Here is a 144179-nt window from a genome sequence, read left to right as displayed (position 1 = left end):
AGAAATTGATTTGTCTTCCAATACTCATAAATAGTTCAAAAAGACAAATAAAATTTCAGTCACCTCCTTTATTCGTGATATGGCTATCAAGGAGTTTTTTTTTTTTAAATTAAACTAATTTTTGAAAGTTATGAGTTGTGAAAACAATCCGTTTCTCGAATCTTTCCTCACCACTCTCTGCATACTTCTCAGTTCCTAGTGCCAAAGAAGGGGTTTCAATACAGTTTAGTCCCGCAGTGGACTGATCGTTAAGACACGGTTCCCAGCAGATCACCGAAGTCAAGCATCACTGGCTACGGTCAGTGTGCGGGTGGGTGACCACTTGGATCAGTCTGCGTAGGGACCGAGGATGTGCGGTATTGGTCCTCGCTAAACTGTTCTACCGTAAAGTTCTCGACTTCGCGTGCAAATCGTCGGGCTACCGAAGAGGAGTGTCATCCCCTCCGCAGAGGATCAAAATTGTGATGGCATGTCTTCGCATCATCCTCAGGGATGTTTCCCAGACCGTCGCCAATAGCCCACTGTGCAACTCTAGTGCAACGTAAATTAACTACAACAACAACAGTACAGTTTACCGGTAGAAAGAAAAACATTCGTGCCACTTTTGAGATAGAATGTGTGATCGAATATGCTTCTTTCGTAGCGTTGTATCGGTAAACTATCTACGACCAACAACAACAAAAAAAAAATTGTATGAACGGCGGAGTTATTTTGACACAAAAAATAATTTTTTTTAAAGAATTAAGGATTTTTTGGACACATTTGGATTTAACATCAACAAGATGAAGGAAAAAAACATAAACATAAAAACAATAATTCATGAAATATTTGTTTTTAAATATCAAAATTTTAAATGTACTATTTATCTTAAATGTTTTGCGAGGCATTGGTATTACGTGATTTGAAATAAATATGTTCAAAATGTTCTAAGAAAGTGAAAACTAAAAACTTTGCAACCTAAACTTTTTGAAGTTAATTTGGGTATGTTTCCTTAAAGTTTTATGTTTAATATTAAAAGTTTCTTCATTGAAATGAGTATTTTATTAACATTGAAACTATTGCGTCAAGCATCTTCGAGCATTGTCAGTTGATCCAATAAAATGAAACAAAAAAAATATCCCATAAAATCTGGAATAAACAACTGGTCAAAATGCAAAAGAAAGGTAAATGTTGTAAAATCTTGGTTTGTAAATCTTACAATGAATTAGATTTTAGAATAAAATATTTTTCTACTATTTGAAATTATAATAAAGCAATTTTTTTATAATAAATTTTTTTAAATTATAATTTAACGGGGAAGCAAATGATGAAAGCAAGATGAACTGTAATAAATAATAAAGACGTCATTTTCCTGCTTACATGACAGTGCAAGTGAAAAGTTATTCTTACAACTTGTTGAATATTTAAACACGTTTTTGTGTGTTATTTCGTATCTTAAAATATCACATGAACTTATTAATTAGCATATTTGAGGTCCACCTTTGAGCAATTAAGATTGAGTCTTAGCACGCGAAGATCCGATTATTAGATCAGAAGTTATTCAGGGTGATCCGTTTTTTTTTTCTTTGCGCACTTTACATTATGCTTGGGAAGAATACCAAATCCTTCAACATAAAATAAGCACCTTTTAAGCCCTTTTTAAGCATTCAATAAAATCTGAACTTATTCCAGAAGTTTAGCAAACATAGGCTTAAGAAATCTTTCCTTGAAATACAAAATAGACATATTATTATTTATAAATAATGAAGTCATCATTCCAAAGTTATAACCAAATAAAAGGAATTTTTTTATGATGGGTTGTGCTTTTTATTTTATGACCAAAAGAAATGATTTTGCAATACTACAATTAACATTATCAAGGCTACAACAAATTTTTGATTCAAAAGAAGTGACAAGACTGAATAGACGTCATAAATTTGAATCTCTTATCTGCTGATTAGTGTATGCAACAGAGAGAGTAACCGTTATTTAACTTAACAATTATTGTGGAACAGTTACTTAAAAAAAACTGTTTCATAATGCTATATATCGTTACTAATACGGTTGCCGAGTATTTAAATGATTTACGATGACACTTTAATAATTAGACAAGATGCTGGAAAAATGTTGAATTAAAAAAGGCTTAGCAGGTTTTGTTTCAATTACTTTTTGGAAAAATTTCAAAAATAAAACATTGCTATAGTAAAATATAGATTTATAATTTATGGGAAATTATATAAATCAAGCTTTAACTTGAAGCTTAAAAATGAACCGTAGTTAAAGTACACAGTAAAAATTTTGGCGTTTAGTTGCTACTATTTTTGGTGTTAAGGTAATCTAAATACATTTTTAAATTCGTAACTCCATTTATAAGTCAAAAAATTTTATTAAGTTCACAACAAAATAACTGTTCGAAAATTTAATTTTAAATAATACAATATTAAATAATAAAAAATAATTACAGTGGAAATATATTACTAAAAATGTGCTTGTTTTTTTTAACAAAATGTTTTTGTAAAGAAGCCATTAAATTGATTCTAATGTTCTTTAAAGAATGTATTGAAAGTAAGCAAATAAAAAATTAAATAATGAATAAATAAAGTTATAACAGTAGAAAAGTAAATAAAAATTATATGTGCGTAAGCAAAATATTTTAAGTTTATCTCAACACCAAATATGGTGGCAACTGTGCACTATAATTTTTTACGGCGTATCAACTATGCTTAATCATTTGGAAAGGGAAGGGGGGAAATGCAATGTCTTCAGAAGCGGTACATTAATCGGGGAATTGTGTAAACTAAGTATTAAAAATAATTATACTGTTACATCAAACTACGTTTTATGATTTAGAAAAAACTTTAAAAAGGGCTGCATTTATTTATTTATTGCACATACATAAGTAGGCTTGTATGCTGAAGACAATAAAAATAATACGGCTTATAAGCTCTTATATAAAAACAAATATCCCAAATAAGGTAAGCACAGCTTTAACTTATATCTATTCTGATGGTGGAATTCGAGTCTGCTTCTTTTAAGAAGATACAGAGCATTTGGTGGAATTGAGTTTGAAGCGTTTTTCCCCTTAATACACACAGGTGCATTGTACATGCTTATCAGAATATTAAATAAATTAAATTTAAAAGGAAAATATAGTTGTACTACCAACTAAATTTAATAATTTTAATCACTAAGAGGAACTTTAAAAAAAACACGTTTATAAGAAATTTATACGGTTAGTGAGACATTATGTAAATTAAATTTAAAAATGAATTGTAGTTATATAACTAACAAAAATTAATCACTATAATTATTCAATGACTAACTATTAATCTAGAATATAAGTTTAAGTAACACATTTTCATCCTTATTTATTTTAATAATTATTTTTCTATTATTTTACGTTCAAGGTGTGTTTATTTTTAATTTCATAGAATCACTTTACGATCGATTGAAAAATAAGCGCTATTTCATTCATTCTTTTCTGTGCTATTTCAAACATAAAATATTTATTTGCTAAACAATATAATCATTGTGATTGTTTGAAGAAAATCACGAATTGTGAAATGCGTGTTTAAAAGCAGTTATTTCGCCATTTTCTCTCAGATAAGTATTTTTAAAAACTTCCTTCGTGCACGACAGAAAGGACCGTTAATTTGTAACATTTATTTGAGAACACTTATTTCTTTTATTTCGTTAAAATTTTGAACACCAAAAGTAGACAGAATGGTAGATCCAATTGTAGATTTTTCAGAGAAAATCAAGACCCAAAGTAAGACATAAAAATTATTGATTTCAAAAATAATATTTGTGAGCAAAAATAGTTTTGCTTCAAGTATATTTATTTAATTTTGGACTAGCTTCTAGGAGTCAAAACACTAAGGCGATTTGAATAAATGATTTAAGGGGATTATTTTTTTCTTTAAATAGTCGAAGTTCGCAGTTATTTTAATTAAATATAAATGTATAGGGTATTTTTTTTTTGAAATTTATAATATTCACCTATTTCAAACATGATTGTTACTTCTTCTTTAGTACAAAAATAAAATTCTTTTATAATGAATTATGAGTTTAAAATTTCCATCCTTTAATCATTCTCCTATTCAAACATGGCAATTCTCCTATTTCCAGCATGATTGTCACGTCCTCATTAGTACAAAAATAAAATTCTCTTATAATCAATTATATGCTTAAAATTTTAGCTCTTTCAATCATTCTCCAATTCAAACGTGGTAGTTATATTTTAAACATAATTGTCCCGTCTTATTTAGTATTAAAATGAATTATGTGTTTTAAAATTTACCATTTTCTATAACTAGGACAGAATTAAATCATTTCATTAGTTACGACTAAGCCTCTTGCCAATTTTAGCCCTTTACGACCGAATGTGATATGAAAGTACTTATTTTTCTCGAGATGCAAAAATGCTCAAAACGTAAAAAATGGATGTTATTTTGTTCTGAAGACTTATAAATAAGAGGTATCTCATGACTACTAGAATATATTAATAATTAAAATTGCTACTGAGTAAAATTGATTACTCAGTAGCAGCCCTAATCGGCTCTCACTGATTCATCGGATCTGACGTGACTCAAAGAGATAAGATAATGCCATCGTTTGTCATATAGTTTAGTATATCGACGACTAAAATATGAATATAAAAAAAAAATTTGCAATTTCCTGTGGTGACGGCAAATACTATTGATTTTTTCTTTTTCTTTTGCTAAACCAGATAACTAACTATATTGTTGTTTATACATTTAATGAGTATTAATAAAATTAAAATGGTAGCTAAAAGAAGAAAATTTTTTACAGTTGAAACATAGTTTAAAACATTCATATAATGCCACTTTTTATTCATTGAGTTAATAACTATTCCGTCCAACTGTGCAGAGTCGGCCGTAATGGGATTAAAAACAATAAATAGTGCAACACTAAAAGTTTCAGTTTTGTGTTTGGCTGAAAGAAAAACGAATGGTTCAGTTCCTATAAGTTTCTATTTTGTGTTAGGTCGCTTATGACGGTTTCGAAATTTTAGTTAGCGATAGTATGTGTTATCTGCAGTCTGAAAACAATTGACCCGTGTTTTGTCATTCAGTACAGATCGCCAGCTAAATAATGAGCATTCTAGGTAGCTGGAAAGTGGACAAGATTTTATCGGACGATTGATTCCCATAATTTATTTGGCTACAAATTCAATTCATCGTGGGTTAGGAAACCAATTGACCTTTTATTATCATCAGCCACTAAATTCCAATGGAAATTTGCCCAACATTAGTCAGAAAGCGTTCGAACTTTGATCAAACTTATATTCTTTTTGAATACAAATTACAATTAAACGATTGAAGTTTAATTGCTCGCTATTGGAGATTTTGAGTACTGCTTACTGGTGGAAAAATGATTAAACATTTGATAGTAAAGAATCCATCCTCACATAAACAAACGAAATAACACAAACACAGTAAAAATAAAAAAATAGTACGTCAATTTTTTAAAATTATTTAAGACTTTTTTAAAGGCTTATAGTATTAGTTTAAACAGCGATCAATATCAAAACATTAATATTCTTTTTATTTTCAGGATGGTTGGATTATTATCTTCCAAAGAGATATATTTTTGTTTTTCTCGCACTTGTGGGTACTATTTGTATGTACGCTATTAGAGCCAGTATCAGCGTGACCATTGTCGCGATGGTCAAGCAGACAGTGGTATTACCCGAAAACAGATCTTTGGATAGCATAGCTGAGTGTCCAAACTTTGATTATAATCAATCAAAGACTGACAATGAAGAATATAAAGTAAGAATTTAAATACATTCTTATTTAATTTTAAGACATTGCGCTAGGAGTTAAGCCAACTTCCCCAAGAAGAAAGAAGGCCTCATCACGGATCAATTTTGTAGTTCGACGTAACGAGCATGAACTGCACAGTGGATGAAAAATAAGAAAGGTGTAACTAAGTTCGAGATACTAAGCAGTACAGTGGAAGTAAATCATACAGTGGTAGTGAATCATTACGTTTGGACTACTAATGGATTAAATTTCTTACTTATGGTAACTCGTGCTGAGGCTTTCTCTTTTCTAGGAGGTGTTGGCTAAACCCTCTGTTCACTGCCGTTCACCAACCCTGATGATTGCCTTGCAATATTTGCTGTTTCATGGCAATAAACAGTATTTCTACAACAGTTTTTCTAAAATTATTTACTTTACATAGATGTTCTATAAGGAATTATGTTTATTTAAACTTGTGCCTCTACCTCCATGTCTAAATATTATAAATATTCAGATTTATTGGTGAGCTTTTCTAAGTCATCATCTTTTTAAAATAACATTTATATTGTTATAACATTATATTATTCAAACAAATTTAGTGAAATCACAACCGTAATTTAATAATTTCGCTTACCAAACGGGTGGATATCTATATATATATTTCTCTTACACGGCACCAAAAAAAAGCCTCATTACAACTCCCCGAATGGCAACGTTAGAAAATCGACTAATGATTGCTGCTAAAAATGTCACATGACAAATGTCACATGAGGTGGCTTAACATATAGCGCTTTTAAAAAAGGAAACAATAACCAGAGTGAGCATTATCAGGTTGTTCAAATCAGATTCATGCCCTGAAAACATGATAATATTTAATTTAAACTCAATTAGGAATTAATTAGGCTGGCCTTCTCCATGACTATAAATAAGTTCAGACAACAATATAACAAGGTCAATAACAAGGTCGGACTTTTGAGAAAATCAGTTTAGTATTTCTCGGGTAATGCTAACAGCCATGCATTTTAATTTATTGTATGTAAAACATCCTTATTTTGTTCTAAAATGCTATGTACTTTATCACAAATGTTAATTAATATAGAAATTGATTTCAATAATGCTGATCACCAAAAAATATTTCATTTGGCGATAAAACAAATTTCTGTGTTCTTGAAAATGAAAAACTTTTTGAGGGTTATTATCTCACCAGGAAAAGTTAGGGTTTAAAGTTTATATTTTTAAATAATAAAAATTTTTTTCTTAAACTTTCAGAATTTCTAGCATTAACTAATTTAGTTGAATTTTGGTGAGTAACTGCAATATTTGATAATTTATTTCGCTAATATGTTTATTATTTAGCTAATGTTTTGATTTTTTCACCATGTACAATTTAAATAGCTAATATACTTTTTTAAGAGCCAATAAGAACATTGATAAAATTCTTCTACATAAATACAATAGTATGTCTTTGATGATAAAATACTATGTCTTTGATGATAATATACTATGTCTTTGTGCTAGAACATTGTGTTCAATGGCGAGCGAGCGCAGCGAGCCATGGTTCACGGCGTGAACCACATAGGATTGCGTAGCATTTCTGGGGGGTTGGCGAGCGTTAGCGAGCAGGGGGCAGAGCGTCCTAGTATTACATACTACTTTTGCTTGCATCTCATTGTGCATGAAGCTGATCGTTAAGCTCTAAATCATTTAACAGATCAGAAGAGTACAACTGATTGGAGCCGTGATGGCTCAGATATAGAGCGTTCGCCTTCTAATAAGGCGAACGGGGTTCGAATCCCAGTCGATATGAATTCCGCACCCGGCTTGCACCGACCACAGTGATGACGTGAAATATCCTCAGTGGTAGACGGATCGTGGAAAGTTCTCGTGGTCTTCCTCTCCATGTAACGCAAATGCGGGTTAGTGCCATCAAAAGGTCCTCCACGAAGGCAAATTTCTCCCAATTCTTGATCCAGGAGTTTCCTTGTGTTTGAATTGTGTTCAAAATTACTAGGCTACGGAGTTGAACATTAGTAGTAGTAAACCCAAAAATTGGGTCGGCTGTTCAACGATGGCCATAGAATAAAATAAAAATACAACTGATTAGGCCGGGATAACCTGGTTGGAAGGGTACTGGACCCGTGTCCAAGAGTTCGTGGGCTTGGTCCCCGCCGGCCGAAGACTCCGCGTGTAGTAAATGGTGACTGATGCACGTTAAATCTGTCGAATCGCGAAGTCCTCCATGTTCCCATAACAAATCAATACCACAGGGGGTACTGATTCAGGAGTTTCCTTGTCTCCTGGATTTGTTCAAAATTACAAGGCTACGGAGTTGAACATTATGTATATATAAACACAAAGGTAAAAATTATAAAATAAAATAAAGTAGAAATTTTTTAATGGGAAAACGTAAATTTCTCTTTAGGACGCATTTCTTTACGATGGTAATTGCGATATTTCAAAATAAAGAATAATTATCCTAAGATAAAAGTAACTCTTTATAATGCGTCGATATCGCGAAAAAATGAAAATGCAATTGAAAATGAGTTGAGATAAAAGAAAGAATGCAGAAAACAAATTTACTGGCTTAGAGGAAAAGTTAAACATAGATATATTAATTTAGCATTTAACAAAAATTTACTGAGAAGAAAAAACAATAAAACTGTGCTCATAGTTTAAATCGTATAAAATAATTGTAATATATATACACTAGGAGGCTCCACCCCCTGCTCGCTAACGCTCGCCAACCCCCGAGAATTGCTACGCAATCCTATGTGGTTCACGCCGTGAACCATGGCTCGCTGCGCTCGCTCGCCAATGAACACAATGTTCTAGCACAAAGACATAATATATTATTATCAAAGACATAGTATTTTATCATCAAAGACATAGTATTGTACTTATGCAGAAGAATTCTATCACTGTTCTTATTGGCTTTTAAAAAAAGTATATTAGCTATTTAGATTGTACATGGTGAAAAAATCAAAACATTAGCTAAATAAGAAACATATTAGCGAAATAAATTATCAAATATTGCTTCACTAATATTCTGCATTTTAAAGCGTGAAAATTCAATGCGTAAATAAACGCGAAATATAAAAAAAATTCAATGCATTCAATACAAACACTTAAACGTTTTTTAGACGTTTAGGTTGCTCCCAGTAGAAAAATATAAATTCAACAGTGGCCTTTTAAAGCATTCTCACTTCAATTAATTAATTAATTCCTAATTGAGTTTAAATTAAATATTGTCATGTTTTTAGTGCATGAATCTGAATTGAACAACCTGATAATGCTCACTCTATCTGGTTGCTCACTACGTGCTCTTGCGCGCCAAATCCAATCAATTAAAAATGAAAACTGTTGCCAGAGCGAGAAAAGAAATATCATCGGTTTTATTGATATATACATACATACATACGTACGTATTAGCGTTTTATATAATATAGATATATATTAATATTTATACGTTAACGGGTATTTACGATAATCCCATTACATAGTTGTCTTCAATTTAGAATTTTCCTGACTGTTGCCATCCTATTAACTAAAAAATTTGAAACAATTATATTCTACGCAATATATATTCCTAATTTAAATTAATAAATATAAATTGACTATAAAAAAACGACGTTTTGTGCTTTTTGGAGAGTTTTCCACAATTATTCAGAGAAATTTTCTCGCAAGAACGTATTTTCATTTTTGTTCATTTATTTGAACACGCGTTATGAGCAACATCATCTATTCGAAACATACATTTCAAGAATTATCCTTTTCCCAAAACGCGCATTTTGAGTTCACTGGCGACTTTTAATTCATCATTTGCGTTCATATTTTACAATTGTATGTATTTTGCATAATAATCACATCACAGCTTTTAATGTCTAATTTAATAATGAAACAAAATTATTCCTCTGTCTTTTTAGGGCGAGCAGTATGATTGGAACATTCAGAAGCAAGCAGTTATTCTTGGTTCTTATTTCTACGGTAACATTGCTACACAGTTGCTCGGCGGTGTTCTGGCGGAGAAATTCGGTGCCAAGCATGTATATGGTATTGGAATACTTCTGACAGCAACCGTATCACTGCTTTTTCCTCTAGTTGCCAGTTGGAGTTATGTTGGCGTCATTGTTAATCGAGTCATACAAGGTCTTGGCGACGTAAGAAATAACTAATTAACTGGTCGCTTGATTTTCGTTCTGCCTTAAACTTGTTTGCATTATTTGTCCAGTCCCGATGTTAAGAAGAAAAATTAATACTGAAATAATACTGGGAAAGCTACCGATTCTTTTTTCGAGTTTTAAGTTAGTTTAAATGTGATTATCTGAAGTTTACCTATTTCCCCAAGGTAAGCCTTAGCAAATAGAATTTACAGTGAGGAAGGATGCTATCTAGACAAGTGAGTTATCTTTACTAAGCATTTTCACGTTAAATCGATTCAAACTCAACCAAAAGTTATAGAATAATTTACAGGTTTTATGCGTACGAAGAGTATAAACCAAAAGTTTCACCTCTCAAGCATAAAAAAATCCATATAAATGAGTTAAAATTTAAGGGTAATCGTAAACATCGAAAATTAATTATTTTCCATTAAATTATAGACATTAAATAGGCTTTTATAAGAGTAGGCAAAGGTTAAAATTATTTTCAAAAAAAATTAAATATTTGTAAACATTTGAATTTTTTTGCGCTGATTTATTCAAAAATTCGTAATAGTAACTTAAGGAAATGGAACTAAAACATTAGATATCATGGGAAATCGTAAGATCTGTTCATAACAAATCTAAAAACTACTAAATGTTAAAAACAAGATAATAATGTGAATTAAGCGCAAATGAAAGTACATAATTTGACACACTATAGTTTCAGTTCTATTAACAGGATCCTACCACAGTGTTTAAATGTCAAATGAAGGTGTAAAAGTAAAGGGACTAGCACCAATAGGAACAGAAGAACAAGTTAGAACGAGGGACTGACATTGGGCAGATGCGAAATAGCTGGGAGAGGATTTACTGAGAATCATGAATTACAACAGATTAAATTAAAATAGACTCCCAAATACTGGAAAGAGGAGAAATACTTGAAAGATAATTAACTAAATTATTAGGATTTTCCAAGATATAAAATGACTCCCAAAAATAAAATCGGTAGATGAAGAGCAGTGTTGAATGATTTTAATAAAAGAAATCTATGATTCAAATTCCATTTGTGTAGAGAGTTAGAAGACCAGTTAATGTCCTGATTTTGGACGTTCTTTAAGTCAGCAGCTTAAGGGTACATTTAAGAATATACTCTATATTTTTGTTGAATATAATAATATTGCAAAGAGATTTTCATAAATTTTTAACTAGAACCTTTCATCCAATAAGAATAGCAAAATTTAATGACTTACCAAAATTAATAAACATTTTTTTTTTATTTCCAATGAGCTGCACAATCAGTCTTCCCGATGAGCAGATCTAGTGCCATCTCTAGAAGTGGTATCCATTCTTTCAGGACCACCACAATGGGGGAGATACCGTTGGTCATGTTAATTTGGACGTCTAGTTTCTGCCACACTAGATGGCAGCACCGAGACTCTATTTGGACGCTGAAGTGCACAAGGAATTTAATTTTTCCGGAAATTCCAAGAGCCAATAAGGCACTCCAGGGCTTTAAATATAGCGATAACTTTTCCCCCCCAGAAATTTAAAATGTTTGAAAAATGTCACATAAAACCCTCTTCGACTCTATACTTCAATTTGTTTTTTCATGTTGATGTGTATGTGTATTTCAAGGGGATGACGTTTCCGGCAATTAATTTCGCGATCAGCAAATGGTCACCAGAGAGCGAGAGAAGCAGGTCTTCAGCTGTTATATTTTCTGGAATGCAAATAGGCACTGTCATTGGAATGCCCATTGCTGGACTGCTCTGCACTACAGATGCCTTAGGAGGATGGCCATCAGTCTTCTATATATTTGGTAATCCATTAATTATTGTGTGTACAGTCCGCAAAAAAAAAACGAATCACCCTGAATAACTTTCGTTCTAATGATCGGATTTTCACGAACTAAGTGTCAATCTTAATGGTTCCTGGGGGTGACCTCAAATATGTTAATTAATTAGTGCTAACTATTAATTAAGTTACGAAATCAGACACAAAAACGTACTTTCTCTGAATAAACATATAATTTTTTTTACATATTTGGAATCTAGACCCTTAAATTAGTGGGGGTAGACAAAATTTTTAAAAAATTGGGTGGTAAATTGGGCCGCAATAAATGTTTATATATTTGGCGATAGTCCAGAAAACCGCCAAAAATAGTCGCCTGCTCAAATAAATATTTTAAGATAACCCATTGACTAATTCAAAAGAGGAGTGCTTAATTTTACTAGGTTGCTACGCAACCAAACTCTGATAGTAAAAAAATTGAAATTATGTTCAGTGATTGCTCGGAGGGGCTTAATTTATTGTTAATAGAAAATATCTCGAAGTTTCCAGGGCATAAACAATTTTTTTAGGGGATTTCTGTCCAAAAAGCAAAAAAAATATTATTTTAATCTCCTTTGAAAAGTAAATTTGAATCGATTTATAAATTATTTATGATAGTTTTTAGAATTTAAATACATGAACTTTTTATCTGATATTGTTTAGATTACACTGTTTTTACTATATTTATTCGAGGATTTTATACTAAAATAAAATGAGCATAACTTATTATAGCTATATACAAAATTTTAGGGATAATCATTTTTACAGTTTTAATCGAGTCGTTCTAGGCAAGAAAATTTGAAGGAAAAAAAAGTGCTTGAAAAATAAAATGTAGATTGTATAATAATTCTAATGCACATTCACAAGGCTTTCTATAATTTACGATATTTCTTTTTTCTATAACTCAAGGAATTGCTGAATGTTTAGTGGCATTTTAAAAAGATTGAAATATGTTATGTTTAAGAATAAGATATTGAAATAATATGTAGCAAATTGTAGGATTCATTGCTTAAAAAATCGCTTCATTCTACTAGATATTTAGGTTACATCGTTTCCTTTGGATAAAGATGATTAGCAAATAGCATCCTCATGTTTCGATACATTCTGAAACTTATACGTTCGCAAATTCACCATAAAATGTCGCACAGCATATTCTTCAATTACGATAAGCTACATTTACCAACAAATACTGCTACTATGGTTATTTTTACTTTCTTATATATATCTGATGATCTCTTTTTAAACAGAGCTCGTAAGATCCTTAAGATACTGAAATGGGGGCACAAAAACTTAAGAGATAAAATATTTAATTTCATTAACTCAAAATATCTGGTGTCAAAATGTTAATTTTTAAGTTAAATATAACTTTTACAATATTGATGTTCTTACATTTTTAAAGACCATATGAATCCTGATAAAATATTAAAATGCATATGTTTACTTTAACTAGTGTAAAATCCTTATCAAAATAATGATCAAGACCCAAATGTAAAATAGTATAATTGACGATAAAAACTCAACTGGCTTCAAAACATATGAAGAGGGAAGTAAAAGTCGACATGTTTCGAGTTTTCAAATATAATCGCCCATTCTCAAGACTTGTCAGGCTTGGATAACTTGTGACTTTTATTATTGGACGCTCAAAACATGTCTATTTTTATTATCATCTATTATTTTTTTAAATCAATGAAGTTTTTATATTTTCGATTCAGTTTCTTGGGATTATCCATTTAGTTACACAACATATTAAATTATTTCACTCGATATTAAAATAAGTTTTACATATGTTATAGGCACAGGCTCTTAGATTGAAAAAATAATAATTCACTACTTTGTAAAAAAATTAATGCAGTAAAAAAAAATTTTTTTTTTTTTTTTGCTGCAAGCCTTAACATTTTAGTTTAGGGTCATAAAAAAATTCCGTTTACAATTGAAATTTCAAAAGTCGAATGTGAAAATGGAATGTCCCCTAGTACCAGGAATCGAAATTAAATAGTAACAAGGACAACTTTTTTAAACAAGTTAGCGTTTCCGTCCTACTCGAAGTTGTTTGAAAAGGTATTTTTTATATATCGATTCCAAAGTTTATTCTACATATATTTCAGGGTAAACTTTCGGAGTATTTCGATCGAGTTTATTTTTACACCCTTATTTGCTTAAAATTATTAAATAATTTACTTAAAATAAATTATTCAAGCTACATGATTTAATGCATTTATAGTATAATAATAAACGGAGCTTCCGACGCATATCCTTAACCTTAATACCGCTATCATTAAATAAATGGAATAAGCTTAGATAAATGATAAAAGTTAATTTTTCCCTCGTGTAATTTTCAAGGAATAATATGTTTCGATCAAACAGATTTCATTCTGGAAATAGCGAAATTATTGAGTAGGTCCCTTGGAGCAATATCATTCTTATCCTCTTTTGACGAAATATAGGAAAAATTAGTTTTCACAGTTTCTGTAAAAAGTATGTTAGCCAACTTTCCACGTTTTTTTTTAAATTTTTTTTATTAAAATAAGGTCGGAAATTGTGTAGTGTGTGCACAGCTTCGGAATCCTTACAAATTTCAATTTTTAGTATTTCCTGATTAACAAAATAAGGCATTTTCCTGATAACAAATTATATTACAATTATATCTTGGAAATCATGCTAAAGTAAAAAATTAAACTAAATAGTTTAGTATATTATCAGAAAAAAAAATCTACTTGGTATCATAAAGAGTAAAAGATATAATGAAATAATTAGTGAGTCACACGTGGTCGGATAATTAAAAATTTAATTTCACAACTAAGATAGTAGGACGACATTTAAGATACTGAGATATTTTAAGACACTAAAAAAATTGGCTACGTATTCCACAGCTTTTTATGTTCGGTATCTTTATCCTCTTTGTAGTGACTTAGATAATCTAAATTGAAGTCACAAGAAACAAAACAAAAAAGACAATCAATAATTTATATTCTTTTTTCAAAAAAATAGTATGCTAAGTAAATAATCAGCTGTTTTGCATTAAATAATTTTAAACAGCTGAATGTTTTTAATTTCTTAACAAGGTTTTATTCTTAGCTAGCAGACAATAATTCTTTAAAAAAAACTTGACTATAATTTGAAAAGGAAACCTAAATTAAAGAAAATCTAAATTAAAGTTCTAAAAAAATTATTAGTATATTAATGCAGAAATAATAAACGTAAAATGGAAAAGAGTAAGAATTTTAAAATGTTAAAATTTTATTAAATAGTTGGTCAAATAGTTCTGCGATACACTTCCGGAAATTTCTTTTAAGATTAGGATGATATAGGGTAAACCAACAAATGAAGGAGCATTTCATAGATATTTCTTAGAAATAAGATTTTAAACGTTTTAATTTAGATTGATTGGTAAGAGTAGCTTACTACCTAACAATAGGAAGTCCTTTAACAATGTATTTAGTTATCTGGTCTTTGAGTCTTCTCTGGAAAAAGTTTTGAATTTGTTAGTATCTGTTCAACGCCTTGTTTCTTTGACAAAATTATAAGGTCAGTGTTTGTTGTTATCCGTTTAAACTACAATTAATTGCATATAATAATGCTTTTTCTTTTCATTGTGAAAAAAAGAATTCAAAATATGGTCATTGAAGTTACGTTTTATTTATTTTAAGCATCATAACATAAGCAAGTACTGAGATTAGGGGGTGTTTATTAACTGGATTACAGAACGATGAAAAACCAATGTATAAACAAGTGTTCCTTTACTGGGATTTTTTCAAGTTAATGAAAATAAAAGAACAATTTTAATTTTCCTGTACCTTTTGTCATATTATAAATCAAAATTATGTTAAAAATAAAAAAAACAACTTCTAACCGGTGAAGGAACAGGCATGCTCCTTTACTGAGAATAGATTTCCCAGTGAATGAATAGTATGTGTGAAATATGATTTTACTTGGATAATTAGTAGTTCAGCGACATAGAGGACTCCTAAAATTCAGTTAAATGTTGTATGAATAGTTCCTATGACTATTTCATTTAAATATGCAAATTTAATTGCTAAATTTATTTAAAGAATTATAATAATAATTAATTTATTATTTATCTTTATAAATGTAGTGATTAGTTATTACATCATACCTTAGACTCCTTAATAAACTATGTTTATTAACTAAATATAACAACTAAATATAATAATAAAAGCTTGAATAGAATCTTTGCAAGATTTTGTGCCAATAATTAGCTAAATTATTATCCTATTGCCGTCTTTAATGTCCTAACGGGAACTGGTAGGAAAAATCCATTTAAAGACAATTATCTAGGTGAAAAATGGGTGAAGTTTTTTTAAGGTGACATCCACCGATAACTCAGTGCAATGCGAAGATAATTTCAAAAGGCAAATCTTCCCTTAGAGAATAATATTCGAAATACTGGTTTTAAGAACTTCTTTAGGAGGGAAGTAGCCCTGGCATCCTTTTATAAAGTGATTGCATTTACAATGCGAATGAAACAAGAGTTGAATACTGCCCTTAAACGGGAAAAATCTGCGGCCTTAAAAATTATAAGGATTTATATTCTAAAGTACCTAGGAAAGAAAAAGTACCTCCATTGGTAGTTTTTCCTTACAGAAGAATTCGTAGAGATATTACAGAATCAGTCCCTGCTACATATTTCATTGGAAAAAGCTATTCATGAAATGAAACGATGACAGCAGCAACATTTTACAAATATATTGCAAATGTTTCTACCCATGGCTAATTAAAAATGCAATCAAATTCCTAATTTTGCTTCTTCTGGATAGGTATAAATCTCATATCAATTTGAAACGGAGCAAGTTTTGTTCCTCAAAACAAATTTTCTGGTTTAGTTTTCTACGTAATTCTTGGAAATCTCGTTAGATCTTGAAAACAAAAGAATTGTAAAACAATATGTCAAGAAAATTTTACATCCATTTTTAAATAAGATTTGAGGCATCAACTGATGAAGTTAAAATGCTTTTATGAAATGCGATATTTTTTCATTCGATGTAGAAAACGTTGACTGTAACAAATGCATGCAAAACAGACACCAAGAGTTAATGAGCAAGACAACTTATCAACAAAACACATGCTTCGAGAGTAACGATGCGCTATTTCTTCAGAAGCTTGAGAAGGAAATCTCACAAGTTATGTTGCAAATTTTTAAAGGAACATTGACAGAAAAGTTTAATCTCCCAAATATCCAATAGCCTGCGCTTTTCTCAATATTGAAGAATTTATTTCAAAAAGAACAATTGTATAATCAAATGTTGGCTCTGAAGCTGAGACAACTAACATTAATAATGAAAGTATCTTGAAAACCGATTTTGAGATAAGTCCTCTTGAGGCATTGTTAGTTGCAAAAACGATTGGTTTCATAAGTAACTACTAGATATAAGTCAATGAGAGATGGGTTTTACTCAAACTTCGAAACTCCTTTTTCTCATTTATTATCCAGTGAGGAATTCTGGAAATGGAACTGGAAAATCAAAAGAAATTTCGAAGATACATTTACATTGGCCAAAAATTTGGAAAAAAGAGGAAGGTTAAATCAAAAGAAAAAGAAATAAATTACTCATGACGAAGAGAAAAAAAATACTTAAAAAGATTTAAAAAAAAGCTTAAAAAATATGAGGAAAAGATTAAACAAAAAAATGATCGAATTATAATAATAATAAAAACATCATCAGATTACACAATGATAAACATTCATAATTTAGAACGGACTATTAAACTGTGAGAAAAAAATGAAAGACATTTTTTTAAAATTATGTATTCAAGCATATTTTACTTTCCATTCCATGACTGAAAAAAAAGTAAAATTTTCCACATTAACCATGGTTATATGTCGTAATTCCAAGAAAAATCTTGTTTTTAGACATTTGTGTGGCCTATGGATTCCTAACGAGCATCAAACATTATCAAAATTAAGTGTTCATTCTCTGGAAAATTTAGTGTTTATTCACGGGTAAGAACTGTTCCTTCACTTGGTCATCTTACTACTTATTATTTAAACCACCAAAAGCTTAAAACAATATTATGTAAGTTATCTAACTTTTTTTACATAATTTGCATTTAATAACAAACATGTCGAAACCATCATTTAACTAAAATTATAAATTTTAAAATTTTTATGAATTTTTTTTAAAGGCAAGCTAAGCTTAAGTGTTCCTTCATTGTTTAGTTTACCCTATAAGATGTTGAGAAATTTGCGATGTTGTGAGAGATGTTTGACTACGTATTTTTAATAATATTTATAAAATATATATTCAAGAAATTGATAAATCTATTATTCCAAATCTATGCATACGTATGTATATTATTGAAATTGTATCAGTTATTGAAAAACAAAATAAAAAAAATAAAAAATAATCACATTAAATAAGCACAATCTGGTGTATTCTATCAGAAGCACGCTTTTTTAAAACTAGACATTTGTTGAATAAAGTGCTTTTTATACAAAATTCTTTACTAAATTGCAAATAAATTATTAAATGACTAAAAAAGAAACATCGTATTTCATAGTGTGAAAGAAATAAAAATAAAAAGATTAGCAAACGATTATTAGCGAAAAAAATATGAATGAAATTTTACGCTACGCGCGCGAAGTCAAGTTCCTCCCAAGTTTATCACATTTTAATATTAATCGCCCCAATTAGTTATTTCTTTATTGTCGCCAAATTATTTTTTTAAAAATAATTAATTTTAATTTTTCTCAGCTTCTAATAAATAAAAACAGTTGAAACTTCAGATTTTCCAATTGAAAAATATGTTGATTAAAATGGTATAAAAAAATTCATTCCTTATAATTCAACTTTTTTTCATCCTCACTTTAATTAAATAATAAAAAATAATAAATAATTATTAAAAATTATTTTTTGCATGAAATTATCTTTGGGTAAATGAGTTTTATGAGTGGGTGCAATTTTTTTTTAATTGCTTCATTAGTTTTGAAAATATGACTGAAAACGCAAAAAGCGAAATTAACATTAAGGGGTACGAACTTTGAATCGCTCTCCTGACCAAACTATGGGGACCACATTTCCCAGATTGCGGCTACCCCATATATTTTGAAGATAAGAAATCCAAATATGTAAAAAAAAATGCATGTTTATTCAGAGAAAGTACGTTTTTGTGTCTGATTTCGTAACTTAATTAATAGTTAGCACTAATTAATTAGCATATTTGAGGTCACCCCCAGGAACCATTAAGATTGACACTTAGTTCGTGAAAATCCGATCATTAGAACGAAAGTTATTCAGGGTGATTCGTTTTTTTTTTGCGGACTGTACACAGTGCTGCCAACTTTCTCCGCTTTTGGAGGAAATTTGCTCCAGTTGCAGCTGCGCTTATGTTTCAATGTTATCAAATGTTCCGGGTGAACCCCTAAATTCCGGATTTTTCGTATCCTCCTTCTAGGTTTAAAAACCGAGAGCAGAGAATTTTTTACAGAATTCCGCGTTTTCCAAGACTGATTTGCGGACCACCGCGAATCAAAACATATAATCCGACTCAATTTCCATTGCAATCTTAAATTTAAAATAAGATTTAAGACTAAAGGTAAGAATTAAGAATTCCCGAATAGAAAATTTAAATTTTGAAACTTTCTCTATATCACGTTAATGAAACGTTTTCTTAGTTATAATTTTTCCCCCAATTTGATTTTTTTTAATTTTTTTTTTGGTTTGTCGAATTTTTGCTGTTTTTAATACTTGTAACTACGCTAGAATCCGCTAATATCGTAATTTATTATTTACGTAATTTAAATAGCAAACATCGATTTTCGTATTTAACTGATTTAAAATTTACACATTGTGGTCCCACAGTGGACTCATCGTTAAGACACGGTTCCCAGCAGATCACTGAAGTCAAGCATCACTGACTGCGGTCAGTGTATGGGTGGGTTACCACTTGGATCAGTCTGCGTAGGGACCTAGGTTGTGCGGTATTGGTCCTCGTTAAACTGTTTTACCGTATAGTGCTTGACTTCGCGTGCGATCAGGCAGCCGAAGCGGGGGTGCCATCCTCTCTGCAGAGGATCAAAATTGTGATGGCATGTCTTCGGATCATCCTCAGGGATGCTTCCCTGACCGTCGCCATTACCCCATTGTGCAGCTCTAGTACGACATAAATGAACTACAACAACTACACATTAGGAATTGTTTTCCAGAGATTAAAAAATCGTACATCGCAATTCGTATTCACGTGATTTAAAAATCTATTAACGCAATTTGTATTCACGCGTTTTTCAAATCAATGCCTCGATTCTAGTTTATGCGTTTTTAAAACCCAATATCGCATTTCGTATTCACGCGAATTTAGAATCGGAAGTCGCTATTCATATTGTCGCGTTTGTGATAACAAACATTGATTTTCGCATGTACTCAATTTAAAAATATCGCCATTCACATTATGGTGTTCTTTATCGCTATTCATATTATCGTGTTATTGGGAACGTTGACAATGGATCCTTTTATCCCTAACTGGTGATCAACACCCAGTTCTTGTATTTGCATGAAAGGAGATCACCATTCGCTCTTCGATAGGGTTAAATTATCACAACCACATTGGTACTTTTTCTCTGGGGCGGGTTTCATGCTTTCGTTTTTCCGTTTGTGTGTAACGCTTAAGGAATTCCCGTCTACGCTCTTTGGCTTTGGCTTATTCAGCCTCGGTAAGTTTAGGCTTTGGCATCTTTTTTTTTCTTGCTTCAACTCTAACTTTTGGGACCGTGTCAATCAGTTTGGACCCTCTTTATTTGTGATATTCAAATGAATTAGTATTGAAACCCATTCAATTCGAACTGTAGGTTAGAATTTCTGATTCTTAATTAAAACAATAAAAACAAAAATATCGTTCAAATGATAAAATTCTCTTTTATTCGCAACTCAAGAAATGTTCATGGGATCTCTCTAGCTCCATATCTCAAAAATAGACTCACCAACTTAATGCATAACAAAAAAGTGGAAAAAATAATTCTAAAAAAATTATAAAACAGCAGCGGTTGCAACACATGCAATGACGACACACGCGCACTGTTTACTATTACTCTTGAACACTGTTGAAAAGTGGGATGACGTCCTAATAAGGTTCGCACGCCATCAAACCCTAAACAACACCCATTTAGCCAAGGGGTAAAAAAAAAACAGTAGGTGAAAGCTCTTAGCGTATCATAATTGTGCCTTTTGCATCTGTGTTTTAATTTATTTTATAAACGTCGTTGAACAGCCGACCCAATTTTGGGTTAACGACTACTAATACTCAAACCAGAAGCCTTGTTATTTTGAATCCAATCCAGAAGACAAGGGAACTCCTGGATCAAGTATTGGGAAAATTCGCCTTGGTGGAGAACTTTTTTGATGGAACTAACCCATATTTGCGTTACACGGGAAATAATACCACGAAAATCTCTCACGGTTGGCCTGACAACAAGGGTAATTCAAACCCGGTTCACCTCATTGGATGGTGAACGCTCGATACCCTAAGACACCACAGCTCTTATATGTGTATTAAATGTATATGTAATGGTGGACAAAATTGTTTTAATCATAACGTAGACCCTCAAACTACTGCTGAAGTTTTTGGTTGAGAATCCTTGCCCATAAACAGAATAATTATTCATCAAAATGGTTATTGTAAATTCTCCAATGTTGTGGAGATAGAGATGAAAAACTTATTTAGATTTGTATGCAAGATTTTTCTAGTAATAACAAAATATATATTTTATTCCCTTCTTTCTGGTTTAGAAAAGTATTTTTAAATTTATTTTGCCAAACACAACCTCTAAATAATGTAAATCTATGTAAATTGGTGTTCAGGTAATGTGAATCCAGGTGAGTAAATAAATGATCAGTTTTCTTACTAACATTCAATACAATTACAGTTTTTCCTAGAAAAAGAAAATATTTTAAATTCCAGGTGTTATTGCTTGCCTATGGTTTGTGTTTTGGCTTGTTTTAATTCACGAAAATCCATCTACGCATCCTAGTATTTCCAAAGAAGAATTACTTCACATAGAAAAAAACAAAACTGAAATCAAGAAAAAGGTACGAATTCTTTTTTAATTAATTAGTACTGTTATTATAATCTAAAAATAAATTTACTTAAAACAAATATTATTATAATTTTTCAAACTATCGAGCTCTTTTATAAAGTTTTGAACAATCAAGTGCATAGAAATATTCAACTGATTCTTTACACCTCTCTTTAATTTTGATGGCTTAAACCTTTTTCAATCTTCCAGTTGCAAAACTCAAAAAGCACCGTCTACATATTTTGCCCTTTTCGGTCAAAAAATTAATAATTAAATAAACAAATTGAAAAAAAAATTGAGTTTTAAACTCGAAACAACATTTTTATTTCTTATATTATAAATTTTACTTAAAATATTAGTCCAGTTTTTAAAATGAACAGTTTGATTAATTACTTTAACACATTGTTAAACAATAACAGCCAATTTAGAAAGATTTTTCTACATCATTGAAGTCAGTGTTGCAGTATTGAAATCATTAACGTATTGATTCAGTTTAGTAACATTTCTGATTTAAAGAAACTTCTCAGTTATTAAAAATTATGATACCACCAATAATACCAAATATAAATACCACGTACCATTTTCATTTTCACTAAACTAAAAGTTTTTTATTCCCATTTTCTGATAATTCCACAATTCAAGGGTGTTATGTATATATGCATGAAACTTAACCTGACAGTTAGGAATAACTGCCACAAATTATCAACAGTTAAAAACTAGAATATTATTTGGCAGCAAGCGTTATTTCATTATCTTTGAGGTACTGCCAATACCTTCAGTATAATAAGTTAATTTTATTTGTATTATTGGCAACTAAGTTGAAAAATAAATTAATATTATTTTTGGAAAGCGTTTTCTGATTTTGCTATATCTTTTATAGTCTATTCTATGAGATGTAATGAAAAGGTCATTGTTGCGTAAAAGGATATAAAGGTTGTGAGTGAAGAAATACAGTATTTTTATGCACCATTTTATTGGCATATTTCTAGACCATAGATGTTTAGGTGTTGAGTTCTTGGAAAAGCATTTATTAGGTACAATATTTTGCATGAAAAGTATTTTGCATAGTTAAAATTTCTTGAAATTTGGACAAAGTTCTTAAGAAAGTCTCATAAGTATTAAACTCACATTAGTGCCATGAAAGTATAGCCAAATGTTTCATCTCAAAATTTAAAAAAAAAAGAAAGAAAAAAACATTTAAAGTGAAAGTGTTAAATTGCAAAATTCACAATTGTTAAATTCACCATTAGTAATTTCAACACTTGGCGAGAATCTCATATGAAATTATCTTTAAAACAAAAATAAAGCAAATACGAAGTAAAACCTGAATGCGTATCTACTATTAAAAGCTATCGTTTTCAGTTGACTACATTTTATTAAATTTTATTTTATTAAAGTCGTTGTATAGCCGACCCAATATTGAGTTTACTACTATCAATGTTCAACTCCGTAGCCTTGTTTGAACCGAATCCAGATGGTAAGGTAACTCCTGCATCAAGTAACGGTAGAAACTTGTTTTGGCGAAGGTCATTGTGAAGGAATTAGCCCGCATTTGCGTTTCATGGAGAGATAAACCATGAAAACCACCCACGGTAAGTCTGGTGATAAAAGGATTGTTTAACTACTGAGGATATTTTACGTCAGCATTGTGGTCGGTGTGTAGAATTCGTATCGACCAGCCATCACTGGAATTCAAACCCGGGTCACCTCATTGGGAGACGAGTGCTCTATTCCCTCAGCTAAAACGGCTCTTTTTAGACAACATGTGATAATTATAAAACAGCCGACGTAATGTTTTAGGATCACGACTACTAAACTCCATAGCCTTGTAATTTTGAACCCATTGCAGAAAACGGTTAACTCCTGGATTGGGAGAAATTTGATTTCGCGGAGGATTTTTTGATGGAACTAATTTGTATTTGTGCTATATAGAGGGCAAAACCACAAAAACCTCCCACAGATAGCCTGACGGAAGTGGAATATAACCCATAATCCGTGTACCACTAAGGATATTTAATGTCAGCACTGTGGTCGGTGCAAGCCGGATGCGGAATTCGTATCGATCAACCATCGCTGGGATTCCAACCCGGTTCACTTGATTGGAAAGTGAATGCTCCATCCCCTGAGACACCACGTAGTTCAAATTAAAAACTATATTTAAAATAAGAGCAAAACATATTTTTAAAGTAGTTAGAATGTGTGTTTTTTTTAATCATTTTAGATGTCAAGAGATGTTTGGAAAAGCATATTCATGTCTGTTCCCGTATGGGCTCTTGCCATAGCTCATTTTGGATTCGATTATGGATTTTTAGTAATACTAACAGAGCTGCCTACTTACCTAAGCACTGCCTTGAAATATGACCTTAAATCGGTAAATACAAATATTGCTATAATATCATACTTGAAACAATTAAGATTCCGGTAAAATACTTTTTTCAGTTGTAACTTTTAGATAACTGTTAAAACTCTAAAACCCCTCATAAGAAAACACTTAAATATGCCACTTTACCAAAAGAAACCACTGTTTTCTAGGCTGTAAGTATCAGGCCATTAGTAATTCAACACTTGACGAGAATCCCATATTAAATTACCTTTAAAAAAAAATAAAGCAAATACGAAGACTGACTTACTTTGCTTTTACTTTAATTATTGTTAGTTTAATCATATATATATAATCAATGTTAATTCAAAGTATAACTAAATAGTTTTATTTTGAACCAAGTAATGGTGCATTAAATAAATCAAACAAATATAACTCCGCCCACAAATAAACTGCTAAGGATATATACTTTGCTTACCAGTTTTCTCTTTTTACCCTGATTGATTCGGTTTTATGCAGGCACGTATTCGGTCAGACGGTGCGAGAGGTTTGTAGTAAACATATTTCAAAATACGAAGTTAATGGCTCACAGAAAATTTATTAGTATACTTTTATTTTTTATAAATAATGGTGAGCAAATTTTTAATTAATCACTGCGTAGGCAATATATTGATTATGACTGTTAACAATGCAGCCTCTCACATGAAGAGAGCCGCATTTCGATTTCAAGGACGATTTTTTGGATAAAGCAAAGTGCAGAATTTAGAACATTTATAAGTATATTTTTATTTTTCTTAAATAGTGGTAAGCAAGTTTTTATTAAATCAAAATTATTAAAATATTTATGCACAAACTTTGCTGCAACTGGCAAGAATAATCTTTTAAACTGCGCGAATTCAGTAGTAGCTGTACGGCTTATAGTAACCGTAGTCAGGATATTGTAGATTATAAGTGTACTACTATTTAAGAATACTTGTATACATGTATGAGATTGCATGTACAGTCCGCAAAAAAAAAACCGAATCACCCTGAATAACTTTCGTTTTAATGATCGGATTTTCACGAACTAAGTGTCAGTCTTAATGGTTCCTGGGGGTGACCTCAAGTGTGCTAATTAATTAGTGCTAACTAGTAATTAATACACGAAATCAGACACAAAAACGTACTTTCTCTGAATAAACATATAATTTTTTTACATATTTGGAATCTAAACACTTGAATTGGGGGGAGGGTAGACACAATTTTAAAAAAATTGGATCGTAAATTGGGTCACAATAAAGGTTTATATATTTGGCGATAGTCCAGAAAACCGCCAAAAAAAGTCGCCTGCGCAAATGAATATTTTAAGATAACCCATTGACTAATTCAAAAGAGGAATGCTTAATTTTACTAGGTTGCTAGGCAACCATGCTATGACTGTAAAAAATTGAAATAATGTTTTGTGATTGCTCAGAGAGGTTTAATTCATTGTTAATAGAAAATATCTCGAAGTTTCTGGGCAATAGACAATTTTTAAGCTGATTTCTGACTAAAAAGCGAAAAAAAAATTTTTTTAATGTCCTTTGAGAAGAAAATTTGAATCGATTTATAAATTATTTATGATTTTCTAAGTTTTTAGAATTTAAATACATGAACTTTTTATCTGATATTGTAAAGATTATGCTGTTTTTGCTAAATTTATTCGAAGACTTCATACTAAAATCAAATTAACATAACTTATTACAGCTATATACAAAATTTTAGGGATAATCATTTTTACAACTTTAATCGAGTCTTCTAGGCAAGAAAGTTAGAAGGAAAAAAAAGTGCTAGAAAAATAAATTGTAGATTGTATAATTGTGTAATTGTATATATTGTAGATTGTATAGTAATTCTAATGCACATTCACAAGGTTTTCTGTAATTTACGATATTTCTTTTTTCTATAACTCAAGGAATTGCTGAATGGCATTTTAAAGACATTGAAATATGTTACGTTTAAGAATAAGATATTGAAATAATATGTTGCATATTGTATGATTCGTTGCTTATAAAATCGTTTCATTCTGCTAGATATTTAGGTTACATGGTTTTCTTTGGATAAAGATGATTAGAACATAGCATTCTCGTGTTTCGATGCATTCTGAAACTTGCGTTCACAAATTCACCATACAATGTCGCACAGCATATTCTTCAATAAGATGAGCTACATTTACCACCATATACTGCTACTATGATTATTTATGTTTTCTTATATATATCTGATACTCTCCTTTTAAACAGAGCTAGTAAGATCCTTAAGATACTGAAATGGGGCCCAAAAACTTAAAAGATAAAATATTTAATTTCATTAACTCAAAATATCCGGTCTCAAAATTTTAATTTTTAAGTTAAATATAACTTTAACAATATTGATGCGCTTACATTTTTAAAGACCACATGAATCCTGATAAAATATTAAAATGCATATGTTTACTTTAACGAGTGTAAAATCCTTATCAAATTAATGATCAAGACCCAAATGTAAAACAGTATAATTGACGATAAAAACTCAACTGGCTTCAAAACATATGAAGAGGGAAGTAAAAACCAACATGCTTCGAGCGTTCAAATATAATCGCCCATTTTCAAGACTTGTCAGGCTTTAATAACTTGTGACTTTCATTATTGGACGCTCAAAACATGTCTATTTTTATTACCATCTATTATTTTTTTAAATCAATGAAGTTTTTATATTTTCGATTAAGTTTCTTGAGATTATCCATTTAGATACACAACATATTAAATTATTTCACTCGATATTAAAATAAGTTTTGAAAAGGTATTTTTTATGTATCGATGGCAAAGTTTATTCTACATATATTTTAGGGTATGCTTTCCGAGTATTTTGATCGAGTTTATTTTTACACCCTTAATTGCTTAAAATTATTAAATAATTTGCTTAAAATAAATTATTCAAGCTGCATGATTTAATGCATTTATAGTATTATTAGATAGGGCTTCCATCGCATATTCTTAACCTTAATACAGCTATCATTAAATGAAGGGAATAAGCTTAAATAGATAATAAAAGCTAATTTTTTCCTCGTTTTAATTTTCAAGGAATAATATGTTTCGATCAAACAGAAGTAGCGAAATTATTGAGAAGGTTCCTTGGAGCAATATCATTCTTATCCTCTTTTGACGAAGTACAGGAAAAATTAGTTTTCACAGTTTCTGTAAAAAGTATGTTAGCCTTCTTGCCACGTTTTTTTTTATTAAAATAAGTTCGGAAATTGCGTATTTTATATAGCATTTTTTTAAAATCAGATGACTCTAAAATTAGCACGGCTTCGGAATCTTCTTACAAATTTCAATTTTTAGTATTTCCTACTTAACAAAATAAGGCATTTTCCTGATAACAAAAAAAGGCATTTTCCTGATAACAAATTATATTACAATAATATCTTGAATCGTGCTAAAGTAAAAAATTAAGCAAAATAGTTTAGTATATTATCAGGAAAAAAATCTACTTGGTATCATAAAGAAAGAGCAAAAGATGTAATGAAATAATTAGTGAATCACACGTGATCAGATAATTAAAAATTTAATTTCACAACTAAGATGTTAAGACGACATTTAAGATACTGAGATATTTTAAGACGCTTAACAATTTGGCTACGTATTCGACAGCTTTTTATGTTCTGTACCTTTATACTCTTTGTAGTGACTTATAAAGCATCAAAACTATTTTAGATAATCTATGTTGAAGTCACGAGAAACAAAAAAAAACAATCAATAACTTATACTCTTTATTCAAAAAAATAGTATGCTTAGTAAATAATCAGCTGTTTTGCATTAAATAATTTTAAACTGCGGATTGTTTTTAATTTCTTAACAAGGTTTTATTCTTAGCTAGCAGACAATAATTCTTTTTAAGAAAACTTGACTATAATTTAGAAAGGAACTTTACTTTAAAGAAAACCTAAATTAAAGAACTAAAAAAATTATAAGTAAAAATGAAGAAATAATAAACGTAAAAGGATAAGATTCTTAAAAATATGAAAATTTACTTAAATAATTGGTAAAATAGTTCTGCGAAACACTTGTGAAACACTTCCGGAAATTTCTTTTAAGATTAAGACGATATAGGGTAAACCTACCAGAGAAGGAACATTTCATAGATAGTTTTTAAAAATAAAATTTTAAACGTTTTAATTTAGATTGATTGGTAACAGTAGCTTACTACCATATATGGCAACGTTACTTTTAATAAGTAACGAGTAAAAGTACAAGTATTTTTAAAAAAAGTAACGATTTAAAAGTACATTTCTAGGAAATCGAAAAGTCAAAGTAACGAAAATTTTATTGAATAATATTCTTATGTTCTTTAATGTTTTTGCGAAATTGTTGTTATTTATTTAATTATTTTTAATTTTGAAAGTTATGAATATTAATTTATTTTTAAATTCGGAAGAATATTATAATATAATTTTATAATATAGTATATTTTATAATTTTGTAATTTTATAATTTTAAAATCAAATATAATTTCAGCATCAAACTTTCCACGGATTTGCTCGAAAAAGAAATTTTATCTATTGATTTTAATTTTAATTTATTATTTTTATTTATTTAAATTACCATTGATTTAAAATTATTTTACTCTTTAGAAACGCGTTTTAAAAGCACAAACATAAGCAAAGCAAACACGGGGTTTCAGATAGCTAGTAAAAAATAACTGAATGTGCAGTATAAGTTGAAACAGGCGGTATTTAAACACGAAGTTGGCTGTGAATGCATATTTATTGCACATTAATTTAATAAATTAAAAAAACATAAGCATTTATTTTTAAATTTCATTTCTTTTTTTTATTTTAGAAAGCTTACCGAGTTTTAGAAAAAAGTAACGATTTCATTCGATGTTTCCGTTACAAATACTTGTACTTTTTCCCTTAAAAAGTAACGAAGTACAAGTAAAAGTACGTACTTTTTGCTTGTACCGGCGGTACAAGTAACGAAAGTAAAACTACTGCCATATATGCTTACTACCTAACAATAGCATACCTGCCAACTTTTACGCATTTGGCGTAAAATTTTATTTCTATAATTAAATTGGTAGTAAAATGCATGCTTTCTATATATTCCTTGTATTTATAAACTTAATTTATAATATTTTTAATTCACCACCATTTTTAAAAAAATTACGCCTATAGATTAATATGTAATACTGTTCTAGTAATCCGCATAAGCTTGTTCATAATACAACAAATGTTTCTGCCTAAAATTGTAATTTACATTTCATTTTACTACCACTGGGGAATATCATCCTTGAAAGGATTAAAAGTTGGCAGGTATGCAATAGGAAGTCATCTAACAATGCATTGAGTTACCTGGTCTTAGAGTCTTCTCGGGGAAAAGTTTTGAATTTGTTAGTATCTGTTCAGCGTCTTGTTTCTTTGACACAATTATAAGGTCAGTGGTGATAGTTATCCGTTTAAAGTACAATTAATTGCACATAGTAATACTTTTTTTCTCATTGTGAAAAAGAAAATTCGAAATAAGGTTATTGAAGTTACGTTTTATTTATTTTAAGCATCATAACATAAGCAAGTACTGAGATTAGGGGTGCTTATTAACAGGATTACCAAACGATGAAAAACCAATGAATAAACAAGTGTTCCTTTATTGGTATTTTTCCAAGTTAATGAAAATAAAAGAAAATTTTTTTATTTTTTGTACTTTTAGTAATATTATACATCAAAATTATGTTAAAAGTACAAAAAACAACTTCTAATCAGTTAAGGAACAGGCATGTTTCTTCACTGGGAATAGATTTGCCAGTGAATGAACATGTGTGAAATATGTGTGTATGTGTGAAATATGATTTTACGTGGATAATTAGTAGTTGTGCGATATAGAGGACACCTAAAATTCAGTTAAATGTTGTATGAATAGTTCCTATAACAATTTCATTTCAAAATGCAAATTTAATTGCTAAATTTATTTAAAGAATTATAATAATAATTTATTAATTATTTATCGCTATAAATGTAGTGATTAGTTATTACATCATACCTTAGACACCTTAATAAGCTATGTTTACTGACTAAATATAATAATAAAAGCTTGAATAGAAAATTTCTTTGCAGGCCTTTGTGCTAATAATTAGCTAAATTATTATCGTATTGCGGTCTTTAATGTCCAGACGGGAACAGGTAGGAAAAATTCATTTAAAAACAATAATCCATGTGAAAAATGGGTGAAGTTTTCTTTAAGGCGACATCCACTGATAACTCAGTGCAATGCGAAGATAATTTCAAAAGGCAAAACTTCCCTTAGAGAATAATATTCGAAATACTGGTTTTAAGAACTTTAGATGAATCTTTAGAAGGGAAGTAGCCCTGGCATCCTTTTAGAAAGTGATTGCATTTACAATGCGAACGAAACAAGAGTTGAATTCTACCCTTAAACGGGAAAAATCCTTGGCCCTAAAAATTATAAGGATTTATATTCTTAAGTACCTAGGAAAGAAAAAGTTCCTCCATTGGTAGTTTTTCCTTACTGAAGAATTCTTTGAGATATTTCAGTATCAGTCCCTGCTATATATTTCATTGGAAAAAGCGATTCATGAAATGAAACAATGACCGCAGCAACATTTTACAAATATATTGTAAATGCTTCTACCCATGGCTAATTAAAAATGCTATCAAATTCCCTATTTTGCTTGTTTTGAATAGGTATAAATCTCATATCAATTTGAAACTGAGCAAGTTATGTTCATCAAAACAAATTTTCTGGTTTAGTTTTCTACCTATTTCAGGGAAATTTCCCTCCCGTTAGATCTTAAAAGAATAGTAAAGCAATATGTCGAGAAAATTTTACATCCATTTTTAAATAAGATTTTGAGGCATCAACTGATGAAGTTAAAATGCTTTTATGAAATTCCATTCGATGTAAAAAACGTTGACTTTAACAAATGCATGCAAAACAGACACCAAGAGTTAATGAGCAAGACAACTTATCAACAAAATACATGCTTCGAGAGTAACGATGCACTATTTTTTCAGAAGCTTGAGAAGGAAATCTCACTAGTTATGTTGCAAATTTTTATTATTGCAATTAGGAACATTGACGACAGAAAAGTTTAATCTCCCAAATATCCAATAGCCTGTGCTTTTCTCAATATTCAAGAATTTATTTCAAAAAGAATATTTGGTTAATCAAATTTTGGCACTGAAGCTGATACAACTAACATTGATAATGAAAGTATTGTGGCGACCGCCACCTATCGTTAAATACTTACACTGCGCTGAAACCATTTACCAGTTGTCGCGTGCAATCATTATCTAGCCACGCGCTTGATTTTTATAAAGAAAAACAATTATCGTTCTTTTTCTTGCCATTTTTTTCAGATCTGTTATATTTAATAATAAAACTTGTTAAGTTTGTTTGTTATGTGAATTCGTGATTATTGATAAGTTAATTCACCTTCTGATCCATACTTACTACTTACTACACGAATTTACACTGGTGACCCGGACAGAGAATTTATATTGGTGACACGAACTGTGAATTATGCCGCACACGAATGAAAGTGAAACTGGCACTACTGAATTGGCTCGAGTTGCCGTAAAATGTCCACAATTTTGGAAAGATAATCCTATCATCTGGTTTTCGCAAGTCGAATCGCAATTCATTACGAGTGGAATAACACAAGACAATACAAAGTACCATATTGTCGTTGCATCAATCGAAACTGAAATCTTGGGGCAAGTAAGTGATATAATTACTTCACCTCCAGTTAATGATATGTACAAAACATTAAAAAATAGACTAATTGAAGTATTTAGTGATTCGGAAGAGAGACGACTTAAAAAACTCCTTCAAGATATCGATTTAGGCGATAAACGCCCATCTGCATTGCTTCGCCAAATGCATGATTTAGCTGGCGATAGTGTGGATGACAAATTTTTGAGATCGTTATGGCTGCAAAGACTGCCAACACAGATGCAAGCTATACTTAGTACTTCGTCTGACGAATTAAATAAACTAGCAATGATGGCTGATAAAATTTCCGATGTGTCAAATTCAAATGAAATTCACTCTGCTACGGTAAAATCGACACTGCAGTCTGAAAACGAAATTGTTGGTTTACCTGACACTATAATTACCATGCAAACTCAAATTAATGAACTGAGTAAAAAAATAGATAAAGCATTGAGATTTCGTAGTCGTTGCCAAAACAGGGATGAATACACACGTCGTGATCGCTCTAACAGCAAAACACGGATGTGTTGGTATCATTTTCGATTTAGAGACAGGGCAAGAAAATGCATTCCTCCTTGTAGTTTTAATCCGGAAAACTAGGATGCCAGACGTCGTTGGTGGCAGGCGTTTATGGCAAAGAAAATAAATGCCGCTTAATCATCTGTGAGAAGACATTAGGTCTTAAATTTCTTGTAGATACAAGTGCAGATATATCCGTCCTACCACCATCTGTTGCAGAACGCAAAAAACAAGAGTCAATTTTAAATTTAGTAGCTGCTAATGGATCCAAAATTCCTGTTTATGGAAAGCGCTCTTTAACTGTTGACTTAGGTTTACGTCGTCTTTTCAAATGGACTTTTACGGTAGCTGATGTTTCCAGACCTATTTTGGGTGCAGATTTTTTGTCAAATTACGATATACTTGTCGATTTAAAGCGAAAATGTTTGATTGACAGATTAACATCAGTTTCCACTAGAGGTAAAATAAGTACAGACAATTTACCTAGTATAACTACTTTAAAATCTTCTTTTGAACTTGATAGCCTCATCAAAAAATACAATACCGTATTTGATGATATTGAATATACGCCAAATCAAACTCAAACTCACGATACCACTCATGTTATTGAGACTAAAGGACCTCCTGTGGCAGCTAAGGCTAGACGATTATCTGCTGACAAGCTAGAAGCAGCTAAAGCTGAATTTTCTGTTTTGGTCCAGAAAGGGATTTGCAGCCCTTCTAATAGTTGTTGGAGTAGTCCTCTACATTTAGTTAAAAAATCAGATGGATCTTGGAGACCTTGTGGGGATTTTCGGGCATTAAATGCAAAGACAGTACCGGATAATTATCCCATACGTCACTTACATGACTTTTCCTCGAATTTGTATGGAAAAACTGTCTTTTCCACTTTGGATTTAAAAAAAGCATTCATCAAGTGCCAATGCATAAAGACGATATAAAGAAAACCGCAATCATAACTCCCTTCGGTTTATTTGAATTTAACTACATGACCTTTGGGTTAAGAAATGCCGCCCAGACCATGCAGAGACTCCTTGATCACATCCTTCAGGGTTTGAACTTCTGTTTTGTATACATTGATGACATACTCATCGCCTCTTCCTCTATTGAAGAGCATTTGTTACATCTAGACGAAGTACTCCGTAGGTTGAAGGCACATAATTTGAAGGTAAATTTATCTAAATGCGTGTTTGCTACTGACAAAGTTAAATTTTTGGGTCACTTCATTGACCAAAAAGGTATAACTCCACTTCCTGAAAAAATTCAAATAATTGAGAATTTTCCCGAACCTTCAACTGTTAATGAACTTCGTAGATTCCTTGGCATTATTAACTTTTACAGACGATTTCTTCCTCGAGCTGCTGAAAAACAATTTGTTTTAAATGGAATGTTGGGTGTCACAAAGAAAAATGACAAGACTCCTTTAGTATGGTCAGAAGAGTCAGACAATGCTTTTACTCAGTGCAAAGAAGAGCTAAAAAATGTAACTTTTCTTGCCCATCCTGATTCTAAAGCAACACTTGCACTAATGTGTGATGCTTCTGATAAGGCCATTGGAGCATCGATTCAGCAAGTAACAAGTGACAATAGTTGGGAGCCTCTTGGTTTTTTCTCTCGTAAACTTAGCATTACAGAGCAAAAGTATAGCACATATGATCGCGAACTTTTAGCCATTTTTGCAGCTATTAAATATTTCCGATACATATTAGAAGGAGTAAACTTCATTGTTTTCACTGATCATAAAGCTTTAACTCATGCCTTGAATCAAAAATATGACAAACTCTCACCTCGACAAATTAACCATCTAAATTTCATTGCTCAATTTACAAGTGACATTCGACATATTGACGGATCACAAAATCCTGTTGCAGATGCCTTTTCGAGAATCAACAGCATTAAGTTCCCTCAATCATTGAACTTCGATGAAATCGCTCATTCTCAAAAAAATGATCCCGAATTGCAACAAATTTTATCTGATACAAATTCTTGCCTTAAACTTCAACAACTTCCAATACCCAACAGTGAAAATTTCATATTCTGTGATACGTCATCTAAATTCATTCGTCCATTTATTCCTGAAAAATTTCGTACCCAAGTATTTGACGCCATGCATAACCTTGCTCACCCTGGTGTTAAAACTACTGTGAAGCTAATTACTGATCGTTTTATTTGGCCAAACATGAAAAAAGAAATCGCAAAACTAGCCAAATCATGCATAGCATGTCAAAAAGCAAAGATTTCTCGCCATGTTCACTCGCCGCTGCAAGAATTTATTGTCCCAAGCAAAAGATTTAGCCATATAAACATTGATTTAGTTGGACCTATGCCTTCTTCACAAGGGTTTTCATATTGTCTCACATGTATCGATAGGTACACGAGATGGACTGAGGCAATACCGTTGACAAATATACAAGCCGAGACAGTTGCTCAAGCTCTTTACACTCATTGGTTTGCTAGATATAGGATTCCTGAAGGTATAACAACTGATCGAGGATCTCAGTTCAGAAGTGAACTATTTCGCACTTTAGCAAAAGTCTTTGGTATACGTCTTTCGTATACAACGTCATATCATCCTCAAGCGAACGGAATGATAGAAAGGTGGCATAGGGTTCTTAAGCAGTCCATTATGTGTCATACCTCAATCCACTGGACTTTTGCTTTACCTGCTGTGTTACTTGGATTGCGCTCTGTGTATAGAGAGGATTTGGGATGTTCTCCAGCTGAGTTGGTTTATGGAGAGAATCTGCGTCTTCCGGGACAATTTTTTACCTCTTCGGAAATAGAGAAGGTCGATAATATGTTTTTGCACAAATTGAATCGTCACCTACACGATCTTAAGCCAGTTCCGACCTCTTCTCACGACAAAAGAAATGTTTTTGTTTTCAAAGACTTGGTTGCTTGCACACATGTTTTCTTACGAGTTGATGCAGTAAAACCAACTCTTCATACACCCTACACTGGACCCTATGAAGTTTACAGTCGTAACGACAAAACTTTTACTATCAGAATAAAAGGTAAAAACTGTGTAGTGTCAATTGATAGAGTAAAACCAGCCCATTTACTCTCAGATAGTTCTGATTTAGCAGAACCACCAGATATTCCTTCTAAATTGGTACATAATGCTCCTGTTTTACGACCAACTGAAAATGATCGAATTCCTATAGCTATAAAAAAGACTCGTTTTGGACGAGTAGTACACTTCCCAAAAAAGCTAACTGAGGAATTTGAACTTTAATTATTTTTTACCAGAAGGGGAGATGGTGTGGCGACCGCCACCTATCGTTAAATACTTACACTGCGCTGAAACCATTTACCAGTTGTCGCGTGCAATCATTATCTAGCCACGCGCTTGATTTTTATAAAGAAAAACAATTATCGTTCTTTTTCTTGCCATTTTTTTTCAGATCTGTTATATTTAATAATAAAACTTGTTAAGTTTGTTTGTTATGTGAATTCGTGATTATTGATAAGTTAATTCACCTTCTGATCCATACTTACTACTTACTACACGAATTTACAGTATCTTGAAAACTGATTTTGATATAAGTCCTCTTGAGGCATTGTTAGTTGCATAAACAATTGGTTCCATAAGTAAATGGTAAGTACTGCTGAAGACCCACTAGATATAAGTCAATGAAAGATGGATTTTACTCAAACTTCGAAACTCCTTTTTCTCATTTATTATCCAGTGAGGAATTCTAGAAATGGTACTGGAAAATCAAAAGAAATTTCGAAGATACATTTACATTGGCCAAAAATTTGGAAAAACGAGGAAGGTTAAATCAAAAGAAAAAAATTACTTTTTTGCATTAACTTCAGAAAAAGAAAGAAAATTTAAAGAGATTGAAAGAGCTGGAAAAAAAAGTTAAAGCATAAAATATGACGAAGAGAAAAAAATTATTTCAAAAGATTAAAAAATATGGGGAAAAGAGTAAACAAAAAAGTTATCTAATTATAATAATAATAAAAACATCATCGGATTACGCAATGATAAACAGTGATAATTTAAAACGGACATATTAAACTGTGAGAAAAAAAAATGAATTTTTTTTTTCTAAAAATTATGTGTTCAAACATATTTTACTTTCTATTCCATGACTGAAAAAACGTAACATTTTCCGCGTTAACTGTGATTATATGTTGTACTTCCAAAAAAAATCTTGTTTTTACTCATTTGTGTGGCCTATGGATTCCTAACCAGCATCAAACATTTTCTAAATTAAGTGTTCATTCACTGAAAAAATTGAGTGTTTATTCTTTGGTAAGAACTGTTCCTTCACTTGGCTATGTTACTACTTATTATTTAAACCACCAAAAGCTTAAAACAATATTATGTAAGTTATCTAAATTTTTTTTACATAATTTGTATTTAATAACAAATATGTCAACACCATCATTTAGCTAAAATTACAAATTTTGAAATTTTTATGATTTTTTCTTAAAGGCAAGCTAAGCTTAAGTGTTCCTTCATTCGTTAATTTACCCTATAAGATGTTGAGAAAGTTGCGATGTTGTGAGAGATGCTTAAAAATGTTGACTATGTATTTTTATTAATATTTATAAAATACACATTCAAGAAATTGATAAATGTATTATTCCAAATCTATGCATACGTATGTATATTATTGAAATTGTATCAGTTATTGAAAAACAAAATCAAAAAATAAAAAATAATTACATTAAATAAGCACAATCTGGTGTATAATCATATTATATCAGAAGATCATATCATATCCTATTTTATAAAACTAGACATTCCTTGAATAAAGTGTTTTTTATTCAAAATGTTTTATTCGAATTTCTTTACTAAATTGCAAATAAATTATTAAGCGACTAAAAAGGAAACATTGTATTTTATAGTTAGAAAGAAATAAAAATAAAAAGATCAGCAAACGATTTTTAGCGAAAAAAATATGAATGAAATTTTACACTACGCGCGCGAAGTCTGAAGTCAAGTTCCTCGCAAGTTTATCACATTTTAATATTAATCGACCCATTTAATCATTTCTTTATTGTCGCCAAATAAATTTTTTTTAAATAATTAATTTTAATTTTTTTCAGCCTCTAATAAATAAAAACAGTTGAAACTTTAAATTTTTCAATTGAAAAATATGTAGATTAATATGGTATAAAAAAATCCATGCCTTATAATTCAAAATTTTTTCATCTTCAATTTAATTAAATAATAAAAAATAATTAATAATTATTAAAAATTGTTTTTTTCATGAAATTATCTTTGGGTAAATGAGTTTTATGAGTGGGTGAAATTTTCTTTAAATTGCTTTATTAGTTTTGAAAATATGACTAAAAACCTAAAAAGTGAAATTAACATTAAGGGGTACAAACTTTGGATCGCTCTCCTGACCAAACTATGGGAACCATATTTCCCAGATTGCGGCTACCCCCTATATTTTGAAGGTTAAAAATCCGAATATGTAAAAAAAATGTATGTTTCAGAGAAAGTACGTTTTTGTGTCCGATTTCGTAACTTAATTACTAGTTAGCACTAATTAATGAGCATATTTGAGGTCACCCCTAGGAACCATTAAGGTTGACACTTAGTTCGTAAAAATCCAATCATTAGAACAAAAGTTATTCAGGGTGATTCGTTTTTTTTTTGCGGACTGTACCCCTAGGTAAATCAGCACCTCCTAGAAGAGAGAAGGCCTCAGCATGGATCAATTTAGTAATCCGACGTAACGAACATAAGCAGCGCACTGAATGAAAAATAGGATAGATGACCCCGTGTTCGAGCGACTAAGTTGCGTAGTAGCGAAAGATGTCATTACGTTTGGACTACTAAAGGATTTAATTTCTTGTTTATGGTAACCCGTTCTAAGGCTTTTTTTCTTTTAGGAGTTATTGGGTAAATCTGCATTTATGTTAGACAGAAGACTATCGGGTGCTACTTGATTTTCATGACCACAGATGTTAAAACGACGCTAAGATTAACGCCAAGCTAGAATTATTCGCATTTAGTTTTTGTCTTCCATAACTCCGTGATTGCTTTCAATAATAAATCAAAAGTCTTGCCTTTCCATAGGATTTTCTCCACATGAATTACGCAAGATAAGACTCTAGAAGATGATGAGGCGTGCCTCTTTACTTTTTGTTCCTAACAACAACACAAAAAGTTCTTTTTTATATTGACAGCTTTTCCCGTTGCTCCTCCACTAACTTTTCTTTACAGAGAGTTTCATTTCGTGGCCATTTACGCATGCTCGATCGAGTGAGGTAGTACCTCTTTTTTCCTGGGAAAAAGACTAAATTAATTTTTTCAATGTTTAAATTGGAAGTTTTTTTTTCTCACGCGGTTTGTATGCAAAGCCTAAATGGAACCGAAAGTGAAAACGTGTAAGACTACTCTTAGTTTGGCTACTTTTGACTCTGTTTTAAATGATTTGGTGGTTTATTACGATCGCCGTGGAAATCAAGTAGTACTCTTCATCGTTTAGAGACCTGGTTTACCTACAGACATATTTTCTCTACAAAATAGCGAAAAGTGATGATAAATATTACATTAAATGATGAAAGTTTCTTCTTATGTTTAAATTTGTTTGAAATTTTTAACAGTCATGGATGATAAATAACAACGTTTGTGAGCATTATTAAACCTTTTCCGATACAGTGTGTGAGTCTGGTGACACAAATGTTACAAACTACTGGAAATGTAAAACTAATCGCTTTTAGCAACCACCATTCTTTAAGCAACAAAGAGCTGTAGTATATTTCTACGCGTAGAATGTTCTATCAAACGTCGCACTTCCGAATGTCCCGCTAAGGGTTAAGCGTTTACACCTGCTGCAAGTATTTTAATAATGGAAAAATGGCCATGAAAGAGTTTTTGGATAACATTTTAGGATAATGAATCGCTTACTGTTGTGAGAATTGAAATATTCGTGACTACCACAACTAATAATATCTTAAAGAACGAATAATATGGGATGAAACAACCGATATAGCTGCTAACTTTTAGACTTTTTTCGAGATATCTTATAGCGCGGAAAATATTTAAAAACTAAAGCTGGTCAGAATTTTTGCTTGCACTCAAAACACATCAACACGAAAAAGCTTATCAAAGAGTCATTCCATATGTTCTTTTAAATCAAATTATTAACGAGCAGTGGTGGGGTAAATAATTTTAAAACAAAGACATATATATTGAAGCATAAATTTATCTACCACTAGAATAAATATTCCCAAAAAGCATTGAAAGTAAGTTGATTACATGCGAATAAAACGTTTTTCAAATACTAATTAACACTTTTAGAAAAAAAAATGACGTCAGAACTTTGTGACAAGTGTTGGTTCCGTTAGCATTCCAAACTATATTGTCCTGTTTTATGGACCGAATATCAAGATGGATACCTAGTTAGTATTTGAAGCTGATGTGCAAAACAAGTGATCTCACGGTCGTAAAAATTTAAGAATCCGTAATAAGACGACGAATCAACGGGATTCAACACATTAGTGACCACCGTTATCTATTTTTTTTTCAAGTTGCGACCAGGTGGCAGAGTTGCCAGGTTGCGACCGTCGTTGAGCAGCCGACCCAATTTTATGGGTTTACGACTACTTACGTTCAACTCCGTAGCCTTGTAATTTTGAACCAATCCAGAAGACAAGGAAACTCCTGGATCAGTACCCCCAGAGGTATTGATTTGTTGTGGGAACATGGAGGACTTTGAGACTCGACAGATTTAACGCGCATCAGTCACCATTTACTACACGGGGAGTCTTCGGCCGGCGAGGATCGAACCCACGACCTCTTGGATATGGGCCCAGCGCCCTACCGACCAGGCTATCCCGGCCCCCATTAACTTATTGATGTATTTTGGTTTAATTTGTTTGTTTTTTTTCTCCATCTTTTTCTACAATTTCTTAAATTTCGCTCGGTTAGAGCCATCTTAGTCGCTTGTATATATCTTGTTTTTTTTTCATCTTGTATAAGTATCTATCGAAATTCCACATCTAAGTCTTTGAGTTATCTAACAATAATTTTTTTTATAATTTGATATCTTAATCATAAAGAGTGTTCTTATATGTAACTCATAATATGTTGAGATTTAGTACTATAGAACTAATAGCTTGTTAAGTTATCAAGCTTGTGTACTTTATAACTCATAATATGCTGAGTTATATAGTTTGTGTACTATAAAACTAATAATTTGTTGAATTATTTAGTTTGCGTGCGGCATAAATCATAACATATTTAGTTATCTAGTTTTTGCACTGCATCTACTATATGAAACTTTGAAAACTTTCAAAAGTAATACTATGCAACGTGCTATAAAATATAAGATTTTAGGAATGTCAGGAGTTTAGAAAATTGAAGGTATTCTCTACTAAAAAACATCCATTTTATGTAATAATGATAAAAATTATTTTGTTCCTTAATAATTGATATTTTCACACGTCCTGATCGTAATTATTTTTACAGAATGGCTTGCTTTCCTCTTTGCCATTTATTACAAATGTAATCGGTGCATGGACGGCATCGTTTGCTGCTGACTACTTAAGAAAATCTAACAAAATGTCCATAACTGCCATCAGAAAATTGATGAATTCTATAGGTAAATTCCATTTAACTGTGCCATTCTTTAATAACTGTGATATAATGTGAACAGTGATATAGCTGGGTAAATTGTGAGCACCGTACGTTAAAAAAAAGTTTTTTGCCCTCAAAGTTCACCTCCGCTGTTTCAAAATTTTTTGCAGTGTGTACTTCTCACTCTCGGAACACAAAAACTATTCGATGAAAATATAGGAAACTTTGCGCAGATTTTTCAACAATGTTCAGAACACATTTTAATGTATGAATATACCATTGCATTAAATGCTTTACATTCATAATTAAGAATTATTTATTTTTTAAACCACGCAAATTAGCAACAGAATTATTTTTATTATACAGCGACATAACTCTGAAGATTTGCACTAAGTGTTATTATTTCCTTTTTTAAATAAGAAATATTTTTTGTTTTCTTTTTGAAATGCTTTGCTGCTATAAAATTTTGCAGTTAATTTTGCTGCTACAAAATTTGCAGTTTTTCAGCTTTTCCAAAGTGAAAGAAATTTTAATTGCAGGAGAATTTTGTTTATGCAAGCTTACTTATGCATACTTATGTGTATATATATATTTAAAACTTACCCTTTTTTCACGGAGTTTTTTTCGTAAATGTAGTTTTTATATCTTTATATAAATAACTCGTTCCTCACTTTCACTGTTGTATTCCCTTCACAGAGATGTTGCAGGCGACTGAAAACGTTAGAATGAGTAGAAACTCAATTCATCTTTATTTATTTAATTAATCAATCCAACATGGCTTATACTGCAAATGGCTTATACTGCAAATCATTCATATTAAACATTCTTTGCACTAAATTTCAGTTGTAAACTAGATAAGCTAGAAAAAGTTGCTATCTCGTTTAATAGAATTTTTGCTGTTAATTAATCCCCACTTTTAATATTTTTTGTAGCCTGTAGCATTTCTGCTTTTAATATACTAATTGCTAATTCGACCGATACTTTCTTATGCCTTATCAGCGTGATCTACAATTTCACAGCATCTTATGAAAAAATTAACCGCATGCCAAAACAAGAAAAATCACATGTAACAGATGGTCCATCCTGAATATGCAAACATTCATAAATACTTGAAAATACAAACTGTGTCACAGTATAATATAAATTAAATGCAGATTTCTTTGATAAAGCTACAAAATGCAGTACAGCAAACTTCAATGATATATTCAACTTTGAAAATTACAGACCAATAGCAGAACATTTCAATTTCGACTCCTCAATTTCATCAATCTGATAAAACTCATCAACCTCAACAAATCACATCAACTTCAAACCTTATCGCAGCCTCAACAGCGATTTCACCTTCAGATCTAAACTCCAATTCTACAAAAAAAAAAAATAATAATTCGAGTGTTCAACCTGCAAAAAAGAAAACAATACGCTCCCCCATGCTGATACTTTATTCTCATCTGCAAACAAAAAACTAACATTTTGAGCAAATTGCTATACCTTTTTACTTATATTATTTCCTCGAGTAAAGCACATGAACCTCATCCTCCTCAAAAGCCAGCCAACTTAAGTTTTTGAGCTAGCTGCTTCTTAACCCTTTGACGGTTAGGGAAATGAACAGTATTACGAGCAAACAGTAGTCGAAAGTGGCAGCTGCTTTTCCCCGCCGTTCTTCCGAAAATGTCACCCTTCTCTGGCGATGCCAACTGCTCCGCTTTCTGGAATAGTTATAATAAAGTGGTAGCAAATTATGTAGTAAAATTCGTTGAAGAAGGACAGTTACGCCTACTTTTTAATAGAGTAACCTGTTGATTGTTGCTTTAACGTTGCATTTTATATGATACTTATAATTTTTGATATTTAGTGGTGAAAAAATCACTTAAAAGGAAAAATACTGAACTGAAAGTAACTTGAATTTCGCTACTACTAGAAAATACTATTTTACAAAGCGGAGAAAGTTGGCATCTCTGTCAATGCCATAGATAGCTCGTCTCAAGCGTTTTGAAAAATTTTTGTAGTACATAAATAACAGTTTTTATGAACTTTAAAATAATAAAAGATAATTATTAATAGTAAATTATAAATGATTATAATCAATTATATAAATAATAGTTAATTATAAATATAAGACAAATATTAAATCGAAAGGACTAAATAAATACAACTAATGTAAAACTTTATGAAGCATTTAAATACAGTAATTACCTAAACACTCTGAACAAAGTCTTCATCGGACTCAAAACTTAATAAGCTTTCTATATCACAATCATAATTATCTAACTTTCGCTTTTCAGTCATTTCACTTTACCAGCAACCTAAAAAACGCGCCAAAATACGAATAAAAAGAACAAGGTAAAAAAATATATTCCCCTTTATTATGAAAAGAAATTCATGAAACCCGTACTGCCATCTGTAGGCAGTAAAACTAACTACGCTTCGCGAGTAGGATTCGTTTTTAACATAGTCAATGCAGAATAATAATGGCGAACAAGCTCAGCTCGTCAGTGTGCATTGGGGAAAAATTTCACTACGCGAGTAGTGCTCGTTACTAACCATTACGGTTGAAATCTTGCTCCCGAGCGGAACTCGTTTGCGCGCATTGTGAAACACGATTCGATTCCGAGCCTAACTCGTTCATAACCGTCAAAGGGTTAACACGTTGAGTGCCAAGCTAATTTTACTTGGCTTGCTCGTCTGGCCACACAGTTAATAACTACAAACTAAATTTGAAACTATCTGACTGATTTTGCTAATTTTTTAAGAGGTTTAGCATGACATATCTGAAAGAAGTGGTGAATTATTCACTAATACGAATTGCCGACGAATAGTGGTGGATAAAAATCTACTAAATTGAATTTATTAAACCAAGAATCACAATTAATAAACTACCACTTGAAGGTATTTATTCAATGTCCAGAGCAAGTTGACATCGCTATGTAGATAAATAAAACTATTTTTGTGTTTTCTATATTGCATTACTTTCTTCAATCCATTTTAGTAACGATAATAATATTAAAAAAATGGAAAATTTACTCGAATTATGTGTTTCTTATAATCTTGGCTTCGCCAGTCACCGGTGACCACCGTGAAGCTGCGAACAAACTCAGCGCCGGTGACCTATGTCCCCCATGACATTCAACATGTTAATATTTCCATTTATTTTGATTTCTTCGACAAAGTGCTCGAACTACTTATCCAGCAACTACGCGGACAGCTGACCTCACAGTGTTAAAACAAATTCATGACTTATGGGATAGGAGTCCAGTTGCAGTACACTACTAGACTAGACTAATTTCTAATTTGTTTTAGGTACATTTGGTCCAGGACTTGCTTTGATAGCAGTTAATTTTGCTGGGTGCCGAGCCGAGCTAATTATAGCCTTACTTTGTATCGCAATGGCTTTGAGTGGTTTTGCTTATTCAGGTTATAACGTTACACACATGGATATGTGTCCTGATTTTGCAGGTAAATAAAAATTTAAGAAATTGCTATTCGAATAAATTTTTACTACTTCCTACGCTTTGTAGGCGTTATAATGTTAGCGGTAGGGTTTGTTAGGGTGGAATTCTAACAATCGGAACAATTGCTGTTTTTTTTTTAAATTATAATACATATTTTTATTTTACGTAACACCAGTTTTTATTTCTTTACCACGTTTCTAAATATTCTGCCGAAATCAGAAAGCAGGTGACATCCCTGAAAGTATACAAATGCATATCTGCCAACTTTTACGCATTTAGCGTATAATTTTATTTCTATACTAGGAGGCTTCGCCCCCTGCTCGCTGGCGCTCGCCAACCCCGGAACTGCTTTCGCAGTTCATTTCGGATTGCTTCGCAGTCCAATGCTCGCTTTGCTCGCTCATTGGATACGTTCTTAACGTCTAGTTTTTGTATACTTTTTTGAATACTGAAGTTCCGAAAACTTTTCACTGTAGAAAATTCTAAACCTGTACATTTCAATATTAATTTGAAATTGCTAAAAGTTCACATATTTTTCTTAATCACACTATTCTAAACACACTAAATTTCAGTTGTTGAGAGAAGTAACTGTTGTAAGTTTTGTTTTAAAGTCTTTCCAAACAGAGGGCTAAAACCATGTGTTGCAAAACAATATGAAATAGTAGTCTGCCACTAAACAACGGATGTAAAGCATCAGCTTTGATGAAGATAATTTTGTATTTTTAATTCTCTGAAGGGCGCCACCCTAATAATATGGAATTTGTAAAATAAATGTATATATTTTTGATTGTTGATGAAGCCCATCATTTTGTGTTTTCATCTGTGTTCCGAAGCAGAACAACTATAAGTTTTTTATTCTATCACAAAAATATAAAATGTATAAAAAAACAAAGAAAAGGAGTATAGTCATAGAAAAAGTTAAAATTATAATATAGTATTTGTCAGTTAAAATAAAACTTTTTGTTTAAGTCATTGCTAACAATTCAAATTTCTCCGAGGCAATTCTAAACTATAAATTAAGGTAGTATTGTTAAGTTGAAGCACAATATTTTTAGTTTTGATGTTAACAATACAATTCAATTTTTCACAAAAACGATTGTTTCCATTGTTAAATTCAATGTGAACAATTCGAATTTTTCTGAGGCAACTCTTAACCTCTAAATATTATTTTTTTTTGTACACGTTTCTAAATGTCAGTATTCAACCACAAAACAACTTAAAGTCCTCAAATTTAGTATGAAGTTGTAAAATGTAATGAAAGAGGGTCATAGCAATAATGAAAGTAGAAGTAAAGGTAGTACTGTAAAATTAAAACAATATTTTTAATCAATGAGCCAAGTTCTTCAAGAAGCAGTTGTAGAAGTAGGTTGTTTATTTAAAACTATTTGTAGAATTTCTTTAAAAACTCAATTGTTAATTTGGGTATTTGGCGATACAACACTTATAGAATTGAAGGATTTGTTACGTCAAGCACTCAGCTATCATAATTTTGATCTAGTTGCTCTTCTAAGTCATTTTGATTTATGTTGCTAAGTTAACTTTCAAAAAATTCTACGGCTGGCAACGGCATTTTTATTTTATAAGTTGTTTATTTTTATTTCTTTTAGAATTCGTTATTTCTTTAGCGAAATGTTTTTTAACCTAACAGAATTCTTTGCCGACTGTTTTCTCTATAAATGAAGAAAATAAAGTAAATATTTAAGTGTTGTGAAAAGAATCTTATTTAGTTGTACAAAGTACTTCAGCCAAAATTTGGGAGCCACGTAAGAGAATTCTATATATTAGATCAGAAACACATCATTAAAAGGCAGAATGCTTTGGTGTTTTCAAAACGTAAACAAAACAAAGCAAACGTTGCCACCGTCGGAAAAAAAATACAGCCAAAATTTGGGAGCCACGTAAGAGAATTATATATAATAGATTTAAAGTGGTAGTAAAATGTATGCTTTCCATACGTTCCTTGCATTTATAAATTTCATTTGTAACCGCTATGACCACCGCTATTTTTAAAAAAATTAAGCTTATATAATAATATGCATTACCGACGTTATCTACTAGTAAGCGTTCTCAAATTATAACGTATGCAACTGCCTAAAATTGTAATATAAATTCCATTTTACTGCCAATGGGGGAAAAGTATCACAGAAAGGATGCAATTAGGCAAACATTTTAACTTCCCTGATTTAATAATTGGACGTATAACTACTTCCTCCACTTCGAGGGAATTATTTTGATCAGGGCTCGAAAAAACTCAGAAATTTTACCCGTCCCCGAGGACGGCTTGTCCAACAATGTACCCGTCCTCCATTGAAACTAACCCGTAGCTTCTAAATAAATAAAAATATAATTTTCTCTTATTTATTACAAACATTTATATAAATTGCACAATGAATTAGTAGTTACTAGGATTACAAATACTAAGATTACATTATACAGTAATAAAAGGAATACTAGGTTATCAATAGTAACCTAGTATTTCTTTTATGAAATAATTTAAATGACAAAGGTCAAGTTATCTGGAATGTCAATTTTTCCGAGGGTACTGCGTTTTTTAAATGAATCAAATATGACGTTTGCCAGTACCACATACAAGCCAATGATTTACAGAGGTTTCTGCACAGAAATCTGAAAGGGGTTTTCCATTTAGGTAGATGTTCATAATTGAATTTAGCGCTTCTTGTTTAAGCCCCCTTTCGCTGAAAAGCCCCCTTTCAACCGCTGCAGTCCTCCCAGACGAAGAAAACATCAATTCCACCATGTTGCTGTATTGTGGGTCATTTTGCTGCATTTGGTCTGACGAAGGAATTAACAGGATTTCTAGATTAGAGGGTCATTTTAGAAGTGAGGCGCTACTCTAGACTCTTGCAAGATTACAAAAATTGAAAATGTATCACGAAAATTAACGGGAAAATAGCCGTCCACGCGGACGTCGGATTCAAGGAATTCATTGTCCGTCGGGGATTTTCGAGCCCGTATTTTGATAGTAACTCTGCAGCCTCTCCCATAACGAGCGCCGCATTTATTTTATGCAAAAAACCTTTCAAACAAAACCAATTGATTATGATTAGAACATTTATATATATAATTTGATTTCTTATAGATAGTGGTGAAAATAATGGCTGGGAAATTTTTATTAAATCAAAATTATTAAAATATTTATACACAATCTATGCTACAACTGGTAAGACTACTCTCTAAAACTGCGCGAATTCAGTAGTAGTTGTGCGACTTGTAGTAACCGTTGTCAGGATATTATAGAATATAAGAGTAATATAAAATCCCAAGGCGTACTACTATTTGAGAATACTTGTATATATGTATGGTATGGGATTGTATGCACGTCTAGGCAAATCAACACCTCCTAGAAGAAAGAATGCCTTAGCACGGATCAATTTAGCAGTCCGACGTAACGAACATAAACTGCGCACTGAATGAAAATTAAGAAAGATGACACTATGTTATTGAGCTGCACAGTAACGAAAGATGTCATTACGCTTGGACTACTAAAGGATTTAATTTCTTGATTATGGTAACCCGATCTGAATCATTCTTTCTTTCAGGAGTTATTGAGTAAATCTGCACTTATGTTAGACCGAAGACTATAGGTTACTACCTACTTGATTTCCAAGACGACTAATGTTAAAACGACGCCAAGAATAACGCCAAGCTAGAATTATTCGCTTTTAGTTTTTGTCTTTCATAACTCCGTGATTGCTTTCAATATTAAATCAAAAGGCTTGTCTTTCCCATAAGTTTGATAATGCTGCAAATACATATTTCAAATGATAAAATTTGGCAAACTTTTTAACTTCAGTTATTTTAATACAAATACAGGATAATACAGTAGACTAAGATTGTAAAAATTGATGATCGTAAGCGAAAATCTATTAAAAAATATTGAAATTAGCAAATATTTTCTAGCATATTACTTTCAGTTTAGTATTTTATTATTTAACGATATACCGATATAAACTATGTCTTACGGTGTTCCTAGCCCATAGGGCTATCTACACCTTCATCTAAGATTGAATGTTGAATAAGGGAGGAAAGGGGTTAGAGAGGTTACGCGAGCGTATACGTGTTGAATAGAACAATGATTAAGCAATGGGTTGAGCGTAATAGAACGCAGTCTAAGTTAGTTAAAATACACGATAAACAAGATTGTGATATAAACACTGGTTAAGAATACAATAATATATACAACGGAAAACGAGCTTGCGAGAACATATAATAGGCCCTTTTAAAGGCCAGAAAAAGATACTCGATTTTGGAGTGGATAAAGGTAAAAGGCATGAATTATCACAAAATAAACGTAAAGGTACGTAGTCTGAGTTAAATATATACAAGGGTTAAATATATAATTATTTATATATTATTTAAAATATGAATATTTTGCACCGTAAGTTATGGTGGTAGACAGTATTGAATTACTGAATAGATTAGAAAAATAAAAATGAATTGATTTTCGACAACTATTTACATTATAGGGTGCTCGTAATATCTCTGTATTTAGATATAACATTTATAAAGCTAGATAATACAAATTGCGCTAGAATAAATATCTTGTTTTTTTTTTAAACCGAGTCATAATTACGGAGCAATTCTTGTACCACCTTCTTCTGTTTTGAAAAAAAAAAAGAAAAACGTTCTCTGAAATGGAGGTTGGTAGAAAACGAGTTAAACATTAATACGTTTTTCTCCTAAAGAATTTTAGTAGCTGATTGCTGCATTCAACTATTAAAAACATTTTCCTTAGCTTTCATTACGTTTAAGCACTCAGGTTTATATATTTACCTTTTTGTTTGATATTTCAGGAACATTGTATGGCGTAACAAACTCGATTGCCAATATTTCTGGTGTCTTAGCTCCAATGACTGTAGGAATTTTGACTTCGAATAGCGTAAGTAAAGCCAGGGCTGCCAATTTTCCATGCTTTTTGTAAAAATATATTCTGGTGATAGTTAATGTTTTAATATTTTTTTTATCCGCTTAAAGTTATTTTCCATACCACTAAATATAAATGATTTAAAAGGTCATATTCAAAGTCACTTAAGCGCAAAATTGCTCGAGGTGAGGCTGTTAATAAGCTGGTAAGATTACTACCAATAATTGTGAAAGATTTAGTTTCCTAATGTGTATCACTCTATGAAATATTTTCAAAGGACGTAGTTATTGACAGACCTGATAATAAAGCTCTGATAATGAAGCTGACCCAGAACCCAGTTCCAAACTCATAGAAGAGATCAAAAAAATTTGGAATAAGAACACTATTTTGAACTGGGTAAAAGCACATGTGGGGATCCAGGGCAATGAGGAGGCAGACAGGGCAGCAAAGGATGCCATTGGTTCTGACAGTGTGGATCTCCAGGTTCTGAAGACCCCCAAACAAGCTAAAACCGAAATCAAACAATATTTAATGGCAAGGTGGAAAACCAATTGGGAAAATTCTGAGAAAGGCAGGCATACATTTAAATTCATTAAGACCCCGTCAACTACAAGGTTGCAAACTAATTTCTATTTTAACCAATTTCTAACGGGGCACGGAGTGTTCGGAGTACACCAAAACAAATTTTTTAATAAATCAGATACTTGCTCTAACTGTAACCAAAGACAAACCATAGAGCATCTTTTATATTATTGTGATCGGTACCGAACACTCCGAAAAAATTATTTCTTCCAAAAAACAGACCAACAAATTTTTGCAGACAAGGTTTGTAGAGAAATTATCAAGATTATCATTAAAACTACTCTTGAGGAACAAATGGAATTAATAAACAAAATTGACAATAACTAAAATTTTAACCTGCTTAATCTAACCACCTTGCCAAAACTTTTTTTTTGGACCACATTGCCATTTTAGTGTTTTAATTTGACTTTTAACTTGACTTTGCATTTTATACATGCTTTAGGTTTGTTTACAACCTTTGGATTTTAATACATTTGGTATTTTACATTGCGATTGTATTTTATACATGGTTTTTAGATTGTTATACACCCCTTTTAACTCTTACCTTTTGGTATCTATTGGTATTTTGTCCTCTGTTTTTTTGTACTTCAATTGAATTTACTCTGCTTTACTTGTTGTTCTTCATTTTAACTACCTGTTACTACTTCACCCTCACTATTTTGGTTCCACCAGCAGGATTCAAGCTGGCTTGATTGGCTGGATCCTTTCAATGCCCTATTGGCAAGTGTATACATCTGTGATTTTGTCTTAGTTTTAACTTTTCAATTTTAGCACTATATTCATTTATGTCATTTTATCCTTTCACCTTTTGGCGGTTTTATGAGCTGTATTTACGGCTGTTTTTGGTGAATTGTTAGATTTTTTGTCTTGTATTAAGGGTTCCACCAGCTCTGGCTCACAGCTCACTCAGTTTTTACTGGTTGTCTCAGGGTTCACAATTTTTGTATTATATATATATATAATTTTTGTATTCTATTTATATGAGGGTTAATGAGTTTTGTATTGTATATATACAGATAATTTTTGTATTTTATTTATATAAGGGTCTGTTGACCTTTTAAATGATTCATTGTATTTGGCGTATGGGCCTATTGGCCTAGGCCGCTGTATATATAATAATAATAAAGCTCTGAAAAGTTGATTACAGGGATGCCAACTTTTCCGTTATCTACAAAAATTTCATAAATTGGTAGCGAATTAAATAGTGAAACTTGTTGAATGAGGATAATTACGCCCACTTTTTAAAAATGTCACCACCACATAACTACCATAAAGTTACATTTCATCTGATACTTAAAATTTTTGATGAGCAGTGATGGAGGAATTATTTAAAATGAAAAATACTAATCTAAAAACAACTTAAACTGACGATCTGGAGAGTTTTCAAAAGTGGTAGGGAAGATTATAGATATCTAGGTGTTTTAAGCTATCAATAAATATTTAATTTAAGGGAAATATATATGGGCACAGAAAATAACTCGTTAATAAGTTCGTAGTTCACAAATGAAATATAAATATAAACATTTTTCAGCAGACTTGAAAACACTTAGCTACCACTCATCTATTTTTTCCCGGTATTGAGGAACCTACTGTTAAATTTCGTTACAGTGGAAAATATTTCTTTTTAAAAAAAAAAAGTTGGGAAAGTCTTATCCGTAGCCGCAGCTGTAGTTTTGGCTTCTCGCTGTATAGTTGCTGTAGAGGAGTCTTTATCTCAGGGCTCGAAAAACAGCCCGTCCGCCCGTCCTCGGCGGTCAAAAATTTCCCGCGGACAACGAATTTCTCGAATCAGACGTCCGCGCGGACGGCCATTTTCCCGTTAATGTTCGTGATACACTTTCAATTTTTGTTATCTTACAAGAGTCCAGCGCCTCACTTCTAAAATGACTCTCGAATCTAGAAATCCCGTACAGCAACATGCTGCGCATGGTGGATTGATGTTTTTTTCCGGCTGGGAGTACTGCAGCAGCTGAAATGGACTTTTCGGCAATGAACTTACAAAAAAACACATTACGTAAGCGTTAAACGCAATTATGAACATCCACCTGAATGGAAAACCCCTTTCAGATTTCTGTGCAGAAACCTCTTTAAATCATAGGCTTGATTGTGGAACTAGCAAACGTCATATTTGATTCATTTAAAAAACGCAGTACCCTCGGAAAAATTGACATTCCAGATAACTTGACCTTTGTCATTTAAATTATTTCATAAAAGAAATAAATTATTTCATAAAAGAAATACTAGGTTTTACTATTAGTAACCTAGTATTTCCTTTATTACTGCATAATATAATCCTAGTAGCTTCTAATTTATTGTGTAATTTGTATCAAATAAGAAAAAATAATATTTTTATTTATTTAGAAGCGACGGGTTAGTTTCAAAGGAGGACGGGTACATTGTTGGACAAGCCGTCCTCGGGGACGGGTAAAATTTCTGAGTTTTTTCAAGCCCTGCTTTATCTGTCTTTTCTGGTTCGTTGGTGGGATTACATTTCTTTTTCTTTTTGCTAGAAGAACATAAGTGCGTACGACGCACTTAAGTACGTAAAATGCGCGTCGGCACACTTCATGCAGGCTGGCTCGGCATTGCGGGACTTTTGCGTGTGAGACCAAACTTCTTGCATCTGCAGCAATAAATCTCGTGATAGTCAAAAAGAAATATTTCTATCCGAACTGGTGTAGTCTAAAGCTGTTCAATGTTGAAGATCTCTCGTGTCTGTGAGAATGACTAGGAGGAAGGGGAGGAGCTTGTACTTTTGGCCACGCCTTTTTCTCATCTGGCTCGATTCTTATTGGTCGTAGCCCAAAGTCTAGTAGGTCTTTTTCGATATCTCGAATCGTAACGTCGGTGTTATGTCGTTACATGAGAATTTTGACTAGGCATTAGATATTTTTTCTGTCCAGCTATTGCAGAGGCAGTCTCATTTGTAGCTGAAGCTGTAGTTATGGCTTCCTGCTGTATAGTTGTTGCAGTCGCGTCTTCATCCGACTTTTCTGGTTCGCTGGTGAGATTCTTTTTCTTTTTGTGTCTCTTGGTCGGAGGCTGTTTTAAGTCGTATTCTAACTCTTTCTGTTGTTTGGTTTCTTATTCTAGCTCATGAATCGTCTCCATGTTGACAGGATCATCCTACTGTTTCAGGAGCAGGCTCTGTAATCTCAGGATCGGAGGTTAGTGCTATTACTGAGGTTTCTGCTGGCGTGTCGGTGACTGCTATCATTTCTGTTTCAAATGACGTCGTTCTTTTTAAGGCAGTGCCCTCAGGAAATAGCTCACTCTTTCTTTCCGGGTAGGCTTTCAGAAAAAACTCACTTTTAGTTGAATTTCTTTTTTTAGACTATTTTACCAACCATTTTTACTAGGTAAGAATCAGTTAGTATTTTTACATAATATTTACGTCATCAATACGTCAAAATTTACGTAAGTTGTACAGAATAGTAGTTGTCCAAGAAACTCAAAATTTGCCTAAATAAATTCGAAAAGAAATTTACTAAAATTTTAATAGTAAATTTGCTTTGTCCATAATAAGTAAAATGCACATAATCGTTTTAGTAAATCTAAATAGTAAATATTCTTTTGTCAATCTTTCGTAAATTATGCGAAATCAATCTTACTGAAAGGTAGTTGGTGAAATCCATTCCGTTAATATTACATAAAATATACCAAAGCTTTTTTTTAAATCGAATATCTCAATCGTAATATCATTCCATTAATACAACGTAAATTTTACGCATAAAGCGCATTGACGTTACCAATTTCCTCAAAATCTACGTTTAGATTACGTATTATGCTGCATGGGTAAAAACAAGGCAAAAAAACCTAGGGGTGCCGTTGCTTTTTTTAGATAAGCCCCTTGAAACATACTTATACTTCACTTTAAAGGAGTCTCCATACCGACTGCAACAGCAACAAATCGCATGTTGCAATGACTTCGCGCATGCGCACTTCTTTCATCCTCCCTCTGTTGCAACAACCAGCGTTTGCCGTCGCACTGGTTTCAAGAATTGGATGGAGTTCAATTTCCGTCGCTGTTGCAGACTCTCAGAGATTCAATCCGATTCCTATATATTTCTAATCTCAAAGGGAAAATACGATGAAATCACGTATGATTTTAATGTTAACGTCATTCAGAGCATAGTGACTTATGTTTAGATAAAATATTTGAATATATTTGAAAGACATTAAAAGACATTTTTATTACAAAAATGTACTTTAAATGTTCTTATTTATAAAAATCTTCGTTGAAATTTTTATTACATATATATAAAATAATATAAATTTTTAAGAACATTGATTAAAAATATATATTGATAGGTCTTGATTTAGAAACAGTGTTTCTAATTTCATAAATTCCTGAGATAAATTTTTTAAATTCTAAAGTGGGATTAATCTGCTAATCTCACTTAGGTTTAAGCTATTTTAGTGCGTTTTGTTAATTATGAAAAATGCATTGAATAGGTACTTTTCTTTAATTAATTCTCTAAAAGTATTTTGAATTAATTGCGAAAAATTAATAGTATAAATCTTTTCTACTATTAGTATATTCCTCATAAATTCCTATCAACTTGCGAATGTAAGAAAAAACTATATTGAAGCATTTGCATATGGAAATAAATTCATTTTTATCACGTCTATATAAAATGTTAAGTTGCAAACTTGATATATTTGTAATATTCAAAATATTGTTCTCAACAATGTTCTGAAAAAAAAAAATTTTTTTTCCTAACATGACCTTTTGATAATAAAATAATTTCTGTTTTTCATTTTCCCTAACTTTTTTAATTTGAATTATTTAGTATTCCAGCAATTTAGTTTATTTAACAAAATAAAAATACGTGTTATAGTCGGAAAAATTTATACTGAAAAAATGCATTTTTTTCTCATAAAAAGATTAGTTAAGTATTAAAAATTAGTAGACAAAATTATAAGACAAAAATTATAAAAAATAAATAATTTCGTATAAATTATTGATACAATATTTGCAAAAATGTGACGCAAAGTTTATTTCGACAATTTATGAAGCATCTTGTACTGAAATCATAAAGTAATATAAATATAAAAAATAATATAAATATAAAAAGTAATTCATATGTATAAAATAATTTTTTAAATACAAAAAATAACGATAAAATGAGCTGTGGAACAAAAACTAGATACAGAAGAAAGTGCGCATACGCTAGCCAGGAAACAGGTTTGTTGTCGCATGCGGTGTGAAGGTACATGCAATCACTTGCAACAGACACACAGCAACAGAGGGGAAAAATCGTGTTTCGCATCACTGTTGCGTTCGGTGTGTAGACACCTTTACATATTGAATGGGGGTCATCGGTGTCCGGCACTGAGTTTGTTCGTAGTGACACGGGGGCCAACGGTGACCGGCAAAGATTATTTAGTAGATTTATATCCACCCCTATTTCTAAACAATTCGTAGGCTAATATAACTCACCACTTTTATCAGATATGTCAGGCTAAATCTATTAAAAAACTAGCAAAATCTGTCTAATATTTGCAAATTTAGTTTGTAGTTATTTACCGTTGTGGCCAGACGGGCAAGCCATGTAAAATTAGCGTGGCATTCAACTTCGAAACTTTCTGCAAAAGAGTGGAAATGTTTTTAAGAGCTCCAACTTGCATAATATTCATTTTTCATTACCTACTTCAATGTAAAAAGAAATCAAGCCAATCAAACGATCCAACTGACACACATTATCCGAAGTTCAAAATAATGGCTTTTAAATGAAATAATGAAATCTTACTTTACTTATTCTAAGTTTCTAACAGGTACTTAACAAGTCAGTCTGATGTTTAATTTTAGGCAACTCTTGCAAGCTGGAGTAAAGTCTTTTACACAACTGCTGCTGTCTATATAGCTTGTGGAGTTATATTCGCTATGTTCGCATCTGCTGAATTACAGCCATGGGGAACAGCTAACAGTGAATCGAAAGACGAAAAGCAAGCAGTTACGGATATTGATATTAAAAATGTCAAAACAAACTTTGGAGATCCTTGTTAAACAGTTGCTCAAGCATTCCTTTTTTCTATCTTGAAATATTTCATTGAAAGAACATAAGAAGATAATTGTTTCTGTTATAATTCATTGCTATATAACTAACGCTGTAGTTCTCTGCCGCCAAATAAAATGTTATAGTTTAAGTGCCGTACACTTAAATCAATGCGAAAACTTTAAACTATATTTATAATATTGCCCTGACGAATTATCTGGGCTTTAGAACAGACAAATAACTTTAATATTTTTAAAGTTATTAAACTTTTTTTAAGCTGGAAAATTGGTCAATTTGTTTTCCCTTTGTTAAAACTTATCAAAATCACTGCCTTATTCTCAGTTTCTGCAAATATTTTTGTACCCAGGAAATGTAAAGTAGGTTTTCGAATATTAAAAAATTAGTCGACAAGCGCTTTTCCTTTTCACAAAATTGCGACTTTTCTTCCTTTTGACGTTTTGAGCCATTTTCAAAACAAGCGTAGAAAATGCTGGGTGTAGATAAAATAAATTTGACCTAACTGTCATGAGTAGGACTGGGCTATAAATCGATATATCGCGACATATCGATTTAACGCCTATATCGACAGGCCGATACAGCGACTTTCGTTCCAGGTGATGCATCAGAAATCTGATTTAAGCCGCCGAGTAAAGAAGACGAACGCAAAACGATATAACGATATACCGATACAGCAACTTTCATTCCAGGCGATGCATCAGAAATTTAAATTAAGCAGTCGAGTAAAGATGACGAACGCAAAACGATATACCGATACATCGACTTTCGTTCCAGGCGATGCATCAGAAAACTGATTTAAGCCGCCGAGCAACGAACGCAAAACGATAGAACTATACAAGATACGCAATGATCTTATCTTACGTTCCGATGCCAACTCGCGCTGTGGAAGACGATGTTCGTTTCGTTATGTTGAAATGGCCTTGATTGATATCGTGATCTCGCATGTTCGTTTTCGCGCCTCATAGTTCTACTTTGTCGCGACTTGATATCGTTTCTAGTAGATTGTTTTTAAAACAAAACTTTTATTTCTATATGTGAAAATTAATTTCGATATTATGTGTTTAAGTAATTTTTTACATTATTAAATTTATTACAATCGGAAATCTATTTTAAGGTGCCCGTAAAGAATTAAATTACAAAGTAATTAAATTTGTTAGGCTATTTTTTACTTTATTTTAATTTATTAAAGACTTTTTGGATAAAACTTCTAATAATTTAATGGGTTTTTATTACTGATTTTAAATTTATAAATCTTTAGTTGTTTTTATTTTTATAAATAAAATTATAACAAAACTTATTTTTCCTCTTTTGGATTTGGACGTTAGTCAATCAACTTTGTTTATTCAAAAAAATTAGCAAGGTTTGAGACTTCTTTTTTTTTTAAATCATTTACCACTTCGTTTTATTAAATCGTGTTTTTTAATTTTCTTTCAATATTGTCAGTTAAATATATTATCGATTATCATAATTATTTTGTTTTTATTTTTAAGAAATTAAACCTTACTTTGTTTTTTCGTTCAGAATTCGGTAATAATTCAATTTAACTTATTTATGTGAAATAATAATGATAAAAAAAATAGTGTTTCAAAAGCATTTTTTTTTAAATTTATTTAGCGCCTTGTTTTAAGCATACAAGTAATTTTTAACGAGATAATTCTTTAAATTTTCTTTCTATATTGTTAGGTGAATATACTGATAAATTTCAATTTTATTTATTTTTATATTATTTATTTTTAAACTAAGAAATCTTTCGTTATATGCGAGATCATTTTTAGAAAATATAACATTAATATCTTTATTAGGCAAAACATATATAGCTTCAAATTCATATATTGATTTAAATGAATCTGAGTATGATGTTTTGATAGAAATCTGACTTTTTGTGCCTTACAAGTAAATGAAATTCAGAAATACTATATCGCGATACATCGCTATATCGCGATGCAAAACTGACGTTGCATCACGATATAAAATTTCTTATATTGCCCAGTCCTAGTCATGAGTAACAGCTGCAAGCTCAGAGCAGTAATAAAAATAGCACATTATTCTCAGAACAACATAATTTCATATTACGACGAAGCTTTAGAAAAACAGGCTTAAGTATTACATAACAATATATTTGGAAAACTTGCAAGCTTTATAAATAAAAATTCAAAATAAAAAATAATATTTTTAAAAACCACGTTTTTGTAGTGGAGAATAATAATTTAAAAAAAATTTGAAAAACGAAAAACGTGGGGCGCATGAAATACATAACAGTAATGTTATATTAGTGTGCGTATGTGTGCTCTTGAGAATATGTGTATGTATATCTGTAATTGTAATTGTATCTGAATGTGGATGTGGAATATGTTTGTGTATATGATATGTATATGGATGTATATGTGGCTGTGCATGTGTATGAGTAAGAAAATGTGTATATGTATGTGTATATGTACTATTATGTATTTCATGCGCCCCACGTTTTTCGTTTTTCAATTTTTTTTAAATTATTATTCTCCACTACAAAAACGTGGTTTTTAAAAATATTATTTTTTATTTTGAATTTTTTTATTTTGAATTTTTTTATTTCAAATTTATTTAATTTTTATTTTATATTTTTTTAAAAATTATTACTTTTCAACTATTATTCTTCACTACAAAAAACGTGGTTTTTAAAAATATATATTTTTATTTAGATTATTTTTCTTAGTCAAGAGTAGTAAAGACTACTACAAGACCACTACTAAAATAATAGAACTTTCAATTTATATTAGGGATACAAAAATCTTTATAGAAAAACAATACCTTTACGACTTTCATTAGTAGTTTGCTAATGACAACCAAAACAATCTGGAAATGAATGAGGAAAAACTGGATCTTACCACGTGATTTTTCAGCCAATAAAAATACTCCGACAATAAAAATCTTTTCCCCTGACATGTAATACTAATTTGAAATAATGGAATCGACAACAAAAGACAATCTCGAAAATATTTTTTTTTTAAATTTTAATTTTATTTTACTTTGCATGTCTTTTTTCTCTTCATTTTCATGCATTGTCATCCAATTCTGAACTATGTGCCAAATTTGAAGTTTGTAGCTAGTCGGGAAGTTAGTTTAAAATCGATTACAAAATTCCACCCGGACAGACATACACGAAGGCAAGTTTATATAAACGTGGTAAAAAATGCAGCTGATCTGATTGTATTAATTATTTATGTTAAAAGTGGGAGTCATGGTATTTAAGCTTTTTCTCCCCTTAGAAGACATTAGAATCATGAAGTTTATTTAAGGACGAAAGATAGTTTGAAAGATCTAGTTATCAAAAGTTTCAGATGTTGAATGTTTTTGTACACTTTTTATTTCATTGTATTTTTTGTCATTGCTCTGCAATCTTTTCATAAAATGCTGTTCAATGTAAAAATGAATTAAAATTTTATTTTTAAAATACAGATTTTTTTTGTTTAGTTTTCTTTTTGCTTTCAGCTTCAAAATTTGGGGTTTCCTTTATATGGATACTAGTCTCTTATATATATGTAAAAATTAGAATAAAAATTATATATAAGAAGAAAAACTATAATTTTTTCCTGTTATCCTTAATAATTTTTCTATGATCAAAAACCCTGATTACATTTTATTTTTAACAAAATTTCCATTGTACGGATGGAGCATTTCTCAAAATTTAATAAAATAAAAATAAATAACAAAGGAAAAAAAATAAACAGTTGCATGGAAAACCAAAATTTTCGCCATTAAAGAACTAAAACAGATGGTATGGAAATTAAATAGGAGTTGAGTAGAGTTAGGGCTGATTAAGGGGAAATATAAGAATTATGTAAGTATATATTTATGAAAGTTAATTTTTCTTTCTTATAAATTTTTCTGATTACAAAAATTTTGTACCAGGGCTGAAATTTGATCGAAATCTCCTAAAGTTCAAAACGTTATGATTTTAATTAAATTTTTAATTAATTTTAATTAAATTTTTAATTAATTTTAATTAAATTTTTAATTAATTTTAATTAAATTTTTAATTAATTTTAATCAAATTTTTAATTAATTTTAATTAAATTTTTAATTAATTTTAATTAAATTTCTATGAACTTTGTAAGAGATATTAATTAACAGTTATTAAACTTTGCATCTTGTTGACTGTTTTTTCCATACAACTGCTGGAAAATTTAAGGTATATTGTATTCTTCGTCGCACACTACAATGCATGCTGACAAAATTGAAATGAAAAGCAAAATACTTCAAAACTTCATTTATATCTTATTATTATTTTAATTAGCTTAATTACTTTTGATGTAATTAAGCTAATTAAAAATTAAATACATTTATATTTATTAAATTCTCATTAATTTTAAGTTTCAAACTGATTAATATAAAAACTTAAGTAAAAACATAATTATACATTATTCGATATACTCTGTTGCTGTCAGGTGAACTCCTTAAGACTCCTATGCTGCCGTGCAATTGAAAAATTAACGTAAGCGACGAAAAATTCAAAATTGAGATTTTCACATATTTTGCATCTTTGTATGATAAGCATTGCAAAAAGATTATTTTCAAAAAAAAATTTTGTTTTATTAGTTGTTTTAAAATTCTATTTTAGCGTTCATAGCATTAGCAATGGAAGGGAAATAGTTGTCAAGCTACTTTTCTCGGAATCAATCGATAAGCATTTAAGTTGTTTTTTGAATTGCCCGGCAATATGCTTGCAGTTTCTACGTTCAATGGAATAAGTCACTTTGAATGAGGGTTAATCATTTCAGTTTTTATTAATTAGTTATGACAACAAACAAATAAAAACTAAATTGTTATTATCTTGATGAGTCTTACGTCATTTCTTCCATGTTCGTCTGTTAAAACTGGGTTTTCTCAGGCTTTAATAACGTCAGACTATTTTGCACTTGTTCTTAAGCAGTTCTTATATTCTGTGTACAGCAAAGTAATGTAACTTCAATATTTTTCAAACCATGTATCTGAATTCGCGTTCAATCAACTAATGTACAGGCAACGTTTTTTCTTCTTCCAATTAGTGCAATATATTAAGAATGTTCTTTGTAAATTACCAAATATTTTCTGTACACATAGAGGTGCAGAATATTTTGTGATCCTGATCTTCAATATATATATTTTTTTTTTGAATCTCTGTCAAAAATATATACGCGTTAGTTGTTGCTAAATAATATTTTATCGAGGAAGATACAAAAATGCTGCTGAAATCAAACTAACTACTGTTGAGAAACGGGGGAACTAAATATATCCAAACTGTTTAAGTTGTTAGACGAATTAAGGTCTTTAAACATATTTCTGTTTTCAAATGCAATGGAGCAATTTTTAGTGCCTTATGGTTTAAAGGTCTTTATTTCATATGGTGATATAACGAGTTTTGATGTTTTGCAGTTTTTTTCCTAAATAGTGACATTTTTAGCAAGGATTCTAAAGATATATATTCAAGGTAGTCATTACGAAATACCCTGTAGAATACCTTTTCTTATTAGATACAAAATGGAGAAGATAATTCGTTTTTCCCTTGTTGTAATGGAGAAGGGATTCCTTTAATGAAAAAGAGCATTATTTTATTCTTGCTTTAATGAGCAAATGTATTATTTTATTCGTCCTTTAACGGAGAGGTGTATTCTGTTTTCCTTCTTCAATGGAGAAGTGTATTTAATTATATATTTTTGCATTAATGTGGAAATGCAATTTTTTACTTCCTTTAATAGAAAAATGTATTCTTTTATCCTTTCGTCAAAATGTTTTTTTTTTTTTTTGCTTCGATGGAAAAGTACATTCTTATATTTTTGTTTCATGGTGAAATTCATGGTGTTTCAAGGTGTTCTTTTATTCTTGTTTTAATAGATACATATGTATTTGTTTGCTTTGCTTCAATGGAGAACGTATTCTTTTTTCTTGCTTTAAAGGAGAAGTGTATTCCTTTTTTTCTTGCTTTAGTGGAGAAGTGTATTCTTTCTTTCCTTTTTAAGAAGTAAATCCCCCCTTTGCTTTGATAGAGAAGTTAGTTATTATAATTTTTTTTTTGCAGTAATGAAGGTGTGAATTTGTTTTAACAAGTTCTCAAACTATTTTTGAACATTCAGAATTTTCCAAAGGTTGAAATTTATAAGCCTTTTAATATCAATTTCAAGTTAATTTTGGTCTTTAACATCAACTTTTCTCTTCCTTTGGATTTTCTGGTTCTGCTTTTCCCCAGGGCTGCAACTCAGAAGAGGCAAACACAGCAAAGAATGCTGTTGTGAAAAAATAAACTCCTGCTGTGATACAGAAGACTCTACTCCAGTTTGCTATGGTAACCTGAAATTACAAGAGAAATTATATACACTCTATAACAAAAAAATCGACGCATCAAGAAGCAATCATCCGATTGCTTTGAAATTTCGTATGCATGAATGTTTTGAACAGATGTGGCTGGAATGATTCCGACTGGGGACGTACAGTCTTTAGCGACGAATCCCGCTTCCAACTGTGTCCTAACGATCATCGAAGACGTGTTTGGAGACGCACAGGGCTGAGGGGGGATTCTGCCTTCACTATTGCACGCCACACCGGCCCTCAACAAGGCATTATGGTCTGGGGTGCCATTTCCTTTGACAGCCGGACCCCTTTGGTCTTCATTAGAGGTACACTTACTGCACAGCGGTACGTCGACGACATTCTAAGACCTGTTTTGCTACCGTTCTTTCTGCAGCGCCTTGGGCTGGTTTTTCAGCAGGCAATGCCAGACCACATACTGCACGTGTTGCTATGAACTATCTGCTAGCTTGTCAAACTCTTCCTTCGCCTGCCAGATCACCAGATCTCTCTCCCATCGAGCATGTCTGGGATATGATGAGAAGGCGATTGCATCTGGCACGGAATGTTGATCACCTCGTTCGACAATTGGATCGAATTTGGCAGGAAATACCGCAAGAGCTTTATCGGTCTATGCCACGCCGTGTGGCAGCTTGTATCCAGGCTAGAGGCGGGTCAATACCTTATTGAACTTGTTACTGTAACTCTGCAATAAATTATTCAATTGTTTTGAAATGTTAATCATTTACTATTCTGTACATTGTCTTCCTATCCACTAATTTTCGTTTCAATCGGACAACTCCTTCTTGGTGCGTCGATTTATTTGCTATAGAGTGTATATATTAATTAACTAGAAGGTTAATCCGCCTGTCACAACACAACCGCTTTCCAATCCCGATCATTGCTTGCAGTATTTTTATTTAATTTTATTTTTCATATTTTTATAACCGGCGTGGTACAGCCGACCCGATTCTGAGTTTACAATTATCGATTTTCAACTCCGTAGCATTGCATGTAGTTGCGCCTTGTCTTCTAGGTAGGTTTTGAACCCTACCCAGAAGACAAAGGACAACTTCTGAGTCGAGTATTTGAAAAATATTGCAATCGCGGTTTGATAGAATTAACACGTATTTGTGTTATGTGGAGAGGAGAACGACGAAAATTAGTTTGACGGCTAATTAGCTGGACAATGAGACCGGTGGCTAGGGGATTCTAACCCATGATTCGCCTACCACTGTGGATATTTTACGGAACCGTAATTCGTATCTGTTGTATTAAGTAGCTCAGTGATTTTTCTTACTCTTTTTTTCAAAATATTTTTTCATCCTAAAACACCGCCAATAACAAATACAAAAATAAATGACATTTTTTTTTATAGACAGAAATATTCCGTGAGAAATAGGAAAAATAATTGTTTATTATAAGAACTTTAGACAAAGCATTAAATATGTCTGAAAACTTATATGTATTTTGTAAAATATTTTGCCAAAGATTTGCAATACTTCTATTTTAATAATTGATATTTTTTTAATAAATTTTGAAGTATAGTAACCACTATAACACGTTAAATAACTAAAAAAATTCTATACTAAGTCCTGACATTGTTGCATAATATTCTAAATTGTGGGAAAATTTTTATTAATTTTTTTTAACTTTAATGCTTTTAATCTACTTTTTTTTACAAATACTAGGAAAAATATTTTTTTAGCAAAAATTATTAAGTTTGTCAGCATTACCCCATTTGAAATGATAGCTCCAACCATAGTGGGTGCTATAACGCCTGACAGGTTTCCTATTCCATTAGTCAATCCATATATTACACCTAAAAATTTTTTAAAAAAAAGTTTGAATGACAAAATAAGGATTAGCAAAAATTCAACGTGAAAACAATAAGAATAAATTTTCTTTTATTTGCTGCATTAGATTTACTTTGTCGTGTAGCAAAAGTGACCGATGAATTGAAAAAAACAATTGAAGAAATGCACAGTTTCCTGCATTCTACTTAAGAAACATGTTAGTTTATGTGTACCAGTTTTCAACTGGCGTTACGAATTTCGTTAACAGGTAGCGACAATTACCGAGGAACACTTTAAAACAATCTATTAATAATAATCATAACTGATAACAATGTGACGCAGTTTGTGATCAATATTACTTGTTGCCCGAGATATTTCATGTAGAATTGGGTACTTGCAACTTGAGAAGACCACTAATACACAGTCACCTGACTTATGACCTCAGCCTCAGCTGGTTGTTAATAATTCGTTTGTATTCTGGTTATTGCTAAGGTCGAGATAAATTTCTCCACACAAGTAACAATGCTAATTAACGTGAAATAAATTAAATACTGCGCATTATTACATATGGAATTTGTTAAATATAATTCATTCTTATCTACATACTTTATTAAACCTAGATTTGTTATTTTTTTATGTATTTTATTTTAGCCGTGATAATTTTTGTTTTGCTCATCTGGCAACTTCATTGTATAATTAGTCTGTCTATGTTCTACGTGGCTTCGTGCCGGTCGTCGTGTTATGTAAGAATAAATCAAATTTTTCTTTGCGGAAGAATTTACAATGTGTCACTTAAGGGGACAGTGAAGTAAAATTCTTTCAAAAATTTGATTTTTGTGAATTTTACATCATCTATTAGCCTATACTTTTCTGATTAAGAAAATATATAGGTTTGCTAATTTTCATAAATTTAAAGTGCTTTAAAAGCAATAAAACAAAAGTAAACAAAAGTGCCACGCCCACATTTCAAGGTTTCGTTTTCTGTTTACTTTAGAATTCTACTGTTTTTTATGTTTTTTTATATTCTGCCTTGCGCCTAGAAACGAAATAAAGAAAGAAGCTCTTTTGTGGATCGTTAGTGACGGAATCTAACTTATTTATTGATTTATTGAAATTACATGCATTTGCTGACTTGTGTGCTCAATATGGGCTTATAAGTCATTGTCAAGTAGAAAATACAGATAGAACAATTCAGAGAAAGACATCACAAAGAATACATCCAGGGTTACGGTGGGATTCGAACCCGCTACCTCGAGATAAAACAAGTTATGGTGCTGGAGAGCTTTAAATTTATGAATTATTTTTAACTATATGTTTTTTTACCTTTAAATCTGTTTTTCTCAAAACATTATTTTTTGTTACTTAGGTACATATATCTCTTGTTCTATACAATTTAAAAAGATAAAACTTGGTAGGCTTATACATCATTGATTGTTTTATACAGTAAACCTCAAATTTAGTTAAAAATTTAAACATTTTGAAATCTGGAGTAAAATTTAATTGCCGAAAATCAGCAAAAATTGGTATTTTGAAACAGTCAATTTTTTATTCTGCAAAAAATTGTGCATTTTAGTCTAATTTTAGGTATACTGTATACTCTAGGCTATATATTGTGTGTATAATTTTTTTCAGACAATTATATTGAGTAGTTGTAGTTTTATATGTACCTTACTGATGACATAATTTGAAAATTTAACAAAAAATTTGCCTATAAATTGTATGAATAAAAATTATTGTCTAACTTAATTTGTATATTTTACTGCAGAAATACATTAAAAAAAACCTAACAAATAAATATTAAAAAATTTAGAAACCTATCATTAAAATTAAATTTTTTGTAGCAGTTATTGCAAAAGTCACTTCACGCCGCATTTTCGTTCAGCGAGATGTTCAATGTCCCCTTAAGAATATTCATATTTTCGGGCTAGGTTTACTCGAAATAGAGTGGGAAGAACAATCATTAACATAAACAAATATCAAGCTTCAACAGCCAATCAAAATCGATATACACTTGTAGGTTTCTAATTATCTAACTAGTAGAATTTTCTTTATATTTTAAGCCGCCAGCACCGCCATCTGTTGAGAAATTTGCAACAAGTACAAAAATTTGTGAAAATTAATTTTCAGAATTTCAAAGTAGTATGTTGCCATCTGTATTTTTTCTGTTTTATTTTATTTTAAATTGGGTATTTTGACCAAGTACACTACATAGTATGTAAAATTTAGAAACATTTTTAATTCTTAGACTAAAACATGCAACGAAAATCTCTTAACTTTAGGATTTTTCATGCACTGTATTAAAAACAAATTTACTATATCAAGCAAGGAATATAAAACTTTTATTTTATTTCTTAGTCTCCAGGAGGTTTTAAAGTAGTGCCTACTTAAAATTAGTTTCGAAATTTAAAACAAATAAATTTTAAGTTTTTTTCAGTTTGTCAAATTATTTTATAAAAAGGCAGTGTATAGATGAGCATATTTTAAATCTTAATCAATAAAACATTCAATATTAAAGCTTTTTTTGTTGCCAATCTATATGCGTTTTAAAGTCAACCATCATTTAAGAAAAGTTGCTTTATTGAACAATTGAGTTAACAAGTTTTATATACTACTGAATTTAAAATTATATTTTTATAGTGGTTGATACCCTACAAGGCCATTTCTTCCAAATTAACAGAAGTTACGTGCATATTGCCTTTCAATGGAAATAATTGGGAAAAAATGGGAAAATAAAACATAGTTGCTTTTTTAATGAAATGTAATTAATTTGCTTGTCATTCATACATATATGTATGAATGACTCATCATGTATGAATCGCTGGTTGGATGGATCATTAAAAGAAGTAATTTTTACCTGCAAAATCAGGTGTCATGTCAACTGCTGTTGCTGTGTATCCTGCATATTTAAATCCATTCAGAAATAGTCCGAAAGTAAGCAAAAATATGATGACGACAGAATGACAGCCAGAAAAAGCTATGGCCACCATGCAGATTGTGGGAACAAATCCAGCTACGTGTAGGAAGACATTAATTTATTTATTCAATTTTAATTAATTTTATAAATTAATTAAAATTGAATAATGAATTTGACTTTGATAGGATAAATTTTATAGCCAACAATTTTTCTCGACTATCATTACGACTACATTAACGCACTACAAAATTCATAAAATACTTATCGAAGAAGTCATTTCTTAATAATCATGCTTGAATAAATTCCTAGGGTTTCTTTGCACTTTCAAAGACAAATTTTTAATAATTACTTCAGTCGCATGCGTTATTGGGTTATAAATAAAATTTATTTTCATGAAAATTAAAATTTATTATGTAACATTTATTAAATTAAAATTCTTAAAAAAAGTAATAACTTACTAACCATTAAATAATTATAAAACGCTAACGAAATATATATTATTAACTCTTTTATTTATTTATATTGTTTTCCCTAATCTCATTTGTGTTGATCAACATAAATTGTGTTTTCACGATTGTAACTTTTCATTTTAATGAAAATATATTAAAAGTAGTTTATATAACAAAAATGATATATATACATTATGATGGTTAACTAATTTCAATTCATTTAAATTAAAGGTCATTATAACGTAAGTAGAACCAAAATAATAAAGAGATACATATTTTTAAATTTAAAGATTTGCAGGTAAGTTATAGCTTGCAGGTAAAATATTGTTAAAATTTTCATTAAATTCAGGTAGTTTGTATAAGATTTCTACATCTTCTTTGCTAATTAACGAATGTTTTTCTTTTGGTCAATAACAATGTATCGACATTAATAAGAAATTGTATTAGACCATTATTTTTTCTCTTTATATTGAGAAAATAAATTTTGTATTAGGTCTACCTGAAAGCTATGTCTGCGAAAGAACACGCCTCATTTTACACTAATGTAAAAGTTTTTTTTATAAAAGAAAGTGATAGAGAATTGACCTTTAAACTTAACGGTAATGTTTTAACTGAATGAAACACAGCAGTATATATGGAGGATTGCAACTGATCTATTATCGCTTATCATTTTGAAACTGATCTAATTTCAGAATCTATTTCCACTTTTCTTTTTGAAACTAATTTATTTTCACTTATCTTTTTGAAACTTTTGTATTTATACAATCTACTATTTTGAAATGGATCTATTTAATCACTTATCCTTTTCCAACCTATCCTACACTTATCCTTTTAAAACTGATCTAATTTTGCAACCTGTTTTCACTTATTTTCTTGAAACTGATCTATTTTCACAATCTATTTTCACTTATCTTTTTAAATCAGTTCTATTTTCAATGTCTATTTTCATTTTATCTTTTTGATCTATTTTATGAAACTACAGTATATTTGAATAAAAACATGTTCTTACCTATTGAATTACATAATTTACGTATTGTGGTGATCTTCAACTTTTCCGATGACCGAAGTTTGTCTGATATGAAACCTCCAGTCCATGCACCCAATGCATCCGAAATATTGGGTAAAGACGCCAAAATTCCACTCTATAAACAAACATTTTAATCAGCGTACATTATTAGAGTTCTGTCATAGTTTTTCTAAACTTATATTTGTATCCATAAGATTTAAAAAAAAATTTTAGACATAAATAGAAAAAAGTGTAATTTAAGGTTTTGGGAAATTTATAATACCATAAAATATAATAAGTTACCGAAAAAAATAAGTATTGAACCTCGAAAACCTAAATTAAAAAATTACAAATTTGACATTTAATCATTTTAAAATTAAAGAAATTGTCGTACACCTCATTTATTTTAAACACGCGTTAATTTTAAATAATTGCTTTATTATTTATTTAAGGGTTGTTTAGTTCGAAATATAAGAAAACTGAACAAATATTTTCATCTAAATTTAGTATTTCTGAATTATTAATTCTTGGTCAAAAATATAATAAAAATTTGTCAAAAAATATTTTTATTTGTCTTAATCTTGTCTAACAACATTTGCTGAGATTTTAAAAATGAAGTTTTGGGCAAAATATTTGCAAAGATTTTGATTGTTCGAACAGATGACTCACATTGTTACGGTAAGGGAATAAATGAGAAATGAATTTAAACACTTAATAAATTATTGGTAAATCATGCATGCTAGAACATTTTTATATTTAGTTGAATAGTTTTAATAATTTAATTACATTACATTAACTACCAAGAAGTTGTAGAAATTATATTTAGTTACTTACGTGTGAAGCGTGATTAAACAATGTCGTAACATATAAGATTCCTTAATAGATTTTCACTCTAGACATTAAAAGGGATAAATCTGTGCTGTTTAATGGGGATTTCTCCTCAAACAAAATCATTGTTAAGCAACGATGGGGAAAAAATGAATTAAATGTGTCACAATCGAAGGAAATTAGTTAAACAATGCTATGACCGGTAGTCTAATTGATAAGACTTCCCCTTAACGCTTCAGAGTGTTCTTTTAACCTCTTCGAGACGAGTGAGTCATATATGCATTCTCAGGTTGTCGATAATCAGGACAAAAAAAGATAAAACTGGTAGCCAACCTATTTTTATAGCAGTTTATTTATGGGTGGGATAATAATAGTTTGCTTTATTTAATTCGAATTAAACAACTATTCGAATTAAAACACAACTTAGTTCGAATTAAAAATTATATAGTTAGACTATTAACGCACTAGGATTGGATGTGTTAGATTTAAAGTGAAAGCAAGAAAAAGTCTGCCAAATTTGCTATGCCCAAACTTAGGCTTCCGCTTCTTATTTTTTACTATCCTGATTCTGATTTATTACCACTATATTTATGACTCACCCGTCCTGAAAAGGTTAACCGGGTGTCTGAAAGATCCTAAGAAATTTGACAAATCAAAAGAAGAAAATTGGAAGGTGATAAAAAGGTACGATTTGCTGCGTTCTGTCATCACCTCCTACGTCAGAAAGCCTCCAAACGGTATCTTATAAGTAGTCTGTCTGCGCAGATTATTTAAAAAGCAAACCACTTTCAGAGATGCCAACTGCTCCGGACACGCCAAAATAATTAAAAAAGCGGTAAATAACTACAAAGTAAACTTTGCAAATACTTGACTATTTTTGCTTGCTTTTTAAAGGGTATATAGCATGACACATCAATATTACGAATTATTTAAAAATAGTGGTGGATAAAAATCTATTAAATTGAATTTATTAAACTTAAAATTTATTAAACTGAAAAACTACCTCTTTAAAATGTATCTCTGCACTTGTGCGCATGAACCCAAATTCTATTTTAAAAGTTCGTTCGTTCGTTGTAGTGGAACTGGGCATCTGAGGCCTTACGGCCCTTTTCCCATTCATCTTGAAGTTAAACTTAGAAACATACATGACAAAATGAGTTCTTGAGAAAAGAAAAATTGCACTTTGCCATTATTAGGCAATGACAAAATTACAAGTAATAAAAATGTACATGAAAAATCTATTTTAAAAGTACTCATTCTCATACTCATATGTGTTGGTTATCTTAGCATCAGCCCCGCTAGGGGCTCCAACTAATTCATCTGAGTGGAAATAAATAATAAATCGCCGAAGCGCAACTGAAAGGTGAAATATTTTAAAAGTAAATGAGAGAAATGTATCATATATATTTGAGAATAGAATCTGTAGTGGTTGACGAGTAAATAAAACAAACCAATTACATTCATAAATGAAACAAATTTTTAGACATATATTTGCTACCACTTTCTAATTTTTAATAGATTCATATTAAATGGTTCTTTAATTAATTGGTTTACCTTCATAGTGGTCTGAACGGACTACCTACAAAAAACCGTATGGAGGCTTTCAGTTATAGGAGGCGTTGGTTCTGCTCGGAAACCAAGTGAATTTTTTTTTCTCTCCAAGCTTAAAAATTACTTACAAAGTTTATAAAGATATGGCGCCGCCATTTAACGCGACAACATGGAGCAATATAAGCGTAAAACTAGCAAACACCTCTTGCTAAATTTTCTGCAGAAATTTTCTGATATGCAACAAAAAACGTTGCTTTATAGTTTATTTTTCCGTTCAGCAGCGTCATCTTCTGGCGAACTTGATGACTAATTATGAAACTTTGCAAAAGTAAAGTCATTCTTTGTTTGAGTAGAAAGCAGGAAACTTTAAATTTTCTTTAATTAATTTTTTAAATCAGCATTTTCGAGACATTAAATTGATTTGCCTTACGGATTTGATGTTGAAATGAAGTATAGAATTGAGATAGGTTGGAATTTCAGTTATCATAATATTGAATCCGAACATGTGTCCAAAATTTGTTACCACCACAGCCCAGAATGGAATAGAAGTTGCAATGCTTTTCCATGGAACTTTTAGATCCTAAGAAAGAAAAAAGGAATAAAACAGCATTTACCAAGACTTACAACATTTTTATATAACATTTAAAAGATTATTATCATTTGGTTATTTCTATATAGGTGGTACCACTGTTGAGTTTTATTTTTATTTTCACCTCAAATTCGTGGCTTTATCATTTGAAAAATAACATCAAACTATATAAAAAATGTCCTTGAGATGACAATAACGAATATGCAAAATAGTTCTATTTACCACGCCCTATTTCCTCAAAAATTCACATTGTAAAATTTCCTCAAAAATTCACATTGTAAAATTTCCTCAAAAATTCACAATGGATAATAATTTATTTAAATACCAAAGCAAGAGGAGAGAGTAAAATTTATGACTAAGCAAGTTTTTGATAATAAATTTATAGGATTTTTTTATCTAACTTATTACCTACACTAAAAACATCGTCATTTTTAAGATGTTGTAATTAAATGTCTTTTTTAATTTATTAAAAAATTAGCATTTGTGAATAATTTTTATTTCTTTTTCGTGCCTGGCAGAGTCTGAACAATCTGCCTCTTAAATGGTTAAAAGTGTCTAGATAATGTGGGTTCATACTCCAATGAATAAAGTAATTATTTGTATATGCGAGATATCCACCACCGACTTAGCTTTTTTTCCTGCAAGTTTTATTTTTGATGACTTAATCATTGTCATCAAAGGTAATAAAATGTAATAGTTACCTTATTTCTCATGCTAATTTCACCTTTAAATAGAAGTTTTTCTTCTTCTGTAATACTTGGATGTGTGTAGGGTGTTTCATAAATGAGGAATGCCCAAATGATGTACCAAATTACGCCCAAGGCACCTGAAATTGTCAATATTTTGAATTAATTCATCTAAAATCTTTTTATACGCGTTTTACAATTTGGGACTAACTTAGCTTCCTACGAAATGATGTAGCAAAATTTGCCTAATTCAATGTGGTTAAGTCTATGTTTGAAAGTTAAATCTTTCAAAATATGAAGATAATTCTCATTAAATAGATTTTGATTGTCGCTAAAATGAACCACATTCCATATTACATAGTTTCAAACGATTTTCTTTTCGATTATCAAAAAAGAATTGCCTCATTTGGTAGTGAATGGTCAAATTAACTTAACTCTTATTTGATAAGCCAAGAATCAAATATTATAACAAAAACACACACCGATCCAGGGTCAAGCAATTAAAATCTGTTTTTTGTTTTGTTACCAGGGCTCCACTTTTAATAGTCATGGCAGGAGTGCCTCTTAATTTCAACCGAGATCAGATGACGTGAACAGCGTCTGAGCTGATCCACCCCTCTCCAAGCTTCATACCTGCAACTTTTACATTCTTCCAAAAACGAAGGCAAATACTTAATTCACTTTTAGTCATCACTTAGAAAGCGATAAGATAACTAGCAAGTCTTCTTTATATATTTTTAAGCTATATAAATATAAGAGAACTAAACTAAACTCAGTGGCGTGACAGTCCATATAGGGCCAAGGCCGACCGTGCCCATCTCAGTTTTCTTGACCTTGGGGTCTGGGGTGCAGTAGCAGATGCTCCAATTAGGTGGTCAGCCGAACGCGAAACCCCCAGTGTTCAGTTCCCAAGCATGCTTGTTACTCATTTATCGACCCCCTGATGGGATGAAAGGCTGAGTCTACTTTGCCCGGCCCGATGATCGAACCCAGGACTTGTGGCACCGGAGCGCGAAGCGCTACCACTCAGCCACCGGGCGTCATATAAATATATGTTAGTTAAAATAATTTTAAATTTAATTTTAAAACAAGAATGGAGTATGTCTGCAAAAAAAATTTCTGACACATTAAAAATATAAAGTTTAATCTCAAAGAGTTGGCAGTTATGAAAATTCCGCACCGCAGACAATTAAAGGAATTTCAGTCACGACATATTTAAAGTGCATTATACTGCGTATTCATGCCTGTTTTTTTTAATTGGTTGCCACGATCGAACTCATGACCCCGGCTCTTCTCCAGCGAATGACGAGGTACGTTTTTAATAGATGTGCTTCCAAAGCACTTAAAAACAGGAACATTGTCAATATTAAATTTCATATCATTTTTTTAACACAATTTTATCTTAACTTCATTTTAAAACATGTTCTCTGCTTATTCTTAGTAATTGAATAATCGAGGCAAAATTCGAGTTAGTATTAAAGAAGATTTTTTTTTAACTAATTAATTTGCATTTAAAATTAAATTTGACGAATTGAGTATGTATTTTGGAAGTATTGAGTAAATCTCGATACTGAATTTCATGACGTGGAAACATATTTGTTCTAAATTATTCATGGCATGCTAATTTGCATTCAAAATTCAGTATGTAATTTAAATTCAGTATGTAATTTGGAAGCATAGACTAAATCATGACTCTGAATTCCATGACGTAGAAACACATCTGCCGTTTCAAATGAACAATCCAGCTTTAGTTTTTTCCTTCTTCTTCTTGTAAAAAATATATTTTGCCAGAAGTTTTTTTCCTTATATATTTTAGAAATATTATCCCACACTAGTGATGTTTTGATAAAAATTAATCTGATTAACGATTCCACCAATATCCACCAAATTCGGTCGTTTACAGTAACATTGCTAAAATTATTCTTATTATTTTACATCGCGAGTATTGTAGGAATTTTTAGGAATTAATATTTTTACAGTATCTTCGCAAAGTTTTCACAACTCTTCAAAAACTTATTCTCGAATTTTAAAGCATTTGTTTCAGGAATGTTTTCCTAAAAAATTAAATAAAAAATAAAATAGGACTAAGAATTAATTTATTTTGCAATGGAATGTTAAAAATAAGTCTGTATATATTTTCATAGCAAAATCAACTTCATATTAAATATTTAGATTTTTGTTATTAATATATTCCAGTCATCAGCTGTTGCAGACCTTATTTATTTAGATACAAATATAAATAAATAAATATGAATAAATAAATATAAATAAATAAATGTAAATAAATAAATATAAATAAATAAATATAAATAAATAAATATATATAAATAAATATTAATAAATAAATATAAATAAATAAATATAAGTAAATAAATATAAATAAATAAATATATATAAATAAATATTAATAAATAAATCAATATAAATAAATAAATCAATATAAATAAATGTAAATGGAACAATATAAATAAATAAATATAAATAAATAAATATAAGTAAAGAACAGAACTTCTTTTTTTACACAAAAAAGCACATTTTTTAATGGTTACAAGAATTAACAAAAACTGCGCGGCTCCAAAAAGTTGTCGACTCTGGTCGAAATATTTAAAATTGCCTCTTCTTAAATGGAATTTTTTTCTAATTTTTACCCAATTTTCCGGTCTCCAATAAGTTTATTTGGTATTCACAGAGACGTCTAGGGGTCTATTTGGTCTATTTTAAATTAACTTACTTATACAGATCACTTGTGATTAATATTATGTTTTTAACTTATCTCCTTCACGACTCGCATTCTAGGTTATATCAAAGTTTATAATTTTTGACGAACTTTGATAGCCAGCAGTTTACCACGCCGAAGTTATTATAGACAAAAGCTCTTATCAAATTTAATTAACTTTCAACTGACAGATGAAGTACAAATTATCTGAACCAAGCATGCACATAAATCCGATTGATTTATAAAATATAGCCTTCAGCTAATTGAGATATGCAATAAAGTTATGATATGTAAATGCATGTCATTTATAAACTAATTAAGATATTCAGCACAGCTATGAGAGGTAAATGCATATAGCCTTTATCAACTTACTAAGGTATTCTACAGAGTTTGAAAGGTAAATGCATATCATTTATCAACTAATTGAAGTATTCATCAGAGTTGTGAAAGGAAAATGCATGTCATTTTCCAGCTAACTAAAATATTCAATAAAGTTAGGGGAGAAAATGAATGGCATTTATCAACTAATTAAGGTATTCAATAAAAATTATGTGAGCTAGGTATTTATTACCAAATACGTAGAAGACAGACGGCCATCCACCCAGAACATCTGAACTGCTCAACAGACCTGATATAATAAAGGAGAATACATTGCCTATGGGAGCACCCGTAAATATGATCGAAGTTATTCGACTTCTTTCCAGTTTTGGCGACCAGTTGCTGATGATGGCGATGACAGAAGGATAGCAGGCACCCTGTGGAACAAAGATTCGATTATCTGAAAGGAATATAAATTTCATATCGAAAGATTCTAAGATCGCTTCATTAATACGTTGAATGTCATGGGGGTCACCGGTGACCGGCACTGAGTTTGTTCGTAGCACCACGAGGGTTACCGCTGACCGGCAAAGCTAAGATTATTAGAAACACATAATTTAGTAAATTTCTTATTTTTTTTATATTATTATCGTTACTAAAATGATTTGAAGAAATTAATGCAATATAGAACACTCAAATTAGTTTATTTATATACTATTTTCAAGTGGTAGCTTATTAATTGGGATTCTTGGTTTAATAAATTCAATTTAGTAGATTTTTATCCACCACTATTTCTAAGTAATTCGTAGGCAATATTATTCACCACTTTTTCTTATAAGTCATGCTACCTTAATGCTGCATAAATCAAAATGTTTTTTATTCAACTTGTAAATATTTCATGGTGTATGGGTTAGGGGCCGCTGCGCGGCCTAGGCACCCAATTTTAGTTAAATAAAGAAAAGAAAGAATAAGTCATGCTAAACCTTTTAAAAAACTAGCAAAATCTGTCTAATATTTACAAATTTATTTTGTAGTTACCATTACAACTCATTTTTCCTGCTCCAAACTTCGATTTTCTGTGACAAAATATTGTATATTATCTGATTATAAACTTTATTAACTTCACAAATAGGAAATAAAAGGAGACATGTTTCAAACACTTCAAAAATAGGCGCCCGTTTTCAAGACTTGTCAAACGTGAATGAGAAAAAACAAAAAAGATTTGAAACAAAAATGTAACAATGCCAACAAAAATGGAAAAATAAAGGTGAGAAAAAAAAAACTAGAATAGTAATAGAGAGGAAAGAAAAATATAAAAAACCGAACAATAGAAACCACAGTGGCCGAGAGCAGCAAATCAAGGTAAAATGAATTTCCACATGCTATGGAGAGGTTGTGATGAACTATGGTCGTTAACAAAAGAATCATTGATAGAAATAAAACAAGATTCCAAAGATTCAAGATGAGCTGTTGTGACTGGAGTGGACACAATTTTGGCATTATTGAATTTGAATTTATGACCAGGATTCCAATAATATGCATCTAATGATGATTTCTCGAATTCTTGATAACTGACATATCTGTTATGTTTTTAAGACCAAATTTTAAAGCACGAATGAAGTTCACAAAAAAAGTCAGATTTTGCATTTTTTTTTGAAGATTTGATTGGCTATATCTACTAAAGCACGGAAATCAAAATCCTAGGAAAGTGCCGTGTAGCAGATCTTGTCTTAATAGTGAACTTTATTATTCAGCAAAGAAATTATCGAGGCATTGTGGTTTAATCAAGGGTTTCAGGACAGAAGAAGGACGAAAATTGAATTTTTCACAAACTTTGACAGAACATAACTCTTAAAAGCAGCAGTTACATGAAGGCAGCTTTAGACAATAATATAGCAAAACAAAACTTTGGGATGTTATAGTTTTCTTTAGACAAACCACTTAAAACGCACTTTTCTTACACTTTTAAAGAAACGACTTTAAAATTTTAAATCTTCGACGGGAGAGGAAATATATATATTTTTTTACAATCTCAAACTTGCAAAGCATTATCTTTTTCCTAACCTAATTCATTACAAAAACATCTAGTCAAACAAAGAATACCGCAATCACACAATGTCATAAATTCAAAATAATGGCTATTAGTCGCAAATTTGAATTATAGTTATTTTCCCAGCCACTATAAGCAAATGATTGAAAAATTCATACGAAAGGCAACTTTTTTTCCAGCTCTCGTAACGAGGCATTTAAAATGTTCGCAAAATTATCTTTTAATCTAAAAACTTAAGATTTCTAATGAAATGCGATTTTAACCACACTATAAAATATTTTGCAAAAAGTACAGTTGTTGTCAGCCCTGTATCACCTATATTGCCTCTGGGTAAAATATTTTCTGAACCTGCGAAAATTCCGTAGCCATTGCGGGGTGCGTGCTAAGTGTTTATAACGCAGGGATGCCACAGTCAACTAAAAATGCAAGAGAACCGTGGTGGCTCAGGGGATAGAGCTCTCACCTTCCAATGATGTGTATTGTGTTCGAATCCAGACAATGGCAGGTTGATTTAAACTCCGCAACCACTTTGCACCGATTACAGTGATGACGTAAATTATCCTCAGTGGTAAACGGATTATATGTTAGAGTTTCCTTGGCGGTAGGCTAACGGTAGGAAGTTTTCATGTCTTTCCCCTCCATGTAAAGCAAATGCGGGTTAGTTCCCTCAAAACGTTCTCCACGAGGGCAAAATTTTTCCCAATACTTCATCCAGGAGTTCCCTTGTCTTCCGGATTGAGTTTCAAAATTACAGGGATACAGGCTTGAACAGTGGTAGTCATAAATTGAAAATTCATCAGTTGTTATAATATAGAAATACAAGAAGTGGTAGAAACTCAATTCATTTTTGTTTATTTATTATCTCTTTAATTATTGAACTGTAACTACAACTAGGACACTCGTTTCAAATCATTCATATATAAAACAAAATTATTCTTAATAATCACTTTTAATAGTAAAGACAAAAAAATGTGCTGGAAAATTTTATTCTTTTTTTTTATTAGAATTGTGAACTTTATTAGGCACCACTTTTTGCATTTTTATTCGCCCGTCAAGACCTTCATAGCAGAGCTCACATATTGTTTTTCCAAATAACACTTATATTGCATTCAGAAAGTTTTTAAAACCTTTAACATAAGTTAAAGAAAAAACATATTTTATTACTATTTACCTCACCAATCCCTTCCAGAAACCGAAGCACAAGGAATGGAACAAGACCCCAACTAACTACTAGTGGTGTTAGTAGAGTCAGAATTGCTGTGGATAGTACACTGGCGCCAAATACTCTGACGGCGCCAAGCTTTTTGGCGACATATCCACCAGGTAGCATAGCTATGAAATACCCATAGAAGAAAGCACTCAGGATGAATCCTTGTTGGGCAGGATCCCAATTGTAACGCTCTCCCTAGTAAATAAAATCAAAACTTAATAATACAGTCAAACCTCGATATCTCGAACTTGAAGGAAGAGGAGAAAAAATTCGAGATATCGAAAATTCGAATTATCGAAAATCGCATGTTATCGATGGTAGAACAAAGAAAAATACTCTTTACATGCTTTATTATTCCATATTTATTCTAAAAACACTTTTTACACTTTCATTTAAAAAAAGATTCAATTGTTGTTTGCTTTAGAGATGTGTAAGAAAGTTTGCCTATAACACTTTCTAAGTGGACTATAGCTTTAAATGTCTCCTCTGACATATTCTGCTGCCTCTCAATAAATCTCCTTACAGTGTCCACTGCTGAAAGTGCTTGTTTGTTAATAACATTGGGCAGTAAATCTTCGATTTCCTCATTCTCTTCTTCTGATGGTTCACAAGAAGCTTTCGTTTGAGCGATGATATCATTGTCATTCCATTGACCATACACTGTTACTGCATCATCTACGGTTACAAAGTCATGAAATTCCATGTCATCAAGCTTCATGAGTCCGGTCAATCTGTTCCAATATATATATATATATATATATATATATATATATATATATATATATATATATATATATATATATATATATATATATATATATATATATATATATATATATATATATATATATATATATATATATATATATATATATATATATATATATATATATATATATATATATGGAAGAATTTACCCCGACCCGCCCTTATTTAGGACATACGGGTAAATGTTTATTAAAATCAAAAAAAAATCCAGAGAACCTTACAAACATAAATTACATAAAATACACATCAGACATGTCAATCTGTTCCAATCATTTTCGGTGTAGTTTTCACTAGAATTAACGATATTGATTGTTTAACTACTTTCGTGATCTTTAATGAATCCAGACTTCTTGAAGCCATTCATTATCGTAGAGGAAGACACATCCTTCCATGCCTCGTCAGCCATTCTTCAATTTTTTAAATTTTTTTTGTAATATTTTTTTAGTTTTAGAAAAAAAATCTACTCTACTTATGGAAAAAAAATTCAAGTTATCGAGGGATTTGAAAAAAGAGTTAGAGAAATCAAGTTCTTTTTTAACATTGGGTGTATAGGAAACTTAAAGGGAATTTTTTCTTCTTCGAGATAAAAATTCGTGAAATCGAGGTTCGAGTTAGCGAGGTTCGACTATATATATATATATATATATATATATATATATATATATATATATATATATATATATATATATATATATATATATATATATATATATATATATATATATATAAATATATATATATATATATATATATATATATATATATATATATATATATATATATATATATATATATATATATATATATATATATATATATATATATATATATATATATATATATATATATATATATATATATATATATATATATATATATATATATATATATGGAAGAATTTACCCCGACCCGCCCTTATTTAGGACATACGGGTAAATGTTTATTAAAATCAAAAAAAAATCCAGAGAACCTTACAAACATAAATTACATAAAATACACATCAGACATGGCAACAGCCCATGAACATGGCGGGCGTAGAACAGCTAAAATCATGTAAGGTGATAAACATTAAAACAGCAATATATTAAAAGTGTCAATTAAAAGAATAATTTAAAAGAGCAATTTGAAAGATAAACGTGCAAAATTTACAAGAGAGCAATATTGTAAAATATTCAAAAACATTACTTTTAAAACCAATTAAATAGTACAAAAGTAAATAACAATAAAATTGGAGCAAGTAAAAGAAGAAGAGTTTATAAAAGACATAGTAAAAAAAAATGAGACACCCAAGCTGGAAGGAACAATTTCCGAGACATTAAAGACCGTCCCCCAATACATCCTCTAAAGTTTGTTTAATAATCTTTTTTATGATATTTCTACAAGTCAGGTTAGCATAGCATTGATGTTGGCCAATATTATTAAAGTTATTGCCCCGGATTGTCTGGAATTGAGAACAATTCATTAACAAGTGATCAATAGATTGATATTCACCACAGTAATTGCATTCTGGAGTTTTGTGGAATAATTTATATTGGTGTTCTCCAAACACTCCGTGGCCTGTTAAAAATTGATTGAGATAGAAGTTTGCTTGTAGTCTATTTAATTTCGGGTCTTTAAAAAATTTGAATGTCTGTCTCCCTTTCTCGGAACTCCGCCATTCCAGCCACCAGCGCTTCATGCTATATAATTTAACCTGAGTTTTAATTTGGGCGATGGAGCTTGGGACCTCAAGGGTAACTTGGCAGAGATCGGTGGCTTTCTTAGCTGCTCGATCCGCCTCCTCGTTGCCTTGAGTACCTATATGAGCTTTAACCCAATTGCAGAGTATATTAGATCGCCATAATTGTTTAGTGTTTTCAACAATTTTTGAGCTTGATACTGGGTTTTGTAAGGCTTGCAACGAGGAAAGCGAATCCGTATAGATAGTGGCGTCTGGATATTCTTTTTTAGAGAGCTAAAGAAAAGCATTATTAATTGCCACCAATTCTGCCATGTAAACACTACTATTGTTTGAGATCCTGGTGGAGGTTGCCTCGATTAAAGTACCGTGCATTTTAGTAACGATGCCGAAGCCAGTTCTATATTCTGTGGTATCAGTAGCGGAGTCGGCAACCTCCATCCTTGATCCATCAGTAAAAATTTCAAGGCCGCTGTTTGTTGGGAGTGATCTAATATATATATATATATATATTATTGTTATTTTATATATTTATATTTTATATTTATATATATATATTTTATATATATTATGTATATATATATATATTTATATTTTATATTTATATATATATATTTTATATATATTATGTATATATATATATATATATATATATATATATATATATATATATATATATATATATATATATATATATATATATATATATATATATATATATATATATATATATATATATATATATATATATATATATATATATATATATATATATATATATATATATATATATATATATATATATATATATATATATATATATATCCTTCAAAAAACAAACCAACTTCAAACCAACTTTCCAACTTCAAAAAACAAAGTTATTTCCATTTTTATTAAAAATCTCGGTGATTTTATTTTAAAATTATCTTACAAACATAATTTCCCAATTGAAGGTTTCTTTGAATGGAGAGAGAATATCATTAAAGATTTTAAAATCAATATTAAAAGGGACAAATTAGTTTTTCAAAAGGATTTAATTTTTAACTCTGTTTTAAGACAAGATATTAAAAATATTCAAAATAAATTTTGTATAACCACTGTTGATAAAGCAAGTAATAATTTTGCAATTATTTGAAAATTTTTTTACAAACAACTTCTTTCCAATGAACTTAATAGCAATATTACCTACAAAAAACTTAACACCAACAGTGATATTATTATTAATAAAATTAATGCTATCTATAAAAGACTTAAAATTAAACCAAATAATATTAACAATTTTCCTTTTCTTTTTGCCAATCCAAAATTCCATAAGACTCCAACCAAATTCAGGTTTATTGCAAGTGGCGTTAATAGTAACATGAAAAAAATCGGTATTTACTTTGAGAACATTCTTAAAAAAGTTTATAACAAAATTAATAAACTTACTAAAAATAATAACTATTTAAATTGGAATATTAAAAATAGCATTCAGGTTTTAAATACACTAAAAACTTTAAAAAATGTAGATTCAATTCACTGTTTTGATTTCGAAAACCTCTATACTTCCCTTCCAACTAATAAAATTCATGATGACCTTCTTCAAATTCATAGTATGTTTAATCTCAGTGATATTATTAATGAAGATAACTGGAACTTTCTAGTACATATTAACCTTAACAACAATTATATTCTTTTCAATGACCACCTTTTTCAACAAATTAATGGTATTCCCATGGGAAATAATTTCAGTACTAACATCTGCAATATTTTTCTTTTTCTACAAGAATATAGATTTGTAAAATCACATGTTAATCTTCCAATTGATTCTCTCTTTCTCAGATTCATTGATGATCTATTAGTTATTAATTCTAATGATTTCGATATTCTAGCAAAACATATTTATCCAAATGAATTAATTCTTAATAAAACAAATAATAGTAATTCTTCAGCAAATTTTTTAGATTTGACTCTTAATATTAATGCAGATAAAAATATTACATTTAAACTTTTTGACAAAAGAAATGAATTTCCAGTTAAAAAAATGCATAGATTTCAACTCTAACTTAGCCAATAAGGTTTTTTCTAATATTATTGCCAATCAAATTCATAGATTTTACAGGAATAATTCTAACTATAACGAGTTTTTATTAGATACTGATATATATAAAAACGATTTAATTAATAGCCATTTTCCTAGTTCATTTCTTAATTTCTATTTTAAAAAAATCTTAAAAAACTTGGTACATTAATTTTTAATTTTTATTTAATTTTTCTGTTTTAAGAATAAGCTCTGATTTTTTCAAGGTAGGAACTAACTATGATAAGCTATTCCTAAAGCCACTGGACGGAATAGTTTGGATGTTTGACCTTTTATACTGGATTAGTTAAATATTTTTTAGTTACTTTTTAATATTTGTAGCCTCTTAAAATTAATTTAATTTTAATTGTCCAGTATAATAAACAGTTTATTTATTTATTTATTTATTTATTTATTTAATTATTTTTTATTTTTGTATAAGTGGAATGGGCTCTGGTTCGTAAAGAACCACCCCAAAGGAATGCAGGTGATACGTGTATACTTTAAAATTATGTAAGGTTGTATGAATGAAGAATAAAACCTATAAACGGTTTTTTATTCCTGTATGCAGGCTCTGATTTTTAAATAAGTCACCCTATGAAAGATGGATATGTGTATTCTGTAAAATTATGTTAGATTTTTTGAATGAAGGATAAGTCTATAAACGGCTTTCTATCCTGACAGACTGACTTTTAAATTAATTTCCCTATTAATGATTTTTTTTTTTTTTTTTTTTTTTTTTTTAAGACTGCTAATTTATTCAATCCGTTAAACATTTTTATTATTATTTCAATTTTATTACCTTTTTACTAATTGTTTCTCATAGATGGCAGCACTAATATTTTACCTAAACATTTTTTTCTTCTTCTTCGATCAAATGTTTTTTTAATTTTATTATATTCGATTCAAGCTATAAGCAATATTTTACATCTTCGCGATTTTTGTTAACTGTTTTATTATTGTGCTTTTAAACCTAAACCGCGTTTTAATTCACGCCCGTAAGTTTGATTTCCTTTTACATTTTTCTTTTATTTCATGATTTTTTACAACAATAGGTTTTTTGCGATATCGACACATATAAAGAATAATTTTTATCTTAGGATAATTATTCTTTATTCAGAAATATCGCATTATTTATGGCAATTGGATGTGTCTTGACAACGACTATTTGCCTTTACCATTCTTGTTTCTCTACCATTTAGTTTTTTATTTTTATTTTATTCATGTTTTTCATGTTAATTTGTGTTTATATATATATATATATATATATATATATATATATATATATATATATATATATATATATATATATATATATATATATATATATATATATATATATATATATATATATATATATATATATATATATATATATTCAAAATTTTTCTTTGTAATAAATCATTTCGTGATAGGTGGTATAAAGAAATTTCAATCCACATTAAAGAGATTTCTATAACATTTAGGGTTACTTAGTTAAATATTTTACTACTCAACAGTTCGTTAAATAACTTTCGAAAAGTGGAGTTGGCTTCTCTGTATATCTGTTTTTACAGATCGTGGTTATCCTGAATATTTATAAGACATAGTATCTAAATATCGCGAAATAAAGGCATGTTCATGGGGTAGATATATTTACCAACCCTATAAACAAATGCTTCTCTATGAATTAAAGATTTCTTTTCGAAACACAATATACCAAGTACAGTGCGCAAAAAAAAAGGCCGACCACCATAAATAGTTTTTAACTTAATGATCAGAACTTCAAATTCAATCCTAATGCTAGAGCAGGTAGATGACCTTAAATATGCTAATTGGTGCAGATGATATTTTATTAAGAAATCAGATTAATAAACGCACTTTCTCTAAATAAGCATTTTTTTTCCCGTCGGATTCGGATATCTGACCCCCTACATTTTTATAAAATTCGATTTTGCTGAAATTTTGTATTTTGTCATTAAAAATAGCATTCTTTATATTATGTAAAAAAAGTGTGTACCTTACAATTCAAAACTTTTTCAATTAATTATAAATAAAATAATAAATAAATACTGAAAGTCATATTTTTCACGGAATTAGCTTCAGATAAGCAAATTTTATAATTGTACGCAATTTTCTTTTTTAATTCGCTTAAAAAGTTCTTCAGATTTGGTGAAATACGCAAAAAGTAAAGTTTACATTAAGAGGCTCAAACTTTGGACCACGCTCCTGACTAAACAATATGAACCATATTTACCATATTTACCTATCTCTTCTATTTTGTGTGTCAGAAATTTGAGTTTGTTAAAAAAAAAAGATATATCTATTCGGAGAAAGTATGTTTCTGTGTTTGATTTCGTAATTTAAAGTATCGTCTAAACTAGATAATTGATATATTTGAGGTCACCCTTTCGAACCTTTAAGATTGATTCCTAGAATGTGAGAATCTGATTATTAGGATAAGAAGTTATACGGAGTTGTTGGTACTTTTTTTTATTGTGCACTGTTCAAGTGAAAAAACTCGTTTGAGTATAAATAAAAATAACTTCATAAGATACATTTAAAAACATATCTGAAGAATAATATACATGATAAATAAAATAAAAAAACTAAGAAAACGAATAGTTTGAAAACAGAAGTAGTTTAAGCTAGCAACATTAAAATTTTATTCGAGTTATATTAATATTTAAATAGAACACTTTAATTTTCACTAATGTCAATTCTAATTTAAAATTAACTCACCTTTACAGGCTCTTCCACTGGTATTGTCACATCAACTAAACCCGGGCATTCAGTATCCAATATGCTTTTATTTACATTTGCATTTTCTGTGTGATTCACCATAGCTACGATAGCCACACTCACATTCACTCTCATGCAATATGCATTAAATAATCCAAAAAATGCCATCAGTGTTACAATGTATCTCTTTGGCACACTGCATTTGGCGATTTCTGAAAGCAAGTACGTCATTTCTAAAATATAGGAAACACAAGAATGATACGCACAAACGGAACAGAAAAAAATCTAAACAGAAAACATCCAGACAGGAAAAAAAAGTTCATGTTTTCGAAAAGCGAATATATATATAGATCTTTGTATTTCTTTTGTTGCTGAAATTTATTTTCATTTTATACAATCATTTCAATAAATAAGCCTGAAAAATGTGTTGCGCTGTACAGTTTTTTACAAGGGCTGAAAAAATAAATAATGCTTCATTAATATTTTAACGCAGTCTATCAATGAAATATCTATATGATATGACTTGTCTTTTTTTTTCTTAGAGGAAACATTGTAGATGTAACAGCTGAGTTTATGAAGTAAATAGAAAGGCGCAAAAGTCTTGTTTCGAAATAAATAGAATCAAGATGTGTTTCGAGATAATTGTTTTGACGGAAAAGTAGACGAAATTAACTGTTTGTGGGATGAGAAACTTTTTCAAGAAATTGATAAAATTTCAATTATTTAAATCTTGTAGAGATGAAATGAAAAAAAAAAAGTTTTTTTTTCGTTTATTATTAACCCGTTCGTTAGCTCGAATCAACTAAACCCTGAATATCAATTCAAATTAGCTTAACAGATCACTGATTTAATTCAACTCCGGTACTGTTTCAACTTTTTGAGGGGCAGGATTCTTTTTTCAAATGATTTTTAAAAAATATTTTAGTTGATGTTTTTTTAAGGTTCAGTGCCACTGCCCGGTATGCCCTACATTAATGTTTTTTTAAGGTCTAATGCCACTCCCCTGTATGCATTTGACCGGTACTCCGAACACTGATGTTTCTCCTATTCAATCCCTTAGCAGATATTAAAATATCGAATAAATATAATATTATATCAGCAAATAAATGAATATCAAATCGGATGTAACTAATATTTTAGAATTCACCAAAGCGATTAAGTAAATGCTGACATTCGCCGGAGAAAGTTTTCTCAAGATTTCAGTCATTAAAATAAAACACTAAAATACGATAGACGTAAAACAATTAAAATATTTTGAAAATTAAATGGGTGACATTTAGAATTATAAATGTAAATTCAACTTACCGGATGGATCATCAATTGATTTCATTATTTTAAATTCAGTTTTTTAAGTTAAATTTTAAACTAAACTATTAAATGTATTTTTTTCCGAAAAAAATTATTTTTTGATAAATTTAAAATGTATGATTTAATAATAAAATAAATCCCGATTACAAAATTTGAAGTATTATTTTCGTTTTTCGAAATGAAACTAGTGTTGAAACGATAATTTAAAAGCATTAAAAGTTGGCGCAACCCCTGAAATGCAATAAAATTTAGCGTTTTATTGCTCTAATAAAAAAATAAATTGCGAGGCGAAATAAAATTTCTTATCTTAAAAGTTTGATAACAGGTAAAACTGATTTCAGCATAATACGTTGAAAACAACATTACATCACTTTCCTGATTTTAATAAGTTTTATTTATCATTCTAGACAATGTCAAAACAATAATAAAAACAATAGCCTGACGTATATGTTAGAGTAGTGTTAAAATACATATTTATGTCACTAATCGCGAGTACAGATATGAAAAAAAAAAAAAAAAAAGCCTTTCACTCACCGTCAATTCATTACTACTTCGACCTAAATTTTAAGCGTCGCTAAATTTTAAGTGTTATCTAAATTATTACATTGGGGAACAAACTTTTTGTTACATTTATACAAGTACTCGATCTCACCTAATTCGGGTGTGGGGGTTTCAAATCTGAAATTAGTTTTTTTTATCGAAAGCTACAGATTTTTTCCCAAAATAATATTTTCAGTTAAGTTTATTTTACATCTGGATGTACAAAAAATGTATACGTTTATATGCATGCATATAACCTTTTCTTTTCCCTTGAAAATACGCAACGCATGCAACGCAAGACAAAACTCATATGACCTTAGCGTATCGCATCATAATCTGAAATGTATTATGACCTTCTTCCTGCCCCGTCTTATATAGCAGAGAAGTGGGGGCACTTAGTATCCATTCCATTGAATTGTTAAAAACCTGGCTAAAAAATTATTATTAAATTGAGTAATATATTTTTAAGTTAGATTGCAGAAAATTTTGCAAATCAGGCGACTTGAAAAAGTCAGATATTTATTCAAATATCTTGATATCTTAAAGTCAAACAATTAAAATTCTATTTCTTAGAAAATATTCGAACGTAGATTACGTGCATTTTGCCGTGTAAAATTATATTCTTTGAAATGATGCAAAAATTTCTATACCTTATGATAATCAAATTATTGAATTAAATTTTTCGACCATTAATAAATAAAATAATGAAAAATAATAAATATTTACTAAAAAATTTTTTTTTTTACATTGTGTCATCTTAGGATAAATGAATTTTATAATTGTGTAAAAAAATTTTTCAACTCTCTTAAAAAATTCTCTAGATACAGTGAAATACGCAAAAAGTGAAATTAGCATTAAGGGGTCCAAACTTTAGAGCGCACTCCTGATCAAACTATTTGGACCATTTATCTCAGATTGCGGCTATCCAAAGAACCAAATACGTAGCAAAAAAGGTATGTTTATTCAGAAAAATAACGTTTTAGCGTCTGATTTCGTAACTTAAAATATCGTCTGCAGTTATTAATTAGCATATTTGAGGTCAACCCCTCGAGCCAGAGTCCTAGAACGTGAAGATCCGATCATTAGATCAAAAGTTATTCAGGCTGATCGTTTATTTGCTCACAGTACATCTTCCAACAATATCGGAGGGAATAAGTGGCGCTGCTATCGCCAAGTGGTGGCGTTTTTGTGTTGGAACGCTACACCATGTATGTAACACTGATACTGTTTTCTCTGACTATTTAAATAAAATTATTAACAATGTTAAACAAGTTTTTTCGTGGATTATTACCAATAATTCTCTTAATAGCTTTCCATTTTCTAAACTGGAATATGTTCTTTTGAGTTATTACTGCGACTATAAAAATATCCCTAATTGCGAATTTGATTACAGATAAATTCTAATAAATATGAGAATTTTTTACTAAATAATTTTTAGAGAATTAAAAGTGCTTCCTGATAATAACGATTATATTAATTTTAAGTCTTTGAATTATTAAAACAAATACCTGCATTTATGACACATGCGATAAAAAGAGTAGTTTTAAGTGGTCATGAGTGGGTTCCGTGGTCATAATGTAATGGCTCTTCGGTATATATATATATATATATCAATGGGCTGCCCCAGGTTTTCATGGGGCACATTAGGACCCATAATCCTCTTAGAACAATCCCTGACGTCTGTAAGCTACTTGAACATAGTTGCAGACCAGGTTCACCCATTCATGGCAACAGTTTTTCCTGCAAGGGATGGTGTTTACCAACAAGATAATGCACCATGTCATAGGGGTCGAATCGTCGAGTGACTTTCAAGTCATGTCTTGGGCCCCCACATTCACCTGACCTTAATCCAATAGAGCATTTATGGTCCTACTTGGAAAACCAAATTCGTTCTGCCACGCTACCCCCTCGCAATGCGGCAACGTGAGGGAATTGGAGGACCAGTTGAAGACCAGATACCTCAGACTACCTATCAGCACCTTGTGGAATCAATGCCTCGGCGGGTGCTAGCAGTTTTGAGGGCTAAAGGTGATCCTACATGTTATTAGCAGGGTGGTCATAATATAATGGCTCTTCGGTGTATGTATATATATATATATATATATATATATATATATATATATATATATATATATATATATATATATATATATATATATATATATATATATATATATATATATATATATATATATATATATATATATATATATATATATATATATATATATATATATATATAGTTTACGACTGCCAATGTTCACCCTTGTAGTTTTGTAATTTTGAACCCAAGAACTTCTGTATTAAATATTGGAAGAAATGGGCCTTCGTGGCGGACTTTTTTATGAAACTATCCCGCAATTGTGTTACATGAAGAGGTAAACCACGAAAGCCTTCCAAGGTAAGTCTCACAACAAGTGGACTATAATCCGTGATCCGCCAACTACTGAGGATATTTTAAGTCAGTGCGAAACGGGTGCGGAAGTCGTATGAACCAGCCATCCTCGGGATTTCAACCAGGTTCATCTCTTTTTTATCTAATTTAACCTGAATTGAAGTATCATACAGTGTTAATATTAAAGTTTTAGAACGACATATAATTAATTTACAAATGAAACAGCTTATAATAGTTTTATTTCAAAATACACATAAATATATGACATAACATTTTGTAAATGCCTGAATACATCACCTTCGGTTCTGTAAAAATATGTGCATACAAAAATTGTTTGAGTTGACATGAAACTTCTGAATAAAAATTGGATTTAATGAACGTCTGAAGGATAAAGAACAATGGAGATATTGTCGTGATCATAAAATTCGTGATGCACTCATTTATTCAGAATCTAATGTGAAAGTCCCGATGCAGTCTAAAAATAGTCTAGTAGGCTATTTAAAGCAAAGAATAATAAAAGAGAAAAAAAACACTAAAATGTTGGTAAAAATTAGAAATTAAGTAGTAATTTTTCAAAATTTGAAGATGGAATCTAACAATCAATTTGCGGACACCCCTTGTTTTTGAAACAAAATTTATTAATAATAAGTCGTCCAAAAATATGAAATAAGTAAAGAATAAGCAATATTTTGTCGTTGAATTGAAATGAAATCGAAAAAAATAATCTGATAGTTCTTCAAAATAAAAAACGAGTTTGCAATATTGATTTTAAATATTCATAACTTTTTTTTTTGTAAATTGCGCAAAAAGTGAACGGACTTTGGGAATAACTTTTGACCTAATGATAGGATGAAATCGTAACTGGATAATCGTAACTAGACTCATGGAATCGTACTGGGACTCAATTTTGATGGTTCTAAAGGGTGACCTCAAATATGCTAATCAATTAGTGCTATTTTAAGTACCAAAACGTACTTTCTCTGAATAAACTTTCTTTATTTTCGAGGGATTCGGATTTCTTCAATATAGGGGGGTGGGCGCAATCTGAGAAATATAGTCCCAATAGTTTGGTTAGGATAGCGGTAAAAAGTTTGGACTCTTTAATGCTAATTAAAACTATCTCAATTATTTTTTTTCATTTTTGCATACAATTATAAAATTTAATAATTCCACTCAAAAAATAATTTTTAGCAAATGGTTATTAGTTTTTGTTACTTTATTTAAAAATGGTCGAAAGATTTTTGAACTGTAAGGTATACAATTTTCGGCATAATTTAAAGGAACATATTTTTACCTAGTAAAATGACAAATTTGACCAAAATCGGTTGACTAGCTCCTGAGAAATCTCTTTTTAAGTACCTGACTTTTTTTAAATTAAATTTTTCAGGAATTATTGTACCGATTACGCTCAAATTTTTGTATTTCGCCATGTAAAATTTTATTGTTTAAAATGATGCAAAACATTGTATACGTTCCAATAAAAAAAATTCTGACCATTTTTAAATAAAATAACGAAAAAAATATTTACAAAATATTATTTTTGGAATCATCTTTGGATAAATGAGTTTTACAATTGTGCGCAAAAATTTTTCAATTTGATTCAAATTTTATCGAGATAAGGCGAAACATGCAAAAAGTAATATTAGCATTAAGGGTTCCTAACTATTGAGAGCTGTTTTCTGACCAAACTGTTGGAACCATATTTCCCAGATTGCGTCTACCCCCAATATTATGGGGTAAGAAATTTCAATCCATATGAAAAGGTTTGTTAATTCGAAGAAAGTACGTTTTTTGTGTCTGATTTCGTAACTTGAAATATTGTCTGCAGTTATTAATTAACATATTTGAACTTACTAAAACGTGAAGATCCGATCATTAGATCATAAGTTATTCAGAGTGGTAAGTTTTTTTTTTTGTCCACTGTACATTGATCAACTAATCAAAATAGCCAAGCATTAGAGTTTAGAAAAATATAACTGTTTAGTAAGTAAAAATATACTTTAACTTTATTTTCTTAATTAACAAATTGAAGTCTTGTAGTGTTTTTCAACTGTTAAAATTTACATCATTTATCTATTCAAATAAAAAAATTAAATTAAATATTAGCAGACACAATTTACAAAATAAATTGGAGCTGTGCAACGTCTTTTGCCTTCTTTTTTTACTGTTTACTTTCCCTCTTATAATTTTTTTGGAGTCAAGTGGAGAATAAGGCTTAGAACTAAGCCTTCCAAGCCACCTTAGAATGAGAATATCACTGTTACTGCGAATTACATGATACAACGCCTATATCGTAACAATCGGATTTATCAACCTTCGTAATAAACATAGATGAATTGTTTTTTATGATTACATAAATATAAAAAATTGAGACAGACATTTATTAAGTGTAGCGTTCCAATCATAAAACAATTTTTTAAATTTAAAATTTGGTTTGGAGGGATCATTTCTCGATGATTGGGAAAACATGTATACGGGTAAAATACCAAATAAAATCCAGTAAAAAAACGAAACAATAGCTAATGAGCCGAAACTATGGTATTTAGAAAAATGTAGTTGCTGGTGTGACCAAAGCGAGCGTGAGTGCTGGTGATCAAGTGCTATTCCTTTATGAGTTAGTTACAGTTACAGCTATGATAAATGGGTGTCAGGATTTATTCTGTTTCAGACACTAAAAAATAAAGTTATACTCTGCACATAATGACATTCATCAGCAGTGGATCTTCTCACATGTTCACCTCTTCTGCAATGATATGGCCGATGAACTGGACAATCAGAGCTCTGCTGGACCACTAGAAAAGAATGGTCTTCTTTTCTATGGTCTTCTTTTCTATAGTGAAATATTCTCGAACATAGCTGATAATAACATGACCTGGAGGGTTCCATCTGCTCATGTCTTGTACCAAGAAAAAGATCCTGCGGCTGCCCTAGAGCTAAAGGGCGATATAAAATTACAGACCACCATTACTAGAGTCATCAGTAGACATACTCGTAGACTTTTATGCGTGCAAGGACAAAATCAGTTTCATGTTTGCCCTAATTGCAATTCGCACCAATCTACTCCAAACAATTTGCTCTCCTGTTTAGAGCTAGAGAAGAGTGATCTCTTTGAAAATCCTGTGCTGTTTCATTACATTTCTGTGGGTGAACTGTCTTCTGGACTTGATCTAGCTGAGGTCTGGATCAAGTGGAAAAATAAACAACAACATGTTTCATTCAATCACTACACTCACGCTGAAATTCTGCAAATCGAATACAACAAAAGAACTTTATCAAAAATTTACATAGAAAGGTCATAGTCACCTATCTTACAGTCCATATCCATCTCCAAATGATCTTCACGTCTTTGGTGAGCTCAAGCAAGCATTATGGTGACACTGGTTTTAAATGGACAATGAGATTAAGGAACGTGTTAGTAACTTTTTCTAGCAAAACTGCAAAAGTTTATTTTCTTTCTTTTATTTGCGAACGCGTAATTGTACGACTAATGTCAAAAATAAATAAATGCCTAAATAATTGGGGACGTTGCTTTCAAATTTCTTTTAATGAATTGTGTGCAATAGCGACTGCCTCGTGATATTGTCTGTACAAAATAAATAATGGGAAGCATTTTTTCAAACATTTGCTTTTAAATTTCCAGCATTTAGTTCTTTTGGTGGATTGATTTCTGGTTTCTTCAAACCATTCTTTGTTGATCCCCAGTTCTGTAATTCAGCGGATCCAAATGCTGCAAATAAAATGCCACTAATTGCGTAGATAGCGGCTGATGTGTAGAACACCTTGCTCCAATTGGCGAGTGTTGGCTAAAAATAAAGAAACATAATTTTTTTGTTGTTATAACTGTATGTTACTTACTGACTAGCTGTTTTAAAACTTAATCAGACAAGGTTTCCCTCAGTCCTTGAAAAGTTTCAGTAGTGGTAGTAAATTTAGGTTAATGCTAGATTTTTTATTTCAATATACCACTTAGTCATTAAGTGGTTAGTCATGCATACATATTTTCTTTGGAGAACAATTTTCAGTGGTGGTTACACAGAAATTAAAATATATATTATAAAATATATATAAAATATATATTTGTTTTATTTCTGTAACCACTTTTTAAAATTTTCAAGGCTAGTGAAAACCTTGTCAAAAAAACACAGAAAGAATTAGAATGTAAATTTTCACAATAAGTTTAAAAAAAATCTTAAAAGTTCGTCAACAGATAGCACTGCAAACTGGAATAACTATAAAACATATGGAAGAATGATTTTTTTCGTATATAGGTTTATTCATCACTTTTAAGGAAGTATCAATTTGAATCTCTTTACTATTTCTAGACTTCCAAAGCTCTGCCTAAATTATTCAAGTAAATGCAAACTAATTATAAAAGCAAATGGAATTTGCCGAATTTCGCATCAATTTTAATTAAAAATTTAAACACCTTCTCGTGTGTTTTATTTTAATGTGTTTAAAAAGTTTATGAATAATTGTAGAGATCAGATATTATTGTAGATATGCTAATTAAACACTAGAATACTTGTGATGCTATAATTAATTGCAGATATGCTAATTAAGCACTAGATTAATTGTGATGCTATGATTAATTGTAGATATGCTAATTAAGAACTAGAATACTTGTGATGCTATGATAAGTTGTAGAAATGCTAATTAAGCACTAGATTAATTGTGATGCTATGATTAATTGTAGATATGCTAATTAAGCACTAGTGTCTGCATTGAGGCAAACTAGAAATTCTAGCTCATATATAATCATATCGTATTATACTTTTTACGAATAACAGTTCTGTTATTCGTAAAAGGTTTGTTGTATTTTTATTTATTTTCGATTATTATGTTTTGTTTTAAGATAAAATGAATATAAACAGTAAGAAAAAATTTCATTTGATTAACTATCCACAAGAGAATCGATTAACTATCTATAATTATCTACAAGCAGTCATTTAATAATGATAAGCAATAACACTTATCTATATTTATTCTTCTATAAGTAAAAGCATAAATGGTTCACGTAAATCCTCTAAATATTTTGTTTTTTGATTTAAAATAAAACTAAATTTAAGAAGAAAATTTGAAAAAAAATTTGAAAAATTAAGTCAAGTCATAATGTATTGTATGTGCTAATGTAAGCAAGGTGCAACAGTAAGTGAGAAGATAATAACAAACACACAAAGCGCAATAAAGGAACATAAAAATACAGTAAAAGGAAATATTATTATACTGGATTTTAAAATACAAATTATTAAATATATTTAAACAAATCATTAAATAAAAAATACAAATTATTAAAAATTTCAAATCTTAGATAAAAGTTATTAGCTGAATATTTGAAAAATTAATCACAACGAAATATAATTTCATTATCGGCTTACACGATTATAACCGAAAAAAAAATTTTTTTTCTAATAATTCATTAACCCTTTCGCGCCGACTGTCACAAATACGTGCCAGCATAAAACCGTATCAACCAGGGTAAAAAGATAAAACTAGTAATCAAAGTAATTCTTTAGCAGTTTATTTGTGGGTGGGGTTATAATTGTTTGATTTATTTAACTCACCATTACTTTGTTCAAATAAAAGTATTTAGTTATACTTTGAACTAACATTGATTATATATGTGATTGAATTAACAATAATTAAAGTAAAAGCAAAATAAGTCTGTCAAATTAGCAGCGACTACATTTAAGTTACCGTTTTTTATTTAATTACATCCTGATTCTGATTTTGTACGAATGCTTTTCTTAATCACCCGTCCCCAAGGGGTTCATATAGATAAATCAATACAATAGTGTGAGAAGCATTAAATTAATTCTTTTCTGTTAATCTTTACATATACAGAAAGGGTTTTTCCACAGTTCTTCTCATCTTCAATGTTAAATAACTTTCGCGGGGAACCATTTTTTTTACGTTTTTGATTTGTCAAAACTTACTAATCACTCTCAAAATGCATCAGGTGTCGAATCTTGTGAAAAATGGAGGACGTAAACCATTCTTCCCCTTCTCATACATTATATGTTGTGACACTTTAAAGAGTAATTAGCTACAAGTTTTACTACTTAATACGTTACAAATGTTTTATAACTTTCGTTAAAAGCGGAGCAGTTGGCATACCTAAATATATAATGAGTTATTCAATATATATTGGTTTTTTTTCCGTTAATTGAATACCAATCTGAGTAGCGAGAATTTAGAAATATTTGAATCTGGTATGTAAAGTAACACCCTCAGTACCCCGAAGGTTTTGTATAGAAGTCCAGGAAAAAACATGAACAACTTTTCTAAATTGGTTCTTTGCATTTCATGTTTTTCCTGGACTTCTATACAAAACCTTCTGGGTACTGAGGGTGTTACTTTAGGCAATTGTCTCACCCTCAATAGAAAAGGTTTTGTTTTATGGCTACCGGGGCCGGTACCCCCTGAAGACGTCGGCTTCGGTTGTCATATTTTTATTTCCTTCGTTTTCTTTATTGCTTTATTATCTTTTTTGTGAAATTTTTGCTGCTTTTAAGCGCGTTTTTTTGCATAGAAGTTTTAATAATTTCGATTTAAAAAAAAATTTGTTTTCTTTTAAGACAGTAAGAAAGTTACTTACGCCACTGGAAGTAAAAATCCCAACACTCATAGGACCAAAGATGCCGGCAGTATTTCCAACTGAATTGGTGATAGCATAAGAAGTACCTAAATACGTAAAATGAATATTATTTTCATAAACAACCCAAATTATGCCAATATATATATATATATATATATATATATATATATATATATATATATATATATATATATATACACAAGCTATTCGAAACTTTACTTCACCTAAGCAGATAGGGTTAATTGAATAAATATACTATTCTAGTGATAACTACGAAGACTGTTTGAAAATAAAAACAAAAGAAAAGAAAATTTTAATGAAGCAAATTTATTTTTTTGACTCTACATGCGTTTCTTTTTTTTCTTTTCAAAATAGTTGCCAAGTTTGCTCAAACATTTATCATACCTAACTTGATTTAGAATACCCTCTTCATAGTAAGTTGCCGCCTGCCCTGATAACTAAGAGGTCAAGACCGTTTTTACGTCTCCGTCACGCTGTACTGGTCGCCGCCAAACATCGGAAAAGATGTATTGAGGGATGGTTCGTAGCTTCCCAGCCTAAACAAAGTTCAATAATGCTCTGGACTGAGCTGTGGAGAGAGTCATGGTCATAGAGTAGCAAAATTTCCTGTGGGTATGCCAGTAGGAAGCTTCGTAAATTTCACAAATCTGCCTGGTGAATGTAGGCAGTAGGCAAGTTTTTTACTGACTAAAAACGCATCACTTACCTCATACACGATGGGCGATTGTTAAACATGAACATTTTGAAGACACAGAACCGACCACGCAGGTTACCTACATAGATGTAACTGAGCAGTTGTTCCCTAGGAATGTCAAAACACGACGCAAGCATTCGTTGCTACGTACGTGTAACCTATTAGTGTACACAACAAATATACAGCCCTCGTAAATTCATGTATTATGGAATTTTTTATCCATTTAATTTTATTTTCTACACCACTACGTTTAAATAATTAGAAGTTAAAAAAAGCTAATTTAAAACAGTCTTTATTCACAGAAGCTACAGAAGAGATAAAATTCAGAGCCGATTATAAATTTATACCAAATTATATTAAGGAACAAATCAAAACGAAAAATCGACTAAGAAAAGAATATCAGCAAACAAGTAACCCTACCATTAAAACAGAAATTAATAGACTCCAAAAAACAATTAATAAACAACTTACCGAATACAGACAAGACGTTTGGAACGAAAAAAATCATTGGCATGAATACAAGCGATAATTCCGTATGGAAAATGGTTAAATCCCTCAAAACAAATAAAATAATAAACATGCCTCTAAACAGTGGTAATGGAAAAATTTATGCAGACAAAGACAGGACAAAGATATTTGCAAACTCAATCGAAGAACGATTTTCACAAAATAAAGAACCAAATGATAATTCCTCAGATCAACAAATTACATCTACCTAAATTACCTACATCAGTAAAAATCAAATTAATAACTCAATGAGTTGTACGGATAATGACGAAATCAAAAACATCATCAAAAAACTAAATAAGAAGAAAGCCCCCGGCTACGATAACATCACCAATACCATGATTAAAAATATACCCCCCCCCCCTTAAGACTGAACGAACTCACTGATATAATCAACGCAAGCATCAAACAGTGTTATTTTCCAAATCACTGGAAGCATGCTACTATCATCTTATTCCCAAAACCAGGGAAAAGTCATCTGAACTCAGAAAATTACAGACCGATAAGTCTTTTATCCTCATTATCTAAAATCATGGAGAAAATTTTATTAAATCGACTTTACCCACAATTAAGCTTTCTCCCGGACGTACAAATTAGGCTTTCGGAAAAACCTCTCTACAACTGAACAGTTGATTCGAATACTTAAATTTATTAGTGAAGGATTCTTCAAAAAACAAGCCACTGCCTTACTCATGTTGGACGTCGCTAAGGCGTTCGATAGAGTATGGCATACTGGTCTTATATATAAAATGATACAACAAAATATTCCTGATGATCTTGTTCATATTATTAATAATTATTTAATCAGTAGAAAATTTCAAATTAAAATTAATGACCATTTCTCTACAAGGAGAAAAATACAAGCAGGCGTACCATAAGGTTTCATTCTGGGGCCCATTCTCTTCCTCATATACTGTTCGGACTTCCCAGTTAACAGGGGAGATATAAATATTCAAACAGCCTTCTATGCGGACGATTCCGCGATTCTCAGCAGACCCTTAAGTGTAAATAATGCAATTAAAAGACTACCAAACAACGTAAAAGATATTGAAACCTGGTGCAGCAGGTGGAAGGTTAAAATCAATAGTTCCAAATCAAACCTACTCATTATTCGTAAAACATATTAAAAGAAAATTATCAACTAAAAAAAAAGTTATTATTCGACGAAAAAGTTCCCAAAGTCTCTAAAGCAAACTTTTTTGGTATCACTATAAACTGCACCCTAAATTCGAAATAACGCGTCTCCAATATACTTAAAAAAGCTGAAGCTGCTTATCAAGCTTTGAAACCCATTTTAAATAGCAAAATGCATTTTGCTATTTAAAATGGGTTTCAATGGGGCCATGGCCTTAAACACGAAAAGGCACATTTATCTAATGTGCATCAGACCGATCAGCTACGCATCCCCGGCCTGGGGGGCGCTTACAAATGTACAAAGAAAGAGACTCAGGGTCTTCGAACACAAAACCCTAACACGAATCACTGGGGCTCCCTGATTTGTCAGAAATAACACCCTTTGTAATGACCTTAAAATCGACAAAATAGACGAGTACCTTTTTAAACTCATTGCATCCTTTTTTAAAGGTGCCAAAAATTGTTCAACTTGCGAGTTCAATAAGTTGTTAGACATTGATTTTATTGATAACAATAAGAATTTCAGCCTGATAACCGCTTTTTTCTTAAGCGACTGTGTTCTCTCTAAGCATTTCGGATAATCATGACTATCCCCACTGCCCTAGACGAACTGTGCACTCTGCACCAATGAAGCTACCGGGGGAAGGCGAGGGTACACAGAGGGGTCACAGAGAGTCCTCCCCTTTTGTAAATAGAGTAAATATTTTTTCTTTATCAATTTTATCCCTGTATTTTGTATCAACTTGCGATTTATTTTTATGTATAACCCAGACTTGATTTTTTGATTATCAATTATTGTTCATTCTGAGATTTAACCTAATGTTAACGCAGCACTTCCCTTCCCTTCCACCACATATTCTTCCATTTAGATGAAAGAGCAAATATCCATTCCCGGATAGGCACTCAGAAAAACTTGATTAGTTAGTCAGTTAGTAGTCTTTATTCCAACTCTTTCGTATAGAGGCTATTAAAATCTTGGCAAAATTACCAAAAATGCTGAAAACTTTTGATTTTTAAATGCCTACCACTCTATGAAATATTTTGCAAAAAGCATAATATTTGGGAGGCCTGATTTTCATGATACTTAAGACAAAAATATATTATATATGCCCAAAATGTGTGTACTAAAATTGGCAAATACTAAAATTCCAGCAGGAAATTCTGTAAGGGGTGAGCGAAGAAGCAGAAAATTTTACTTTTTTGTTGTTGCTCGCAGCGTTTTCCAATTACTATAATTAATTGGAAAGGTTTGAACGGTGCTGTACGGTACCAATAAAATCAAAACTAATATTTTTTCAGAAACGTAAAACATGTATAGGTCACCTGCAAAGTCTGGACACATATCCACATGAGTTACATTGAAACCAGATAAAGCAAAACCAGCGAACGCCATTGCGATGCATAATAAAGTTATTATGAGTACCGGATGGCAACCACAAAAAGTGACTCCCACCATAGCGATTGCCGGTATAAATGTACCTGAAAATGAAAAATAACAATGTAATTTGTACACTAATTAAATCAATTGATCTCTGGCAAAAACACAATTGTTTATTATTATTATTTATCCACCAGGGATGACACAGGCGACAATAAATGTAAAAGGGGTAGAAACTCAATTCTTTTCTGTTATTTATTATTTCTTTAATTATTTAGTCATAAATTCCCCAATGATTTGTATTTCAAAATATTCATATATTTTACGATCCCTTTCAATAATAATCTAAAGCAAAACATGCAAGAAAAAGTTGCTAATTTCTATATTTTTTAATTAAAAATAAGTCGCCTGTAGCATCCCTGATCCAAGGATACTACAGGCGACAAAATATAAACAAATGAAGATTAATAAATAGCAAAACTCTATTTAAAGAGACTAAAATTATCAACTTTTTTAAAACATTTTTCTGTTAGTTTACTAATGGAAGGAAACGAGAAAATTTTTAACATAATGTAATGTAAACTCGCTAATTGCCGAATTGGTGAGTTTTAAAAAAGTTTAATGACTTTTAAAAAATTCCCCTGCTCTAAGGCCCACATAAATCATCAGGACAAGATTATAATTTAAAATCACCGCATTGCTTTATGTGAAAGACACTTAAATTATGGCTTTTTAATTTCCCTTGGCGACAGAGCATCGAAAAATAGTTTTAATTGGCAGAAAAATATATGTGAGTTCACCTAAGGAGTTCATCAACTTCCTGATGAACGTTATAGAGAGCTTATTGGACTTTCTTAAATAGTCAGCAATGTATGATGACACCCAAGCACCAGCAGTCGTCGAAAGAAATGGAAGAGTTGAAAGAAGGCCATTCTAAATAAATAAATATAAGTTAGCAAAGAAGAATCGCACAAATTTTTTATTTCGGACTAAGTTCTAAGTCCATGTTTGAGAAAATGACTTGAAATATCCACTCGAAAAAAATGTAGATATTGTCCACAATTTGCCTTTTCAAGTTAAATAATGTACAAGAATTTTTACTTTTCAATGTTAAAAAGCAAATAATATATTTTTTTCTTTTCAATGTTAAAAAAGGAATAAGAATTCTTTTTTTAATGTAAAATGTGAATAAGAATTTTGCTTTTTAATGCAGAAAGTGAAAAAGTGTTTTTAACTCAAAATGTCAAAAAATAAACAAAATTTTTTTTAATGTTAAAAAGTGAGCAAGAATTTTAGGTTTCAATGTGAAAAAGTAAAGAAGAATTTTTACTTTTTAATGTTAAAAAGAAAACAAGAATTTTTACTTTTTAATGTTAAAAAGTAACCAAGAATTTTTACTTTTTAATGTTAAAAAGTAAACAAGAATTTTTACGTTTTAATGTTAAAAAAAACATGCATTTTTACTTTTCATTGCTGAAAAGAGAATAAATTTTTTTCTTCTCTTCTGTTGTAAAAAATGAACAAGAATTTTCATCTCCTACATTACTTTTATTAAAAAGCACTAATCAAATCAATTAAGACATACGATGATTATATTTAAAACACTACAAAAATGATTATTGCATTAAATTAGAAAACACACATTTAGTTCTAGAAACGGAATTAAAAATTATTTCCATTATGAGCTATTCTATTTTTTGAAACACATATCTCAAGTTATTTCCATTATTCAATGCCATTGAGAAACAATGTAAGTTATTTGATCCCCTATATTGTAAAGAAAAATCATTAAAAGTCATAATTTTTCTGTTTCTATTTTATCTTTCTTTTGCTGTAATTTTTAAAAATTATTTTATACAGTTTCAAATTTCAATCCTTTTATCCTATCACAAATACCCAACAAAATGTGGATATAGGATGTGGATATGTGGATATAGTTCTGACAATAATTGACAAGGCTATGACAAATTACATAATTATGACACAATTATGACAATTTAATATAAAATATGTGGACACAATTATGACGAAAAGGGAGTAAAATGAGAAGAAATTAGGGAGGTCATATATAACTAATAAATCTTCTAAACCTTCTATGACAGCTTCGGATCTCATTTTCTCTCCACAGCTTTCAAACACTTTGATACAAGGTTTTATTTATTTTTTGCTTGTTTTCGTCTCAAAAACATTTTTACTATTTATTCTTTTTAAAAATTTATTCCCTTCAAAATTAACCCCCTTGTTACAATCGTTAAATGTTAAAGATTTTTTAATTCTTTAACCCTCAGAAGAAATCCCATAGATGAAAATTTATCTTATTTTATAAGCGTCGTTGTTGGATTTTGTTGAGAGAAAATCAGACTGAAAGTCACTTAGAACAACTTGAAAACTTAACTTTTATTTACATAAAAAGAATATAAAAACAATAAGATGTTGCCAGCACAGGAAACTCAAACTATCTAACTAATCTCGAACTCAAACCTCAACAGTCGTTAAACAGCCGACCCAACTTTGAGTTTGCGACTACAAATGTTCAACTCCGTGACCTTGTAATTTTGAACCGAATCCAGAAGACGCGGGAAATCCTGGATCAAATATTGGGAGATATTTGCCTTCGTGGAGGACGTTTTGATGGAACTAATGCGCCTATGCGTTACATGGAGAGGAAAACCATGAAACCCTCCCAAGGTGACCCTACCTGCAAGGGGACTGTTATCCATGATCCGTATACGACTTAGGATAATCTTACGTCAGAACTGCGGTAGGTGCAAGACCAGGGCGGAATTCGTATCGACTTCGAATCCGGTTCACCTCATTGGGAGGCGAACGCTCTATTTCCTGAGCCACCGCTGCTCTATGGTTGAAATTATCATTTATATTTTCCTCCAAATCTAGTTGATGGCTGTAAAATCATAAAAATAATAATAATAATATCTAACAACTCGAGAAATTTCGCCGTTTAAAAAATTAGGAGACTCACTTAAGAAATTGATCGGTGGTGTTGGCAAATGAGGGCAAAATTGTGAAATTTTGTTACTGACTGACACATATTTAGAACAATTTTAACAGTGGCTGTTTTTGAAAAAAAGCATATGCCCTTTTAAAAAAACTGGAAATTTTAAATGATTTAAAAATCTGTTGATATTAATGACGCAAGGCCTTTAATTTTGAAGCTTTTTTTAAGTATGGTAAGCACTAAAAAGCTTATTTCTAAAGCGAATAAAGATTTCACGAAATTAATCGAGAAATAGAGAAATTTTCTAAATATTATAAAATATTCCGAATAATTTCACATTTATAAAAAATAATAACAAAAGGCACTTGGGGTGCATCTGTGTCGAAAAAAGTAGCAACTGGGGAGTGATTGCTCGAATAATTTTTAAATCGCTTTTGCTATATTTATTTAGTTGATCAAAGGTCGGTTACGACTGCTAATGCTGCCCTATAATATTTGTATTTAGGTCATTTCAAACAAAACTCAACAGGAATAAAATGGTGTTAAGGCTAGATAATTTTATAAATTGTATTTATTTATTTATTGAATAATATGGTGTTAACGCTCGATAATTTTTATTTTACTTATTTTTTGCCGTGCTGTGGGAAATCTGGCAAAACAAACAGATATTATGCAAAAAATATGCTTTGTAAAAAACAACAACACTTATTTGCAAAAAAATGAATTATTTTGCAAAACAAAAAGTGTTCTGTCTATCGTAACAAAATAATAATAAAACATTTGTTCATGATTCTGAAGTCAAAACAAAGTGTTCTTTCATATCTAAATTGATATGAACATATGTGTTTGCATCGGGGGGAAATATTCTATATTTAAAAATCTAGACACGTGATTAAAAAGCAGAAACTAGATGCAATATTTGTTATAACGTAGAAGGCTTATACCGATTTCAGATCATAATGAAGAGCAGTGCTAAGATAAGTTGGCAACTCTGTCAGCATTGTCCAAAATCCATAATCACACCCAAAGTGTGCAATCATGACTGCCCACAAAGGAATCGATGTCAGCATATTTTTCCATAAATCTCTAGACATCTGGAAAAAAAAAATCAAAAATTGAGATAACAAAATTTGCATCAAATGAAATTATTGATAGTTTTTTTCGTTAAAGAACTTAAATGACCGACATTCTTTTTGCGGAATTTCTACTTTATATAAAAAATTTGTTAGCAAATGCAAGCATATTAACCTCCCAAAAAAGATTACTAATTATATTGAAAATATTTAATATGAAGATAGATTTAACATGAAATTTAAATGTTTTAGAGAAGTAAAATTCTTTCAAAGGCACGCGAACAACATTTCCATAAATGGAAAGCTCCCCTAGCAGCGTAAGATGACATTTCCAGTCATAGTTTCCCATGTAATTCTTTGTCCTCCTTTCTTTAGAGAATTATCGCAAAATTTGAGGGCCATCCTGTATATGACAATGAAATTCGCAGTCCTGAAGCGGCAATAAAACAGTTTTTATTATTATTTTCGTAAGAATAAAAACGAAAAGGAACTCTTATAAGCGTTGAGAATAGTTATCATTGAAAAAAAAATATGAATTTACTTTTTCTATTTTAAAACTTGGAAATACTGCAACATCATGACTTTCCACAGCAACCTCTTATAAATGCTTAATTGTTGTGCTTTATTCTCTATATTCTTGTTAGATAAAAAATAAATTTTAGTAAAATGTTGCTATTTATTTTATATACTTGCATTTTATTTAAATAGATTCATTAACCCTTTCGCGCCGACTGTCACAAATACGTGACAGCAAAAAACCGTATCAATCAGGGTGAAAAGATAAAACTGGTAGTCAAAGTATTTCTTTAGCAGTTTATTTGTGGGCGGAGTTATAATTGTTTGATTTATTTAATTCACCATTACTTTGTTCAAAATAAAACTATTTAGTTGTACTTTGAATTAACATTGATTATATATATGATTAAACTAACAATAATTAAAGTAAAAGCAAAGTAAGTCTGTCTGATTAGTAACGACTACATTTAAGTTACCGTTTTTTATTTAATTGCAACTTGATTCTGATTTTGTACGAATGCTTTTCTTAATCACCCGTCCCCAAGGGGTTAAGGAAAACCGAAGTATTTTGCAAATAATCTATCACTGAGAGTTATTAATTGGCTAGCTAAAATAACGGAAACACTTTTACACTAACTCTAACAATATTCCTTTCAGTAGCAAATGTTTCGGAAGATTTTAAATGCTGAAACTGTTGGCATAATTTGAAAGACCAGAGGAAATTTATATCTTTTTTTTTATTTTTGAATACCGAAATTACGAAAACTATTGATAGGAGTGAAATATTTATAATATAATGCTTTTTATAACTATAATGGAATTAAAAAAGAAAAGAGGGCTTTTGTATTTCTATGCTTATTCTGATCGATTTAAATTTTGCATGGAAAAAAAAGACACTATTTCTAAAAGCTGCAAGCATGATACATTATATTCTCGATATCTCAAAGTTGAAGGGATGCTAAGAAAATTTCAAGATGGCGAGTTTTCGAGGTACCAAGTTCAAAACCAAAAATGCTCTAAAAAATATAAAAAGAAATAAAAAAAATCTTAAATAGTATTCTAAAAGTTGAGTCATTGAGTATCATGATAAATACTAATAAAGATATTTGATATAATGATAATTTCATTTTTAAAACCATCGCAAAAATAACTATGTATTAAATATAAAAGAATTCCTTTACAATAAACCTACATTAATAGAGATTATTAAAAAAAAAATCTTTCATCGTGGTCTGTCGACATCGTTTTCGACATTGCTCATCAATAAAGTTTTCTATTCGAAAACTAGCTGCTAAGTCATCGATTTCACGAAGCATTTCATGAAAAGTTTTAATATGTGGGCGGCATTTTTTCTTAGGATGCAGTAATGTGAGTGGTACACGGTGATTTTTCCGAAAAAATCCATTTTTGTCTTCGAAAAGTATTCGACAAAGCAAATTATTGACAAAAACTCTTCGATATAGGAATTCAAATTAATATTAGGTATCTGCCTAATATATAATGACTTGCCTAATATGTAATGACTTTAGAGACTTCCAAGTTCAGTTCGAGATATCGAGAGTATTTCAAATTGTGTGAACAGTTTTTCCATTTAATATGTTCAAAAATATTTGAACACAAATTGCTGAAAGAAAGATTGTTAGAATTATAGAAGTGTTCCCATAGTTTAGTGAACCGACAACTTAGTGGTAAAAAATGGAAAAGCTTGGAATGTGTAGTTCAAAACTTGGATACAGCTTAAAATGCTTATTTAAGAGAGCAATCATAGCTTCATAAGCATGTTTAAATAATGGTATAGCTAGAAATGCACTTTTGAAAAATGAACGCAACTTAAAACTGCGTGTTGATGAAAACGGCCATATAAAAAAAAAAGGAGCCCATTTATTTAAGCAACTAAACCAAAAATTTTCAGTTAATTTTTAATCAAAAAAATATATTTTTGAAAATCACCCAACCAAGATCATACCTGCCAACTTTTACGCATTTGGCGAGAAATTTCATTTCTTTATTTAAATTGGTAGTAAAATGCATGCCTTCTACATATTCCTAACATTTATAAAAGTAAGTTATAAAATTTTTGACCACCACTATGTTTTAAAAAATTAAGCTTATATATAAATATGTAATACTTTGTTTATCAGTATAACCTTTTCCAAATTACTGCGCATGTTTCTGCTTAACGCGTTCAACCGGGTTGGCTAGATTTTCTCATCTTGGCAGCGCACCAAAGTAAAAACTGGTAACAATAAATTTTATTTTTTTTCCGGGAATAATAAAAATCCATAGCTACCAATTGTTTTTAAGGGATGCAATTTTTATACTGAATTGCTTCTTCGCCGTGATAAATTTCCTTACAGTGAATTATGAGAATAGATTAACTCCTCCCGAATATTATCTAATATTGAAATAGTTCTTCTACCAGTATTTTCTCTTTACCCTTACCAGTATCTTCACTTTTCCCGGCGTGAACGTGTTAAAATTGTAATTCTTATTTCATTTTACTACCACTGGGGAAAATCATCCTCGAGTGGATTAAAAGTTGGTAGGTAAGCAAGGTGAGAATTTGATTTAGACATTACGACTTATTATTTTATTTCTTTCAAGACACGCTATCTTCAATAGCCTTAACAATTATATGATAATACCAGAGATACCAACTTGCTCCGGACAGCGAATAAATATTTTCAAGTGGTAGTTTATTAATTGTGATTCTTGGTTTAATGAATTCAATTTGGTAGATTTTTATCCACCACTATTTTTAAATAATTCGTAAGCTTATATAATTCACCACTTTATGATACTTTACTTATGTCATGCTATACTTTAAGAAGGTAATCAAAAATAGTCAGATATTTGCAAAATTTACTTGTAGTTATTTACCGGTCATTTGATTTATTTGGCGTGTACGGAGCAGTTGGCATCTCAATACCATAAATAATTGTTTAATAGCCTCAACAGTTATTTGATTAATTGTTGCGTCCATTTCTTTCGCTATTTCGGTCCATTTTCTTCAGTGTGTTTTCTTAATTATGCCCTTTTTGTTAAACTTTCATTTCAAACTATGTCCTTTTTCCTCAATACACATATCCATATTTTATATGAAGCTGTTCATTTTCCTCAATGAGCTTTTTGAGTTATGATATTTATCTCATATTTTCATTTCAAGCTATTTCTGTTCTCCTAGTGTATGTAAACCACAGGGAAACCAAGTTTGTTTTGTATAAACCACACTCGCTAATAAGTTAGACCCAAATTAAAATGTTTTACAGTATAAACTCTTAAGAATTTAAATCATATTAATCAAATTAAGAATTTAAATTTTTTTAAAACTAATTTTTCTTTAAAGCTATGATCTTTAAAATGTTTAGACAATAATAAGTTATTGAATGCTCATTAGTGTCACCAGATTGGCTACACTGCATCGCTAAGACAAACAATATATGAGTGGCTCCCAACAAACACGTGTTTGTTGGGAGCCACTCATATAAACAGCTAATGAAAAGTGACTCAAACCTCGTCTGCTTTTGTTCTTTACATACTTATATGGTTTTGAAAAAGGTTTACTTATTAAACAAGGAAAATATTTACTTGTGACGAATTCATTAAAAGATAAATATAATTTATTATTTTAACATAGGTGTATAATTTAAATAGATATCCGTCACTTAAAGATGTCACTTTAAAGATGGTGAAAAATTAGTTGTTAAACAAGTTAGAGACGCTATTATATATTCTTTGGCTAAGGGTTAATGACGTTACTTGAAAATAAGTCAAGTCTTTAAAAAAATTCTTTTTTTCTTCCTTTTTGATTATTGTAAATTAGTATTATTTGAAATTTAATATCTACTAACCTTCATTTTTGCTTCATTCTTGTTTTTCTCAATGTGAAATAGTTCCTCTCTCGAAATTGTAGGATGCATAGAAGGTTCTTCGTAAATCAGAAGCCACCAAAACACGGACCATAAGCAAGTTATTGAACCTACAATTCAGGTAACATTCATGTGTCTAATGAAATCAAAATAAGCAGTTAATTCAGATATATATATATATATATATATATATATATATATATATATATATATATATATATATATATATATATATATATATATATGTAATAACAGGGCTCCAACCCTGTTATCAGTGTTGTATTTAGCTTGAAATAATTGCAGTCTTAAGCCATCAGACGTTCTAAACAGGTTTATTTAAATATATGCTGGTATTGCTAACAATTCACGTCCCCACTCCTGCAAAGGAGGGGGAGTGGACAAGACTCCGGACAATTCCGGCACAGCTTATTTGGATCACATCATGATGAAAAGGAAACGCAAAACTATGCGTTCTTACGTTTTATAGCAACATAGATTTGAAGTAAAAAGGCACATTCGTACATTCCTTGTATCCTTACGCATTAAGGAAAATCATTTCTGCTTCCTTATATGGAATTGAAAAAGGGCACGATTCTATAAATAACTCTTCCTTTGAAATATAAATCTATTTATATTTCAATGGTATGTTTTCAGCCTTGAATTCTCAAAATAGAATCTCTCTACGCTTATTCTTTAACAAAGACATTTTATGAAAACGAAAGAGTTTTAATTCTTTTATTAATACAAAAGTATTTACTTATTGTATTACATATATATATATATATTAAAATAATAAAGCTAATACCATACCTGCCAACTTTTAATCCTTTCGACGATGATTTTCCCTAGTGGTAGTTAAATGGAATTTAAATTACAGTTTTTGGCAGAAACATACGTTGCATTTTGAAACAGCTTATACGGACTACCACGATGGTATTACATAATAATATATATGCTTATTTTTTTTAAAAACAGTGGTGGTAAAAAAAGTTATATATTAAGTCTATAAATGCAAGAAATATATAGAAAGCATACATTTCACTACCACTTTAAATACAGAAATAAAATTTTACGCCAAATGCGTAAAAGTTGGCAGGTATGCAATACATAAAATTAAACGGATATCAATTCTACAGCGTCTGTAATTTACAAACATCGTCCTTCCTTTACAAACATCATTGAGAAAATATGAGATAATAACATTTAATGGAAAAAACAATATTAGCCAAAAGTTGAGATAAATAACAAAAAATGGTAACCCTATAACGAGGTACCGTTCCGGCAATTAAGCAACCCTATCTGCAACTCGGAAGTACGAAATTGTTTTTAAAGTTAAAAATAGAGTAAAGCTTGCTTTCGCGGTTGCTCTTATTTTTCTCTAGCGTAAGTGAAATGAAAAATTCAATGTCAAATTAGCTATGCAGCCTTTACGTATTACCTTTACCGCATTTAAGCTACCGCTTTTTTCTTTCTTTTTTCTTTTTGATTCAATACGAATGCAATTATAATTCGTTCGTCTTGAAGATGTTGCTGTTTATTTATTGTAATCTTTGGAAAGTTTTGATTTTATGGCATTTTAACATTTTTAAAGTGAATAGGTCCTTCTTTAAATTGTAATAAAAACTTACCAAAAATGTAATAAACTGATGGCCAGCCTCCTAGCAAGTCCGAAGTACACAGTATTCCAGAAATAGGCATGCCTATTACTGTGCCAATCTGTATTCCTGAAAATATAATTGCTGAAAATCTGCTTCGTTCATATGTTGGTGACCATTTACTGATCGCCACATTTATCGCTGGAAAAGTCAAGCCCTGGTGAAAGAGAAAAATACTGGTCTTATATTTTTTTGAGAAGTATAATATAAAATAAATAAATTGATAAATCTAAAAGGTTATATCAATTCTGTACAATTAGTTCAATTCACAGGTTTTAATTTTTTGTTCATGAAATTTACAAATTAATTAGAAAAATTATTAAGCTGAAAATTTTATTAGTGATTTTATAATTATTTGTTTGAAAAGGTAAGATAATCTGAAGGAAATAACTGAAACCAAAAAAAAATAATCAGTTTCATAATCAATGTCATAAGCATTTCTTTGCAAGGGAAATAATTGAAATCAAGAAAAATAATCAGATTCATTATCAATGTCATAAGCATTTCTTTGTAAGGGAGAAAATTGAAGCCAAAAAAAAAAAAATAATAATCAGTTTCATTATCAATGTCATAAGCATTTCTTTGTAAGAGGAATAATTGAAATCAAGAAAAATAATAAATAAATTCCATAAGAATTTCTTTGAAAGGGTAACATCATCTGAAAAGAATTCATTAAAACCATCAATATTTTTGCATTTTCTGAAGGTTACTTGTATGCAAAATAAGGAGTAATAATAATTATTTTCTGATATTAAAAGACTAATTAAAATAACATACCTATATAACTAATCTATATAAAAAAGATATAGATACATCAAAAATTAAAATCCAAATTTCAATCATATTTTCAAAAAAATAAAATTTTTTACGAAGTTACATCAGATGTTAAAATAATTTAATTTTAATTAAGTGTAAAAAGTTTTTGTTATGGTTAATTACATTACAAACGGACATACGTACCATAAAATTGTATCATCCCTGCTATTATTTTAAAAAAGTGGTAGTCAAGATTTCATAAAAAATGGGAAAAGCTTGCTACTATAGCTACAACTTCAATTAAAAAAAATACGACGAGCGAGGTTCTAGTACTGATTATATACCTACATTTGTATTTGTGATAATCACTAATGGATAATTTATTTTAAGAAACTGGGCGGAATCGATGCAGTTTTTCTACCACTTCGTCAACTTCTCTATCCTATTCCCTTAGACAGATGATCAGTATAAAATGTATTACGGTGGATCTAGGCAAAATTTAGTGAACTTGTCAAGTACCTATCTGGAAACAATAAACAAGGAAGAGTTTGGTGCAAAAATTTCTCCTCCAAAGTGTAGCTTTTCACTATATTGTACCAACCAAGAGTATTGAAAGGAGAATGAGTGCAGCTTTTCGTATACATAACTAATGAGGGAAACAGCTCGGTGTGGTATGCTATATCAGAGAATTATCTTACAACGCGAGCTACACATTCAGATATAGCAGACCACCATACTAAGGTCTAGCGCATGCGCATCAGATACAAAGTAACTGTCAGGAGGTACGTCACCTGTGAGTTAGTTGTTGGACTATTCTAAATGTACGGTTGCGTACTTTGTCTCCCGTTAGCTAATATTTTTTTCTTTCTTTCTTTCTCAAAATATGTTAAATTTAAACAACATGGATAATATAAATACATTCCCAAAGAAATATCTTTATGAATAGTAAAGTATTGTTTTACATATAGTGCAAAAATGCAGAACAAACCGAAAATAAATAGAAAAAAAAAGAAACTTTTCCTCTCTTCCCCAACCCCAGTAGTCGTTGGAAGGAGAGGACGGGGAAAACCCGTATCAAAAGCCTTTGCTGCTGTGCCCAAAATGTTGTTTCTATTATACACAACGGCAGCACCAAGTCTTGGGAGACCAGTTCACATTATGTCTATCAAAGTTAGCCTTTCTTCCCCTTTGTATTCTCTTTGGTACTAAGACCTTAAAAGGTTAAATGCAAACAATAAATGAAATTTTTGACATGAAATTATTAAAAATAATTTTCCTTGCATATAAAGAAAATACATATGACTTAAAGTTATAAAAGTTAAATAATCATTTTCATACATCACCCAAACCTTGAATTATCCGAATAATAATTACTGCAGTATAACCCCAACTGGAAACTACAGGTATCAACAAAGTAACTATTGCTGTCATAAGTATTCCACCGCCATAAATGAACTTGAAACCAAATTTTTCAGCCAATATACCTCCTAGGACTTGAGTAGCAACGTTTCCATAAAAATAACAGCCTAAAATATCGGCCTGCGTTTTAATATCCCAGTTATAGTGTTCACCCTAGAATATAAAACAGAATTAGAAAAACAAGTGGTATGGAAATTTTGAAACACTAAAATTATATCTACATCTATCCTTATATATTGCTAATACGGAACTTACGTATTTTCAGATAGTATTTTTCCTACTGATACAAAAAGAGCATACAGGGCCCACGCTAAGCATTCGTCACCTCGCCAAATACGATGAAATCTTAAATTATGTTTGGGCGAAAGTACTTGCGAATGCTTTTTTCCTTTGGAAAGAAAATTTATATTTTACTCGATCCTCAAAATTACGCCAAAATGAATTTTTCTACGTAAATCAGCATTTTTTATTCGATTACAGTAGTTTTCGGTATATGTGCCGCATAGTATCGCAACAAATTAGAATTTGGTCCAAATAATAGTCTGAAACAAACTACCGTAAAATAGTTTTTTACTGAAAGAAAATTAATCTTAAGAAATTTTTAAGATTTGCATTTGGCGAAGACTTTCGAAAAGTGGCGCATACTTCTGATATTTGGCTAATTCATTGGCTAATAATTTGAAATCCTTCGTGCGGGATCAGAAGCTTGCATGACTTTTCTAAAGAATTTTATCTACCACTTCATATAAATAATATAGACAGACTTATCAATGGTCAAATACAAATGGTTAGAATTTGAAGTTCCGACAAACGGCTCTACCTGCTTTAAAAATCTCTGCTTTAGAATATTACCAGTGGAAAAAATCCGCTAAAATTCCAAGCATTAAAGTAAATGTCTATAGTGTGTTTCTGAAACTTAACAACAGAATTTCGGGGAAAATAGAGTATAACACCCCATTGCAAATGCCATTTTTCGCTGTTAGGAGCTCTGATGCGAAGATGCACTTACCAACACGGCGCTAGATGTCCTTCCCCTCTGCAGAGGATCAAAATTGCGATGGCATGTCTTCGGATCATCCTCAGGGATGTTTCCCAGACCGTTGCCAATAGCCCATTGTGCAGCTCTAGTGCGACGTAAATGAACAACAACAACTAGATGTCCTTCATACTTACCCAATCTACCTCTACTTTTAGCTATTTTATGCACTTATTATTGCAACTATTTTTTGTTAAATGTGCAAAACTAAAAAAAAGGCGAAAATTTTGATGCTATTTAAAATCGAAGTACGGGGACTAGTTTTGCATAGAAATATCATTACGATTTAAGATTTTTTGGGCATAAAGTTTGCAAGGTTAGGTTTGAGTGGAGTCTTGTATTCTATGATGAGATTTTAGGAAGATGATATCTTAATTTCTTTGCTCTGTGGGTTTACCAGGACATCGACATGCTCAATTATTTAAATCCTTCAATATCCTGCTGATTCCTTTCCTAAGAAAATGCACATTCTTCTGAAAAAACCAGTCCACAGTTGTATAGACAATAATACTTTTAATAAAAATAGAATAACCGGTGTACAGAATCGAATAAAATATCACAAATAAATGACCATCTTCATATAACTCATCAGAAGGAATAATTAATGAATATTACGATATCTTGCTTCTACACATTCACTTTTGATTAGCCAATTAAAGCAAAATTATCCCTTTTTTAGTAAATAGGAAATTGCAATTTTATAAATAATATAAAGTAGTATGACCTATAAAGTTTAGGAAGACCCTGAACGTGACAAATGTATTGTTAAAAAATAAACTTAGGTAATTTATGAACTTTCATAGTTTATGATTTTAAAATTTAAATACTAAAAATGACACGGCAAGATCATTGGAATCAAAAGAATTCCATTTCGACAGGCTAAGGGTCATTATAAACTAAAATGCGTACTCCTGGATTAAATATTGAAGGGAACTAGACTTTTTAGATGGGTAACAATGGAGTCCAGAAGTATTTTTTTACAAACACATTTGTTGCTAGATTTGTTGTCAATATATCAAGTCAATAGTTATTATTCATCAACTTAATAATTCTTAATTCTACCCTACGCACCACTGGTATCATATGACATCTCTTGGCACCCTGCTGTTCATAAAATGCGACAGAAGAACCCTGACAGCTTTGGCCTGATTTACAAGTGGCCATTTTAAGTGCCTTAACTTTTGAGGGAGGCAGAAAGACCTTCCCTACTTGCAAAATATGTCTGTGTTAAAACAGCTTCGCTGGAACATATCCTGGTTTGCTTTAGACTTTCTAAGGTCGTTCTTACATCAGATCCCCTTTTTATTGCGGATTTTTTTGCTGTCAGTGGAGTCTGATATATGTCAGATTAAAAGGATGAACAACAACGACAAATATTCTCAGATCTTCAGGTTGTATATAGGATTGTCTCGTAAAAAGTCATAAGTTTTCTTTCATTGCATTTTTCACATTAACTCAAGATATGTTTTATGCATAATCGTATTAGAATTGTATTGTAAGTTTTCCCTTTAAATAAATTTTCTGGCTACATCTGTTAGCTGGTGGGATCCGGAAAGATGAAATGCAGGACTGTTATTATTATTGATATTGTGAATGACCGAAATTGGTAGTTGTTGACAACCATCGGTGAATGTGGATGATAGCATAGTCGCTTTGGTAAATGTCCGAAATATATATTAGGTCTAGTAAAGTGCCACTGCTCGGTACACATTTGCCAGGTATGTTGTACAGTCCGCAAAAAAAAGATATCACCCTGAATAACTTTCGTTCTAATGATCGGATTTTCACGAACTAAAAGTCAATCTTAATGGTTCCCGGGGGTGACCTCAAATATGCTAATTAATTAGTGCTAACTATTAATTAAGTTACCAAATCAGACACAAAAACGTACTTTCTCTGAATAAACATACATTTTTTTTACATATTTGGATTTTTCATCTTCAAAATATAGGGTGTAGCCGCAATCTGGAAAATGTGGTCCCCATAGTTTGGTCAGGAGAGCGATTCAAAGTTCGGGTCCCTTAATGTTAATTTCGCTTTTTGCGTTTTCAGTCATATTTTAAAAACTAATGAAGCAATTCAAAAAAAAAATTGCCCCCACTCATAAAACTCATTTACCCAAAGATAATTTCATGAAAAAAAATAATTTTTAATAATTATTTATTATTTTTTATTATTTAATTAAAGTGAGGAAGAAAAAAAGTTGAATTATAAGGTATGAATTTTTTATACCATTTTAATCAACATATTTTTCAATTGAAAAATCTAAAGTTTCAACTGTTTTTATTTATTAGAAGATGAGAAAAATTAAAATTAATTATTTAAAAAAAATAATTTGGCGACAATGAAGAAATGATTAAGTGGGGCGATAAATATTAAAATGTGATAAACTTACGAGGAACTTAGCGAGCGTAGCGAAAATTTCATTCATATTTTTTTCGCTAATAATTGTTTGCAAATCTTTTTATTTTTATTTTTTTTAAACTATAAAATACGATGTTTCTTTTTTAATAGTCTAAACTTCTATTTGTAATTTAGTGAAGAAATTTGAATAAAACATCTTATTGAATAAAAAACATTTTATTCAGCGAATGTCGAGTTTTATAAAAGCATGCTTCTGATAGAATATGATTATACACCAGATTGTGCTTATTTAATGTGATTATTTTTTAGTTTTTAGTTTTTTCATCTCAATAACTGATACAATTTCAATAATATACATACGTATGAATAGATTTGGTATAAAATATTTATCAATTTCTTGAATATATTTTTTATAAATATTATAAAAATTATAAAATATTTTTTATAAAAAATATTTTATATTTTTCATAAATATTTTTTATAAATACGTAGTAAACATATTTAAGCATACTTCACATCATCTCAAATTTCTCAACATCTTATATATCGTTATATAATTTTTTAATCACCTGTCCGGAAGTGTTTCGCAAAACTATTTTACCAACTATTTAATTAAATTTTAACATTTTTAAAAATCTTATTCTTTACCCTACTACGTTTATTATTTCTTCATTAATATACTCGGAAATGTTTTAGTACTTTAATTTAGGTTTTCTTTAAAGTGAAGTTCCTTTTTAAATTATAGTCAAGTTTTTTTTGAAAGAATTATTGTCTGCTAGCTAAGAATAAAACCTTGTTAATAAAATAAAAATATTCCACTGTTTACAATTATTTAATGCAAAACAGCTGATTATTTACTAAGCATACTATTTTTTTCGAAAAAGGAATATAAATCATTGATAGTCTTTTTTTTTTTGTTTTGTTTCTTGTGACTTCAACATAGATTATCTAAAATAGTGTTGATGCTTTAGAAGTCACTACAAAGAGTCTAAAGATACCGAACAGAAAAGGCTGTCGAATACGTAGCCAAAATTTTTAAACATCTTAAAATATCTCAGTATCTTAAATGTCGTCCTAACATCTTAGTTGTGAAATTAAATTTTTAATTATCTGACCACGCGTGATTCAATAATTATTTCATTATATCTTTTACTCTTTCTTTATGATTACATGTAGATTTTTTTCCGGATAATATGCTAAACTATTTTGTTTAATTTTTTTCTTTAGCACGATTCCCAAGATATTATTGTAGTATAATTTGTTATCAGGAGAAATGCCTTATTTTGTTGAGCAGGAAATAATAAAAATTAAAATTTGTAAGAAGATTCCTAAGCCGTGCCAATTTTAGAACCATCTGATTTTTTTAAAAAAATGCAATAAAAAATACGCAATTTGAGATCTTATTTTGATTAAAAATAAAAAAAACGTGGCAAGAAGACTAACATACTTTTTTCAGAAATTGGGAAAACCAATTTTTCCTATATTTCGTCAAAAGAGGATAAGAATGATATTGCTACAAGGGACCTACTCAATAATTTCGCTATTTCCAGAATGAAATCTGTTTGATCGAAACATATTTCCTTGAAAATTAAAACGAGAAAACAATTAATTTTATTATTTATCTAAGCTTATTCCATTTATTTAATGATAGCGGTAGCAAGGTTAAGGATATGCGATGGAAGCCCCGTTTACTATTATACTATAAATGCATTAAATCAGGTAGCTTGAATATTTTATTTTAAGCAAATTATCTAATAATTTTAAGCAAATAAGGGTGCAAAAATAAACTCGATCAAAATACTCCGAAAGTATACCCTAAAATATATGTAGAATAAACTTTGGAATCGATATACAAAAAATACATTTTCAAACAACTTCGAGTAGGACGGAAACGCAAACTTTTTTTGAAATAGTTGTCCTTGAAACTATTTAATTTCGATTCCTGGTGTTAGGGGACATTCCATTTTCACATTCGACTTTTGAAATTTAAGGCTTGCAGCAAAAAAAAAAAAAAAAAAAAAAAAAAAATTCATTGATTTTTTTTCAAAGTAGTGAATTATTATTTTTTTCAATCAAAGAACCTGTGCCTATAGCTGATGTAAAACTTATTTTAATATCGAGTGAAATTATTTAATATGTTGTGTAACTAAATAGATAATCCTAAGAAACTGAATCGAAAATATAAAAACTTCATTGATTTAAAAAATAATATATGATGATAAAAATAGACATGTTTTGAGTGTCCAATAATAAAAGTCACAAGTTATTCAAGCTTGACAAGTTTTGAGAATGGGCGATTATATTTGAACGCTCGAAACATGTCGACTTTTACTTCCCTCTTCATATTTTTTGAGACCTGGTGAGTTTTTATCATCAATTATACCGTTTTACATTTGAGTCTTGATCATTATTTTGATAAGGATTTTACGCTCGTTAAAGCGTTTCTATATTTTAACAGGATTTATGTGGTCTTTAAAAACGTAATAGCATCAATATTGTAAAAGTTATATTTGACTTAAAAATTAAAAGTTTGAGACCAGATATTTTGAGTTAATGAAATTAAATATATTATCTTTTAGGTTTTTGTGCCCCCATTTCAGTATCTTAAGAGCTCTGCTTAGAGAGAGTATCAGATATATATAAGAAAACAAAAATAATCATAGTAGCAGTATTCGGGGGTAAATGTAGCTTATCGTAATTGAAGAATCTGCTGTGCGACATTTTATGGTGAATTTGCGAACGTAGGTTTCAGAATGCATCGAAATATAAGGATGCTATTTGCTAATCATCTTTATCCAGAGAAAACCATGTAACCTAAATATCTAGCAGAATGAAGCGATTTTTTAAACAATGAATCCTACAATATGCAACATATTATTTCAATATCTTATTCTTAAATATAACATGTTTCAATGTTTTTAAAATGCCACTAAACATTCAGAAATTCCTTGAGTTATAGAAAAAAGAAATATCGTAAATTACAGAAAACCTTGTGAATGTGTATTAGAATTACTATACAATCTACATTTTATTTTTCAAGCACTTTTTGTTTCTTCAAACTTTCTTGGCTTAAAGACTTGATTAAATCTGTGAAAATGATAATCCCTAAAATTTTGTATATAGCTATAATAAGTTATGTCTATTTGATTTTAGCAAGAAATCCTCGAATAAATATAGCAAAAACAACATATCTAAATAATATCAGATAAAAAGTTCATGTATTTTAATTCTAAAAACTTAAAAAATCATAAATAATTTATAAATCAATTCAAATTTTCTTTTCAAAGGAGATTTAAAATTTTTTTTTCTGCTTTTTGGACAGAAATCAGCTTAAAAATTGTCTATTGCCTAGAAACTTCGAGATATTTTCTATTAACAATTAATTAAACCTCTCCCAGCAATCACAGAACATTATTTCATTTTTTTTTTACATTCAGAGTTCTTTTACTAGGTTGCCTAGCAACCTAGTAAAATTAATCATTAAGCTTTTGAATTAGTCAATGGGTTATCTTAAAATATTCATTTGCGCTGGCGACTTTTTTTTGGCGCTTTTCTGGTATCGCCAAATATATAAACCTTTATTGCTACTTAATTTACGACCCAATTTTTTCAAGATTTTGTCTACCCCTCCTAATTCAAGTGTCTAGATTCCAAATATGTAAAAAAAATTTATGTTTATTCTGAGAAAGTACGTTTTTGTGTCTGATATGTTAACTTAATTAATAGTTAGCACTAATTAATTAGCATATTTGAGGTCACCCTCAGGAACCATTAAGATTGACTTTTAGCTCGTGAAAATCCGATCATTAGAACGAAAGTTAATCAGGGTGATATCTTTTTTTTTGCGGACTGTACAGTCCGCAAAAAAAAAAAGATATCACCCTGAATAACTTTCGTTCTAATGATCGGATTTTCACGAGCTAAAAGTCTTACATATTTGGATTTACAAGCTTTTACATTACAAGCTTTTTTCTTACATATTTGGATTCTTAACCTTCAAAATATAGGGGGTAGCCGCAATCTGGGAAATATGGTCCCCATAGTTTGGTCAGGAGAGCGATCGAAAGTTTGGACCCCTTAATGTTAATTTCACTTTTTACGTTTTTAGTCATATTTTAAAAACTAATAAAGCAATTCGAAGAAAATTTCACCCAGTCATAAAACTCATCTACCCAAAGATAATTTCACGAGAAATATAATTTTTAATAATTGTTAATTATTTTTTATTATTTAATTAAATTATGGATGAAAAATTTTTGAATTATAAGGTATGAATTTTTTTATACCATATTAATCTACATATTTTTCAATTGAAAAATCTAAAGTGTCAACTGTTTTTATTCATTAGAAGCTGAGAAAAATTAAAATTAATTATTTTTAAAAAAATAATTTGGCGGCAATGAAGAAATGATTAAATGTGGCGATTAATATTAAAATGTGATAAACTTGCGAGGAACTTGACTTCGCGCGCTTAGCATAAAATTTCATTCATATTTTTTTCGCTAATAATCGTTTGCTTATCTTTTCATTTTTATTTTTTAAGCTACAAAATACGATGTTTCTTTTTTAGTCGTCTAAAATTTTATTTGCAATTTAGTAAAGAAATTTGAAAAAACATTTTATTGAATAAAATACATTTTATTCAGAAAATGTGGAGTTTTATAAAAGCATGCTTCTGATAGAATATGATTATACAACAGATTGTGCTTCTTTAATGTGATTATTTTTTAGTTTTTAGTTTTTTTTTCTCAATAACTGATAAAATTTCAATAATATACATACGAATGAATAAATTTGGTATAAAATATTCATAAATTTCTCGAATATATATTTTATAAATATTAATAAAAATACGCAGTCAACATTTTTAAGCATCTCTCACAACATCGCAAATTTCTCAAAATCTTATAGGGTAAACTAACCAGTGATGGAATACTTAAGCTTAGCTTGTCTTTAAAAAAAAATCATAAAAATTTCAAAATTTGTAATTTTAGCTAAATGACGTATTTGTTATTAAATGCATGTCGACATATTTGTTATTAAATGCAAATTATGTAAAAAAAATTTAGATAACTTACATAATATTGTTTTAAGCTTTAGGTGGTTTAAATAATAAGTAGTAAGATAACCAAGTGAAGGAACAGTTCTTAAATTGAATAAACACTAAATTTTTCAGTGAATGAACACTTAATTTTGAGAATGTTTGATGCTCGTTAGGAATCCTTAGGCCGCACAGATATCTGTCGCCCTGTAGATGCCTGAATTGACGGATGTTAACACAGGCGGGCATTAGGAAAAAAAATCTTTTAAGTTTTCGTGCCCCCATTTCAGTATCTTAAGGGCCTTACGAGCTATGTTTAAAAAGGGAGTATCATATCAGATATATATATATATATATATATATATATATATATATATATATATATATATATATATATATATATATATATATATATATATATATATATATATATATATATATATATATATATATATATATATATATACATATATATATATACATACATATATATATATATATATATATATATATATATATATATATATATATATATATATATATATATATATATATATATATATATATATATATATATATATATATATATATATATATATATATATATATATATATATATATATATATATATATATATATATATATATATATATAAGAAAACAAAAATTATCATAGTAGCAGTATTTGGTGGTAAATGTAACTTATCGTAATTGAAGAATATGCTGTGCTACATTTTATGGTGAATTTGCGAACGTAAGTTTCAGAATGTATCGAAACATGTGGATGCTATTTGCTAATCATCTTTATCCAAAGAAAACCACGTAACGTAAATATCTAGCAAAATGAAGCAGTTTTTTAAACAATAAATCATACAATATGCAACATATTATTTAAATATCTTATTCTTAAACATAAAATATTTCAATGTTTTTAAAATGTCACTAAACATTCAGCAATTCATTGAGTTATAGAAAAAAGAAATATCGTAAATTATAGAAAACCTTGTGAATGTGCATTAGAATTACTATACAATCTACATTTTATTTTTCAATCACTTTTTTTTTCTTCAAACTTTCATGCCTAGAAGACTCGATTAAAGCTGTAAAAATCATTATCCCTAAAATTTTGTATATAGCTAATTTTGTATATAGCTAAAATTTTGTATAAGTTATGTTAATTTGATTTTAGTATGAAGTCCTCGAATAAAATAGCAAAAATAGCATAATCTAAATAATATCAGATAAAAAGTTCATGTATTTAAATTCTAAAAACTTATAAATCGATTCAAATTTTCTTTTCAAAAGAGAATAAAATAAGTATTTTTTTTTTCTGCTTTTTGGACATAAATGAACTTAAAAATTGTTTATTGCCTAGAAACTTCGAGATGTTTTCTATTAACTATTAATTAAACCTCTCAGAGCAATCACAAAACATTATTTCAATTTTTTTACAGTCAGAAATTGGTTGCCTAGCAACCTAGTAAAATTAAGCGTTTCTCTTTTGAATCAGTCAATGGGTTATCTTAAAATATTTATTTGCGCAGGCGACTTTTTTGGCGGTTTTCTGGACTATCGCCAAATATATAAACCTTTATTGCAACCCAATTTACGACCCATTTGTTTTAAAATTTTGTCTACATCCCCTAATTCAAGTGTCTAGATTCCAAATATGCAAAAAAAAATATATGTTTATTCAGAGAAAGTACGTTTTTGTGTCTGATATGGTAACTTAATTAATAGTTAGCACTAATTAATTAGCATATTTGAGGTCACCCCCAGGAACCATTAAGATTGACACTTAGTTCGTGAAAATCGGATCATTAGAACGAAAGTTATTCAGGGTGATATCTTTTTTTTTTGCGGACTGTGCATCAATTTTGCTAAGGTCAAGTGCCATTTCCCAGTATGCATTTAACCGGTACTCCAAACGCTGATGTTTCTCCTAATCTAACCTCAGCAGATGTTAAAATATCGAAAAATATAATAATATCAACGGATAGCGTATTGACAAAACATACCGTAGATTGTAAAGGGGTTGGCGAAAATATCTATCGGCGTTGAAGGAGCGTCTCGCAAATCGCCAAACAGCTGTGTGCTTATGTTTTTGCTTTGTTTTCGGTATCACGTATCTATCATTCACCAAGTTATATATGGGTGTCACATTTCAGAGTTTCAAATAAGCTGATCTTCATTAGATTCTTCTGCATTAAATGAAATATAAAGCGTATTTTTTTGTTATAGCTCCGACATAATCGTTTGTATTTGTTGACATAATTGTGTTTATTAGTGTTTTTTAGAAGATCGTAATAAAACTAAGATAAAAAAATATATATATTATTACCTCCATAGCCCCCTTCTGTATTTTAATAACTTTCATTAAATGTATACGCGTATTTCGAGTAGTGAACTTCTTTACCTACTCATCCACTTATTAAAATTAATAATTTCACAATAACCTCTAATCCTTAATAATAAAATGATTATTACAATAAAGTTTGTTTACTTAAAAGATTAAAAAAAAATTATTGTTCAGCAGTGACTTTGTTACTAATTCTATATTCATTAATTAAACTTAATGGTTCTGCTCGATAACCATTTACAATTTTTTTTAAATTTTATTTAATTTTCAGTTATTATGGAATTCCTTAAATATTTTTCGACGTAGAGGTTATTTAGCAATAATGCGAAAAGCTGAAATTTATAAATGTATAATATTTATAAATGTTTAAGAGAATTATTAGCAGCTATTTTGTACTAATTTTTTTAGTTGAAATGTTCATTATACACAGTTTTATAAAAATAATCGTAAAATTCATTGAACGATGGATACATTGACATTTTAAAATGCAAGTAGAATTCAATAATCATTTCATTTTATAACTGTAAAACGGTAGATAAGTAACTTCGTTATCAAGTTTTACATGATACGAGAATATTATGCTATTGCTTTATAATGAAAGAACAACATTTTAAGTTCTAAACTTTTTGTGGAAAAGAAAAAAAAAACGAAATTTTTTTCCTGTCATCGGTGTTAGCGATTAGAGAGTGTTTTATCGTATAAATGTTAAGTCAGTACCGTTCCATTTTAAATAAAAATGCATTTTGTTCCGGAAAAAAATTACTTGAATTTGTCAATAGAAATTCCCTAATTATTGTAGCAAGAACTTTTAAATTTCTAATCAAACTTTCCTCTATTATAATTTTGTGCAAATAATTATTATTAATAATATAAATGACTATTAAAAGGAATTAATTGAGAATGTTCAATTTTAATAAATTAACTGTTTACGCAATCAGATTAATAACTTTATTCATAATTTACAAATGGAGAAAAAGTCTTTTACAGTTTAAAAGTGAAAAGAAAAATAAAGTTGAGATTAAATTTATAAAGTAAGCATAACTCGAAGGAGGTTGAAGTAAGGGCATTAGACGAAGTGATTGTGTTTTTTTTTAAATATTATTTAGAAAGAATTTTTCTAAAAGTATTTCTTTTAAAGTTTTTATCAAACTTTTGTTTTTTATTTATCTATAGTTATTGAAAGTTAAGTTGATGATTTTTAAGTTGAAATGAATGCCGCCCTGCTTTGCATATTTCAAATATTATTTCTAAAGAAATGTATAACTTAACATTAAACACTCAGGACCTTACAATTGTAAATCAAACAATCACTACATTTATTTATTAAAAAACACTTTTATGACCTGATAATAAATTTATCTAAATCTTAAATGTGAGTTTTATAACATGTAATTTATTTAAACTCAGCACATACATCTAACCTCTGTTGTCGCCAATGTCTCAATTTTAAAATATAGTTTTTCTTTTATAAATTTTCTGATATTTTCATATAAAGGATAGTATTAAGTTCGAGAGTTAAAAATTTGTGTCCAAAAAAGTTGCTAAAAATTATAATTATTATTAATATATGACAACAGGAAGTTATTAATTGAAGGTTGAAATTTTTTTAATTATGTTATTTTTTAATTATGTTATTTTTTAATTATATTTTTAATTACCAAACTCATATAACAGTATTTAGGAATCTATAAATTTATGTTACGTATGATAGTTGCATTATAACCTGTACGCAATGCGTGTAAATAAAATATATTTTTAAAATTGTGCATTTTCTATTAATTGCAATTATTATTCTTATATTGAAAAGGTATCAAGTTATCTATGACCTCCATAATGAATGAAGTATTTACCGACTTTTATATATATTAAGGAATTGAATCAATTTTTTAAAATCTCATCTCATTCCAAAAAAAAAGTTATTTCATAAAATTATGCAAAAAAGTAATTTAATATATATTTTTTTTATAATGAATGCTTCTAGTAATGAAACAAACGCTTTCAAACTTTATTTTAAAAATATTGATTATTTCGTTTACAAGAAACTATTACTTTAAAGCGTGATAACATTTTTGAATACTCTATTTTTTTTCTAGTAAATAATATGTCTTTGTTAATTTCTAAAAAAATGATCTTTATAAAAAAGCTTACATTATTCTTTTATAGAGAATATTGATTTCATAGAAAATATCACTAAAATAAAACAGGTTATGTTTTCTTACAATAAAAGTTAAATAGAATTAATTCTTCAAAATAGCGTTTCAATAAAACATAGTAATAAAATGTTACGTTATTTTTTGTGATTGGTTCATTAATAAATTATTTTTATTTCTTCGCAAACACAATTCTTGTAAAAAAATTAAAAAATTGAATCTGTTTTAGCAAAAAACTAGATCGTTTTATAAAATATAAATTATAGCGCTTAATAAAATATGAATACAGTGTATTTGTAAAGTGATCCTGACAATAAAAAGGTGTTATTTTCTTTTTTATTTTCTCTGCTAAAAGGAATTAATGAGTTATTTTTATTCATAATGGCTAGTCGAAGAGAAGAAGAAAATATCGAATTACACTGCTTAGGTTAATGTAATTTCGTTCTCCCACCACATTTACGCGTAAACCATCGCCAACTCCACCTGCAATCGCCACGTTTACAATCTATGGTATGTTTTGTCAATACGCCAACGGATAAATTAATATTAATATAAATTAATATAATTGGATATAACAAACATTTCGGGCATTCACAAAAGAGACTATGTGATGGTTGATACCGGTGATTATATGCATATTCACCGGTGAATATCGACATTCTCTTGATTTCTGTCATTCACGGTAACATTATTATTATTAGTTGAGAAAAGGGGATGACTGAAACACTGAAAGACTGAAACATGAGAGACATGAAAAACTGAAACTAACCTTGTATTCATGTTTAATACCTTTTGATGTCTGTTCGGGATTCGAACATTCATTCAAACTTTCTGAGGAACTATTTATGGATAAGGCGTTCGTATGATTCACCATGGCCACAATAGATATGCTAACACTGGCTCGCATTGTAAACACGCAGAAAGTTCCAAGCATTGAAAGAAAGACGAATGTATATCGTTTCGGAAAATAAAACTTCTTGCAATCTGAAAATGAAATATGAGTCGTGAAAAGATTCAAAATACATAGTTTTATTGAAATCGAAAAATTTAGTAATGCAGCTCGTTTGTTAGCTTATTTTATATACGCTTATATGTTTTCAAAAATGTACTTTTTAGAGTGAAATAAATTTTTTTTTTATTATTTTAATTTGCGGTACCGGTTAATAGTTTTGAAAAATATCAGTAAGGTATTGGCGAAAGCTACACAGTTTTATCCACAGTTAATAATACGCAGTTTTATTGAAATCCAAAAATTTAGTTGTTGTTGTTAATTTACGTCGCACTAAAGCTGCACAATGAGCTTTTGGCGACGGTCTGAGAAACATCCCGGAGGATGATCCGAAGACATGCCATCACAATTTTGATCCTCTACGGAGGGGATGGCACCCCCCCCCTTCGGTAGCCCGACGACCCGCGCGCGAAGTCGAGCACTTTACGGTAGCACAGTTTAACGAGGACCAATACCGCACACCCTCGGTCCCTTCGCACACTGATCCAAGTAGTCACCCACCCGCACACTGACCGCAGCCAGTGATGCTTGACTTCGGGGATCTGCTGGGAACCGTGTCTTAACGATCAGTCTACTGCGGGACCCAAAAATTTAGTATTGTAGCTCGTTTGTTAGATTATTTTTAAGATGCTTGTATGCTTTCAAATATTTATGCTTGGAGTGAAGTGATATTTTTTAATATTGTACATTTGAGATACCAGTTAATTGCTTTGAAAAAATATTAGTAGGGCATCGGCGAATATTACAAAGATGGGGGATAAAATAGTAGCACAAATAATACTGTTGGCAGATCAGATAACAAATACAGATAGTACATATAAATCAACAGTTCTTAAAAACAGTCAGAGTAGTTCTGAACCTGATAACAGCCATAAGATAAAATGTGAGAAGATAATTTGTTCTGTGTTGCCCTTAGAAATAAATTTGAATTTGTGTGGAAATTCATCATCCAATACATTTTTCAGCTATGACGGACAAAACTGATAATAACTAATGTAATGCTTGATCAATTTACATTATGAATCGTTGTTCTACAAGTACTATTAGTAACTTCGAAGCAGTGTGTTGGTATGGAAAATGGTCAGAATTCTTGTCGCCGTAACGCCTAAAAAATCGCAGTTAATGCCAAAGATTTAAAAAAATTTCAAACTTTTTTTTTATAAATTCAACTTTCGAGTATTTCGTTTCAAATAAATATATAAATAGAGATGTTTTCTCGTATCATAACATCCAATTGGGATATCAAACTAATATTATTTGCAAGATGAATAGAAATGTTTCAGAACGGAAATTATCTCCGTCCTTAAGTATATTTAATATGATTTTTTTCTAAATTTTCTGAATCCATTTCTTCTTTTATCAGACTGTGTAATGGATAAGGACGCATATGTAAAATTGGAACCATTTTGAAAGTTCCTTTGCATCTTTGCTATAAGTTTCCATAATATTCAAGATGTATATTTGAACATTTTACAAAAAGCAAGAAAAAATACTATTAAGTTGCTTCACAATAAATTTATTATGAAGCAATTATGATCTTCCATTCTGATACATTCATATCAGACAAACTTGCGAAAGGTTTCGTTATATTTATGCTTCTAATGAAAAAGGTTAAAATTCATAGCCCTACCAGTTTCCAACATTTCATAAATTTCATTTCATGAAACTTTCTCGTACCTCAGCGGATGTTTTTTTTTTGTCTTCTAGATATAAAGAAAGGCATTTTTGATTGTTGACTCAAGTACGTAGTAGTTGAAGTTTCTGTATTTATATCAACACATTTCACAAAAATCATGTCTATCAGAACGAATCCAATTTCGAAGTGCTAAAAAAAAACTGTTCCGGAACGAAATTTGTAATATTAAGGCATCTATATATATATATATGGGTCATTCTCACGAAAACTGTCATTTTTCAGTTCATAAAATCCCAAAAAAGTAAAGTGAATAAAAAGCTCTGAAACTTTTTATATTAATAGAAATATGTAATGGCATTATAAAGAAAGCATATATCCTATAAATTATACTTAATATTTAAATTAATTAATTTTTTAAATAATTAATTTATAATTAATTAATTTATAATAATTAATAATTAATTAATTTAATAAATTAATTAATTAAATAAAAAAATTAATTAATTAAATAAAAAAATTAATTAATTTAATAAATTAATTTTTTAATTTATTTTTCAAATTAATTAATAAGTAAATTAATTATTTTCACTATTTAAAAAGTGAAGGAATGACACTAATAGTGGGGGAATGATATTTTATTTTAATACATGCTTTTATCTAAGTTACATCTACCTAAAGTTTGAAAATTATAACATACTAAGTATATCTAATATTTATTATTATTTAGTCTTATATATTTAATAGTTTTTACAGGTTTGGGAAATAAAATTGGCTGGCACGATTGAACAAAAAAAAAAATATGATAATATACTCATCTTGAATCATTCCCTCACTTCAGCGTCATTCCCTCACTTTATACACTAGTGAGGGAATGACGAATTCAATAAAATTTAAAAATAACAGTTAGGCCTAATTAATTTCTGAAGTCAATCGCATACAATTATATTCATACAAGAAAGCAACATATAATTATCCACTTTCTCGATGAAATTGTATTTTATTTTGCTCTAAAAAATGACATGAGGGAATGACGAATGTAAAAAATTTTACCTGGTTTGATTCATTCAAATTTATTCCACAGCAAAGCTTCTTTAAGTTGAAGATGGAAACATACTGCAATTTTGTTCTATGATGCTAGTTGTTAACTTCTGAAGTTTTTATTAAAATATTTTTATTCTAAGAAGATTGCAGGTGATAAGAACATTGTTGTGAGGGAATGACGCGAAACACTGGGGACAAAGTTTAAAATAGTGCTGTGTTAATATTTTTATCAGAAATTAAATTTAAAATTGATTTCCTGAATTCTATATTTCAGTATTCTGAAATAAAAAACACGAATTTGTAAAAAAAAAAAATTTTATTTCAAAAACAATTTTTTTCTTTTTTTAAATCAGCAGTGGGGACAAGTGAAGGAATGACATATTGGTATATTTTAATTACCTAAAATAAAAAATAAAAATTGATAATTTTATTTTTATTCTTTTGTTAGCTTGCATTCTGAAGGACACTTTCCCTGAATTTTTTTTTCTTCGTAAGCTGTAAAACAAGCATAAAATATACTGGGGACATGAAAATGACTGTTTTTGTGAGAATAACCCATATATTCTTTCTATCTTTTCCTTTTCCTCGCCAAAGAAATATCTTGTTGAAGGAGAAAGCAACAATCCATACTTGAAGAAGAGCTTAGAGGAAGAACCAGGCAAATAAATTTTTTCTTTTATTCCAGGTACATAACCAGGTAAATCACAAATTTTATGCATCAGAGAAAATAACTAGTTTCTTTAATATGGGTATGTTTAAAGTAACAGAATTGATTTTCCTTTTACTTTTATCTTAACATAAATTATCCATGTCATTTTTGAGTATGCTTGCATGGTTTTTAATTTAAATCAGGAAGTGCCAATATAATAAGGCAAAGGGTTATTACTTCGAAAACTCGATAACGGTCAAAACTTCGGTGGCTATGTGCTTTTTTTTACTCACTAGGTTCTTCTATTAAACTCTTCGGTTCTCAACAGAATATTTATCCAACAATGTAAATAAATCCATCATTCCTTGACTTCTCAGTTCCTTCCCTTCAAGATTTTCTCTACCACATTTGTTGAAAACGAATAAACATTTGAAATTTTATTATGTTTAATAAGATTCATGTTTTTCTTTTAGGATGATTTGTGGCGCCATAGTGCTGTCTGTTTCTCTGCTAAGTCTTTTGATTTTTTTTACTCACAAAATGTAGAGAAAACATGGAAAAAATTACAGAATAAATAAAAGAGAGAAAAAAATAATTGAAAATAAAAAAATTTAAAAAAAATTATAAAAATCCAAAAACAAGTATTAATAAGAATCCGAAAAGAAAGATATAATCTTTTCATTGGCTCACACGATTATATCCACAAAAAGAAGGGCTCTCTAATATTGTAATAATTGTATCTAATTGTATCAATATAGCCAAAGCAAAATACATCAATAAAATAGTGTTACGAGCACTCAAAAAACAATTTTTTTAAACAAAATAAAATAGAACACATTAAGTAATAAATATCGCGTAAAGACAGAAAATAAAATGTAAAGAAAAAACAGAAGAAAACATAAAACAAAATCTATAAAGCACATAATGAATTTAAAAGAACTAAAAGATCCTTAAGGGTCTATTCAATAGCATTCCCGTTTCTAAACTAAAAGATATCTTTTTTGAATTATTACCATGATTTTAAAAATATCCTTAATTGCGATTTTGATTATTAGGAAATTCTAATTTATTATTGTCTTTTTAATAATATCTTAACAATGAAAAATATATTTTTCTTCAAATTGTTGAATTACCACAGGGGTCTAGTTTTTCCTCTCTCTTAGCTAACTTATTTCTGCACTATTGCAAAAAAAAATATTTTCTTAATATTAAATTTGTTTCTAGATTTATTGATGATTTACTTATCTTTAATTTTCAAGATAATTTAATTATATTAAATAATATTAAAACCTAGTAATTAATCTTGCTTTCTAATCATGACGCTAATATTAATTTAAATTTTTTGGATTTCGGTATTATAAAATAAAAAAAATGTCTATTTGGTTGATTTATACGATAAAGGAAATGATTTTAAGTTTAATATAAATAAACTGATTACATGGAATTCTGATGTTTCTAAAAACATCTATTTAAATACTATTTTTAATCAAATTAATAGAATTAACCCTTGCACTCCGAGTACTTTTAAAAACTGTTTAATCTATTATCAGCACTATAACATTTGAAATACACCATACAGTACTGTTATACAATTTTAAAATTCTTAAAATAATAGGGTTACTAATTATTAAGGTATAAAATTTCTTAATTTTAAAGTGGAGACTGTTGATGCTGCCTCATTGGGGACATCGGAGTGCAAAGGGTTAAAATAATCTGTATTAATGTTTATTTATATAAAAAACAAATAGACAAACTCTTTCAAAATTTGATAAAAAAAAAACGATGGATATCCAACTAAAGTAATTAAATTCTATATAAAATCATTGAGTTAACTGTACGTTATTATAAATAAGTCTACTAAAAACTTATTTGTTAATTTACATAATTTTTACTATGTGCAAATTCATTTCAGGCAAATCCATGGCTAAAATTATGTGCAAAACAGGCAATTCATGTTTTTCTCTTTTCTTTTTTTTTCTTAAATTAAAGTAAATTTCCTAAAATCTTTAAAACTGTATAATTAAATATCAACCTTATTAAGTGTAAACTTCTCTAAATTATCCAGTATAATATTACCTTGCGCACATCCGTTTTCGGGCCCATCCTTGGTGACTAACAAAACAAACGCGCTTTTGTACTTCGGCAAGAATGCACTATAAAACAAAATTCCTCTAATTACGCTTTTTCCTCAATTTGCGCTTCTGTTTTCTTATTTTGTATTGTGGTAATCTTTTTATGAAAATATTTTAAATCATTCCCGAATAATTTCCCGTTCATGTAAGTTCATTTGAATTCGTCATTCGCTTTATGGACTTCGTTTCATGTTTTGTTCTGTTTTTTCTTTGCATAATATTTTCTGTTTTCACGTGCTATTTATATATACGTGCTATTTATATTACGTGTACTCTATTCTATTTTGTTTGAAAAACAATTTTTTTACTGCTCCTCTTCCTATTGTACTGATATATTCTGCTTTGGCTACATTGATACAATATTAGAAAGCACTCCTTTTTGCGGATATAATAGTGAGAGCTGATTAAAAGATTATATATTTTTTCCGGATTTATATTAATATTTTTTTCTGATTTTTATTAATTTCTTAGTTTTTTATGTTAATTAATTTTTCGTTCTCTTTTTTACTATTCCGTAATTTTTTCCCTGTTTTCTCTACATTTTGAATTTACTTTATGAGTTGTATTTTCTTGCATCTCATGCGGAGTAAATAAAACTTAATGCTTTTCTTAATTTTCTTCGTTTTTATCTTTTTTCTTTTTTATTCCTTTTGTATTTATTCATTGCGCTATACATATATATATATATATATATATATATATATATATATATATATATATATATATATATATATATATATATATATATAGCACAATAAAGACAAAAAGTATAAAAGGAAAAGAAAGAAAAACGAAAAAAATTAATAAGTTGTATTCACTGCGAAAATATAGTAAAGACCTCAAAATTAAGAATGCAGAGAAGACATGGAAAATGATAAAGATTACTGATAAGAGAAGGAAAAAAATATTGAAATAAAATACTTGTAAAAATATTTTTAAAAAAATTTATTTATGAAAGCTAGAACACAAAATGACTAAAAGATAGAATCTCTTCATCCGCTCACACGATTATATCCGCAAAAAGAAATGCTCTCTAATATTGAACCAATATAGCTTAAGTAAAATTTATATCAATAAAATAGTGTGAGGAGCAGTAAAAAATTGAAACAAAAATAGAACACATTAAGTAAATAACTTATACGAAATAAAACATATCAGCAAAAAAAAAAAAAAAACAGAAAATAAAATGTAGAGAAAATACAGAACACAACAGTAAACGAAATCTATAAAGCGAGAAGGGAATTCAAATGAACTTACAGGTACCGGAATCTTTCAAGAATGATTTAAAATATTTTCGTCATAAGATTACCAGATTACAAAAAAAGTAAATAGAAGCGCAAATAGAGGTTAGAAGCTTTTTAGTAGAGGATTTTAAATATTTCATTTAATAATTTTTCTTCTTCTTTTTTCATTAATCTTTATTATTTTCCATGTTTTCTCCATGCTTTTAAATTTTATATTATGTATATATATATATATATATATATATATATATATATATATATATATATATATATATATATATATATATATATATATATATATATATATATATATATATATATATATATATATACATATATATATATATATATATATATATATATATATATATAAAGAAAGCTTCAAAGAATGAATATGTCCTGCAGTGGACTGATAATTAAGACTCGATTCCCAGCAGATCACTGAAGTCAAGCATCACTGGCTGCTGTCAGTGCGAGGGTGGGTGACCGCTTGGATCAGTCTGCGTAGGGACCGAGGGTGTGCGGTATTGGTCCTCGTTAAACTGTTCTGCCGTAAAGTGCTCGACTTCATGTTCAGGTCGTCCAGCTACCAAAGCGGGGGTGCCATCCCCTCTGCAGAGGATCAAAATTGTGATGGCATGTCTTCGAAACATCCTCAGGGATGCTTCCCAGACCGTCGCCAATGGCTTATTGTGCAGCTCTAGAGCAACGTAAACGAACCACTATAAAGAATGAATATTGGAGTAATACAATTTCTAAAATTTTTTCATAATTAATCAGATTTTCTACATTTCATGCAACATTTAGTTGACAAAAAACATAATTTCTTGCCGTCATGCGGTCATTATTATCAAATTGAAAAACTAAAGATACATACGTGCTGTTTCATTGATTTCTTCCTTTTTGTGATCCATTTTTGTGAAGAATTGAGGAAGTGAAAAAGACGTTATGCTTAAGGAAATTTTATAGAAAATTTCCGTCGAGCCATTTTATAAAAAAAAATTTCTATTAATAATACTGCAAACCAGAGATACCGAAACGAAACAAACTTATTTTAGGAAAAAAAGCCTAAATGTCACTGAGCTCACTGCACGTGGTAACTGCTGTCGGCCTTACCGGTTTAAATTTACTGCTTTATTACCCATTTGAAAAGAATACAGCAATAAAATATAACTTATTATCAGAAAAAAAGATGACATCTTTTCGTTTAAAGCTTACTTTTATAAAATAGAGAATAATTTATTCACGATAAGTGTAATTTAATATCCAGTTATTAAATTAACTTAAGTTTAAAAAACGTAACCCATAATTTTCACCAACTCCTGAAAGAGCTGATAATTTTGTCATTATCACAACAGCAAAAGAAACTTTTGAATCAAATTGCATCAAACAAAAGGAAAGGATTAAGGGAAGATTGAGTTATTTATGATTTTAACAAGCGACATCCGGCTGATTATGAAGAAATAGTGTTTTCTTGCAACCCTAACAGTTTCTTATTTTGTGCAAGAGATGGGAAGTGATTAGTGCTAAGTATTTTATGATCAAATATTTCTTACAGGTTATTATACTCTGTGATGTTTGTTATACGTGACTGTTATATATATACATAGCCGGAAACTTGTACTGCATTTGGAAAAGAGTTTACTAAGCAGTAGTACAGAAATGCCAACTTGCTCCGGACAAAGGATAAGTATTTTAAAGTGGTAGTCTTTTAATGTATGATTCTTGGTTTAGTAATTTCCATTGATCCGGTTTTTATTCACCACCATTTTTAAGTAATTCAAAAGTTTAAGTGATGTGCCACTTTGTTTCAGTTAAGCCACGATGAGTATTTTAAAAAGTTGACAAAATTAATCGAATGCCTGCAAATTTTATTTTATAATTCACAGCCAGTTTTTGAAATGTTTTGTCGATTCCGGTGCAGTTGGTAAATGTTGTAGTAAGATAACGAACTGAGATTATTTTTTTTAAAATTAAGATACGGCGCCAGCACTTGGAAGTACTATTGCCTTTCGTCTTCGAGAATAATATACCTGACCCCAGAGACTAATTTACAATCCAGCTTCCTTTTACAACTTGCTATTTTTTTTCTTTTTTTGAGGTTTTCCCCTTGGATGTAGTTGGAGGCAATTATAAGGGTAGCTTTTATTTCTTTTAAAATTTGCTATCTGAACTAATGAAAATCAAGAATAAAATTTTTAATTAATAAAATACCAAATAGAAGAGCAGGATGTTTATTTCGGCTGGATTGTGACCTAGGGTACCTTTCTCTATTCATGATATATTTTTCTATATCCAACATATTTTTGTTCGTGTAGCAAACATAAAAGAAAATATTTAATTCTAGACTCTTTAAATTTAGACTCACTATTCTAGAATATATATTGATTTGCAGAGATAGATTAAAGAATTTAAGAATTACATTTTGAAATTGAGATTCTTACTTTTGATGGCAAATGCTACCCCTAAGAAAAATGGTTCTCAATGATTGTATAGCAACCGTATCTTCATCACAGCAAATCACTGTGTGGATATACAAATAGGTCTTTTATTCTTGCTACATTAACGATTAACTTTCAACCATTACGGATTGTACTAAAATTTCATTTTTATTTTAAAAGTGATAAGGCAATCTTTTTTTAGCTATTTGAATTCATTTGAAGTTACTTCGATCAACACACACACTATACATAACAATAAAATATTCTTATTTATTTATCCCTTTGACGAAGGCAAGAACCCAGTGCCCCTTTTATAATTTTTTCTGAAACACCAATTACATTTTTCTGAAACACCAAATAAATTTTAGCACAAAGGTTAAAGTGAGTTATTTAAATAAATGTATGTTGAGGTCTTGGCAAATTAATAAGATTATATCCACATACAATTCTATCTTGACTACCTTTTCGCTATCTTTTAATGAAAAACTTTTCGGAACATATATTTTATTTTTATATTTCATTTTATAACAGTCGTTGTAAAACCGACCCAATTTTGGGTTTACGAATACCAATGTTTAACCCAGTAGTCTTGTAATTTTGAACTTAATCCAGAAGACAAGAGAACTCCTAGATCTTAACTCAGAATCTGGGAGAAATTTGCTTTCGTGAAGGACTGACTTTTTGCTGAAACTAATCCGTATTTGTGTAATAAGGAGATGAAAACCTGCCATTGCTAGCCTGACGGCAAGGGGACTGTAACCCATGATCCATCTACTGCGAAGATATTTCACATCATCTGTCTGGTCGATGCGAGCCGGGTGCGGAATTTTGAATCGACCAGCCATTGCTAGGATTCGAACCCGGTTCACCTTATTGAAAGACGAGTGCTCTATCCCCTGAGCCACCACTGCTCTTCGGAACATATATATGTTAATTCCTTTTATTACAATCTCTACTAAATGGCTAGTGTACTAAAATGTATACTATGAAAAGCTGCCAACTTTAGTTTTTTTAATATAATTTTGAATTTTATTACTAATTTTTTTTGCGCTCGTAAGCCCCTGGAAAACCTTGTAATTACCTGGAAATTTGGTTTAATTTCTAAGTTATTGGTATAGTTATGTTTTAGAAACTATACATGTGGACTATACATGTATTCTACTGTACCCTACGAAATGTCAAAGTACTATTTAAGAAACAGAAAGATTTTTGTTTTTGTTAAGCATACACAGAACTTTCTTTTAATATGTTTTTATAAATATACAAATTTAGACACAAAATTAAAACAAAAAACACATTTTATAAATGAATTGTAGAAATCGATGCAATAAATGATGGCTGTTGTTTAAATAACTTTACTATTACTAAGTTAACGTTAAGAGGGAAGCTTTTAAATTAAACACACTACATGTAAAATATTAAAAAAGAGTCTATATTTCATGAATACGCATAAAACTTACAATGTAATGCGTTTATAAAGTCTTCATATTAAAAGAATAAAAAATACAATTTAAAATAAAGTGATTTTTTTTTAATGAAAATCGATACCAAACAAAGGTGAAATGACTGTTATTAAAATTAATTATGTTTTAGACGGTGGAAAAAACAAAGAAAATGACATATTCTATTTCCTTTTTTTTCACTTTGGGCTGATACTAATAACGAACATCAAAGTTTGAAGATTAATCACTGAAAAAAGAAATCTGAAAACAAAAATTGCCTCTTCTTTTTTGCTCACTCTTAAAAAATACAAAATATGATTTATGCAACAAATAAATAACATAAAATGAAATAAATACACTTTCATAACTAAGGCTCTCACTTTTGACGATTCTACAATCATTGTGCTGTACTTCGTTAACATGAGAATCATTTCGTTACACAATCACGCGATTTGTGGCGAAACACGAATTCTCAAATGTATAATGAAAATATCTCCTAAATTCGGAACTAAATATTTATCAGGATTGTGACATTAGAATGAAAACTAGACCATCGAAACTAGAATGACGAAATATTTGTTTAAAAATTTTTTACAAAGTTTGTTTCCCTCAAGAAGTGACGATAGTTATTTCGTCACTCTGACGAAATGTTCCCTCGGAGCATATACTAGGACACGATTTCGTTCAAAACGAAAGAGTTTGACCTCAATAAAGGAAAGTGATACATTAGTGAAAATATTTAGGCAAAAAATTGAAAATTTATAGTTATGATGCTTTCTGAGTAAGTATTTGATCACACCTAGCGTGTGCAACTAAGATTCATAGCCATTTTTTTTTTTTTAAATAAAAAATAGTTTTGTGTTGTGTCAATATGGATGTGATACCGGGAATGATCGAAATCAAGAGAATGTCAATCACATTGTCAATGTCCGAAATATATAATATCCGATTTGATATTAATTTATTCGTTGACAGTATACAGGGTCTTTATAATTAAAGTTCCACTTTGAAATGGCTATAAAAATAAAACTACCCGACCAAATGTCATCAAACATGGTAAATGTCTATAAGAGGTCATGGGATTTTAGTTCCCGCAAAAAAAAAAAAAAAAAAATAGTTCAAAAATTCACCACCAGCGAAGAATGGCGCTGTATGCAATAGTGTTAAACAAATGTGAAATATGCAAATTTGTTTTACACGTCTTTTACCGTAAATTTGCCGTAAACCTTGCGGTGTCATTGGACCTCGGAGTTTTCCTCTTACAGTACAGAACTTTTGTAAAGCCCTCCGTTCATTGCTGTCGCATTCATAGTAACATTTCACGAGCAAAGCACGGTCTTGCATGGTAACAGACATTATCGACTCAGAACACTGACAGCTCAGACAAGGCGCCTCACTTTTATAACTGCAAAGTCACATGACGTGTAAAACAAATTTGCATATTTCACATTTCTTTAACACTATGGCATACAGCGCCATTCTCCACTGGTGGTGAATTTTTTATTTATTTATTTTTTTTTTTTTTGCGGGAACTAAAATCCCATGACCTTTTATAGACATTTACCAAGTTTGATGACATTTGGTCGGGTAGTTTTATTTCCATAGCCATTTCAAAATGGAACTTTAATTATAAAGACCCTGTATTTATTTGATATTTTAATATCTGCTGAGGATAGATGCGACTCTTTGAAGGATTATTTGTGGCTCTCGATAAATGTACCCAGAGTTCCCCTCTTCATTTTTGTGCTATTATAGATATTTATAAAAAATATTATTGTTCCGTATGTGTTTCAAAATGTCTTTTAAATTACTGACAACAAATATGAAAAACTAAGTGCAACGTTGTTCAATTCAAGGTGAGTTTTCCATTTCCAATATAATTATGACACAAGCAAGCATCTGGAGAATTGGGATTAATAGAGATGCAAGAAGATCAAGCTCTACAATTAAAAATATAAGTCGACGTCAATTACTAAATTTTGAAAATTTGTACCAGAATCGAAGTATCCCGAATTAAAAAAAAGGCTGCTTGTCGAATTATTTCAATATTTGGAGAAACGTACTTAAGTGAACCATTTTATTCCACTTTAAAATTCGTGAAATCCAAACACCGATCAGTATTAACTAACCGGCATCTCAAAAAATTACTGAGAAGTGCTGTCACCAATTATTCACCAAATCTTAAATTATCAAGAGAAGTAAAATAAATGTGTTTAATTTTCAATATTTAAATTCAATACACATATTTTGTACTTTTACTTATACGTTTTCAATAAATATAATTTATGTAAAAAAAAAAAATTAATACCTTTTAAATATGTATTTAATTGCGGCTCGCGAAAAATTTCAAATTTTGAAAAATGGCTCGACTATTAAGGAGTTTGGCCACAATTCGATTAGACGAAACACCAGTGTTCAGAGTACTAGTTAAATAATGCATACTGGGCAGTGGAACTTAACTAGAACTAGTATATATTTGGGACATTTACTGAAGCAATTATGTGATTGTCAACATTCCCCGATGGAAGTCAACAACCTCGGTCATTCACAGTAGCATATTTCTGAAATATTTTATGTGCAGTGCTTCTAAAATATATATTTTTTACACAATGACCCGAATACCTGCTGTTTTCTTATGGACATTATATTGTATTTGATTTTAGATTTCAATAAGGAATTTGTCTAAAGGTTGATTCTTAAATATCTCTTCGCAAATTTTATAATTATAATTAAGGAAAGATTTTTTTTTAATGAAAAAAATGCATTAATTTTTTAAATACACTGAAACATTCTTTTTAGGTTTTGATCAAATTTTGACTGTGATAATCACATTGCATTTATTTCTTGAATTTATGTAAAATTTACTTTGCTGATTGTTGCTTAAATGTAAACGTGCAAAAACTGCTTGTATAATATTTTGTGTATAAAATGAAGCATTTTTAAGTTAACAGCATTGCTATCCAATTCAACAAAAAATTGAGGGGAAAAAATTTTACTGCATATTAATTTCATTTAAACAATTGAGTGGAAGAACTTGTTAAGTGATTACTTGTTAAGTGATTACTTGTTAAGTGATTAAGTACTACTTTCACTGAGTGTAAGAAAATGCGTTTTCTAAGCAGTTACTTAAATTTTCTCAAATGGATTTTGCAAATTCTTTCTTTAAAATGTCATTTAACGCGTGTTTCTCTTAGCTGAAGAGCTTTGATAGTGAAAAGCCTCATCTTACCTAAGGGTGACCTTTTTACTTAAGCTGTTCCTTAGCATTATTTCCAAACAAATATTTTACAATTTCCATTTGACTTCACCTGAACACACAGAAACATCTATATGAAATCGTGGTTTTAACAAAAACGCTCTACTGAACATTTTGAAACCTGGCTTATCATTGTATTTCCTTTGATTTATTTAATATTGTTATTTTTCACTCTGTCAGAAACATATAAAAACTCTTACGGTTTGACCTAAATTTTTTTTAAATGCTACTGAGAGTTAGACTTTTTTTTCAAACCAAATAAATAAGTAAATAATAGGCACTAAACACTATATTTTTTGTAAAGAATTTTGGTCGGACCCTAAGCAGTCCCGGGACAATTGTCCTTTCCATTTCTCTAGAGTAATGGCTATATCACACGAGAGAAAATATGTGCAACTGCAAGTGTAAGTGCAACTGTAAGTGAAATTTCTCCAAAAATTGCTCGTGTGATATAGAAATCACGGTTGCACGAAATATCTGCAACCGTTCAGGCAAATTCTTTCATGAACCAATCAGATCGTTTGCTTTTATGACGTTTCAATTTTATGTGATGACGTATACAAATGTAAATAAAAATGGCGGCGACGTTGGTGAAGAGGATGATCGGATGAAATTTTTTTATAGACGAAACGGAACAGTTTTTTAGTTTAATAATAACATTTTCTTTAAAATCAAAGCATTAAAAATACTTTCACACGATGAAATAACCATCTCAATGCAGTTGATGTACTACCATAACAGGAACCTGCACATCATTTTAGTATCGGTGATTATAGTACACTATTTTCTAGATAAATTTTCTTTTAAAATATTTATTTATTTTAAGCTAATAAAATTAAAACTTATTATAATTTGTTCCGATTAAAGTTTTAATTACTTTAAATAGAAATAATTTCTATTTTTATATATGTAAAGATTTATACTGGCGAAAAGCTTTACTTTGAAATATTCGCCAAGCAACTCGCCAAACTTTGTTACATTATTATAACATAAAATATAATAATGATTATATTTCTTTATTTTCAAATTTTAAACTTTATTACTGTTGATTGTAAAAGCATGTGTCCGATTATTTGAAATTTTTTTATTATTATAATTATTTGTAAATTAATTATTTTATTCTTCCCTAAGAATTCTTTTAATTTTTGAAAATCTAAAATGCAAATTTCCAATCTCCTTGTCTGTTTCTACATTCATCCCCTCAATTCTTTTTTTTTTGTGTGTGTGATGATTTACTAATGATACTTTACTTTTTATTTATACTTCACATTTATATTTTGATACTTAGCTTTTCTACAATGACAGTAAGTATGTAAGTGTACCTTACTAATTTTTCAATATACATAAATTTTTAATAGTCTTCGATCATAAATACAATCTATTTTCCTTAAAACAAATTTCAATCCAAACATAAGACCTACAAAACCAAATATACCTGCCATCTGTCATTAGTGTATAGAATAATCTTAGAACTCTAATCAAAATATCTGTCAAACTTAAAATAAGTTTAAAGGGGATACCTAAGGACTTAAATGATTTCAAATTAATGGTATTTAATCTCTCTTATTCTAATAATGTGTTGGTAAAATTTTATCATGAAAGTGATTTCTTTCTTTTATTTCAGATATTTCGTATAATCCTGTAAGGTTTGTCTGGTTAAGAAGGAAAGAGATGCAATACTGTTTTTATGAAAGAAATTAAAAAATAAGAAATGAAAATGAATAATGTTCTAAATGTTTCACTTGACAATAAATGTTTTGTTTTTTAAATTGATTGTTGTATTATTTAAAATGCAAAACAAAACACGTAAAAGTCTGTAACAAAATAATATGATACATAAAAAGTATGTTCTTAAGAAAATATTGTTTTTTTTTCATAGTTATAAAAAATTTTAATTTATATACTGTATATTACAATAAATTTGTCCTAAAATAAATCCTATAATTTTTAATTAAATTATCTCATATCAATAAAGAATGTTTTAAATTTTACAATAATAAATTGTAAGTATGACATTGAAAATCCTCTTATATTTAAAAAACAATTTTACTAAGAAATTGGAAAAAATAATTTTTATAAAAGTGATATTCCTGATATGCAATGTGTAAATGAATAAAATTGATGATCCCTTAAAAACTAAACTAAACTCAGCGGCGCGACAGCCCACAGAGGGCCAAGGCCTTCTGTGCCCACCTCAGTTTTCTTGACCTTTGGGCTCTGGGATGCAGGAGCATTTGTTCCGGTTAGGTGTTCAGCCATACGTGAAACCCCCAGTGTTTAGCTCCCAAGCATGCTTGGTACTCATTTATCGACCCACTGAAGGAATGAAAGTCTGAGTCAACCTTGCTCGGCCCGAGGATCGAACCAGGGACCTGTGGCACGACAACGCGAAGAGCTACCGCTCAGCCACCGGGCGTGATGATCCCTTAATGCAATGTAAATTAATTTGATGACAATAAAATTCTGACACATTGTAGTATAGACAAGTATAGACATTAGTAGTATCGACATTATTTATTATGTATTTTTTAGACTAAATTAAAAAAATAGAACTGATTTGATAGAACTAATAGTTTTGATGTTATAAATATTTTATGAGCAAAAGGAAAGTCAAAAATTTTATATTTCATACATTAAACCCTCATTTCTTCTAAAGAATTATTTCAAAGGACTATTTTTTTTAATTAAGTTTAAAAAATTAAATTTGAAGAAATGCCTTACTTGTTTAGATAGCAATGTCAGTTGCATAAAATGGTATAAGTCATAAAATTGTCCTTTCTACACATGAAACTTTTATAAATTTTCGAGTAGCTAAACTATTAAATCAGACAGCTTGTTTTTATTCTCATTCGATTTAGCGTATACATAGATAACGATACCGCACTTGCCTAGCTAGCATGTTAGATAGTAAATATATATAAATAAACTATGCTTTTACAGGGTGCGGAGCCAAATTCAACAAAAAATAAGCAACTTTTAAGAACATTTTAGGCACTCAAAAAATATTTTTAAGCACTATGTAAATTGACAAAATGCAAAATAAATCTCAGACTTCACATGATCATGATAAAATAACTAGAATTTGACAAATAACTCTTTTCTTGATTATATTAGCCATTAAAAAATGATCAAGAGATTTTTCGGTTCGATTTCAGAGGGTGAAAAATAAAGCCTGAAATTGAGAATATCTTGCAAAATACAGCAGAGTTGCACATGAGAAAGCAAGGATCTCACCGAACCCAGCTCACTAGACGCACATGCGGACTCGCAAGTACTTCACCAAACCTGTAAAATGATTGGCGCTTTCATACGCTATGGACTGACGGTACGCTGAAATTGATCGTGGTTGAATGAATTCTGAAAACGTGAAATAGAAAAATGTGAAAAACAAGTTTTTACATAATACGTGGCGAAAATCGACATTCCCTTTCATAAATTTCATTTTCGAAAAGGGAAAATAAAGCACCTTTTAAAAACACCCATTAAGAAAAGCACCTTTAAGGGCCTTTAAAAAATGAAAATCGAAAATAAGCACCTTTAAGCACTTTTCAAAAACGCTACGCACCATGTTTTATACCCTAGTCACTCAAATCAAGATAAAAAAAATTGTCAAAATTGTAGATAGTATTTAAGTCCATCTCCCTTTCACCCCCTTATCCTTTCAGGGAAACAGCATGAAATTCAATGATATATTAATATCATCTCATATTATGAGGTAGAAATCATAATCCTTTTTATACTATGCTACTTCACTATTGGGGAAATAAAGTTTTTTAGAGTTTTAATTTGCTGCTGAAAAAAAGACTTAACACAAATAAAAATGTAAAAAATTAAATCAAAATTAATCAATATTCTACAGCGTCTGTGATTTCTTTTTCCTCCCTTTACGAACATCGTTCAGAAACTATGATATAATAAAATATGATAAACTAAAATATGAGCCAAAAGTAAAGATAAATAACAAAATATGGTTACCCAATTACATGCAATCGTTCAGGCAATTAAGCAACCCTTTCGGCAACTCCGAACGGAGGAATTGCGCTTAGAGTTTCACTTACACTTGCAGTTGCACATATTTTTCTCTCGTGTGATAGAGGTATAAGACATATGTAAATTGTCATACTAATGCTTCCCCTTT

At 29.9% G+C, this 144179-nt stretch overlaps 3 protein-coding genes, 1 long non-coding RNA gene and 1 pseudogene across 7 annotated transcripts; 3 read left to right on the top strand and 2 right to left on the bottom strand.

The window, feature by feature from the left end:
* The first annotated feature begins 3532 nt into the window (after positions 1-3532).
* On the top strand, positions 3533-55925 carry LOC107446148 (putative inorganic phosphate cotransporter). 2 transcript variants are annotated; one of them, XM_071186155.2, is made up of 11 exons: positions 3565-3748; positions 5557-5774; positions 9671-9904; positions 11522-11705; positions 21626-21753; positions 23962-24111; positions 40747-40879; positions 44152-44307; positions 49118-49203; positions 52864-52937; positions 55583-55700. In XM_071186155.2, exons 1-10 carry the CDS (start codon positions 3703-3705, stop codon positions 52921-52923), a joined length of 1395 nt encoding a protein of 464 aa, XP_071042256.2. In that variant the 5' UTR covers positions 3565-3702; the 3' UTR covers positions 52924-52937; positions 55583-55700. The 2 variants fall into 2 exon arrangements, with proteins under 2 accessions (XP_071042255.2, XP_071042256.2); XM_071186154.2 differs by lacking the exon at positions 52864-52937 and having other exon boundaries at positions 3533-3748; positions 55583-55925.
* On the top strand, positions 31444-33247 carry LOC147810632 (uncharacterized; annotated as a pseudogene).
* A 4600-nt stretch (positions 55926-60525) lies between the features above and the next one.
* LOC107448836 (putative inorganic phosphate cotransporter) lies at positions 60526-86999 on the bottom strand. 2 transcript variants are annotated; one of them, XM_043055880.3, is made up of 10 exons: positions 86732-86999; positions 85427-85638; positions 78162-78395; positions 75194-75377; positions 71922-72046; positions 71062-71211; positions 68256-68388; positions 66738-66893; positions 63824-63909; positions 60526-62090 (listed from the first exon to the last, which is right to left on the bottom strand). In XM_043055880.3, exons 1-10 carry the CDS (start codon positions 86754-86756, stop codon positions 61944-61946), a joined length of 1452 nt encoding a protein of 483 aa, XP_042911814.2. In that variant the 5' UTR covers positions 86757-86999; the 3' UTR covers positions 60526-61943. The 2 variants fall into 2 exon arrangements, with proteins under 2 accessions (XP_042911814.2, XP_042911813.2); XM_043055879.3 differs by having other exon boundaries at positions 85427-85659; positions 86732-86923.
* A 6195-nt stretch (positions 87000-93194) lies between these two features.
* LOC139426790 (putative inorganic phosphate cotransporter) lies at positions 93195-133982 on the bottom strand. Of its 2 annotated transcripts, XM_087160607.1 has the most exons (10): positions 133780-133982; positions 125961-126175; positions 112162-112395; positions 110041-110224; positions 108395-108522; positions 103899-104048; positions 100799-100931; positions 99944-100099; positions 96265-96350; positions 93195-93472 (listed from the first exon to the last, which is right to left on the bottom strand). In XM_087160607.1, the coding sequence occupies exons 1-10, from the start codon at positions 133814-133816 to the stop codon at positions 93284-93286; spliced, it is 1512 nt and encodes a 503-aa protein (XP_087016733.1). In that variant the 5' UTR covers positions 133817-133982; the 3' UTR covers positions 93195-93283. The 2 variants fall into 2 exon arrangements, with proteins under 2 accessions (XP_087016733.1, XP_087016734.1); XM_087160608.1 differs by lacking the exons at positions 108395-108522; positions 110041-110224 and having other exon boundaries at positions 133780-133979.
* A 6245-nt stretch (positions 133983-140227) lies between these two features.
* Positions 140228-141810, top strand: LOC147810631 (uncharacterized). Its single transcript, XR_015432934.1, has 2 exons — positions 140228-140807; positions 141666-141810. It is a non-coding gene; the product is annotated as an uncharacterized LOC147810631 (long non-coding RNA).
* Positions 141811-144179: the final 2369 nt, after the last annotated feature.

This window comes from Parasteatoda tepidariorum, chromosome 4 (genome assembly GCF_982258835.1).
Source record: "Parasteatoda tepidariorum strain Cologne lab strain chromosome 4, Ptep-v5.0, whole genome shotgun sequence".
Taxonomy (NCBI): Eukaryota; Metazoa; Arthropoda; class Arachnida; order Araneae; family Theridiidae; genus Parasteatoda; species Parasteatoda tepidariorum.
The sequence above is the reverse complement of the archived record's forward strand: the minus strand, read 5'-3'. Positions and strand labels throughout refer to the sequence as shown.

What these genes read in the sequence shown, in the direction of transcription:
- LOC139426790 (XM_087160607.1), bottom strand. Translation starts at nt 133,816, where the DNA reads ATGGATCACAAAAAGGAAGAAATCAATGAAACAGCAC. An exon ending in ATCAGTTTATTACATTTTTG is followed by an intron (nt 108,523 to 110,040) that starts GTAAGTTTTTAT and finishes CCTGAATTGTAG; the next exon opens with GTTCAATAACTTGCTTATGG. An exon ending in GGATTTTTACTTCCAGTGGC is followed by an intron (nt 93,473 to 96,264) that starts GTAAGTAACTTT and finishes CTTTATTTTTAG; the next exon opens with CCAACACTCGCCAATTGGAG.
- LOC107446148 (XM_071186154.2), top strand. Translation starts at nt 3,703, where the DNA reads ATGGTAGATCCAATTGTAGATTTTTCAGAGAAAATCAAGACCCAAA. An exon ending in AGAGAAAATCAAGACCCAAA is followed by an intron (nt 3,749 to 5,556) that starts GTAAGACATAAA and finishes TTTTATTTTCAG; the next exon opens with GATGGTTGGATTATTATCTT. An exon ending in TCATACAAGGTCTTGGCGAC is followed by an intron (nt 9,905 to 11,521) that starts GTAAGAAATAAC and finishes GTGTATTTCAAG; the next exon opens with GGGATGACGTTTCCGGCAAT.
- LOC107448836 (XM_043055879.3), bottom strand. Translation starts at nt 86,756, where the DNA reads ATGAAATCAATTGATGATCCATCCG. An exon ending in TTCTGGAAGGGATTGGTGAG is followed by an intron (nt 75,378 to 78,161) that starts GTAAATAGTAAT and finishes TTTGTTCCACAG; the next exon opens with GGTGCCTGCTATCCTTCTGT. An exon ending in GTCTGTCTTCTACGTATTTG is followed by an intron (nt 72,047 to 75,193) that starts GTAATAAATACC and finishes TGACAATTTCAG; the next exon opens with GTGCCTTGGGCGTAATTTGG.